This window comes from Vigna umbellata, chromosome 3, assembly GCF_029865625.1.
Source record: "Vigna umbellata cultivar VRB3 chromosome 3, Vumbellata_1.0, whole genome shotgun sequence".
Classification (NCBI taxonomy): domain Eukaryota; kingdom Viridiplantae; phylum Streptophyta; class Magnoliopsida; order Fabales; family Fabaceae; genus Vigna; species Vigna umbellata.
The window spans coordinates 32885105-33029283 of NC_142167.1; the positions used below are offsets into that span (position 1 = coordinate 32885105).

General features: G+C 35.8%; 8 protein-coding genes across 9 annotated transcripts; 2 read left to right on the forward strand and 6 right to left on the reverse strand.

Annotated features, from left to right (window-relative positions):
* The first annotated feature begins 4424 nt into the window (after window positions 1-4424).
* On the forward strand, window positions 4425-19499 carry LOC124827519 (brefeldin A-inhibited guanine nucleotide-exchange protein 2-like). Its single transcript, XM_047300589.2, has 11 exons — window positions 4425-5904; window positions 10766-11083; window positions 11283-11628; window positions 12492-12914; window positions 13001-13293; window positions 14555-14828; window positions 15665-16170; window positions 16703-17024; window positions 17133-17514; window positions 17678-18357; window positions 18620-19499. The coding sequence occupies exons 1-11, from the start codon at window positions 4709-4711 to the stop codon at window positions 19229-19231; spliced, it is 5352 nt and encodes a 1783-aa protein (XP_047156545.1). The 5' UTR covers window positions 4425-4708; the 3' UTR covers window positions 19232-19499.
* A 1152-nt stretch (window positions 19500-20651) lies between these two features.
* On the reverse strand, window positions 20652-38984 carry ARK2 (armadillo repeat kinesin 2). The gene is made up of 19 exons (XM_047300592.2): window positions 38797-38984; window positions 36446-36546; window positions 36193-36315; window positions 35813-35998; window positions 35425-35646; window positions 35127-35280; window positions 33634-33783; window positions 33325-33413; window positions 31288-31491; window positions 25423-25539; window positions 24194-24328; window positions 23978-24106; window positions 23494-23620; window positions 23331-23423; window positions 22706-22831; window positions 22438-22563; window positions 21523-21666; window positions 21241-21369; window positions 20652-21154 (listed from the first exon to the last, which is right to left on the reverse strand). Exons 1-19 carry the CDS (start codon window positions 38933-38935, stop codon window positions 20994-20996), a joined length of 2655 nt encoding a protein of 884 aa, XP_047156548.1. The 5' UTR covers window positions 38936-38984; the 3' UTR covers window positions 20652-20993.
* A 12257-nt stretch (window positions 38985-51241) lies between these two features.
* Window positions 51242-54225, reverse strand: LOC148202272 (uncharacterized). The gene is made up of 5 exons (XM_088109577.1): window positions 53148-54225; window positions 52298-52892; window positions 51962-52126; window positions 51449-51829; window positions 51242-51356 (listed from the first exon to the last, which is right to left on the reverse strand). The coding sequence occupies exons 1-5, from the start codon at window positions 54223-54225 to the stop codon at window positions 51242-51244; spliced, it is 2334 nt and encodes a 777-aa protein (XP_087965703.1).
* Window positions 54226-64479: 10254 nt separating this feature from the next.
* Window positions 64480-67951, forward strand: DHDPS2 (dihydrodipicolinate synthase). The gene is made up of 3 exons (XM_047325482.2): window positions 64480-64748; window positions 66322-66402; window positions 66849-67951. Exons 1-3 carry the CDS (start codon window positions 64666-64668, stop codon window positions 67771-67773), a joined length of 1089 nt encoding a protein of 362 aa, XP_047181438.1. The 5' UTR covers window positions 64480-64665; the 3' UTR covers window positions 67774-67951.
* A 910-nt stretch (window positions 67952-68861) lies between these two features.
* On the reverse strand, window positions 68862-70033 carry LOC124847895 (protein LITTLE ZIPPER 2-like). Its single transcript, XM_047325485.2, has 2 exons — window positions 69496-70033; window positions 68862-69369 (listed from the first exon to the last, which is right to left on the reverse strand). The coding sequence occupies exons 1-2, from the start codon at window positions 69606-69608 to the stop codon at window positions 69144-69146; spliced, it is 339 nt and encodes a 112-aa protein (XP_047181441.1). The 5' UTR covers window positions 69609-70033; the 3' UTR covers window positions 68862-69143.
* A 6895-nt stretch (window positions 70034-76928) lies between these two features.
* Window positions 76929-93779, reverse strand: LOC124841829 (SMAD/FHA domain-containing protein). Of its 2 annotated transcripts, none has more exons than XM_088109883.1 (13): window positions 93455-93779; window positions 91839-92011; window positions 91628-91731; window positions 91031-91111; window positions 90637-90740; window positions 90465-90551; window positions 89280-89482; window positions 88857-89058; window positions 88720-88770; window positions 88526-88624; window positions 88376-88435; window positions 88027-88151; window positions 76929-78286 (listed from the first exon to the last, which is right to left on the reverse strand). In XM_088109883.1, the coding sequence occupies exons 1-13, from the start codon at window positions 93653-93655 to the stop codon at window positions 77116-77118; spliced, it is 2661 nt and encodes an 886-aa protein (XP_087966009.1). In that variant the 5' UTR covers window positions 93656-93779; the 3' UTR covers window positions 76929-77115. The 2 variants fall into 2 exon arrangements, with proteins under 2 accessions (XP_087966009.1, XP_087966010.1); XM_088109884.1 differs by having other exon boundaries at window positions 88027-88148; window positions 93455-93778.
* A 7521-nt stretch (window positions 93780-101300) lies between these two features.
* On the reverse strand, window positions 101301-107161 carry LOC124841827 (zinc finger protein-like protein). The gene is made up of 7 exons (XM_047318185.2): window positions 106798-107161; window positions 105885-106300; window positions 104723-104837; window positions 103173-103847; window positions 102971-103048; window positions 102257-102370; window positions 101301-102065 (listed from the first exon to the last, which is right to left on the reverse strand). Exons 1-7 carry the CDS (start codon window positions 107116-107118, stop codon window positions 101802-101804), a joined length of 1983 nt encoding a protein of 660 aa, XP_047174141.1. The 5' UTR covers window positions 107119-107161; the 3' UTR covers window positions 101301-101801.
* Window positions 107162-110267: 3106 nt separating this feature from the next.
* On the reverse strand, window positions 110268-111710 carry LOC124841828 (fasciclin-like arabinogalactan protein 10). Its single transcript, XM_047318187.2, has one exon. The coding sequence runs from the start codon at window positions 111653-111655 to the stop codon at window positions 110396-110398; it is 1260 nt and encodes a 419-aa protein (XP_047174143.2). The 5' UTR covers window positions 111656-111710; the 3' UTR covers window positions 110268-110395.
* Window positions 111711-144179: the final 32469 nt, after the last annotated feature.

A 144179-nucleotide genomic window follows, 5' to 3' on the forward strand; every position in this document is an offset into this window, starting at 1 on the left:
GGTGTCATTTAAGTAGAGGTGTAATTTAAGTCTCTAACCTATAGGTTAATCATAACCCTTTCTAAAATCAAGTTCCATTTTTTCATCTCACTTAATAGGGTTTTTTTAAAAACCACAGTCCCAAAAGCCCCACATAAAGAGGATTGAGATAAAGTTAGGATGAGACTAACCCTAAAATAAATTAATTCATTTTCAATGTATGTTTAATTATATTTTTTATTTGTTTTTCAAAATTCAATAATTTATAAATTTTGCATGATATTTTTCTAATATTTTTTTTAATTAAATACAAATATATAAATATTGATTTAATAAAAAACTATTCAAAATATTATTTAATTGTAATTATATTTTAAATATATAATTTTATTATTTTGAAAAATTAAAAATATAATATATATAAGTTTGTTTAAGTTTAATTAAAGTTTTTTTTTACTATTATTCTTTTTCTTTCAATACAAATATATAAATGTTAGTGTTATGAAAAGTTATTTAAAATAATTTTTAATTATTTAAAAAGTTATTTATTTTATAAAAAAATATAATTTTTTTTAATCAGAAATGATGATAAAATTTTCTGATGGATTTTACGAGTAAGTGGGATATATGTACACTGTACACTGTACAATTCAAAATTAAATCAATCAATCAATTTACCCCTTATCGTTGCACTTTATAATCTAATTTCTTTTAAGCACTTTATAAATTTATATATGTATATGTAAGTTGATAGAAATTGGTTCTATCATGTAAATTCATACATTTCAAATAAATTTATGAGATAAATATAATTTTTCCTTTTAACTTTTTAATTTTTTTTCTTTCAATTTTTAGTGAACATTAAAATTAGTTTCTTTTTTAAATTTTGATTTAAATTAGTTTATCAACTTTAAAATATATAGATTTAATTCTCATAACAAAATTTAATTAAGTTTTTGAGTTTATATTTTTCACACATTTTCATTTTAAATTCGATTAAATATAAAAAATTTGATTAAAATAATTAAATTTCGTTATTTTTTAGTTAAAAAAACTAAATTAAACAAAATTTTAAAAAAATACTAATTTTAACTTTTACATAAAATTAAAGAATCATAAAAATATTTAATCTTAAATTTACATTACAAGTTATTATAAATTTTGATATGTAAACTGATATCTAAACTGACATCCTAACATCCATCAAACATTTGTTAAAAACACTTTATTAAAAAGTAAACAATTAAAGAATAAAAAACATAAACAGTTATAAATTTCATTCATTTAAAAATTATATGATGTTATTTGAGTGGTAACATGTTGAATTATGGCTTGTTATCTATTTTAGTATTAGCATGATGTTTGTTTAAAAATATTCATAAATATTTTAAAATGTTATTGTCAGAACCATTAAATTCCCCATTTTAATGGGAAACGTGTGTCTGCAAGAGGGGAACGAAACTCAAGAAGTGGAAGACAGGTGGCTGCAGGAGAGTGGACGATTGGTTTTCTGAGGGAATATATAAGCTAAAATTTCAAAAGTTGGTTCCACTTTCTGCATGCAATCTTCTCCTCCAAACCTTCTGAACTCGTTTCTCCTCCTTCTCTCTAACTTTTCTCTAAAATTATCATCTTTTCCTCCATTAAATCTCACATTTTCTTTCATCTGATCATCCATCAGAGTGTATGTAAGGTTGCTGGTGGCAAGGATCCTCCTTTCAACCGATCGTTTAGTGGTTTGAACTGGTAGGTCTTCCTGATTCTAATAAAGTCTAGTTTGGGGCACATGCAAACCAAGTTTCTATTGCATGTGTTTATCTTCTTCTTCTTCTAAGGTTTTGATCACGTTTCTGGTCTTTTGGATGGTTTGTTTTCCTCAAACAATGAATCTGGGAGGTTGGGTGTTTGGTCGTGGTACAAATTTTGTCTTGTGAGCGATCGGTCTGTTAAGAGGTAAGGGAAACTATTAAATTTAATTATGCATGTGATGATTTTGTGTATATATGGAATGAGTTGATTGATGAATTGTATATGAGTGTATGAAATGCATGTTTCTGGGTTTTTGGTGGTTCTGTATAAGTCTATAAGGATTCTACAAAAATTATGTAAAATAGTTGGGTGTTTGGTCTCAACCGTTCGGTTATGGTCAGGGAATAAGTTATCAATAGAGTTAGCAGTCTAGCCTTACCAGGGTATAATAGTTCGGTTTATAGGGAGTGATAAATATATTAAGTTTTGATGGTTATATATATTTATAATCAGTCTTATTGGATTAGGTATTTCAGTTTGTGATAGCTCATATATTATTATTAGTAGACTTCGTAATGGGACTAGGCTTAAAATACGTTCGTTTATGATCGGATACCATTTTAGGTGTATTTCAGCTAAAAGGTATTAACATTCAGTTTCCTTAAAAGTATTAGGTTTGATAAATAGTTTGTAAAAGTAATTATAAGTGTTCAGTATAAGCTTTAAGCGTTCGGTTTTGTCAGATAGTTAAATAGCGTTCGTTCTTGTTTTGAGAATAGTAGAATATCGTTCGTTATTACTTTGAGGATAGTGAAATAGCGTTCGTTCTTGTTTTGAGAATAGTAAAATATCGTTAGTTATTACTTTGAGGATAGTGAAATACCGTTCATTCTAGTATTGAGGATAGTTAAATATGGTTCGGTCTTATATTAAGTATTTGGTTTAATTCGAGTGTTTTATTCTTAAGTTGTGTTCGGCTCATGTTAAAGTCCTATCTATTAAATAAATGTTAGGTTATATTCGTCTGTTGTTTAGATCCTTTCCGTTCATTTGTAATTAAGGGTGGTGTTATTTGAGCATTCGATCTTCTTATATGAAATGTGGTTTGATCTTTCAATGCTGATGTTATGGATTGGTGTTGGTTGCTTATTTATAGCAGTGATCTATTATGTATGGGAAGTATTATTGGTATTCAAGTAAAAGTTTATGTTTCAAATAATGTGGAAGAGAATTCCGGGGAGGAATGTCTCAGTGTAAGGATAATGCTGTAGTAAAGTATGAATACGGATAGTGAAATTCACGGAGTTCATCTTGATATTCTGATGATTACCAGTTCTCAAGTAGAGATGTGTAAGTCATTGTGTGAGAATGGCGAGAGGTCCTAGCTCATAGGTTCTTGGGTGAGTTATAACAGACTAACCTCGGGTGGCAGTTGATGGTTTTCCAGTTACTACACCACTCGAGTGCACAAACGGCCTCAAGCTACGTATTCATACCATCCAGATAGTCAAGTCAAGTGTCAGTCGTACGTGAATTATGATATTCAAGTTATGTGTGATATCTACGTTGGTTCTTGTATGCTATAGCGTTCGGTCTGTAATGATTTATATTTTTATTTCATGTACGAATGCATGCTTAATTGAATTATAGTAGCTTACCCTTATTTTATGTTTTTATCCATGTTGCCATTCGGTTTTCTATTGCAATGATCATCCTTGTTGGATGTGAGCAGAAGGGGAAGGGCTTACGTTGGAACAAGAGTTGGACGGTGAGACTCCTGCTGAATAGGAGATGGTCGTTCGGTCATATAGTATAGATAGTTTTGGTGAAACGACCGTTCACTATGTTGTTCTGTAAATATAACCGTTCAGTTATATAATGAACGTTCGATAGTAGTATAGGAAGCTCTTGTAAAGTTTGAAAAATTTTATGGTTATTTTTGTAATAATTGTAAGTTTGACTTTAATATTGTAGTAATTGTTCTATCATATTATTAAATGTTGACACATATATATAGTTGTATGCTATATTTCTGGGATGTTACAGTTATTATTCGTGAATACCTACAAATATTTGAAAAACACAAATTTTATAATTTTTTAAATTAAATTATAAAAAAATATAAAATAAATTAAAATTTATTTTTAATTAAACTTAATACAAAAAACATATTTTAATTGTAATTTTAATTTTTTTTTAGGCAAAGATATCTATGGATACGGGTGTTTTTACCATCTTAAACAAAATGTATTGTTTGTCGGAAAACATGCCTACGATCTTTGTTAATATATCATTATTTTATCATATATTCAGTGTTAGTTGCATATGGTAAGAAAAAACAATTTAAGTGATTAATTTTGAAGACATAATAGATGAATATTTACATGAAAGAGGAAGAAAAATAAAAAACACAATTGTGTTATGGAGTAGTGGTGTGTGTGAGTCTTAAGTGGATGTGTTGTAGAAAAATTCAGTGATTGTGCAATAGAACCAGAGATACTGAAGCTACGCATTTATCACTGGATTTGATTCTTGCTCTTCGCATATTCTGAAGTGCAATGACAGCCTTTTGACTCTGTCCAGCCATAGCATAAGCATCAACAACCAAACTACTCATCATCATAGTAAATGCAAATGTCTTTCTGGAAACTGGGTGGTAGAAATTGGGTTATACTCTTATCGTTGGAAAGAAAAAACGGGGATAGAAATAGTATGATCGAAAAGACATAGCTACCCTCAACCCTTTCTTCTAACGGAGGGTAGTTAAATAAATTCACATGCACCGGAACTGTAATCTTCAATCCTAAACTGTTTCACTCTCTGCCATTACTGCCATAACTTGCTTTAGATCCCCAAAACGTAACTCGCTCTTCCCGTAACTCACTGAGTCAATTCGCGGCCATTTCTCTGCGAGTTCCACTAGCCGGAGCGAGAGGATCCTAGGTGCGTCACTGAGCCGTGACTCGTTCTTAACTCGGGAATGGCTTCTTCGGAAGCCGATTCCCGTCTGAAGCAGGTGCTCGTTCCCGCGCTCGAGAAAATCATCAAGAACGCGTCGTGGAGAAAACACGCGAAGCTCGCACACGAGTGCAAATCCGTGATCGAAAACCTAACCTCACAGCCGAAGCCTCAGTCGCCGGCCTCCGACGACGCCGCCGATCTGGAGGCATCCGTACCCGGCCCGATCCACGATGGAGGTCCAGTGGAGTACTCGCTCGCAGAGTCGGAGTCGATCCTACGCCCGCTCATCGCAGCCGCGGGCTCCGGCGTCGTGAAGATCGCCGATCCCGCTGTCGACGCCGTACAGCGACTCATCGCGCACGGATTCCTTCGTGGTGAGGCCGACTCCGGCGGCGGCGCGCCCGAGGCCAAGCTGCTCGCGAGCCTGATTGAGGCAGTGTGCAAGTGCCACGAATTCGGCGACGACGCCGTCGAATTGCTCGTGCTGAAGACTCTCTTGTCAGCGGTGACTTCGATTTCGCTGCGAATTCACGGCGATTGCTTGCTGTTGATTGTGAGAACTTGTTATGACATATTCCTAGATAGTAAGAATTTGGTGAATCAGACGACGGCGAAAGCGTCGTTGATTCAGATGTTAGTGATTGTGTTTAGGAGGATGGAGGCGGATTCGTCCACGGTTCCTGTTCAGCCTATTGTTGTGGCTGAATTGATGGATCCTGTAGAGAAATCTGACGCGGAAAACTCCATGACGCAGTCTGTACAGGGTTTTATCACCAAGATTGTGCAGGACATCGATGGAGTTCTGAATCCGGTGGCGCCGTCATCTTTGGGCGCACATGACGGTGCCTTTGAGACAACAGTGGCGGCAACCGTGGAGGCTGCGAATCCAGCGGATTTGTTGGATTCCACTGACAAAGACATGTTGGATGCCAAGTATTGGGAGATCAGTATGTATAAGACGGCATTGGAAGGGAGGAAAGAGGAACTGGTGGATGGCGAGGTGGTGGAGAGGGACGATGATCTGGAGATTCAGATTGGGAATAAGCTCAGGAGAGATGCATTTTTGGTGTTCAGGGCCCTTTGTAAGTTGTCCATGAAGACGCCGACGAAGGAGGCATCTGTGGACCCTCAGTTGATGAAGGGGAAGATTGTGGCCCTGGAGTTGTTGAAGATCTTGTTGGAGAATGCTGGAGCCGTCTTCAGGACTAGCGAAAGGTAAATTAGTGGGGTTATCATATTGCATTGTCTTTTTGGGATTTAGCTTAAACATTGAAATGCTAGCATGTTTTCTTAGTCAGGGTGTAGACGGGCTTTAATTTAAATATGGTGATGTACTGTGATAGTCAACTAGGTGGTGTAATTGTGTGTTGATGATATTGTAAAGTGGTAATGTGACTACATTTTGTCATAGTTCTGTTGAGGTCGATATAGATCACATTTTGCTCTCTTCAGTACATTTTTAGCCAATTTGGGAACAAGTTAGAATTGTTCTTGAGAGCTTCTCTACTAGAAATATGGAGCTTTAAACTCTCTAAAACACATCTAGCTTCGTATCCAAATAGACTTTATGTCATTTGGATTGTTACCGTGAAAATGAAATTGTGGAGAACTATCTGGAAAAGTTTAGACTGATGTTGATGGGGTTATGATATATCTAGAGATAAGTATGAAATTGTGATTTTGTTATATTGCTAGATTAGGTTTTCAGGCGTGGGGAACAGATTCGGAACTATGAAAAACCTGCTTTGGTCGCATGATTTACATTACGCAGAATTTGTATGATTTCTGCTTGGATAGAAATTCTGTGTTTAAAGAAAATAGAATTCACAGGGCCAGGTATTCAACTTCTTTTGAAGCTTTTTGTTTTGGTCCTCTATAACAGTGGTAATCATTGTCCACTATAATAATATTTGAAAGCAATATGGTGCTTATATTAGTAGTGTAAAGGTTCTTGTTGTTATCATCTTATCTCAATCCATTCCACATACACTTCACACTTTAAAGTAGTGCAAGTGGTCTTAGTCAACCTGTGAATCCAATCAATCAAATATACATCAAATTCATAAGAATTAACTAATTATTCTAATTCTGCCAATATGTTGTGTGCGTCACAACCCTTAGAAAGAACATAGGCAAAACAGAGTTGTGGCCATGTCTTCAGCTAATTCTTGAATGCTTGCCTAGAAAGAATATGCAATGTAAGTGGAATAGTTTAATATCAACAAAATGTTATGAATGTCAGAAGAATTAATCTTTCTCCAGCAGCAACTGTTAAATAATGTAGTAGGGTGCTTGATGATAAGAATGCAAAATTAGAGTAGGTTTTAATAGAAATGAATTTTAATTCATTAGCCACTTAAGCAGAATCTTTGATAGTTTTGGGTGTAGAGGGATTAATTTTTAAATTACACGGGTTAAAAATATCAATTTCAAATTTGAGGACAAAAAAAGCTTACTCCAAATTCTAAAGACTAAAAGCATATTTGATTGAGACTTATTTTAATTAGTTAACCTGATAACTCTATATGAACCAACCCAACTAAAGTTAGGGTTGTTTGGGCCTCAAACAAAAAGCAGCAAAATTGAACCTGCTCAACTATGTTTCATTGGGTTGAATCTAAATTTTGACCAAATTCAACCCCATCCATGTCACTTAAACCCCTACTATTTTCTCGAGTTAATAATCAAGATCTAAGAGCAAGCTAAATATGATGTTTAGATTCCAAGTATTCCTATTCCTAGAGTTGATATTCCCTCCAATGAATAGACAATATTTTTTGTGAATCTCCTGTCAATGCAACAACCAACCCAATATGTATCACAATATCCTAAGATTTTAGTATTTCCCTTTTCGTCATACAACAATCCCTATCCTGGATCCTTTTTTTATATTTGAGAATGTGAAAACATTTAGTTGTCAATGTGAGGATTCTAAATGAATTGACTAACAACTCCAATTGCATAAGAATAGCATCTTGGTTCACCATTAACTTTTGATTCGGGTTCATAGGAGTATAGATGGGCTTTGAAATTTTCCAATCCTATCTCCTCTATAATATCAAGAGCATATTTCATTTGTGAAACTGGAATACCTTCCTTTGACTAAATAACTTCAATACCAAAAGAGTATTTCAGACAGCCAAAGTCCTTGATCTGAATATGATTGAATAAGTGTTCTTTCAATTGACAAATCCTAGTGGCATTGTTTTTGTGTAATAACTGTATTATATAGACAATTAAAAAACCCTTTTTATCATAAGCATAACCAATAAATATGCATTTAGCACCTCTAGGGTCTAACTTCCCACAAAACTAATTGTGAACATGGATAAACACAACACACATAAAAACATGACTAGGAAGGTTAGACGGGAAAGGAACGTATGGAAAGAAAGAAGATATAGATTCAACAAGACTACATCTTTCTAGAACCCAAGAGGGTAATCGGTGATGAAGTATGTAGCTGTGAGTGCAACCTCTCTCCAATAAGATTCAGGGATATTATTTTGAAAGAGTAGGGTCCATGTCACTTGAAGAAGACACCTATTTTTTTCTTTCAACAATGTCCTTTTGTTGAGCTCATGAACAATATCATTTTCTGAAAGGAATCTAAACACATCATGGTTTATACATTCTTTCCCAATATCAGAATGCAAATGTTTAATTGACTTTTCAAATTGTGTATATCATGCTGAAGAGTTTTACCAGTAAGGGAAAAATTTCAAATTCTCCTTTCTCTAGGAAAATTTGTGGCATAGATGCAATCATAAGGAAAAGTAACAAACCATTTAACACCAAATATACTAGAATTAAATGCAAACCCCAAGAATAACCATTTTTTTTATTACTAAGAGAATGTGACACGATGGTGCTTTGCAAACTGACATATGTCACACTTGACTGACTCAACTCTTTGAAAAAAAGGAAACATAGACTTGACAAATTAAAATTATGAATATCCTAGTGGTGTTGGATTGGAGACAGAAGGTTGCCATTTGTTTACTGATATTGTCCTTGGTTCCTTGGCTTTTAAGACAATATAACCCTCCATGTTCCTTAACAATTACAATAGTCCTCCTTGTGACATGATCCTAAAAGAGAAATTAGAGGGAAAGAAATTGATAAAGCAATTTAAGGTCGTGAGTAAATTTTGAACAGAAACAAGGTTATTAGAAAGTTTTTGAACAAGAATATCTTTATGGCTAAGAGATGGCAAAAGAAAAATATTACCATGTCTAGTTATTGAGCACAAGTTCCATTTGCAACAATGTGATTACTGGAAAGAGGAACATATGATGTCAAAAGAAGGGAATGAGGTGGCATATGGTTAGTTGCACTAGAATCCTGAAGCCAAGAATTCTCACATATAGTTTCAGAAACGCCAAAAACGGAATTGAAGTTCTTATTAGTTATGATTAGAGGCAAGTACCAAAAGATAGCCTACTGGTGGAATCCTTAAGAGGTTTTAGGCATTCAATCTTAGCACATAAAGCGAGCATTCCTTCTTCAATTGATGAGGATGAAGTAGCCTTGCCAATACTATTACAATTCAAATTGCTTGATGAGCCTTCCTTGAGGATTGAACTCAGAGTTTTCCAAACAAACAAGACTCTTTACCTTTCCATGCAACTTGAAGCAAGTCTCCTTGGTGACCAAATTTCTAAAATTGAGAGCACTAGCAGTCCTCCTTGCCTTTTGAATTAAGCTTCTATTCTCAAGGTTTTTAGGTCTCAGGTTTAAAAGCCTTTCCAGAGAACAAGGCTCCCTTTGCTGGTGGCTCATTCATCATGATCATCAAATGAGTCTCCTTTCCCTGAAGAATATAGAAAGACTTCAGAAAGAGAGAAAATTCTTTCCTTGCAAAGAACGTGTGCCCTAATGGGGTCATGATCATGATTCAATGGCGATAATAACTTAAAAATATAAGATTGCTCAACAAAGTGAGCAAGAGTGACAACATCGCTATTAGTTTCGAGTTTCAAATTCTCATACTAGTCTCGTTCAGTTCATAGATCCTTTAGGACTCCATAGTATTCCACAATTGAAATTGTGCCTTGTTTGGCACCTAATATCTTACCTTCTAGCTCATAGCAAGTAGAGATATACTGTGTTATAAAGTATTTCCAAGATCTTCCCTAGATTTTGGGTATTGAAAGTGAACATGTTATTGATTGATCTTAATAACCATGTTATAATCCAAAAGTCATCATTGTCCAAGGTTTGAAAGTTAGGGTTGTTTGGAGGTACAACCTCCCTTTGAATATGATTAAGCCTCCCCGTATCCTTCAATGAGTGTCACATAATTGGAAGTAGAGTACTTTCTACTTAGGCAGATATGTGTGTGCACTTGTACAAGTGTAATGTGAAACATGCTATGGAACTGTGGTCTTGTTCTTTGTGACTGATGACAACTATCAAATATGTCAGAAAATCACTCATGTAGTTGATGTGTAGCTTCTATTTACCAGATTATCCAAACTAATGAGTTTTGGTTGTGTGTATTAGTGTTTTTTATCTTGTGCAATTATCAATGCTAAGTTTTGGTTTCCAACACTCCGAAATTATGCATTGTTCACAGACTTTAGCTTGGGTATGATAGTCAGTAGCAAAGTCTTTTTTCCTGCAATCTGTAAAAGTAGACCAGTTATTGTTGGATTGAGTGCATTAAAGGGGAAAACTCAATCCTGCACTCTCTGCATGAATTATTTTTAGGTGTGGTATATACTAAAAATTTCTCTTCTGTCCTCATAATATTAAATTCATAAGGAATTAGAGTAACTGATCAAATTACATAAAAATTGTGTCCATTAATTTCATGAGATTAATACTGTTTAATCATATTTTCTTGCACAAGATGGACTATTAATGTGTTGCTATTTTTAATTCCTGTACTGCCTTTTGAATTTTTTTTTTATATTTTTTTTCAATTTGAACATATTTTAAGCTGTCGTTAATGAAATGTGAAATTATCTTGTCTTTTAGGCACAAGTGGACACTTTTTCCTTCAATTTTATTATGTATCCTTCTGGGATGATAAAAAACACTACTGATGGTTGCATTGGCTGTGGTGAAGCAGGTTTTTGGGTGCCATCAAGCAGTACTTATGTTTATCATTGCTGAAGAACAGTGCCTCAACTCTTTTGATCGTTTTTCAGCTATCTTGCTCCATCTTCATTAGTCTGGTATCAAGATTTAGAGCTGGACTGAAAGCCGAAATTGGAGTATTTTTCCCCATGATTGTTCTTAGGGTTCTAGAAAATGTTGCTCAACCTAATTTCCAGCAAAAGATGATTGTGCTTCGTTTTCTGGAGAAGCTCTGTGATGATTCACAGATATTGGTAGACATTTTTATCAATTATGACTGTGATGTCAATTCAACAAACATATTTGAGAGGTCTGCAATATTTTGTTTTATTTGGTATACTATGAACAATGTGTTCTATTTTATATTTATGATATGGATCCCCAATTTATTATAATTTATGTTTTTGGATTTATTTGTGTGGCATTTGTGCTGGTGTGGACTTGGTTGTTTTTATTATGGATTTGTCTATGTACTCTATACTTATATCTAATTGTTGTGTTCCCCTTAGGATGGTAAATGGACTCCTTAAAACTGCCCAGGGTGTCCCTCCTGGTGCAACAACCACAGTTTTGCCACCTCAAGAGGAAACACTGAAACTTGAAGCCATGAAGTGTTTAGTTGCTGTTTTAAAATCCATGGGAGACTGGATGAACAAACAATTCCGCATTCCAGATCCTCTTTCAGGCAAAAAAGTTGAAGCAGTTGATAATGATCATGATGCTGGAGTTCCTCCCACTGCAAATGGGAATGGTGAAGAGCCAGCTGAAGGATCAGATACTCAGTCTGAAGTCTCCAATGAGACATCTGAGGTTTCAAACATTGAGCAACGTCGGGCTTATAAACTGAAACTTCAGGTGACCAAGTTTTAAACTTTGGATTTGGACTTAACTAAACTTTACAAAACCAGTTTACAAATAGGTTTGCACTCCACTTATATATTTTATTTTAACTATATTGCTAGTTGATGTAGGACTAAGTAACCACCTTTAAGTTTATAATCCAGGCAACCTCCAAAGTAGTCACAACTAAGGTGGGATTGTGGTCACTGCAATTAAGGGGGTTACCGATATTCGCTCTCATATCCAGGACTTCCATCCTAGAGTGTGGCTGTTAGGAATCTTTAGTGTAAGGACCTAACAGTCACCCTCACCACTGATATGCACTCACACATGACAGAAAGAATCAAACAATGGGTATGTTATTCACAGTAACAATCACTGAGTACCAAGTGTAACTCGAGAGCCTAACCCCTCTCACCAGGTTCGAAACCGGTATGTACAAAGTATACAATTGACTAACTCCCTTACAGAATTACAAAAGGTTTACATTTATAGGCCCCTTGTTCACCTTCTCCAACTGTTCCACCACCCTATCTTATATCCTATCAGTGGCAAATTCAAATGACCCATAAATTTATTTAGGATGTTTTTTGATACTATATTAATAATAGGATTTAGGAACTAACTCTATCTTACGAAATTGATTTGAAATGAGTTTTGTGCTATTGTTGTATATTTTATTTACCATATCAGTAATTGATGAGGACACCACCCTTAAGGTGTAATTAGGGCTCCAAATAGACCTCAACTAAGGTGAGTTAGGTAGGTGTGACCTCAATGGACCAAGAGCAAGTTCTTAAATTTTAGAATAGCAAACAAATCTCTGGTATTTCTTCAACTATTTGACATCTATGAAGCTAATGCTAAGTTTATGGCAGGAAGGTATATCACTTTTTAACAGGAAGCCAAAGAAAGGAATTGAATTCCTCATCAATGCCAACAAAGTGGGTAATTCACCAGAGGAAATAGCAGCTTTTCTTAAAGATGCATCTGGGTTGAACAAGACTTTGATTGGGGATTATCTAGGAGAAAGGGAAGAATTATCCTTGAAAGTAATGCATGCATATGTGGATTCTTTTGACTTTCAAGGGTTGGAGTTTGATGAAGCAATCAGGGCCTTTCTTCAAGGCTTTAGACTGCCTGGTGAGGCACAGAAAATTGATCGAATTATGGAAAAGTTTGCAGAACGATATTGTAAATGTAATCCAAAAGTCTTTTCTAGTGCTGATACGGCGTATGTTCTTGCCTATTCTGTGATACTGCTTAACACTGATGCTCATAATCCTATGGTGAAAAACAAGGTGCGGGTTTATTAGTTCTAGAAGTTGATTTATATATGATTATGATAGATGTAATGAGCTTCTTTTTTGTTTATTGAGTTATGCAGATGTCGGCTGAAGATTTCATAAAAAATAATCGTGGCATAGATGATGGAAAAGATGTACCAGAAGAATATTTGAGGTCTTTGTATGAACGAATATCTAGAAATGAGATCAAAATGAAAGAAGTTGATCTGGAAACCCAGCAAATACAGGCTGTGAACTCGAACAGACTTTTAGGCTTGGATAGTATATTGAATATTGTGATCCGGAAGCGAGGGGAAGACAGTAATATGGAGACCAGTGATGATCTAATCCGACATATGCAGGAACAATTCAAAGAAAAAGCTCGCAAAACTGAGTATGTTCCTCAGTATTTTCTCATTACGTTATAAAAATAATTCCTAGTCAATTAATTTTCTTAGGTCATGAGTGAACCTTAATCTACATTTTTTATGAAGAACCTTTTGTTGCTGCTATTCAGTCACCTTCTCTTTATAGATCAAACCACTTTTACTATAGTATATTTTGGAGGGCTTCTAGAACCCCTCTTATGATCTTCAATTTATAATGATAGAAATGAGATACAATGGGGAGATGAAAGATCAAAAGACTTCCCTAGACTACTTGGTACAAAACTAGGTACAACTCGGAGTGCCGTAGACTCCTAGGTAAAGAACTAGACAAAAATCATAAGTGTAGCAGAAAAGGTTTCCCAACACACTACTTCTTATGTTGTATTTAATAACACTCTCATTCAAACTAGAACATACAATTATATGTATCAAGTTTGGAACAAATAAACTCATTCGAAATTCTCTTAAGGACTTGGTTATCACATATGTAAGTTGGTCATTTGATCTAACAAACTCCAAACAACTTTTCTTGAATGAGACAATAGATATGAGAACCTTGACTTTGAACAAGGTGCACGTAATATCCCGGGGAGGTGTAACAATAGAAAACAGAATGGTCTGTCTCACTATGTTTCAGTCCAAAGGATTGAACAATGTAACTAAACTTTCCAATCATAGAAAGATTGCTTTAGACCATAGAGTGAGCGGCACAACTTACAAACCAAACCAATCTCTCCCGAAGAACAGACCGAGGAGGTTGCTCCATGCTCATTGCACCAATATGATGTTATCGCAACAAACACCAGACAAGATTCAACGGAACCAATGGCGATTCAAGAAAGAAACCAAGAGGGGAAAGAGGAAAATTCCCAACCCCAAATTGCTTAATCCTCACAGTGAAATGTATGACCGAATTATAGAAGTTGTTGTATGATCAAGAAAGCTACTAGGGAGACATTGAGGCTGGGATCAACCATAAAGACATGTAGAAGGTCCTTAGATTTTGAGACCAGAGCACAAGAAAGAGATGATAATTCTAGACACATAGAAACTATGCATTTTAATAAAGCCATCAGTTAGAGGAATTGAATGGCTGATCATAATGGACTTTAAGAGTGTGGTATCAAAATCAAAAGCACAATGAAGTCCAAATCTATTGATTTATTTATCTTTTTATACTTCTTTCCTTTTCTTTTTATTACTGTTTGTTTTGAAATATTTTTTGTGGGGAAGTATTATTGATATTTATTTGCTTGCAAATTGTAGGTCAATCTATTATGCAGCAACTGATGTTGTAATCCTGAGATTCATGATTGAGGTCTGCTGGGCACCAATGTTAGCTGCCTTCAGTGTTCCTCTTGATCAAAGTGATGATGAATTTATAATAGCACTGTGTCTTGAGGGCTTTCGATATGCTATTCATGTTACTTCTGTAATGTCCATGAAGACTCACAGAGATGCTTTTGTGACTTCACTAGCAAAATTTACCTCCCTTCATTCTCCTGCTGATATTAAGCAGAAAAATATAGATGCGATCAAGGTTGGTAAATAATTCTTTTAGCTGGCTTATAATTCCCTGCATTCCAAATTGATGGGCTATTATTGGTTTTAGTTTTGCTTTTATTTAAAATGTCATTTATTATTTTATCTTAGACACTTGGTTATTTTGGAAAAGCTTAGAAAGAATTATACTTATATTCGAATTTGACACCATTGGCAACTACCTCTTGATTATCTAAACGTGGGTAAAGCAACTTTCAAACATAGTCTAGTGGTATTCCTTAAAATGTTGCTTTTCATGGCTTTCACAACTCCATCCTAAAACAAATTAATCATAATTTTCCCTGATTTGATATGAAGTCATTATTTATATTCGTCTGGCCCTTTGGTTCTGTAAGGATATTTTTCAATTCCTTCTGCGTAAAAACTTTTCTTTAATGCACTCTGTTCTTGAACCTGTTTTGAAGTATTTCTAAGGTTTCGTATTGTACTTTTTGCATAAAGTGCTTTCAGCATCAAGTTGTATGCACCACTTTCACGTAGTTTGAACAAGTTTTACTTCCAAAATGGATACTTCTTAATGGTTCAGAACTATCTAAAGCTTAATTCTCTGCAAGTTTTTTCCCACTGCATGCAGGTTAATTAAAAAAGGTTGTCCTTTTTGTTACTGAATCACATAAGTTTCTGCTACAATTTTAGTAATTGTGGAATTAATGGAATGATTTTTGGAAGTTTTCCTTCCTGAAGCAGTAAAACAAATCTCTGAAGATGCTTATACTTAATTTCAATGTATACTTATGGCCAACTACATGTCTAAAAGCAATCGTTACACTGTTATGGATTTGACTTCATATTTTGCATATTAATTGTTGATAGGTGATTGTTAATATTGCTGATGAGGATGGGAATTACTTACAAGAAGCTTGGGAGCATATCTTGACCTGTGTTTCCCGATTTGAACATCTACATCTTCTCGGAGAGGGGGCCCCACCAGATGCCACTTTCTTTGCATTCCCTCAAAATGATTCTGAAAAAGCAAAGCAATCAAAATCAACTATTCTTCCTGTTTTAAAGAAAAAGGGACCCGGAAGGATGCAATATGCAGCTGCCACAGTGATGCGGGGTTCATATGATAGCACTGGAATCGGTAGTAATACTTCTGGAGCTGTGACTTCGGAACAGGTGAACAATCTAGTCTCCAATTTGAACATGTTGGAACAAGTCGGAAGCTCGGAAATGAATCGCATATACACTCGGAGTCAGAAGCTGAACAGTGAGGCCATAATAGATTTTGTCAAGGCTTTGTGCAAAGTTTCCATGGAGGAACTTAGATCTCCATCTGATCCACGGGTGTTCAGCCTTACAAAGATAGTTGAAATTGCGTATGTATTATGTTTCTACTAATACTTACTGCTTCCTAGGTTCCTTCTGAAAAATATTCTCTTGAGGCTCGTTACAGGTTGGGGATTAGTATAAATAAATAGTAAATTCAATGGCATCTTTGGAACCTTGATCTTCTTGTCAGTTTAAATATCCTTTGTTGGTTATAATCAGATAACACTGTTGTCCTGGTTGTATTTTTCTCATTTGACAGGTCGCCCCAAATCTTATGCAAAGTTGTAGGTTGGGTAACTTTATCATTTGAACTCTAAACTAGTTTCTTGTCTAATTCTTGTTCTTGTAAAAAAATGTGGAATCTTTGATTGTGAGACCATTCAGAAAGTGTCTAATTTTCTTGGTGAGGTGAAGTTGCAAATGCCCCTAAAAACGACATTGGGAAGGTGCAATTGATCTAGAAAATAATAGTAATCAGGAAAGCATTCGGTTTATGATTTTATTGTTCATGAATGATTAATGTCTATGCACTGCTTTCTTATTTTATTGTTTGACTTTGAGGTGATTATTCTGTAACAGACACTATAATATGAACCGCATCAGGCTTGTGTGGTCAAGCATATGGCATGTTCTCTCAGATTTCTTTGTAACCATTGGCTGTTCTGGGAACCTTTCAATTGCAATTTTTGCAATGGATTCCTTGCGTCAGTTGTCAATGAAATTTCTGGAGCGAGAGGAATTGGCTAATTATAATTTTCAGAATGAATTTATGAAGCCTTTCGTCATTGTTATGAGGAAGAGTAGTGCTGTTGAAATTAGAGAACTTATCATTAGATGTGTCTCCCAAATGGTTTTATCACGGGTCAACAATGTAAAATCAGGATGGAAGAGCATGTTCATGGTAGGCTAATTTCTGTTCCCTAGAGGGCTTCAATTTTCATGTAAAATGTTTGTCTGCTGTAAGTTATTTTTTATTATTTCCACTAATGGCTTGTGGTCTTGATTCCAGGTATTCACAACAGCAGCATATGATGACCACAAAAATATTGTACTCTTGTCTTTTGAAATTATGGAGAAAATTATTCGAGATTACTTTCCATACATCACTGAGACTGAAACCACCACCTTTACAGATTGTGTTAATTGTCTAATTGCATTCACCAATAGTAGATTTAACAAAGAGATTAGCCTAAATGCCATTGCTTTCCTTCGATTCTGTGCCACAAAACTAGCAGCAGGAGACCTTGGATCTTCGTCCAGAAATAGTGACAAGGAAACTTATGGAAAGGTGTCTACTCCTTCACCTCGAACAGGAAAAGAGGGGAAACAAGAAAATGGGGAGGTGACAGACAAAGATGATCATCTCTATTTCTGGTTTCCTTTATTGGCTGGTAAGGACATTGTATTGAGTAAATGCCCTGGCACTAATTAGAGAAAATCTAGATAGCTTATATTTCGTTACTTACTCAAATGGTTAGTTACTACTTATTGCTATCTGTATCGGAAGCTTAGTGGGTTATGCATGTACTTATATTCAACACCTATTTTTTGCAGGTTTGTCTGAACTTAGCTTTGACCCAAGATCTGAAATAAGGCAAAGCGCCTTGAAGGTCCTGTTTGAAACGTTACGCAACCATGGCCACCTTTTTTCACTTCCTTTATGGGAAAGAGTATTTGAATCAGTCCTATTTCCAATATTTGATTATGTTCGTCATGCCATTGATCCTTCTGGGAGTAACTCAGAGGTCAATGAATCAGAGACTGACGGTCAGCTTGATCAAGATGCATGGCTTTACGAGACATGCACACTAGCCCTGCAATTGGTTGTAGATCTTTTTGTCAACTTCTATAACACTGTCAATCCACTTTTAAGGAAGGTTTTGATGCTCCTGGTAAGCTTTATAAAGCGCCCTCATCAAAGCCTGGCTGGCATTGGTATTGCTGCTTTTGTTCGTTTGATGAGTAATGCTGGGGAGCTGTTTTCTGATGAGAAGTGGTTAGAAGTGGTTTTTTCACTAAAAGAAGCAGCAAATGCAACACTCCCTAACTTTCAATTCCTTGACAGTGGAGACATTGTGACTGGAAATCATGAACATGCTTCAATGGCTGAAGATGACAGGGATCCTGAGCAGTCTGGCTCACATGATAGTTTACAAAGCGTGAGGACTCAACATCTTTATGCACATTTATCTGATGCAAAGTGCCGAGCTGCTGTTCAGCTTTTATTGATCCAGGTAGATTTATTTTATTTCTCCGTTGTTAAAATGCCCTATGGAAAGAATGTCCTAAAAATTGCCCAGTAGCAAGAAATATGACGAAATATTCCTTTGAAACTTATGGTCTGTAACATTACTGTCGTAGGTTACCATTTTACTAAAACATAATTTTAAAGTATGCTCTAGAGATGAAGAATATTTACCATTTAATACCTCACTTCTGTTAAAATCATCAGTATCTAGTTTTTGAAAAATGGTGTTAACTCACTGAAATTGGCAGGCGGTGATGGAGATCTATAACATGTATCGATCTCAGCTTTCAGCAAAAGCTCTACTTGTCTTGTTTGAGGCTTTGCATGATGTGGCATTACATGCTCACAAGATTAACAGCAATCTCATTTTACGTTCAAAATTACAAGAGTATGGCTCTATGACTCAAATGCAAGACCCTCCACTGTTACGCCTGGAGAATGAGTCCTACCAAATATGCCTCACATTTTTACAGAACCTTGTTGTGGATACGCCTCCTAATTATGAGGAGATTGAGGTAGAGACACTTTTTGTTCAGCTTTGTCAGGAAGTCTTGAAGTTTTATATTGAAGTTGCAGGTTCTGGAAGAGTATCCGAATCTTCTAATGGTAGGCAGCTGAATTGGTTAGTTCCACTAGGGTCTGGGAAGAGGAGAGAATTGGCTGCACGTGCACCCCTTGTTGTGGCCTCTCTTCAAGGTATGTGTAATTTGGGAGATACATCATTGGAGAAGAACCTGGATCATTTTTTCCCTCTTATCACTGGCTTGATAAGTTGCGAACATGGGTCAACTGAGGTTCAGGTAGCTCTCAGTGATATGCTTAGTTTATCAGTTGGTCCTCTTCTGCTACGCACATGTTAATTGATTGGGGTAAGATCAACCCTGAATTTTGAGATATAGGATATTTTTTCCTTAAATCTTTTTGTTCATATTGTCTTCCTTTCCTACGTCTTGCAAAAGTGTAGTTCGATAGTGTTTGAATAGTTGGTAGTGATTTTGTGTTTATACCTTCCCGGCTCTTCTATATATTAGAAGCCTAGGATTACTGATTCCAATTTATCTGTACTACCAGGAGGTTTAATGTTGTATCTTGTATGCGTAATTATTTTATCCCCATTTTTTGAAACAATGAGTTTTTCCATCTTCATTAATTTTCTTTTTCAACTTTAATAGTTTTCTACTTGTACTACGGAATTTGTATTTCTACACTGCACAATGTTTGACAGAAAACATAAAGAATGGGCTTTTAATTTTTGCACCCCACATATTCCCCACTGCAACTCCAAATTTTAAATGCCACTTTGGCCATTTTATACCCCACCGCAGCAACTGCACCCAATGGAGTTTCAAACTCCGTTGGTCCCCGACACCACCCTTTTCATCCATTTGTTGTCTCTTTTTATTACCATGACTGATTTTTCAAAACATTGTCATGATACTTAATGAATTTATCTTTTAAGAAATAAAAGAATTTCACGGGAGACCGAAGAAATTATTGTAGAAATAGAGAAAGAAGAATGGTGTGGTGAAATAGGCTTTTCTCAAAATGAGAGACGTGCATGCGAGATTGTTGTGATTGCCTTTGCGTATCATCACAAAATTACCAAAACTCCAATCAATCATATTTAGACAACATACTATAATATTCTAATATTATAAAATAATGTATATCATAAGCATGAAAATTTTATCTCTGAAGAAAATAATAAAATATTTTTTATATTTTTGGAATTAATAATTATAATATATTAAAATTAAATGTAAAATAAAATAATAAGCATTATTCTTTTCTTTGTTAGAGTAAAATAAAATAACTGACTTAAATATATTTTAAATATAAATATTATGTCATCTAGTTTGTGTAAATTCTTTTTTACTTTCAAATCTTGGATTTTTTTAGTGGTTTAGTTCCTGTTAAAAGAAAAATATTATATACACCTTAGTTTATAATTATAAATTTATCATTTTATTCATAAAACATAATTAATGACATAATATATTAAGATATTATTAATAAAGTAATTTTATCAGTTTTATGTTATGTAAAAAAATAATAATAATAAATTATACTCCCCATTTATAAAAAACACGAGCGTAATTAAAAGTTTTTAAATAACATAATTAAAAGTTTTTAAATAGCACCGAAAAGAGCATATCCCTACAAAGTCTTAAACTTAGACTTATCGTTGATTAAAAAAAAGGGTTGCTGAAAAAACCCAAAGAATTTAGACTAACATTATTTGGGGATTAAAATCAAATAGAATTGTATTACATGGGCACCAGTTAGAATGATGATTTTCATTACTTACACAAATCAATAATCAATTACAAATAACAATATGGGGCAGCTCTATGGAATTTGTGGTGGTCAAAATTTGACAAACCAATGTTTAACAAATTTTCACCATCTCTCCCCTGCCCAAAAACCTCAAATTTTCCTCTCTATAGATTATACATACATTCATTCTGGTCAGTAATGGCTACATAACAAGTAGATGCTAAACCCCTGCTGCTTCACTTAACACAAAAATAGCAAGGTAAGCTACCATTCCATAACTGTGGAACTATTATCAAGTACGTGCCTCACAAGCTGTGGAACAACAATGAATGCGCAGATTCATAATTAATAATCTATACGTAGGCGCCGCAATTCAGCTTTGAATGTTGAGACAGAACTAAGAGTCCGACGAGCAAGATTCCGTATATCCTCTCGTGAACAATCTCGTGAAATTCGAACAAGCTCCCAAAGAGCACCTCCACTAACCAGGTCCTTTGCATTCACTTCTGTAATGTTTATTTTGAAACATCACATTTTAAAGTTTGCAATAATGTATTATGAAAAAGTGAAACATGACGAGAAGTCTCGTTACCATGCTGTGCCAAGTGGCAGAGTGCAAGCTCTAAGTGACGCCTGATTGGTGCAGCTTCATTATTAGCATTTTGTACTATCCATGGAAGTGCACCATCTTCTATCAAAAAAGATCTGCCACTTTTTATCCCTGTGAGAGCAGAACTATAATTGTAAGGTTTGAAGTTTTCAGTGACTTTGAGGAAGTGAAATGGTGGGAGCAAATTGACTATTTTGTCCATTTTCTATCTAACTTGAAGCTTAATGTTCTCAGTGTTGAGAATCAATAGGAGAAAAAGTAGACCTTGATTGGAAGCTCGAGACTCGCATTTTGCGAAGTTTGCAATTCCTCGTGCAACTTGGGAAAGGACGTCGGGATGTCCACATCTTACGATTCCCAGTAAAGCCTTAATACCTCCCTGGGATCTCAGAGTCATCAATATTCTATCTGAAGAACATGGAAAACAAAAATATGAAACCTACAGAAAAATACATATGGATGGAAATACAATGATTTCAAATACAAAATCTACTATAGCGTCATATGTACATATGCTTTAATGTAACAGGAACACTGAATGTAGAATTCTCAATGACATTAAGCTAGAACTGGTTTTATATATGAAAGTCAGCTAAGACAAGAAAATAGAAAAAATGCTCCTGTTATTTCCAAAATAAGTTATACAAAAGTTTCAGCTTTGTATGATTAGTGCAAGACAGATTGTATGAGGCAGCATTTGGACAAGGTTCATGTATAAAGGGGTAAATATCAGCAAGAGCAGTGCAAACTATTCAGGATTAGTTGGCATTTTTCTGAGCGTTGGCCATTACAATTTTAGAAAATCTTTGGAAAAAGATGGAGTTCACTTAAATGTGGGTTAAAGTGATTTATATTTAGATATCTTATTTGAAAATGATTTCAACATAATGATGATTGTTTGAGGAGAATAATAATCGCGAGAGCAGAAATTCATTATTCCATTCAAACCCATGTTTGACCTTATGTTCACAAAAAAAATGCCAAACAAGATGTCAATTTCTCAACCCACAAGCACATAATGTCCAAAGAAACAATTAGTAGACAATAGTGGAGATTACATCACCAACATAGTGTGATTTTAAGTAACTATCCAAATTGAATTTATCTGATGGCTAACATTATATTTTCATGCACTTATCAACATAAATAAATGACTTGCTAAAAAACAACAAATTATACCATTTCCACATAAGTTAGCAATTGCCCCAGCAACCATTCGAAGAGTTTGTGGATCTTCAGCATCAGATGCAGTCATTGATAACAGAGTAATTCCTCCTTCAGCCATAATAAGTTCTTGATTCGCTTCTGATTTAACAAAAGAAAGCAAAACAATATCAATTGTAACATTAGCTAAATGCACAACACTAATAAACTAAGGTAGTACACAAAGTGTGAAGCAAGATCCAATTGTCTATAACATGCAAAAAAATATACTAACGATATTCACCATTCATAGCAAGATTGGCAATTGCCCCAGCAGCTACTCTGCGAACAGTTTCATCCTCATATCTTCGAAGAAGCATCAGCAAGGAAGTAAGCCCCCCAGACTCAACAATTCTCTTTTGATTAGCCTCTGCATATCAGATTCAGAAAAACTACTAAAGGAAATACTACACATAAGAAAATATACATGAGCATATAACAAAACGACCAGTCTTGGTCTTCGGAATGTATGAGCAGAGAAAATGTAGAATGAAAGAATGGTCTAGTGGACAGTGAAAACAAGACGAATTTTATGGAAAACTAATACAGATGCTTTTCAGAAAGAAGTAGAATTTTCCAGATAAATTACAACCAATGATTTAAAAAAATAAATGAAGCTGCAATATATACAACTATCAGAAGACAATCAACATAAAAGAAACAGAGGGACTTTTGATTTATGAAACAATTTTCTATATACATTATTATGTTTTGTGAAAATAGGAAATGAAAACAGAAAATATTTTTCTGAAACTAAACAGACTCCTAACTCAAGTACTGTTTTTAACAATTGTAAGCATTGCCAGAAATTTTTTTTTACAGAAAGTAGATGATCAAATATAGAGCCTTAAAATGAGATTAGCTTCAACCTTCTGCAGCTAGGTTGGCTACCACTTTCACAGCATGAATTCGTACATTGGCATCATCTGACTCCAGCAACGATAAAATCTTTTGCAGTCCAACTGTTAAAATAACGAATCATTAACACCGATATGATGGAATGTTTCAGTTATAACTCAAAAGAACTCATACCTTGCTCAAAGAGAGTAGCAACAGATGACTTCTGACCATTTGCAGTGTCCTTGAATTGGGTAGGCCGGGAGGAATCCATGGCAGAAAATGTGCTCCCAGAGCTTCCATTTTCCAAACACTTTCTCATCTATAAACATAGAATTATATCATACTATACCAAAGATTCAAAGTTATGTAAAAGAACATAATGTAACATGCAGCTAGAAGCAATGGAGAGATCAAAGAATCTTTGATTTGACAACATCTACTACTTCATCAGTTCAGAATGAAATTATGTTTAGGACCTATATTTGGAGCTCTGGTTGGGTTTGTTACAAGAATTTTCTACAAAATTAAATACTGAAGAGCATTGTGCATTTTATGGCCACTTTCATTAAATCAAAGCAAACTCAATGACTCAAAGCATAGAATTACAATCCAAGTTAAAGTTTATTACTAAAGAATATGCTGAATTCTCAAATCTTAGTCAACATAAAACAAATACCTGGTCAGCTTCAAAGTTCAATTGCAATAATTGACTTCTCAATATTATTACTTCTTCTTCAAGTCTTTTTTTCTGATTAGCCTCATCCTCCAAGATGTTCCGCAGCTTTACAATTTCGGCATCTCCTGCCTAGTATACATAAAAGATTTTTAGTACAATAAAACCATTTTAGAAAGATGAAGAAACAGAAAAGCTTGCCATTTAACTGAATCTCACCTGTGTTTGTGTGTATTTCCCCAGTTGATTTTTTAGATGCTCTACCTCTTCTTCAGCTGCCTTCCTCCGACTTCTTTCAGTTTCAAGCAGTATTTTGACCTCAGTAACTTCACCTGCTGAAGATGATGCGGGCCCCTGAGCCAAAAAGGCACAAATAGCTAACTAATTAAAACAAAAAATAAAAAGATAAAAATAGTACCTCAAAGCAGCAACTATAATCGTTCAACCAGGCAATTATTAAAACTATGACATTGGGACTGATGAAGATTGATGTGTAAATTACAGTATCGAATTTACCACAAGACTGCTAAGAAAATCATAAAATAAATTATTGCTTAATATAAACATTTGTCATGAAACAACAATCCCAGAAGATTAACTTTGATAAATAAGAACACCTTAATGAATTCATATTTTATCTCCTTTTGAGATTCTATTGTGACATGTTGAGATCATACTAGTCAATCCCAGACAGCAGACAGCAACAAAAATGAGATAGCAGGATGACTTCTATTCTAATGTTTTTCTTATTGTGTGTGTGTGTCTTTGTATAAAAGAAAAACTGTAGATGAAAGAAAAAATATAAAAGAAAACATAGACCTCTCTTCAGCATGAACAAAATACACCCCGAAAGATGTTAAACAATGTTGCTAAAATTGAGAGTAATCTCGCATGCCATCATGCAGGCAGACAGCAAGCATTCTAACTAAGGCTCTAACCAAGGAATATACGTGATAGCATCAAATCCAATCTGAGTATGATAGATATCTATACCACCCGGATTGAGGGGGAATGTTGGAGATTGCCCAAACCAATCAGAATCACGGATTTTCAGAGCCTAGATCATATCCGAATTATTTGGTGTAAAGATTTTCTTTTTCCCTTTCCAATTTATACCTCATACTGTATCGAGTATGATTCAGGAAAAATATTCATATTTCCTCAAATACAAATGTTCACTCCAACCTACCAAACAATAGCATACTTGGACATAACCAAAAAATTAGGTTCATTCAACAAATACATTTAAAGAAAAAAAAAAATCAACACTTGTCCCAGAAACTTAGGACACAGCCAGCAACCAACATTAACCAAAAATGTTGAATGTGAAAACAGTAACACACGTTGATATCTCAAAAAATATGTGACCATTAACTTCTAAAATCAGGGGGACAAAAATCCACCTTCAAGATTTGCAGCGTGATAATATTATTTAAAACGGAATATACCTCTCCATTACCAGCCACAGAACTATTGCAGTCATGTCTTTCTTGATTCAAGACCAGCTTCTGCTCCAACTCCTTTACCAATTCCATGTACTCCATCTGGCATTTCAGTCTCTCTTTCTACAGGGTACAATCATACAACTCCATATAAGCATTGAGAAAACTATAGAGATGTTACCCCAAAAAGCCTAAAAATTAGCATCTTCGGTGATTTAAGTTTTCCACAAAAATAGGTGTTAGGTTCCTAATTCAAGAACCTAAGGTAAACGCACACTAAACACACCAGAAACTTCTGTATAACTCTCGTTGTATTATCTACAAACACGAATACAATGCTGGATACAGCTAGAGAGCTTAACCTCCCCCCTACAGGATTCACGCTTCCTGTACAGCTCACAAAAATAACAACCAACCCCTCTCTATTCAATTATTCACCCTTTTATACTACCCATCCCGCCTTTCTTAACTGTTATCGCAGTTAGGCTAACTAACTTCTAATTACTTCTCTTTCTCCTCTCATATACACGTAACTTCCTAACATTACCCTTCCCTTCTTCAGCACGTCTTTGTCCTCAAGGTTGAAATTAAAATCAGGATACTGATCTTGGATAGTCAACACGTCTTCCAACGTAGCCCCTTCGCTGCCACCCTCCTGCCACTGCACCAGGATCTGTTGTATTTTTTCATTCCCTTGCTGTCGTTGCCTCATCCCCAACACTGGCCAATATGTAGGACCCTCTGCTTGTAGCTCAGCTGGTAGGTCCTTTCCAACCTTCTTTGTTCCCATCGCTTTTTTAAGTTGTGACACATGAAAGACTGCATGTATACGTGCCTTTTCTGGCAGTTGTAGTCGGAATGCCACTGGGCCCACCTGCTGTAGCACCTGGAAAGGGCCAAAGTATCGAGCTGCTAGTTTAGGATGTAAACAAACTGGTATAGATGCTCGCTTATGGGGTCTAATTTTAAGATAGACCCAGTCCCCCACTTTAATGTCCACATCTCTTCTCTTCTTATTCGCTTGGCTCACCATTAAATCCTAAGCACGACTTAGGTGAAATTTTAGTTGCCTCAAAGCCTCGTCCCTTGTCATGAGATCTTGTGCGACTGCCTCTACCACTGACTCCCTGGTACAAATCTGTTCAAGGATGGAGGAGCACTTCCATAGATCGTTTCAAACGGCGTGCATCTCGCAGCTCCCTGGTAGCTGGTGTTGTACCAGTACTCAGCCCACAGTAACACTACATGCCAGTTCTTGGGCTGCTCTGAGCAAAAACATCTCAGATATCCCTCCAAAATCCGATTAATTACCTCTGTCTGTCCATCCGTGGCCGGGTGGTAAGCAGTACTCATATTGAGTTGTGTCCCCTGCATTCTAAAAAGCTCCCTCCAAAACGTACTCAAGAACAAGGGATCTCGATCACTCACAATTGAGACAAGAACCCCATGTAGCCTGACAACCTCTCGGATAAATACCTCCGCCACCGTTTTAGCCGAATAAGGATGTCTAAGTGTCATAAAATGTGCGTATTTGCTCAGCCTATCCACCACAACCAATATAGCATCATAACCTTGTGATTTAGGTAGCTTTACAATAAAATCCATGGTGATCTCCTCCCATACTGCTTGCGGTATCGATAGAGGTTGCAACAACCCTTGGGGGGAAGCTGCCATATACTTGTGCTACTGACAAATTACGCATCCTGCCACAAAATCGGTGACAGCATTCTTCATACCCTTCCAATAAAGCGATTGGGCTATCCTCCTATATGTTCTAAATACCCCAGAATGTCCTCCTGTATTCGTTACGTGAAACTCAGCCAATAATCTGGGAATCCAGGTAGATGTTTCGGATATTACAAGTCTTCCCTTGTAGTGCAGTCGGTCATTTTCTAGAGTATACGCCGCATGGCAGTCGGCATCCCTTTTATTGTCAGCTATTATCTTTTTCAACGTCTCATCTCTTTCCACCTCCTGAAAATCCTGCCAATAGGACCTGGACATCACCCGTAACTCTGCCTCCTCCATTCCTCCTTCTTCCTTCCTTGATAAAGCATCAACCACCGTATTGGAACTCCCCTTCTTATACATGATTTTGAAATCATAGCCCATCAACTTGGCTATCCAGTTTTGTTGGCGGTATGTAGTAATCCTTTGCTCCAACAGATACTTTAAACTGCGTTGATCAGTATGCACCACAAACTTCCTCCCTAGTAGATAAGGTCTCCAGTGTTGGATGGCCAACACCAACGCCATTAACTCTTTTTCGTATATTGATTTGTTCATGGAAGTCTCGGACAGTGCTTTGCTAAAAAACGCAATGGGTTTCTTGCTTTCAGTGAGTACAGCTCCTATTCCCCCTCCTGAGGCATCGCATTCAACGTGGAACTCCTGATTAAAATCAAGCAAAGTTAAAACCGGCGCTGTAGTGACCGCCTTCTTCAGTTCTGCCATGGCGTGACTGGCTTGCTCTGCCCATAAAAATTTGCCTTTCTTTAACAACTCCGTCAAAGGCTTAGCTATTTTTCCATATCCCCTCACAAACCTCCTGTAATACCCCGTTAAACCCAAGAATCCCCTTAATGCTTTCAGAGTCTTCGGTTCTTCCCATTCTACCACGGCCTTAACTTTGTCCCCATCCATTTCAACTCCTGCTTCTGAAATTTGATGCCCCAAGTACGCTATCTTCTTTTTCCCAAATTCACATTTCTTTTTGTTAGCTATACAGTCACTTCCTTCTAATACTTCCAACACCAGATTTACATGTCCAAGGTGCTCCTCCCAGCTGGCACTATAAACTAAAATATCATCGAAGAAGACCAATACAAATTTTCGTAAGTACCTTTGTAACAGTTCATTCATCGCATTCTAGAACGTTGACCGTGCATTCGTGAGACCGAGGGCATCACGAGGAACTCGTAGTGGCCCTGGTGAGTCCTAAATTCCGTTTTGTGTATGTCTTCTTCCCCATTCTGATCTGGTGATAGCCGCTTTTAAGGTCGATCTTTGAAAAATATGCAGCCCCTCTCAACTCGTCCAGGAGCTCTTCGATGACAGGGATGGGAAATTTGTTCAGAATAGTCGCTCAGTTTAACGCCCGATAGTCCACGCAAAAACGCCAGCTTTTATCTTTCTTCTGTACCAGTATCACCGGACTGGAATATGGACTCGAACTGGGCCGTATTATTCCCGCTCGCAGCATGTCAGCCACTTGCCTCTCAATTTCTCCTTTTAACAGATGTGGGTAACGATAGGGGCGGACGTTCACTGGGTTTTCTCCTTCTTTTAATGGTATCCGGTGCACCAAGTCTCGAGTCGGTGGTAACCCCTGCACTTCTCGAAAAACATGGTAGTGCTTCTGCAGAAGCGTCCCCATCTCTTCCCTCGGTGCTTCTGTCAAATCCACCTCTTCTTCCCGGTCCAACTCATCCTCCACTCGGCCCAACTCCCAAATAATCAGCCATGACTCAGCATCTGTCATTTTCAACAAAGCGTGTGGCTCCACCAGCTGTCGGGTTAGAGCAGGATCTCCTTGTATCACCACCCTTTTATCCCCCGTGCAATACCCCATGGTCATTGCCCTCCAATTTAACACTACTTCACCCAATTTTTCTAACCACTCCACCCCCAATATAGCATCGACTCCGCCTAACTCAAAGAGATGGAACTTCTCTTCAACCTCGGCCTCTCCCAGAACAACGACGACTCTCTCACAGCAACCCCTCGTTATCTTTCTCTGTCCATCCCCTAGACTTACAGTATACGGGGCCGAATCTGTAATGGTTAGTTCCAACTCCTCCACCAACCTCCGATTAATGAAATTGTGGCTGGCCCCGCAATCAATGAGGACCAACACCTCCCGGTCTCCGATCTTCCCCTTCACCTTCATTGTTCGAGGTTGAGTTAACCCTCCGCTGAGCATGCAGATAATTCCATCGGTTTGACTTCTTGATCGGTTTCATCATCGCCGCCGTCCTCCTCATCCTCCGCCAGCAACAAAACTCTCAAGCTCCCTTCGGAACAACGATGGCCCGGCGCAAAAGGACCCCAACATCGGAAACAGCGTCCTTCTTCCCTCCTCTTCAGATATTCGGGGTAAGGTAAGTTGTGCATCGTTCGCGCTCTGTTATCACCACCTCCGAAGGTACTTCCCCTTACATTACCACTTGTCGCCCCCCCTTCTCGCCAGTTCGCGCCACTGATCTCCGTCCCCTCCGGCCGATTCACTGATGACCGATCGGCATCTCCTCGAACGACCGCCGACGAAACCCGCATACTCGTGGTGTTCGGCCTAAAGCCATTCCACACCCCTCCTCGCGCTTTGAACATTGCATCCTCCACGTCCCGTGCAATTCTCACCGCCACAATGAATTCTTGGAGGTCTTGGATACGAACCTGTCCCTTAACGTCCTCTCGTAAACCCACGAGAAAAAAACCCCAATACTAACTCTTCCGCCAATCCATGGGTTTGGCCCAGCAAGATTTTGAAATTTCTGACGTATTCCTCCACTGTTCCCTCCTGTCGTAGCGTCGCCATCTGTTCGAACACGGTTCCTCTGAAACCTCCTCCAAACCGATTCAACAATGCCAACTTCAAACCAGTCCACGTACGATCGGTTGCTTTATCTTTCCAGACCTTAAACCAATAACTCGCACTACCTTCCATGCTAATGTAGGCAAGTTCCACCTTGTCCTCCTCCGCTACCTTTTGGATGGAAGAAACGTTCTGCCCGATTAATCCAACTGTGCGGCTCCATTCCCTCAAACGCTACCTTTTGGATGGAAGCTACCTTGATCACGTCTCTCTTGATTATCGTTCACTGAATTACTGCTTCCCCCAGACCTTCCATCTTGATTGTTCGCTCCTCCTCCCATGAGCCGCATCATCTGCTGCAAGTCCCGTCGTATCGCAGCAGTTTCCGCCTTAACCCCTTCTACAGTAATTTCAAGGGTCTCCAACCTTCCCTCCGTTTTGCTCTCCATCTCCGTCAACCCCTTTCTCGATCCGACAGGTCGGACCAAATGTTAGGCTCCTAATTCAAGAACCTAAGGTAAACGTACACTAAACACACCAGAAACTTCTGTATAACTCTCGTTGTATTATCTACAAACACGAATACAATGCCTGGATACAGCTAGAGAGCTTAACCTCCCCCTACAGAAGTCACGCTTCCTGTACAGCTCACAAAAATAACAACCAACCCCTCTCTATTCAATTATTCACCCTTTTATACTACCCATCCCGCCTTTCCTAACTGTTATCGCAGTTAGGCTAACTACCTTCTAATTACTTCTCTTTCTCCTCTCATATACACGTAACTTCCTAACAATAGGGCATAATGGTTTTGCACGATGTCTAATACTTAATTAAGAATACAAAGCAAAGATATAGAGACAGCCCAAAAAGGCATAAAAAAACATTTGATAGCAAACTGATCAAAAAGTCACACTATATCCATCCTAAAATCTGACATACAAAAGCACACAATCTTCATAAAAGTACTCCAGCCACACAGATTGATCATTTTTTAACCTCAACACTCAATCTGAGACATTTTTAAGAAATAACACTTCACAGAATCCATACTTCCTCAACAAGACATCAATCCAGCATAACTAAGGCATAGCCCAGAATTACTAGACTGTCTTTACGTTCTGTTCACAAGATGAGCTAGAACAATACCATCAATTAGAAAAGTTAAATTAATAATAATGATCCTCCATCACATACTTTAACAATATGTAAACCCTAGGTTATTAGTATACAGCATTATGTATACAACTACAAAACAGTTCAAAACCACAAGACTTTGGCTTAAAAATTTAATGTAATTTGTAGTCAAGATCCTTCATATGGGTCATATGACAAACCTCCAATGCATCTGCAAAGTTCCTCTCCACCTCGGCAATTCGACATTGGGCCTCCAAATTTATTTTCTCAACTTCATCCTCAAAAGCTTTCTGCTGCCTTTCATTTTCTGCAATAAGCTTATCTAATTGTACCTCAAGCTTTCGAGACAAGCTTTTATAATCAAATTCCTCCTTTATTTTCAACATATTCTCAACTTTCATAGCCTGATGAAACAAAAATGTGTTATTTTTGTCACAAAAACAGAAAACCATATCAATTTTCACCAAAAAGAATTCATTTTAAATGATAATGACGATGATGATAAAATTATCATAATGAAATATGATTTGCATTTTGATCAGTGGTATGCCACTGCAACAGTCCAGCATTACTTGCCAGCCCTAGAAATTATTTTTTTACAGTTGAGTACTATGCTTCTTTCGGTCTTCTCTATTCTTGAATTTGGAGATGGTTCCCATATCAAAATTTGGGATGACACTAGTTAGAAACTCACATCAACTAGAGATATTGTTAAGTTATAGTATATAAATGGGTACAAACTTCACTTTACAGGCTTGTTTTATAACATTATTGGGTTTGGCCTAATTCAATTTCTAAGATGGAATTGGGCTCTAACCCAATAAGGTCTGCTAGGCCTATTGTTCCATCCACAATCAAGGTGTTGTCAAACCACAAAAAATATGGTCCAAGATTCCACATGTCCAGTCCCTGATGTGAGGGTTTGACAGAAATTTCACATCGACTAGAAATAAGGTCAAGTAATAACATATACAAGTGAAAACCTAACATTACAACCCCAATTTTGTAAGATTGAATTAGGCCTAAATTCACTTTCAAAAACCACCTATCTGTGAGATGTTCCTTTTTCTGAAACGCTTCATAGACTTTATCTTCTTTCCAATCAGCAGTCTCCTTTAATCCAGTTTTGTTCATCTTCTGAATCTACTGCTGTTTCTAGAAATTTTATGTTTCTCAGAAATTTGAATAATAGGGAATTCTCTGATTGACAATCTCTTCTAACCTTGTTATATTCTATCCACATCTATTCAAACTTAGACCAGAGGATTAGGTCACTTGACACTCCAGATGTTTTCCATGTAAATCCTACCATCCATTTTCTCACTTCATCCAGCAGTGTAGCTCCTTCCTTAGGAAATCAATCACTATCTCAAAGGTTAAACCATTTGCATATGGACTGGCGTTCTCGAACTGAATTACTTCATTGTCAAGGATTTACTTCAAATTTGAAGACCTCTAACTGCTTTCTTCCTCTATTTTTGTGCTACGTGCAGATTGAGTTTTCAAAATGTTTTTTCACTTACTATCTCCAAGGATCTCCATAAGCTCTTGTGGATTAATTTTAGAAGTTTTGACACTAATAGAGATTATAAAAGGCTTTGACATTGTGCTGAATTTGGAGTTGTTTGGTGTATTCTGTTGGAAAGAAAAGCTAGAATTTTCACTGGTCAATTGATACATTAGAAGATCTTTTTGTGTAGTGTATTGCATTTAGCTGCTGTGTTATGCTTAAGGACATGTGGTTATTCTTTAGTAGATCTTCAGAGATGGTATGCAGCAGCACGTTTTGTGTTCTTAATTATTAACTTTTGTTCTTAGAATAATTTATCGAGTTACCCCCTTAAATTTGAACCTCCTATCTCTCAATAAATTATTTGCTTATAATGATGATCATGATAACTAAGGTCACAAATTGGCTCTACTAACAAAAGAGTAAAATAAGATGCCAGCAAGTGTAGTTAATAAATGGCACAAGGACGCACAGTTGAATCTAAGGGCATTAAATTAAGAAATTCTGCCAGTATTATTAACATTTGATGCTAGAAATCTCCAACAGTGATTTTTCAAAACAAATTCCAACACTAACATCAAAATAATAGAAATATAGCATACAGTCGATGCACAACGAAACAGATCTCAAGGAGAATAAATTTTATAAAAATCTAAGTATGATATTTAGTTCATATAGAATGAATGACTACATATATGGAAGTATAAATCTAAGTGAAGAAACTGACCCTCTGGCCAAACAATATGGTACTAGAAGTCTCTCCTCGATGACGTGGTGATGGGCCAATAGTCACAATCAATGAAGTCCTAGCTGTGCCTGCAGATTATCAGAAAGCAAGTAGAAAGAGTGTCCAAGAAGACTATTGGCATCTAGTACAAATACTAAGACAAAGATACCATAAATATGTCCATCAAGAATTAAGAAAATAGTTTTGTAAACCATAAATGACATCACACTCAATTTTTTGATCTTGTCAAGTTGAAGATCAGAAGGATATGATACTAAGATATCTAAACAACAAATTATGGCCTCTTACCACCAAAAGAGTCTCGAAGCATTCTGGTAAGCTTTGAATCACGAAATGGAACATGAGCATTGTTCTCTGCTAGAGCATTAATACATTTTCCCAATGAACTAAGTGAAAGATTGATAGATTTAGCTTCCTCTAGCATGTGCCCTTCACTTCCTGATGGGAAAAAGGGTTAAAAATCCAAAGTTTCAGCACATATCAACATAATAACAGAAGCTACAAAGGTAAGGCAAGGACTATCACTAAATGAACATACAAATTTCAATTCAAAGGCCCAGGAAACAGGGAATGTTGGAGCTTCTTTGGTTTGAGGAAAGGTTTGTATTTTCATTTTCTGTTTCCTTTTAATTAAAAAATGTCATTTTATTTTCATTGTTTCCTATTTTCAAATTTTGTATATAAAATAGTAAGAGCAAGAAAAATAATATATTTTTCACTATTACCTAGACAAGTATTTGAAAACAAAAATGAAAACGAGACACTTTTGTAATTAAAAGTGAAATAAAAAATTAAAACAAAAAAACAATTTCTCAAAGCAAACAGACCCTTAAAGGGTAATGGCTATTTTACAATTTGTATTTTCAATTAATATGCTTTTACTAATACTTACAAAAATATCACACTGTTTTCATTTATCCCTATTTTCAAAATTTTGTGAAAGAAATAGATAAAACATTCCTTCACAAAATCTTAAAAACAACAAACAGTATATAACTAACGGTTGTTTCCAACTTTTCCTCCACAAGAATGTTGATACCAGAATAAAAAGAAAATATGGTGACACTTTTCTAATATATCTCTATTATAATTCAGGATGCTGGCAGAAAGCAACTGGCAAAAAACTATCACATCATATATTTTATACTATTTATGACATATTATTTATTATAATAATTATATCAATATAAACACATGCGGTATACATATAGTGTGATATTAATATAATATTATCTAAAATATTACTATTTAAAGCCTGAAAAAAAAAATAAACAGTCACAACAAAAAAATATGTTATTGTTTATATAACAGGTTTTTTGTAGTTATTTTATTATTATACATATTATAATTGAAAAAATAATCAAACAAAACATTTTCTCATGCATTTTCCCAACCATTTCAATATTTTCACATGCACTTTTCGTGTTATTTCAATTATTTTTTAGCCATTTTAGCTTGCCCATTTGATTGAATTGTTTTCAACCATTTTCATCATTGTTCCCGCCTATTTGCATGTTTTCCCACTAACTTGAATTATTCTCTCCTGACCCCATTTTATTTCACACTCATCTGGGGATATTTTTGGGCCATTTGAAACTCTTTCACATAGTTTTTCTTCCTGCTCATTTGAATGACTTTTCCTCCCATTTTCCAGTATTCTGCATGCATGCAAACACAACAAATGCTTCATGGCGAAGCCACTTTCAGACAATTTCACAAGAAAAATTCATTTATGGCACCCATATTTACACATAGAGACAGCTTTTAAGTTCAGCACAAACCTGACTTGTGGACACGTTCTGAACCTGCCAAGTCTACCACAACCAACTTGCTCTTCCGAACAAGTGGTTTTGAAGGTTTAGTCAAATGAGAGGCATCGCCATTTTGACTGGATACAATATCTTCACTTTCCAAGACAGACCTCTTAATATGAACCTGTGAGAAACAATAAATTTATCAAGATTGGATATTATTTTTAAGAAACAAAAAGCAGTAACTAAGTAGTTTCCTTGATTTGCGACCTTTGGAATCAAAGATAAAGAAAATAAAAGGTAATCCAAACAGGGAATATTCTATCACCATCAGAATAGCATGACTGCGAGAAGATTCAGTATTCAATTTTGTGTTAGCAGCAATTCTATTAGCTTCCCCTACTCTTAACAGCTCCAGAAAACTATGTTGGTCTGTGATTTCTACAAGAGTTGCCCCAGGCATAGATACATCACCACTTCTTGGATCCTCCACTATAGGAATATTATCATTTACTGGATTAAGCAAGTCCTGGAGAGTCTCCATGTAAAGCTACACATTTTTTGCAGACAAAATATGAGTAAAATGGCCTAGAATGCTTATAATACAAAACAAAGAACACTTTCTTGATCAAACAAAATGAAACACAACACAATGGCCACTAGAAGATAAAAGTAATAATGATGCGAAAAGCAGTAATGCACACGTAAGTATCAACCTGCAGATACGAGACTGTTACAGAATCAGTATTGGGTGACAAGTCAGCAAAAATATCCTCCATGGAACGGACCATGATACCACGATCAGAAGTGTCAACTTCCCCAAGTCGTCCAAGTGTAAAAGTTTTCCCAGTTCCAGTTTGACCATAAGCCATCACAGTCCCATTATAACCATCAAGAACACTCTACAAACCAGACATCAAAAACGTGTTAACCTATAGAGTATTGAAGAAATATGGCAATGGATAGAATCCATTAACAATTAAACCAAGGAATGATGTCATCAAATCATAAAACATTAACATTAAGCAAAACTAGATAGGGATATCTCAGTAAAGGATGTTCACGAACAATTAGGATATGCACCAGTACAACAGACCTCCACAACTGGCTTAGCCACAACTTCATAGACACGTTTCTGTGATGCAAATTCAGTAAGCACCTCATCAAACTCATATGTGTCAGAATCCCAATTGTTTCTACGAAGTTTCAGTCTTTTAAGCTGAAGGACAGTAAAAACACAAAAGGCTTACATTAAACAAGATTCGTACATAAAAAAATCCAAGATATCTATAAAGCAAAGAAAAACCTAACATCTACAATTAATAGTAAATTAAATAGAACGAATGTACCTCTGGTTGTAATTCAACACAGTCAGCAAAATCAGCATCAGCCATCATTTCTTCAGCATTTCGTGGTCTCAATCTTACAGCCACCCGAACTCTTCCAAGCACTGTTCAAAGAAATGATAACATGACAAGTGTAGTATAGCAATACCACCATACCAGATAGAAAATTAGAGGGAAAATTTTTTAATAACCATCTTGTTTTCAAGCATTAGCTTTCACTCAAAATATAAAAAAGTACAAGTATAACAATGCAGCCAAGAAACTAAACTTCTAGTCCCTATCTAGAATTCAAGAATTACTGGTGACCATAAAGGGGCCCTTAAACACTACACCCTCCTCATACAATGAGCTGTTTTGTAGCCTTTTTCACCATTGTTAATACCAAAAATCTTCTTAGGAACCTCCAATTAAAGTAAAGGGTCTACCCTGAATTGTATTATTTTCCAGGATTTTAAGAGTGGTTTCTCCTCTACATCAAACTACCAAAACCTAGTTGATCCTCTCCCAACCTCTACAATGCTGCCAGGAAACTAAACTTCTAGTCTCTATCTAGAATTCAAGAATTACTGGTGGCCATAAAGGGGCCCTTAAACACTACACCCTCCTCATACAATGAGCTGTTTTGCAGCCTTTTTCACTATTGTTAATACCAAAATTCTTCTTAGGAACTTCCATTTAAAGTAAAGGGTCTACCCTGAATTGTATTATTTTCCAGGATTTTAAGAGTGGTTTCTCCTCTACATCAAACGGTACCAACACCTAGTTGATCCTCTCCCAACCTCTACAATGCTGCCAGGAAACTAAACTTCTAGTCCCTATCTAGAACTCAAGAATTACTGGTGACCATAAAAGGGCCCTTAAACACTACACCCTCCTCATACAATGAGCTGTTTTGTATCCTTTTTCACTGTTGTTAATACCAAAAATCTTCTTAGGAACTTCCATTTAAAGTAAAGGGTCTGCCCTGAAATTGTATTATTTTCCAGGATTTTAAGAGTGGTTTCTCCTCTACATCAAACGGTACCAAAACGTAGTTGATCCTCTCCCAACTACGAAAGGAGTACTCCAAACCTTCATTCAGCCAGTCTCATATCATATACGCATGGAACAGGAAAACCCTATTAAAGTATAGGCTGCCACCCAACATCAATAAGGCTTTAAGGAGTGGATTCTTCTCTTCACTACAACAGCAAGTTCCAGACAAGCTGAACATAACCACAAGATGCTACTTTGGGACTAGCCTTCCAAGAAATGAAAATGACCTATGTCATCTGGGTCTGGATATTAGGATTTCAAATTAATTGGGATTGTGACATTCAAACCCATATTTTCCCTATAATAACTGCGACAATCCACCCCTAACCCACTAATATACAACCTTTGAGACTGAATTAGACCCCACCTGTTCTCCATTCTAATACAAAGGTTGCAGCTAAGAAAATTGTCACTTATTACCATAAGAATTGAAAAACTGTAACACATTAGAAACATTTGCTAGAGTGTAGAAACTCTACTTATAAACCTTCTACAACATAATGCAGAACATTAGAAGGAGATAAGAAATGGGAGGATGATTCATTATCCTCAAAAGCAACAAAGCACAGAAGACAGCAAGGAACCGATGCAAGTAAAGATCAAGAACAACCACGCAAGCTAATAATCAAGAACCAAACACCCCAAAAGAGAAAAGAAGAGGCACCCAAACCAAACAAACAGGTTATTATAGAATGAAAACCTAAAAGAAACACTTCGTACCACTCCTTTAAACCGCTTTCCCACACACAAAAACATCACCAATCAAAAGCAAGCAAACACTTTAACGACCAATACAAAGTCTGCACTCGCATCTTCACCCCAAGCTCAAACCACACAGCATATCCAAATTCCAGATCTAAAATACACGCGAAGTGGATCATTAACTAAACAATGTCCACCCTCCAGAGAAAAACAACTAAACGGTTGGTCCTACCACATCCAAAGCTTTCTTCTACTCCATCTAACCAACTAAAAGTTTAAATTTCCAAAAAAACAGATATTCCACACATTGAAGACCAGAACATAAACACCGAAAGTCCAAGCAATGAGTGTTCATAAAAATATGAACAAAACGAGACGTATCTTAAGCAATCGCTCCCCGAAGTAACGAACTCTCATAATTGTAGGCCATACGAAAAGTCACAATCATAATCATCCACAAATAGAGAAGGAGCGCACTTCATCATTGCGACCTAAACGCGGTTACCAGTCAGTTAGAGCTTCATTACACTCTCTCCACCTACCACACATCTACACTCGCAAATTCAAACACAGACTCTCTATGTTTGTAAGAGTCTAGGGTTGGGAAAAGGACTGACCGGCGTCTGCATTTCTGGCGGCGGGGTTGGCGCGGCGAAGGGCGGATCCCGGCGAGGGGGAGGAGGGGCGGGGGCGGGGCTTGAGAGGGCGATCGAACTTGGCACTTCCTCTTTGGACGCCGTTTCGGTTCGACGCCATGGAGAAGACGGTGGTGAGTGAATGAGGTAGCGGTTTCGGAAACACGAAGCGAAGCAAGGAAGAGAAGTGAATGAAGAAGTCATGGTGGGGCCCACGTGTGAAATGTGGGGTAGGTGGTTCGTTGTGGGGCCCACCCTGACTTGGATCGTGCCTTGATAAGGAAAGAGAAAGAGATAGTGTTACTGTTGCGTGCGTCCGTGTCTTGTCTTCCCTCCCTCTTCAATTTTATTTTAAATTATTCAAAATGAAACTGCTGTAATAATTATATTTTTATTATTACATTTTACCACATCCTTACCTTAACTATTTTACAATTTAAATAATTATTTACCAAGAATTATTTTGAATAAAAAATGCAAGTAGCTAATGATTATGTCCTTTTTTAATTAACTAATACCCTGTGTATTATTATTGCCATGTACTTGTAGGCCTACCGAAAATAAAGATAATGCAAATATTTTTATACCCTAATTATAAACCATATTAAGTGGAAGTGTTTTAATTTGCATTTAAGAGTATTAATTAGTGGTGATATATTATGCAAATGATAGAGTCGTTATGGTTTATAAGATTTTGTTGTTCATAACTAAGCATAAGTTTGACTTTGTAGTGTATTAATTAGAGAGGTGTATGTAGCAGAACCAAAAAACATATTTAAGAAATTGTGAGAATGTGATTGACACATTCCTATTGAAAGGTTTGTGAAATGTTGTTTGGTGAGAGTTTGATTGGTACGGAGTCGAAGGAAAACAAAGATGTCATGTTACAACTTACAACTCACGCACCGTGAAGTGTCTGCAGGTTGCTGTTCAACGTTATGGTAGGAATTCAAATAATGTAATGTTGAATATGCACCCTAAAATAGTTGCAAGAGAGAACGTAAAGAGGAGAGAAACTAAGATAAATTAAATGGTAACTATTACAATGTAATAAAAAATAGACGGAGCAAATATATTTTTAATTTTTAAATTATGGTTCGAAATTTGATTTTATTTTTGTTCAAATTCTGATAATGTTTAATTTTAAATTTTATAAATGAATGGATATAGTTATTGTTACAAACTATGACATGATAAATTTATTAACATGTTAAAGGATGCTGAGATCAATACACATGTGTAAACACATAAACATATATATGATAATGTTTTTAGTCAAGTCAACAAATCTATAATACCATTTAGTGATTATTATATTTTAATTAGTTTACAATCAAATACTATCAAAATTTAAAATAGAGAAAAAAATTCAATTTTATACTATAATTTAGGAACTAAAAGTTTCTTTAATCCAAAATAAACACTAACCAATTTTTATTACATATATGTATTATTTTATTTTCACATATTAGATTAATCCGACATAACTAATATATTACGTGTTTTTATGGTAAAATAATTTACAATGTCTTAAAAATAGAAAATAAATTTTAATGTATTTAAATTTTTCAATTTTATATATATCTATAAATAAAATTTTGGACATTTTTAAAATATTTATTGAAGATATATCCTTAGGTGCGTGATAACATTGCATTGAAGGTGCATACTATACCTAATTTGTTAAAAGCGTGATGTACTTTCTATATATTCAAATAAAAAAAAAATATTGATTGCCATGATTGTCTTCTGTTTATAAAAACTTCCATATAAAAGGTGGGATGAAATTATTCAGCTTAATCATGGCTCACATATTGAGAACATTGATGAGAAAATCATTTCTACGCTAGATACTCCATCAAACAAATGAAAAATATCTAAAAATAAATACTCAAAGCTGAATCAACTAAAAAAATTAATTGAAATGAAGCTCACTTGACATTTCTTAATTTTAAGAAATAATATCACATAGTTTCTAAAACTTTAGAGATTAAATAAGGCGTTTATTCCAAGATGAAAAACAGCGAGAAAAAGTTGTGTTTTTTAATATATATATATATATATATAGGGGTTTGCTAACGCGCGTACGCCTGTTTTTCAGTTGGTACATTTTAGCAATGTGTACCGGGTTTTAGTAGACAAAAATATCATTATATACCATGGATTCTAAGTTATAAGGTTAAGGGTATTTTAATAATTTTCATTCTCAAAACTAAAAAAAAAAAAAGAAACCCCCAAACCCTTACTCACCTCTCTCATTCCTCTCAACCCTTTCTCTTTCATCTTTCTCACTCCAATCTTTTCTCTGTCATCCCTACTTAGCCCCAATTGAAAAAATCAGAAACACCGTACTATAGCCCCAATTGAAAAAATCAGAAACACTTGTCATTAAACAATCTTACAAAAAAATGATTTTATAATGAATTTTGATCTTATAATTTTTGTCTTATCTAATTTTATCCAATTTTCACAAGCATAAAGGAATTGGTAATTGACCTGGAAAAAATCAGAAATACTTGTTGTTAAACAATTTCTTACAAAAAATGATTTTATAATGAGTTTTTATTTTATAATTTTTGTCTTATCTAATTTTATCTAATTTTCACAAGCATAATGACATCCGAAAGAATTGGTAATTGGCCTGGAGGGTTTTTTTAGAGATGATGATTCAACATATGCAGATGATGAAATTAGAGAAATTAGTAAAGATGGTGAAATTGAAGAGATCTTGAATGAACCTTTGCCTCAAGAAGGTGAAGATGTCAATGACTCAACTCTTTAGAAAGACAAATTGTTTAAAGGCAAGCAAGTGTTTCTGATTTTTTCAATTGGAGCTACAGCAGGGATGACAGAGAAAAGGTTGGAGTGAGAGAGATGAAAGAGAAAGGATTGAGAGGAATGAGAGATGTGAGTAAGGGTTTGGGGGGTTTCTTTTTTTTTTTTTTTAAGTTTTGAGAATGAAAATTATTAAAATACCCTTAACCTTAAAACATAGAATCCATGATATATAAGGATATTTTTGTCTACTAAAACCCGGTACACATTGCTAAAATGTACCAACTGAAAAATAGGCGCACGCGCGTTAGCAAACCCCATATATATATATATATATAAACACAACTCATTTATTGAATTATTTTAAAAGTAATTATATTTAAATTAAAAAAATAGTTTATCTAACGAATGTAATAATATAAAGCAAATTAATATCTTATATCCCAATATAATCATATTAGAATGGGATATAATCATCCAACTAAAATTAAGTGGAATTAATTATAATTAGGTTAGATATTTGTTTTATAATTTTTATTTTAACATAATTTAATTACTTGGCCAGCTTCTTTTTATGATACATGTTATTTTTAGAATTATTTTAGGCTTTAAGACCACTGCATTTAAAATTTGACCTGAATTAAAAGTTGTCCATTCCTTATTTTTAGGCGTGCCTCGATTACTTTTTAGGTTTGCTTATTTATAGAATATATTTCTATCATTGCGCAAGAAAAGACGGGTAGCTAGAAACAACACAAATATATTTTCTTTTTCCTTTACACATTTGCTTTTATTTGTTTGAAGAATATAAAACTATAAGTAGACTTAGTCTTTTGTTCAATTGAATGGATTTGGGACAGAGTGATTGAAGGGATTTGAGAGGATTTGAGGGTAAATTTTTTTGTTGTTTATTTGAGTGGATTTGAAGGTAAGTGAGAGTGGATTTGGAAGTAAATTTTTTTAATATGTCAGATCAATCAAATCCTACATTAATTCTCACAAACTTTACTTCCTAATCCACTCTCACCTACCTCCAAATCTACTCAAAAAAACAACAACAAAATTTACATTCAAATCCTCTCAAATCTCCTCAATCACTCTCCTCCAAATCCATTCAAGTGAACAAAGTCTTAGACAGGGATGAGCAAATAAATTGGACCGTCCGAATTTTATTCATCCGAAAACAAAATTTGATGCACAATTAGTTTTATGTGGATTCAATTTATAATGGATAATGGTATTTGGATAAAAGTAAGTTATAACGGTTGGATATGGATATCAACTCGACCTGAAATCACTAATTATAAAAACATAAGTTTTCCTTAATTATAATTTCATTTTTTTCTCACATTAAGATGAGAGCCAAGACGTTGAAAGTGAAGGAGGTGGCAAAGCTGACGACATTATTAGTGGTATTCTCCCAAATTTATATATTGGTGGAGTAAAAGACTCAACTCATAAAGCCTAATGTGAGCTTGTCATTGTCTTTGACTTTGATGAGTCGTAATTGATCGCGAATGAGATAGAGGTGTCACTTTAGAAGATAAGATTGGATGAGTCAAAGGATTGAAAGTTAAAGGAGAAGACGTTGGTTATGTTTGCGTGGGTGAGAAGCATAAAGAAGAGGGTTAGGGAGAGAGTGAAGACAATGGAGAAGTTGGAGGAAGCCTTGGCTATAAGGTGATGGATGTCAGTGCTTAAGGATGAGTTTTTCTCTAATGTTTCATCTGGCCTTTTTCCCTACCTTCCATTTGGATAACCTGCCATCCATCCATATTTACTCTTAAGATTTTGGTAAGCACCAAATTATGCAAGTAATAACCAATAAGACTTGATATAGTTTTTTAAAGAACTCGTTCAATACCAAATAATCATGCATTAATGACTAATCTAGACTAAAAATATTTTCATAAAATTTAGTTGTACAAGAAAGTAAATTTGTGCATAAACAAGTAGGGACGAACTTTGGTAGTTAAAAACACTTAAATGATGTAAAAAACGATAAAAAGATATGGAATGTATTGTTGGGGTTAGATTTCACTGACTTGACTCTCATACATATAAAAACTCACACTCTCTCCATTAATATACTAATGTCAATCCAAAAGTCTACTCAAACCCTAATCCCTTAGTAGAATGAGTCTAGGCTTCCTTATTAAGAGTCAATCCCTTGAACTCCTAATAAACAAACATACTTTTATGAACTATGGTTTAAGACAACTAATGAGTCAAGCTTCATTCCTAGATACAATTTTCATTAGGTGTCTTGTTCCAAGTATAGGTTTCAAAATATATTTTCCAATACTCAGTGAAGCAAGCATCAAGCTATGAATGGTCAAGTCAAAACAAGCATTAAATAAACAAACAATAATACTAGCATGTAATGGAAAACACACACACACACACACACACACACATATATATATATATATATATATATATATATATATATATATATATATATTCAAAGCACTCAAAAAAATACTAAAGAGTTTAGTGGTTGCATCTACCCCCAATAATGGATTTAGCTCTACATTCTCAAGGAGAGCCCAAGCTTACAAAATAAAGAAATGGAAGAAAAATAAGATTTAAGGAGGAAGAAAATATTGTTCCCACAAGTTCTCGCAGGCCACCCAGCTCTCCATAACGAGTTGCAAAAAAGTAAATTGATGCATAAATGAAAGTTAAAGACACTTAGACGGTGGAAAAGATTAGAAATGATATGGATTGGCATTATTGGGATTAATACACATGAGCCTACTCAAACCTTAATCCCTTAGTAGAATGAGCCTATGTTTTTTTATTAAGAGTCAACAATTCCTTGATCCCTTAACAAACAAACATGTTTTAAGAACTAAGGTTTAAGACAACCAACGAGTCAAACTTCATTCCTAGACACAAGCTCCATTAGGTATCTTGTTTTAGATATAGGTTACAAAAGATATTTCCCAACACCTAATGAACCATGTATCAAGCAATGGATGGTCAAACCAAAGTAAACATTAAGTAATACTAAAAATTAATGGAAGAGACATATATATTCAAAACATTCAAAGACATGAGAGAGTTTAGTGGTTACATCTATCCCTAACAAAATGGGTTTAGTTTTCCATTGTCATGGAGAGCCCAAGCTTACAAAATGCAAGGTGGAAGAAGATGGAGATACAATAAGAAAGAATGGATGGTTCCCATAATCCCTAAGAGACATCCAAACTTTCCAAAATGTGTTTTCCGTGCTCGAAACGTTTAAAGATAGCTTTCCTTTGGGCAATCAAGAAGAAACCGACAAAATTGTCATATTTTCATTAGTGGTAATCAGCCCACATCTTCTATCACTGAACAGTAAAACTTGTATCTAGCTTCTATGAATATGGTACATAGCCTTCCTGATGGTACCCAAGGTGACATACAAAGATAAGTGTAACGCCTAACGCCATAATATGCACTGGTGAGCATTGCAACAATGTCATTTATCCATAACTGAAATAACCAAAATCCAACTAATCTTAAAAGTTAACCAATCAATTATAAATTTGAAATATTAAATTTAGATTGAATTGGATTCAAATCCAATCCAACCTTGACTCAATCCTAAAGATAGAGATTGCATGTTTTTTTAAGCTTTTAAGGTAAAATTTTTCATTATTCTTTTTGTCCCATACTAAGAAATACGTTTCTTATTCTTTGTTTTTCCTAAATCATTCACCCCCTCACTTTCTTTTATTCAAATTTAGTGATGCATCAAAGAAATAGAAGTACAAGTTTTTTCCTAGAAGTATATACAAAAGATAAGATATTTTGTGTGTAGTTTCACATATAAAGATTACCAACTACCACGAACTAGTTTACATTAGCAAACACAATGTATTACCAAATACTAAAACTTACATATTTTATTATTTATTTTAAATACGAGTTATACACATTAATTTTGTGTTTGAGTTTATCATACAAAATAATTACATCGTACTAGTACTTAAAATATTGAATGAATATCGTGTATTAAATTTTTTTCAATAAATAATAAAGACAACGTATAATACATAGAGTTTTCATTCACAAACTCACTCTAATATTGAAGATTACATATTTTATCGTCTATCTAAAAAATACATATATTTTATTGAGTCTCTTTCAAAATTATTTTATACCAAAGTAATTAAATTTATGTTCAACATTTTTATTTTAACTTGATCACATTTAGCATCCAAAATTTTACCACTAAAATATGTGTAACTCTATTTTTTTATTATGAATAAAAATATGTAGGAGTAAACTCAATTAGTACAAGACCTCAATATATATTTTTATTAGAAATACCTTTTATAAAAAGTAAATGATAATTTTTTTCATAAATTTGTATAAACACGATCAATTCTAGTATGATTCAAGTATTTTAACTACAAAAATATTTATAAAAAATATGTAAACTGTGAATGAAGATATAAAGGAGTACGTTTAATTATTTTTGGATTCAAATAAATAGAATAAATTATGTTTTATTAAACTATAACGTGATTTTAATTTTTGTTTCTATTTTGATCCTTCTTATAATTAAATGTATAAATACTATCTTCTTCGTTCAATAATGTTAATTTTTTTTATGTGACAAATAATGAATCAAGTCAACCCCTCATGTTTGAACATGTTTGTAAAAAATTTTAGTTAATTTTATAATTATAATAAAAATAATTATTTTATTATATTTTATCATCATAAAAAAAGTGTTTTTACTGTTTTCTCTATCTATCTATATATATATATATATATATATATATATATATATATATATATATATATATATATATATATATAATATCCTAATTTCATATATAATAAATAAAGAGAAATTACATTTATAGTTTTTAAATCTTAGTTTTCTAGTAAGTTAAATGTTACTATTAGGGCTACCCACAACAATACAAATAAATAAATGATAAACGAGAGAACGTATTATTTACATAAAATAATTGACAACCAATTTTATACTAAATTACTTTTAGAGAGTTAAAGTAAATTATATTTACAAAAAAGTCAAATTTTTTTTTTAATTAATTTCTTCTAAAAATATTGGTTGGCAATAATATGTATATCATAAGTTGATGATCAACATCGATAGGGTTGTCTACATGAAAAGGATTTCGACTCGTTGTTATCTCAATAATTATACAAAAAAGGGTTTTTTTTTCTCTTTTTTAATCGATTTATCAAAAACATTTATTGACTTGAGTTGGTAGAAAAGCTATCGTTCTTTTCATATAACACTTCCTTCAGACATGAATAATATTTTTTACTAATAATAGTTAATTTTTTTATATAAATCTATCTTTTTTTTTGTAACATGTATTAAATGAATATAAATGTTTATAATTTTATCATTATTTTTTTAATAATTAAATAAAGTAAAGTATGGTGGTTAATTAACAGTGAATCGTGTGAAGAAAACTAACATGAAAATATGTCAGCTTTGAAATATTGTATCCCTTGAAGTAGTGTTAAACACGTTCGGAAGAAATCTTCGACGTGTTTATCTTCAAAGTTTTTGGATTTTGAGTTCATTTATGATTCCAAAACACGATGCTTCTAAATTGGGCCTTTTTAAAATACATTTTTGGAGGTTTTCTTCTTACACTCTGTAACATCCCAAAATACAGTAATTACCATGAATCAGGATTAATTACAATTAACAGTAAAAATAATCAGTCTTTAATATTAACAGCATTCAGCGGTTCAAAACCGAACGGCTTCATTACAAAATAACGAGCGTATCAGGGTAACAGGGAATAAAGCGGAACGAACGGTTTTACAAAAGGATTAACCGAACGTCCAAAACGATCTAACAATAACAACCTAACATCTACGAGCGCTCTAAGGCTCGGCCTTTACTTCAACTTCTACCAGATTTGCATCTTCCAAATTTTCTTCTTCTAGCATTTCTTCAAGAGATGCACCACCATCTGCTCACATCCACAACGGATGATCATTGCAAGACAAGACGAACGTACAAAGACCATAAGACAACACAAGGAAAACACAAGGGTAAGCTTACGTAATTTAAATTCATACTTCAACATTTATATTCAAACCATCACGAAATCAGCACATATACATATAACATCAATCAAAGCATAAATATACTAATGCTAGACAGACCGTCCGGACTGTATGAATCTGTGTAGTTACAAGCGTCCTTGCACCCGAGTGATGTAGTAACTGGGTAACACCAAACAGCTGCCACTCGAGGTAAGTCCGTTCTTACGTCGCCCATGTTAACTTATGGACTAAGGACCTCCTGCCGTTCCCACACATGAGTACCCCCTTCTACTTGAAGAGGCGTATCACGGAACATCAGGATGGACAGCGAGTCTTAACTTATCCACAGTCATACTTTACAATTCTCAATTTCCAACCAAGAGTCGTTCCTCCTTGGAACGCTCGTTCAAATCTCAAACTCATAAATTCACCTCATATATGGCTCGTTCATTTTATAATTCTCTCAACATCACATTTTCATTCTTAGATACACTTCTCAAAAAAAACGAACGTTAATTAACTGTATGGACGAACGCTAATTGAGATCAGGACGAACGCTATTTAAAATCAGGACGAAGGTTATTTAACATTCAGGATAGAAGCTATTTAAAACGAACGTTCGACATGAGGTCAAACACTATCGAATACGAACGCTCGACAGAGGATCGAGCGCTGTCAAAGTCTAACACTCAACATGAGGTCGAATGCTATTAAAGACTAACGCTCGACATGAGGTCGAACGCTATTAAAGACTAACGCTCGACTGAAGGGCGAACGCTATCAAAGACTAACGCTCAACATGAGGTTGAACGCTATTAAAGACTAACGCTCAACATGAGGTTGAACGCTATTAAAGACTAACGCTCGACATGATGTCGAACGCCATCGAATACGTACGCTCGACAGAAGGTCGAACGCTATCAACAGCGAACGCTCGACATAAGGCCGAACGCTCATTTACTCAAATGGGAACGCTCGTTCTCGAGCAGAATTCTTTCCAAATGAAAGAATTCCATTTTTAAGTTATTTTAAAGAAAACCGAACGGTCTAAGACCGTACAGTGACGAGCGTCAATCATCAAAGGTAGGATTTAAGTACAGATTTCTCAACCTTAAGAATTTCCAGATTTCAACAATTTAACTTATACTTTGTACTTCAAATGAATCTCAAATTTATGAACTTTACACTTCCACTTCTAGATTAATTCATATTCGATAATCAACATCTTAACAATTCATACATTATAGTATTCATCCATCACTCATACATTTCCACCAGCATGCAGATCAACAACCCAGAAAATCATATCAGTAAATAAATCATAACCGCACAACAGGCTCGTTCATGCAGATCAGAAACAAACGTATACAGAGATTTCATACAATCAACCCACATCATGCTTTCATACAATCATACACGTATAAATTTAAATATATGTAAGCTTCCCTTACCTGGATAGCAGTGTACTTCCAAAAGCAATATTCTAGGTTTTCCTCTAACCACGTCTTACACCCAGGTTTCGTTCAACAGTTCTCACGTAAAACTAAGACACCAAAAATCAACAAAAATTCAGACCTAGAACCCATGCATGCAACCAAAACTAGGGTTCGCATGAGACCAGAAAAGACGAAGCTTTAGACAGGAGAAACTTACCAGTTCCGATCCAAGTTCTGTTCGGTCCAAATGAAAGATCACAGCTGGACGAACTTTCTTACGGTTCTGGAAAGTGAATCGGAGAAGAAGAATATGAGTTATAGAAGAGAGAAGATCACTGGTTCTAGAGAGAGATCAGAGAAAATGGAAGGTCGGGTTCAGAGGAAGAAGATGAGTGATACAGGTGAGTGGAGGGTTTTTCGAAAACTCTTTTTGCTTAACTCACGTTCGTTTGAACGAACGTCTCCCACACTGACACCTGCATACAAAACTCTGAATTGGAAACTTCCATCGTGACAAGTGGCGCTCATGCATGCAGCGTTCAGTGCGCAATTAATGCACTGGACGTGTGGCGCGGCTCATTTATGGAAGCAACTAGGTGAATCAGCAGCATAATAAATACTGATTTGACACCTAATTACGTCTCTAATTTACTGGGATCTCACATTCCACCTATCTACAAAAATTTTCGACCTCGAAAATTAGAGACTTACCCAAAAACAGATTAGGATACAAGTCCTTCATGGCGCTCTCAACTTCCCACGTTGAATCACCCGTCTTAGCGTCCCACACCATCTTCACCAAGCGAACTTCCTTGCCCTTGTAGTACTTGGTGCGGCTATCTTCTACACGAACTGGATGCAATTCTAACGTTCGATCTGGACGCAGCTGAATGTCTTCTAACTCCAGTACGTGTGACGGATTTGATATATACTTCCGAAGTTGAGAGACGTGGAAAACGGGGTGAAGGTTGGATAGCTGGGGTGGCAACGCAAGCTCATACGCCACTGGTCCGATCTTCCTCAATATCTGGTAGGGTCCAATGAACTTGGGGGATAACTTCTTTGGACGAACAGCTCGTCCCACACCAGTGACTGGATTGAGTCGAAGGAATACATGATCTCCTGCAGCGAACTCCAACGGTCTTCTCCTTTTATCCGCGTACGACTTCTGCCTGCTTAAAGACGTCTTCAATCTCTCCTGAATTTGCTTGACTTTCTCGGTCGTTTGCTGAATGAGTTCAGGTCCAGTTAGTACGTTCTCTCCCTCTTGAAACCAGCAAAGTGGCGTTCTGCACTTCCTCCCATAGAGAGCTTCAAACGGCGCCATTCTAATGCTCGCCTGGTAACTGTTGTTATAAGTGAACTCCACTAGCGGCAGAATCTCATCCCATGCGCCTAAATGATCTAGGACGCACGTCCTCAGCAAATCTTCTAACGTCTGGATGGTTCGTTCAGACTGGCCGTCCGTCTGAGGGTGGTAGGCTGAACTCATTTGCAACCTACTACCGAGCTCGCTTTGAAGTGACTGCCAAAACCGTGAAGTGAACCTTGTATCTCGATCTGAAATTATGCTCGAAGGTACTCCATGCAGACGAACGATCTCCTGGATATACAACTTAGCTAAGTTGGCTAACGACATCTTTAAGTTGACAGCTAGGAAGTGGGCGCTCTTTGTTAGCCTATCCACGATCACCCAGATTGAATCATGATTTCTGACCGTGCGTGGTAGATGAGTCACGAAATCCATGGATATGCTATCCCACTTCCATTCGGGAATCTCCAACTGTTGAAGCAATCCGCCAGGTCTTTGATATTCTGCCTTCGCTCGTTGACAGGTTAGACATGATGCCACAAAACGAGCGACATCACCCTTCATTCCAGGCCACCAAAACGATTTTCGTAGGTCTTGATACATCTTGGTCATGCCAGGGTGCATGCTAAGACGACTGTGATGAGCTTCCTCCAAAATAATCCGCTTCAGCTCGCCATCGTTAGGAACGCACGTCCTACCCTTGTAACGCAGCATGCCGTCCGTTCCTGTGTTGAAGTCCTTATCTTTATTTGAAACAAGCGCGTTTAATATCTTCACCAGTTCTTCATCCTCACGCTGCTTCATTCTGATTCGGTCGAACACATTGCTAGATATTCTAAGGTTACAGCACTTGATGCTGTTCGGTTCTAACTCAAACTGTAACCTTAGATCTCTGAAACTCTCTACCAAACTCAGTTCGCGCACCATCAGAGACGACATATGCACCACTTTTCTGCTCAGAGCGTCCGCTACTACGTTCGCTTTTCCTGGATGGTAGAGCAGCTCGAAATCATAATCCTTCAAGAACTCAAGCCACCTCCTCTGCCTCATATTCAACTCCTTCTGATCAAAGAGGTACTTGAGACTCTTGTGATCACTGAAAACTTGGAACGTGGATCCATACAAGAAATGCCTCCAGATCTTCAGCGCAAAAACGACCGCTGCCAACTCCAGGTCGTGCGTTGGGTAATTCCTCTCGTGAATCCTCAACTGCCGAGACGCATACGCTACCGCTCGCTTCTCTTGCATCAAAACACAACCCAGACCTTGATGAGAAGCGTCGCAATAGACTTCAAATGATTTAGACGTATCCGGAATAACCAGCACTGGGGCGCTTGTCAGCTTGACCTTCAGCTCTTGAAAACTGGCCTCACAACGATCAGTCCAAACGAACGGCTGATCTTTACGGGTCAATTGAGTTAGCGGCGCTACTATCTTAGCAAAACCTTCAATGAAGCGTCTGTAGTAGCCCGCCAGTCCAACAAAACTACGTACTTCCGTGACCGAACGCGGACTCTCCCAATCCAATACCGCTCGCACTTTCGCGGGATCCACCGAGATGCCTCCAGCCGACACCACATGACCTAAAAACTGGATCTCCTTCATCCAGAATTCACACTTAGACAACTTGGCATATAATTCTTTCTCCCACAACACTCCAAGTACGAGTCTAAGGTGCTCTTCATGCTCTTCTTCAGTCTTGGAATAGATGAGGATATCATCTATGAAGACAACCACAAACTTATCCAAATAGGGCCTGAATATGCGGTTCATGTACTCCATGAACACGGCTGGAGCGTTCGTTACTCCAAAAGGCATCACCACATATTCATAATGCCCATAACGCGACCTGAATGCTGTCTTCTGGATGTCATCTTCTTTAACCCTAATTTGATGATATCCGGATCTCAAATCAATCTTCGAGAACACTGCAGCCCCATGTAGTTGATCTAGCAAGTCATCTATCCTCGGCAAAGGGTACTTGTTCTTGATGGTCAGCTTGTTTAATTGCCTGTAGTCAATACACAACCGAGAGTTGCCATCCTTCTTCCTCACTAACAGCACGGGCGCTCCCCAAGGTGATACGCTCGGCCTAATGAATTTCTTCTCTATCAACTCCTCAATCTGCTTCTTTAGTTCAGATAACTCCGCAGGCGACATCCTATATGGCTGAACCGAGATGGGAGCCGCTGTAGTCACCAAATCAATTGTGAACTCCACTTCACGCTGAGGGGGCAGTCCAGGGATCTCTTCAGGAAAAACGTCCGCAAACTCGTCCACAACCGATCGTCCATTACCGTTTATAGTTGACGATCGTTCTTCTACCATTCCTCTGGATTCCTGATCCTCGTGAGTCATAATCAGGAAACAGCTGGCGCCTTCCATAATGTCTTCTTTCAGTTGACCGAGCGTCACTGAAAGAACTTCTTCTTCTTCACCAGGGAAGATCAACTTCTTCGCTCCACAGTCAATAAGAATGCGATTGGCAGCCAACCAATCCATTCCTAAGATCACCTCCAAACCTTGAAGAGGTAGGCAGATGAGGCTAACTTTAAACCTACGTCCATCCACTTCTATAGGACACTTGACGCACATAGTGGACGTCCTAACCTCACCAGCTGCTGGGGTTGACACCACCAGATCAAACTGCATCTCGCCCACTTCTAATCCCAGCTTTTCAACACACGCCTTCGAGATGAAGGAGTGCGTTGCCCCCGAATCATACAAAACACAGCAGGATCTACCAAACAGCATGCATTCACCAACAATAAGGTTACCTGAACTCGCTGCTTCGGCGCTAGTTATGGCATACACTCGCCCACTAGCTTGGGCTCGTCCTCCTCTTGGCTGATTTCTTCCAGCATTGGGTGGCCTCATCACCGCACGCCCACTCATATTACACTCGTGATCCAAGTGCCCGTTTCTTCCGCAACGAGTGCATTGCTTTACTCCCACCAACTGAGGGCATGAAGACCTATAATGTGGCCCTCCACACCGAAAACAAACAACACCTCCCTGCCCAGACTGTCCGACAGGAACTACTGCTTGAGATCCGCTCGTCTGAGAAGACTGATTTGGACGAGCGTAAGGAGGTCTCCTCTGAACAGCACCTCCCCTGGACACCATCGGTCCCCTACTCACTGGTTGCTGCCTCTTCAACCGTTCCGCCTCTGCCATGTTCTTCTCCAAAACCTTGGCTCGCTCGACCATAGCAGGAAAAGACCGAATACACAAAGTTGAGATCAACACTTTCAGATCACTTCTCAACCCATTCTCAAACTTCCTGCACTGCCACTCCTCGTTAGTAGCCATCGTATTGAACCTCAGGAGGTGTTTAAAGGTGTTGGTATACTCCGAAACAGACTTGGTTCCTTGTGCCAGTTGAAGGAACTCAACTTCCTTAGCGTAACGTACGCTGTCCGGGAAGTACTCCTCATAAAACTTGCCTCTGAAAACCGCCCAGGTTATTGGATTCTGAGCGTCCGTTAAGATGGCCTTCATACTCGTCCACCAGTGACTTGCCTCCCCAGTCAACAAATACTCTGTAAAAGCCAAGCGGCTTTCATCTGGACACCTCTTTGCATCGTAAATACGCTCCATGTCTCTCAGCCACTGGTCCGCCTCATCAGGAAGGCATTTCCCACTGAATTTAGCCGGACGATGTTGGAGGAAACTCTCCAAGCTCCATTCAGCTGCAGGCGGGGCAGCGTTGGAAGAAGACGCTCCCGGTGCGTGTCTTGTAGCAGCTAAGATCTCCATCAACTGTCTTTGCGTCGTCTCAGAATTGGCACGAGAGGCCTCCAAACTCTGCATAGCGGCCTGATTTTGCTGCATCAGAGTTGCGTTCTGTTCCATTAAAGTGGTGTTTTGTTGATGCAGTCGTTCCACCACTGTTTCCAACAACCTGGTGTTGTTGGATGTATCAGGCTCGCTCGGCTGAGGAGGAGGAGGAAGTCTAGGTGCCATTAGTTCTCTGGATCAGAGAAAAACGAACGTTAGTAATGTTCAAGAGTTAAAACAATAACTCATTAACACATAATAAGCACACAGCAAAAACGTAGTGCACTCATAGCCTACAGTGTTCCTTAAAAGAACAAAACTGCTCTGATACCACTAATGTAACATCCCAAAATACAGTAATTACCATGAATCAGGATTAATTACAATTAACAGTAAAAATAAACAGTCTTTAATATTAACAGCATTCAGCGGTTCAAAACCGAACGGCTTCATTACAAAATAACGAGCGTATCAGGGTAACAGGGAATAAAGCGGAACGAACGGTTTTACAAAAGGATTAACCGAACGTCCAAAACGATCTAACAATAACAGCCTAACATCTACGAGCGCTCTAAGGCTCGGCCTTTACTTCAACTTCTACCAGATTTGCATCTTCCAAATTTTCTTCTTCTAGCATTTCTTCAAGAGATGCACCACCATCTGCTCACATCCACAACGGATGATCATTGCAAGACAAGACGAACGTACAAAGACCATAAGACAACACAAGGAAAACACAAGGGTAAGCTTACGTAATTTAAATTCATACTTCAACATTTATATTCAAACCATCACGAAATCAGCACATATACATATAACATCAATCAAAGCATAAATATACTAATGCTAGACAGACCGTCCGGACTGTATGAATCTGTGTAGTTACAAGCGTCCTTGCACCCGAGTGATGTAGTAACTGGGTAACACCAAACAGCTGCCACTCGAGGTAAGTCCGTTCTTACGTCGCCCATGTTAACTTATGGACTAAGGACCTCCTGCCGTTCCCACACATGAGTACCCCCTTCTACTTGAAGAGGCGTATCACGGAACATCAGGATGGACAGCGAGTCTTAACTTATCCACAGTCATACTTTACAATTCTCAATTTCCAACCAAGAGTCGTTCCTCCTTGGAACGCTCGTTCAAATCTCAAACTCATAAATTCACCTCATATATGGCTCGTTCATTTTATAATTCTCTCAACATCACATTTTCATTCTTAGATACACTTCTCAAAAAAAACGAACGTTAATTAACTGTATGGACGAACGCTAATTGAGATCAGGACGAACGCTATTTAAAATCAGGACGAAGGTTATTTAACATTCAGGATAGAAGCTATTTAAAACGAACGTTCGACATGAGGTCAAACACTATCGAATACGAACGCTCGACAGAGGATCGAGCGCTGTCAAAGTCTAACACTCAACATGAGGTCGAATGCTATTAAAGACTAACGCTCGACATGAGGTCGAACGCTATTAAAGACTAACGCTCGACTGAAGGGCGAACGCTATCAAAGACTAACGCTCAACATGAGGTTGAACGCTATTAAAGACTAACGCTCAACATGAGGTTGAACGCTATTAAAGACTAACGCTCGACATGATGTCGAACGCCATCGAATACGTACGCTCGACAGAAGGTCGAACGCTATCAACAGCGAACGCTCGACATAAGGCCGAACGCTCATTTACTCAAATGGGAACGCTCGTTCTCGAGCAGAATTCTTTCCAAATGAAAGAATTCCATTTTTAAGTTATTTTAAAGAAAACCGAACGGTCTAAGACCGTACAGTGACGAGCGTCAATCATCAAAGGTAGGATTTAAGTACAGATTTCTCAACCTTAAGAATTTCCAGATTTCAACAATTTAACTTATACTTTGTACTTCAAATGAATCTCAAATTTATGAACTTTACACTTCCACTTCTAGATTAATTCATATTCGATAATCAACATCTTAACAATTCATACATTATAGTATTCATCCATCACTCATACATTTCCACCAGCATGCAGATCAACAACCCAGAAAATCATATCAGTAAATAAATCATAACCGCACAACAGGCTCGTTCATGCAGATCAGAAACAAACGTATACAGAGATTTCATACAATCAACCCACATCATGCTTTCATACAATCATACACGTATAAATTTAAATATATGTAAGCTTCCCTTACCTGGATAGCAGTGTACTTCCAAAAGCAATATTCTAGGTTTTCCTCTAACCACGTCTTACACCCAGGTTTCGTTCAACAGTTCTCACGTAAAACTAAGACACCAAAAATCAACAAAAATTCAGACCTAGAACCCATGCATGCAACCAAAACTAGGGTTCGCATGAGACCAGAAAAGACGAAGCTTTAGACAGGAGAAACTTACCAGTTCCGATCCAAGTTCTGTTCGGTCCAAATGAAAGATCACAGCTGGACGAACTTTCTTACGGTTCTGGAAAGTGAATCGGAGAAGAAGAATATGAGTTATAGAAGAGAGAAGATCACTGGTTCTAGAGAGAGATCAGAGAAAATGGAAGGTCGGGTTCAGAGGAAGAAGATGAGTGATACAGGTGAGTGGAGGGTTTTTCGAAAACTCTTTTTGCTTAACTCACGTTCGTTTGAACGAACGTCTCCCACACTGACACCTGCATACAAAACTCTGAATTGGAAACTTCCATCGTGACAAGTGGCGCTCATGCATGCAGCGTTCAGTGCGCAATTAATGCACTGGACGTGTGGCGCGGCTCATTTATGGAAGCAACTAGGTGAATCAGCAGCATAATAAATACTGATTTGACACCTAATTACGTCTCTAATTTACTGGGATCTCACACACTCCGGTAACATAAACAAATACTAATGTATGTATGTATCTATCTACCAATTTTTATATTTAATTTTAAACTATTATATTCTGGAATATATAATATCAGATATTTTCATATTAAATAATTTGAATTTATAATATGTCTAAGATATATTATAAATTGATTGTTTTTTAATATTATAGAGTGAAAGAAAAAAAATGAAGTCAAGGAAGAATAACCAGTTTATTAAAATCCAATGTGTCATGGAGATTATACAGTTCTAAAAAAAGTATAGTAGATAATTCCACGCGGTACATATTTTAAATTTTATATATCATATATAAATAAATGAGTTTGTTGGCAATTATTTCTTAATATTAGAATTAATTTTTTTTTGGAGTCATTCTGTCTTTTAAATGGAGAAGCGTAACAACATATTTTTCTATGCTCTACTTTAAACAAATTTAGGGGTTATAAATTTGAATATGTAATAGGAGATTATAAATTTAAATAAGTTTTTTATTCATCACGAATAAAACTTTATTATTAATTTTTTTCTTTTACTTTTATTTATGTAACTGGTTCTAAATATTATAAATAATGATATTTATAATCGACATAGAAAATAAGAGTTTGATTTGGAAATTCATTTTATAGCTCCTTAGTGAAGAATGCATTCATTTATCACAAAATTTAATCTTCTTAAGATTTATTTCTTTCAATTCATAATTTTTTAATTATTTTAAAGTGAAGGTTCAATATTATTTTAAAGAAACTATCAATAAGTTGATGAAATATGATTTTGAGTTGTCCGCTTTGGCCTAAAGCCTTATGTATTTGCTTTTGGTACCACTCCAAAAGGCTTTCTACTAAGAAAGTATCTTATGTGTATATAAACTCATGTGTATTTCGTATTTTATTCGATGTGGGACTTTGTTTGTACCCAACATACACAACTTACGTTTAGTTTTTCTTCAATTTAAGAAATTATAAAGGATTCTAAATATTTGACAATTTATTATTTTTAGAATTTGTACTTGATTATTGCACATGCAAATATGTATTGTTCTAATGAATAAAAAATTGTTTGATTATTGTTTTAAAAAATTGGTTGAATTTTATTTAAGTAATTATGCAATATCAACTTATTCTGGTAATGTTACCATGGATTTAATGTTGTGTGCGAGAAGATTAAGATACTCTTACATACAAATGAAGTATTAAATCTCTTTTTTATATCAATATACCTCTATATACCTAATGAGTCTGTATCGATGACTCATATTGTAAATTCACATTTATAATTTTATTGCATTTTTTAAGTGTTTTTTCTTTTCTCATTTATTAGTTCTAGCATATATTTATATTTCCTACAATATGATTTTTCTAAATACTATTTATATTTTATATTGTTATGTTTTCAACTCACATAATCTTAATCTTTGCTCATTGTTTTCATCATAACTCTTTCAATAAATACTATTTAGGATGATATTGCATTGTATTTTCTAAGGTTTCTAAAAGGATATATGGTTTACTAGGTTTGAAATTATTTGCCCCTTTTATGATTCTTGGAAGTTGAGATAGTTTTACTCAAATTTTGTAAAGGAACTTCACATATTAGATTTTGCTTATATTAGTTTAGGCTTTTCGTAATTATGAACCTAATTAAAGCCTATGATTAAGCTCACATTTGTTTTAGTTTTCAAAGTCTATATAATGTGTAATTGTGCTTAAAATAAAGAGACATGAATGTCTTGTAAAAATGATTCAAAACGATATAATTCAACTATATTTTTAGTTCATTTGATGAGATATTACATAAGTTAAGTCTAGTCACATTATTAGTATACTATCATGTTGATATCTAGCCAATTTATACGCACATGCTAGACCATAAGTAAATCTAATTATGAAATCACAGTATTGACTATCAACCCTAATATACATGACGTAATGATACTTCTCAAAAATACCATTTAATGCATATTTTGAGACAGATCATTCGATCTTTTATACAAGGTGACATATATGTCTCCACAATGTGCAAACTTTTACGTAATAATGCTTTAACTTCATAATGTTTCAATATTATTATCTTGTAGATTGTTTCATAAAAATTGCATAAGTTTTATGTACTAATTTGAAGCAACTTCTCCAAGTTTCACCTTACAAATTAATTTCATAACTATAAACAATTTTGTCATACAAACTAACCATAACATATAAACAAAACACAACCATTATTTGTTGTATTTCCTAAATGCATCACTTTATTCATTTATATCTTAACCAACTTTTCTTTGTGTGGAATTACATATATATGTCTTTCATATATTCAATGAATACAAGTAATGGTGAATAAATAACTTCAAAACATTGAATACGATATTTTAATGATTCACAACTAGAACAATATATGACACCTCTCCAAACATTCATCACCTACTCTCAAGGCTTTGCAAGATGTACTGAAATTTTATATTTTTTTTTAACATTTTTGTTAATGTGAAATCAACATAGAAGTTTACAACCTTTAAGAAAACAAGTGCAATTGCATTTGTTAAAGAAAGATCCTTATCAATGGTCAAAATTTTGGAAAGGAATATCCATTATGAAAAACAACCTTTTAAGTCTTTCAAGAGCCTAAGTAAAATTGTTCTTTTGTTTGTATACAAAGAACAAAAATACCACATAGAAAATCAATCTTGTGGATGTCATGCTAACAATCTCTAATTAAAACAAAATATAGGACTTAGTTTTGCATGCATTATCCATTAAAAAAACAATATTAAATGCATACAATAATTTCATTAAATCTAAGCATGTCCACGATATCACAACCTTTGAACTCTCATGAAACCTATTTATGATAAATATATTTGTCACATTAAAGCAACTTCACTAACTTTTACATTTGAGTTTTGAATTGTCTTTTTAATCTTTAATATACAAATTTCATATTACTTCATATTTCATACTTGTGACTAGTGCTGTCTAAATGGGCCACTCGACCCTACTTGACTCGGTCCATCACGGGTTGGTCACTTAGTGAGTCAATATAACCCGGGTAGCTTATTAGCGAGTTGAAAAAAATTTGAACTCGGTTTGACTCACCACGGGTTTTTGAGTTAAACGGGTTGATTCATTGGCTCACTTATTGACAATTTTTTTTTACAACTCCTGAAAAAATAACAAATTTTTCTAATTCCAATATAAATCAATTTCAATCTAAAATGATGTTAAATTCCAAAGACAATTTAAAATGAAAATAATAATATAATTCAAATACACTAAAAAGTCATCTTAAACTCCAAATATAATCCAAAAACAAGCACAAAAAACAAAGTTAGGTGGGTTGGCAAGCTAACCTGGCTCATCACAGGTTCAATCCGGGTGAGCCAAGTTCTTAGTGGATCGGGCTTAAAATAGACCCGTATCAAAATTTCATTTTTTTTTCAACCAAACCCAGCTCGAACCCATGGTGGGCCGAGACCGGGTTGACTCACGAGTTCCAATCCATTTTGACAACATTACTTGTGACATTATCTTTGTTGTATCCTTTCAAAGTAAATAAAATTCTTCTAGACTTTACTCAACTCTCAATTATGTCAACAAACATGAGTTTTTCATTACTTCTTAATTTCTCAATATATGGATGACCTATTAATGTATAAACCAACTCATGGTTATAATATCCACAATGAGAATCAATCTTGTAGCCTTCGCTCAATAGCATTCCACATGGTTTAAAAGAATAATCACATTTATTTGTTTTAATTATATTGAGTTATAAATATTTTTGTTGGAAGTCTCATATCGATTAGAGATATGTTCAATTTATAGTATATAAATAGTTGCAAACCTAACCTTACAAACTAATTTTGTGAGATTGAGTTAGGCTTAAAACCCACTTTTTAATATGGTATCATAGCCATAGGTTAAACTATGGTTCTCCACCTCCCCTACAATGGAAGTCTTTTGTTATCCACGAGTACATTATGGTTTGCAAACCCACTAAACATCTTTTGCTCTCCACCTCCCATGATTCATCTAGTTGCCAATGCTCCACCTTACCATGGAGGGATGTACTCGTTTGAGCCAATCATCAGACCAGAACCATTGGCTCTTATACCAATTGTAGGGAGGGACAATACTCATAAGTTTCCACACTAGTAAGATATTGTCCACACACATAGATCTCTACAATATTAAGATATTGTTCGCTTTGGGCCAAGCTCTCACAAATTTACTTTTGGTACTAAAAGGTCTCTTACTAAAGAAGCTATCTTATGTGTATATAAAACCATGTCCATCCATCTCTTGCTTTTATACGATGTGAGACTTTATTTGTATCATAACAGAACATATTGTTCCAACCGTTGTCGAATCACTCATTAGTGTCTTGTCTCATGCTTGAGATGCATATACTTCGATGTGGAGAGTGTGTTTAAAGTCTTACATCGACTAGATATAAAATTAATTTATAGTATATAAGTGGGTGCAAAGTACAAGCTGATTTTATGTAGTTGAATTAAATTTCACTTCTTAACACTTTTCATAAATATAATATTTGTAACATTTTTTTCAACCTAAGATAAGTTTTCTATTTTTAGAAATAGTCTATTGTATCTTATCTCATTATAATAAAGACAAATATAAGAAAGTATCCCATGTACCTATTAAACCTATTCAAATAAATCTTCTTACATAAATATAAGACAATGTAAGTATATGTCACTAGTTTTGAGTTTGAGAAAAAAATAATGTTATCTTGTGTATTATAAAACAACTTTGTAATCTCCTTTAACTAATTCTTCTATAGTTGAATCAAATTTCATAATATCATTAACTTCATCCATAATTGACAATGTATCAATTTTATTTAATATTTTACTCCAAAATTGATTACTCGTTGCAATTTTATTTGATTAATATATATATATATATATATATATATATATATATATATATATATATATATTCTAGAATAAATAATTTGAAAGTATGAAAAAAATATGTGACTTTTAGATAATTCGTAACACTTTCTTGAAAGTTTGAGGACCAAATAATGTCAAAATTTGGGATGGAAATGAAATCTAATTTCGCCTTACAATGTAAGAAATAAAAACATGTTTAATTCTTCTTTCAAATTGATAAACCATAATTATCTAGATATATTTAAGATTGATTATTCTAAAAGCCATAAATTACCTTAATTAGATTATCTAAAATACCTTACAAATTGTACTATTCAATATTGTCAAATTGTCTTTTGGATCGAGTATTTTATAAGTCACAAATCACCTTTTAAGTTAGATTATAAGGTGTACCAACTCTACCCATATTTATAATATTGTCACTAAATTTTTGTAGACCCAAAACGACCCAATAAATGAAGGATCCGAGCATGAAATCCCTATAATATATTAAATATAATATTAAATATATATATATATATATATATAATAGAGCTGTCAAAATGGGTCATCCGTTCCGATCCGGTCCGACCTACTACGGATTGGTTAGTTAGTGAGCCAATCCAATTCGGCTTTTTTCTTAGCGAACCAGAAAAATTTGAACTCGGCCTGACCCACCACGGGTTGGTGGGTAAACGGATTGGCTCACTAGCTTACTTAATTATAATTTTTTTTAGTTATAATTTTTTTAACAAAAAAAAATTACAAACTTTCTATAATTCAAATATAAACAAATTTTACTCCCCTGGATGTTTAATTAATTTTGAAAATAAGGAACTTAAATAATTTTTTCAAGCAAAAAAATAATAAATATTTTTTTATAAAATTAAAATTAAATTTTAATAAAACAAAATTAGGTAGGTGGGTTGGTGGGCCAACCCAACCCATCATGGGTTCAACCTGCATGAGCCGAGTTTAAATGAGCCGGGTTAAAATCTGACGCGCATAAAAAAAATACAATTTTTTAAACCCAACCCGGCCCGAACCCGTGGTGGGCCGGGTTGGCCCGCGGGTTGTAACCTATTTTGACAACTCTAATATATATAGGAATGACAAAAAAATCTGCGGACACAGGTATCTGTGGGTAAAATTCGCGGGGGTAATTACTATCCGCGAATATTTACTATCCACGGGTAGCAGGTATTTTAATACCCGCTTCTAAATGGGTCGAATACGAGTAATATACTACCCGCAAAAAATAATAAAAAAAATAATTTATATATTTTTTAATTAAATTTAATTAAAAATAAAATACAATTATATTTTATTAGGTTAAATTTAATTAAAATTAAATTTTAATTTATATTTAATTTAATTTATATTATATATGTATATTGTAATTTTATTTTAAAAGTTTATAAAATATTTTTTTTACGGATATCCGTAGGTACCCACGAGTTTTAAAATACTCACAGATATTTTCTAAACGAGTACCCGCACGGGTAACAGTATGCCGATCTGACCTGTTGTCATCCATATATATATAATATTATATGATAAAAACAAAATTTATATACAAATAACAAAAGTTCACATATATAATATTCTTATAATTACTTTTATTCATAAATATTCACCCAACATCTCTTACTAATGAAAGTTTTTGCATGTAGACTTCTTACTTGTAGTAATTTAGAGTTTGATCACATTTCAACAATCAAATTAGTGTATTCCAGAATCTCCTCAATCAAACCTCCTAAAAACATTAATTTATCTAGAAATATGTATCAAATGAATCTACTCATAATTTGTTATAATGACTTTAAAATTACACAATCTATAAATATTTTATTTTATTGAAAAAGAATTAAAAACTTTTACCATCATATTGAAAAATAATAAAATTCATAATGACACAAAAATAAAAATTTATATTTAAAAGTGTCCTCTCCAAGAGTTTCAAATAATAAAATAAAATAAAATAAAAATAATAATAATACCAAAGGTAATGTTGAAAAATCTATTTTTTTTTTTATTTCTTTCTAAAAAGATGTTTCTGAACTACATTTTAACTCTTACTAAGAGCTAAGTTTAACAACTTTGGCCTTCAATGTAAACATGCGCCTAGTCAAACACAAGGAACCATAATTGTTGTCGAAAAGAGAGGAAGCATATCAACAAACAAAAACATCTTTTAGTACAAATGCTGTTAATATTTTGTCTCTTTTCTCAATGTATTATTTTCTATACACATCTACATACTATGTTAGGATACAAGTTACATTTAGGATAAAACAAAAGATAAACATTCGTTTATATATATAGATAAGATATCTTTAATGATAACAGATATTTTTAGTGGAATTAAAAATAAATTCATGAGATATACATTTCTTCTTTTATTCACCTTTTACACAATAGTTTTTTTTTGGAATTTATTTTCTAAACCAATGATATAACAAAGGAGTAATATTAAAACGAAGTACAATGTGTAAAATACTTAAGTTTGTAATATGATTTTTTAATTCTTTAAATTGCTTTTAACTTAAAAAATAATATTTTATTGTATTTTTGTTCTTGGAAGTTTAAGAAGTGTGGAAGAGTAGACGGGTGCAGTGGTGTGTGTCATTTTCCGTTTCGCGCAGAGAAAAAAGCCAAAGTACTCTTCGCCGCCATTTTCTACTCTCACTGAAGTCATCTTCTTCCCATTCCTCTTCTAAGATCTCCCTTCCAACGACACCGTTTTGATCTTCCCATTCGGATCTTCTTCTCCAGTTTCTCAAATCATGGCTACACTCAAAACCCTTTGCTTCAGAGCTGCCACCTTCCCCGATTGCCCCTCCAATGTCACCAATAATAAAAACACCAGGTTCATTTTCCTCATCAATTTTAATTATTATTAGTGTTGTTGTTGTTGTTGTTGTTGTTTGTTTGTTTTTTCGTTTTCGGACTTTGTAATTTCGAAATCGGAGTTCCAAGGATTATTGATGTATTGGATGGTTTCTGAAATCTGACTAAAGGCAGTGTTGTTTGTGTAGGTTGTTCGTTACTGGGTTATGTGTTAACGGTGGGTTATTAGGTTTGATTCGCTGTTTGGTGGATTTTTTAAATTGTTTATCTGAAGTGAGAAAGCCTCTAAGGGGCATACATGGGTAAAGGATATTGGCATTTTGATTTTTCCGGGTTAATTGAGTTTGTGAGGCACTTGAATTTGAATCAACACTGGATTGAGTTACCCTTTGCACTCTAGTGTGTAGTACATTCAAATATGTTGTGTCGCTTTGTGCGTTTTAGCGGCACAAAAACTTTGATGAGTTTTAAAAACCTGCCTTGATTCCTTGTTCAAAACATTCTATCTCTGTGTTCAATTCTGAATTCTGATTGTCCTGTCTTTTTTGGTTTATTTTTACCATCATTTGTCAACCTCAAAGCAGTTCTTTTATTTGTAGCACCATCCTCTTGGAGACTAACACTTGTTTCATTTCTAGATGTTTGTTATTGTTGTGTTTAGCTCTAGTGAGAGGGAAAAGAAATGAGAACATATATGATGGATTATGTGTGTCAACTGCATAGCGGAGAATATTATTTATATATTGAGACTTAAAGAGTCATAAATAAATACAAGGATTTACAATTACAATACATAATAACACTGAAGATGAAATCAGCACAGCACTCGATTTATCTTTCACACAGTGTATAATATGTTCTGTTTTTGAGCATTTATATGTGTTACATAAATTATTTAATCTGTATTTATAGCATTCAGAATAGTGGCCGTACCACTGACAGTTCCTTTTGGTTATAGCCGCAATTCCTTGATAACTATGTGTTAGAGGGTTTTTTTACTGTAAAGGATCGCCCCTTTTTAATACCGTTTTTCTGTTGTTTATTTGATTATTGTGTTTCTGCAATAATAGCCTTTTAGTCTAGCCATATTTACTACTGATTGATTATTATGAGGAGTACAATGAGATTTGTAGAAGTAAGACGGAAATGCAATAGGACTCTCTTGTTCTCTTCTTTAATGTTCGATTTCTTGAAAGTTTCGTCCCTTTCTACTTGTAAACTTGACTAAACAGTTATGCCTCGTGGTTACCTCTTTCCAGTTCTTCATGGGAAATAATGTTTCTTCGTTTAGGATAATGAAAGATAGTAAGATGATAAACTAGAGTGAAAAGGACTCTCTGTACATTCACCCCATAAGTGTGCTCCATGTCTCTGCCTCCTTACTTTTGGGTGTCAGCTTTTTACTTTTTAATCAAGTGTATACTCTTTCCAATTTCAAATCAGTATTCTATATTTGTAGTTGCAATATGGTTTTCTCTTTGTCATATGCATGTATGTACGACTGTGTGTATCGGTGCCCATTACGTTTTGAAAAATACCACTCTTTCCAAATTTTGCTACGTGTGATGTTAAATAATTTCTATATTAATCAGGAGCTCAAACTGGAAGCCTCCACAAGCAGCTGTGAAACCTAGTTTGCACCTCCCAATGCGCAGCTTTGAGTTGAAGAATAGGTGGGTTTGAAGTTTACTGTTATAAATCCATTCAATTTTCTACTAAATTATATATACATTTGTTTTCATATCTTTTCATTTCTGAAACTGTTTTTATCATGTGTACATGTGCGTATTGTCTAAATTAGGTGGGAACTGTAGGATGCATGCTCTGAGTAGGATTTCTGGACGAGACACAGATGATGTGATGCATCTAGAGCTTTAAGCAATGTTCTCTCTCACTAATTTGCACTTTGAACTTAATTTGCACTTCTTATCCAATCCGTCCTTTGCTTAGCAAGGGTTTTATGTCATCTATTTAAATCTATTTACACGGCCATATATATTTTTATAATGAAACTATATTCGTACATATTTTAATGTAATATAAAATTTTTATTTTTGGCTTTCGGTTTTCATTGCTGCTTATTTGGGCTACTGCTTATTTTAATGTATTGCATTTACAGGACTTCCCCAGAGGACATAAAGTGTCTGAGGTTGATAACTGCCATCAAAACTCCATACCTACCTGATGGGCGATTTGATCTTGAAGCGTACGATGACTTGGTGAATATGCAGATTGGAGAAGGGGTGGAAGGTGTTATTGTTGGTGGGACAACTGGTGAAGGACAATTAATGAGCTGGGAGGAGCACATAATGCTCATTGCTCATACAGTTAACTGTTTTGGTGGGAAAGTTAAGGTTATTGGAAATACTGGAAGCAACTCCACCAGGGAAGCAATTCATGCCACTGAGCAGGGTTTTGCTGTTGGAATGCATGCTGCCCTTCACATAAACCCCTACTACGGAAAAACCTCGTTGGATGGCATGGTTGCTCACTTTCAAAGTGTGCTTCCGATGGGACCCACTATAATCTATAATGTGCCTTCACGGACTGGTCAAGACATTCCTCCACATGTAATTCAAACCTTAGCTGAAAGTTCTAACTTAGCTGGTGTCAAGGAGTGTGTTGGAAATGATCGGATCAAGCAGTATACAGACAATGACATTGTTGTGTGGAGTGGGAATGATGATCAATGCCATGATGCTAGATGGGATTATGGGGCTACTGGAGTGATATCTGTTACAAGCAACCTGGTTCCTGGTCTAATGCGGGAACTGATGTATGGTTTAAATCCTAGGCTAAATTCTAAGCTCTTACCTCTGATTGACTGGCTTTTCCACATGCCAAACCCCATTGGGTTGAACACTGCTCTTGCTCAACTTGGGGTTGTCAGGCCCGTTTTTAGGCTACCATTTGTACCTCTCCCTTTTGAGAAAAGGATAGAATTTGCCAATATAGTGAAGGCAATTGGCCGAGAGCATTTTGTTGGAAATAAAGATGTTGAGGTTCTTGATGACGAAGACTTTTTCTTGGTCAGTCGTTATTAAATTATCTTGTAGGTTTATTGTATCCTCCTTTCTGGGGGGTTTTCCAAACATCAAATCATGATAAGTCTGCTGTAGTGAATTGAAGTGATTACCTAGTTTCTTTTTACTGGCTACTCTGTAGTTGGGAACTGTTTCAAATCTGTTGAGTTTGAATTTATGTGCTACTGCATATTCTATTTATCGTGTTTTGAGGAGTGAAACATAACAACGATGAATCAATCCCTAATTTTCTACCTTTACATTTCTCTGTGTGACAGTTTGACCTATTTTTAGAATATATTTATCATATAATAAACGCACACCTGGAGATGTGACAATTGCCTTCCCAAGGATCCCCTCATAAAAGATACGGAGGAAAGTAGTGAATGAAGAACATTGGCTTTTTCTTCTCCATAGTTTTCTTTGGTAGATGGTGTAACTTCTATTATTATGAATTTGTTTGGACAACTTTTTCAACAAACTTTGAAAAAAATAATATAAAAAAATGAAATGATTTTTTCATTAAGGTAAAATTAACTTATACAGCTAATTTGCAAAAGTTCTTATACATTTTTCCTTCATTGTTAGTTTTAATTTAACTAATTTTAATTTATGGGGAAATTTCTCTATTTATTTTATGGAAAAGTTTGTATGAGAAGACTTTTACATCAACATAATTTTGCCAATCACAAATTTTAGTCCTTGGCCAATAATCTGTAATAAACGAGCACCAGAAACATGTCCCTAGGAATATTAGTTATGAATGATGCTGAATCATGAATCTCCTTTTGCCAGTTCTAACTGTGTTATGCTATTGATGACAGACTAACCATATAACATCTGCTGCCATTATGAGTGCATAAAATCTCTGCACTACTCTTATATAACAATATCATTACAAAAACATGTATACTGTTAATTGACCCAATGAATGTAATACTTACCCAGTTGAAAAATGTTGTGATATTATTATTGAAAGGTATATTTATAAACGAATTGATCAGCTTAATCAAAGACTTATGACAGGAAAAAGCTAAGACACTGTTAAGTATTCAGTGTCAGTGTCCCCTACTCTAAACATGACATCAGGAAAACTAACAAGTGAGAAATTTAAAAAAACTACCACAACGTTGCACAATTCTATATTCCATGTAATGCTTACAATTGGCATATTACCTATTTATCTTTATTACACCACTCTAAACTTATTGCTAGAAAATTAATTAATTTAACCTCCAAGGCTCCGACTAAGATGCAAACAAAAAACAAAAAAGAAGATGCAAAGTCAACAAGATACAGGGCTAACATCAGAAAAGGATCATTGACACGGACCCTTCGATTTCTCCTACTCTCACCACACTAATAAACTGTATATATAAATCAGCTAATAGCTAGTTATTGTTGGTATTGTTGGTCTGTTCTGAAAGCTTCTTTTGGAGCTGTGACAATAAGGCCTGATTCTCTTTGTGCAGAAGCATGGCTCGCTTCCTCAACTTCTCATTCTCCTCTATGATTGTTTGATTCTCCATGTACAATTTCAAGTTTTTCATCTGAATTTCAGCTTTCACCACAACCATCCTTTTCCTCTGTCTCGCTTCTTTCAAGTGTGCCCTCCTTCTACATCATCATCATCATCATCATCACACAAGAAGCCAATGTTACATCAGAGACAAAACACATGCAACAAGCTGTGAGAAACAGCAAAAAGACACGGTATAAAACTACTAGACTATGGAACAGTACCTTTGGAGCAGGCCCAACCGAAGGTGCCTGTGGTGTCTCTTAGATGGCCATGGACGAGGAAGTGCCAAAAGGAGAGGGCCACAAAGGGTCTGTTTTGAAGAGAAAGAGCACATGCTGTTTCCCTTCTAAAAAGCCAAGGCCTTTCAGAGAAGAAGAGCTATAAGCTTGAGAATAAAAGTTCACTCACAAAACAGAATAACAAATAAACAAAAAATGGATTGTGAGGTGTAACAAATAGGCTACAAGGGGTTTTTATAGGTGATAAGAACTTGGTAGGAAACTACTAGGGTGAAAGAAAAAGTGTTATAATATAGCTGTGATCTTGTGTTTGTATGAGAGAGAATGAGAGAGAGAGAGAGAGAGAAAGAGAGAGACTTTTATATAGCAATGATGGCACAAGGACTCATGATTACAAAGGGCAGCAATAGATGAGGGAAAGCAGAAGAGGATGAAGAAAAATGACACTCTTCTTTCTATGCCTTTTTGATTGCTTTGGTTCAGAGTCTAACTTGGGATGGTGGGTAACATTGAGAAATTGAGAAGGATAGGGGGGGCACATAGAAAAAGCACCGTACCCATTATTCAGTAAGTTGAGTTACACTTTTTGGAATAGTTTAGAAGTTTCCCTTTCAGTTTAGGTCCTCTCACTCTTTCCATGGGATCTTCAAACCACAAAAACTACTCATAAAAGCCATCTGCCTTGTGATCAAATTACTTGAACTAATTATGGTAGTAGAATAGAAGAAGATAAGTGTGACATCACATTCAAAATCGGTAACATGCATTTATTCCAGGTTCATTTAAAATGGGCCAATGTGTTCTTGCTTCTAGTTTCCGCAGTTATTGTTCCTCCTAACCCTGTGGTTCCCCACTTCCTTCTTCACCTTCTTCCTTTCTCTCACAACACATACATTTCCTTCTTCCACAGTAAAAATATTTCCAATGTTTTTACTCATCATGTCAACTCAACTTCTGTCACTGATCATGAGATACCATCACTTTTCAACAAACTTCTTCATCACAAACTCACCCTTTATTAACTTCAACATTACTCATATAATCAAAACAACTTTCATTCAAGTATTTATGAAAACATTAAGTTTTTGGGTTTCAGTATTCATGCATATGGTCCTAGGTTGCTCAGAACTGATTACTTTATTAACTACACAATCAATATATAGGGTCTTCATATGCCCAAATATCAATTGTTTCTCATCAAAATGTCAGTTAAAAGATCTCCAATAGGATCCTGAGAAATAAGTGTTCTTTATTACAGACAATTTGATTTTTTCTTTTGGAAAGATCAATAAGTCTATAACATGTTATTTTCATGAGTAAAAGTAATATGACACACATTAAATTTAAAAAAAAATTGTATTTTTGAAAAAAATAATTTTAAAAAAATATATTAAATAAATGTAAAAAATTATGTATCTCATACTATCACTTCTCTATTTTCATTCCAATCACTTCTCTATTTCCATTCCAAGAAGATATTTCTGTCACTTATACTGTTTACAAGAACTTTTTAATTAAACAAAAAATTTGATTTTTGAGTGGTAGATTCTCAACTGCATTTTTGTAAGTAACATAAGTTAGATACTACTTATTTAAAATAGTTTTTATGAATAAAAAATTATAATTAATTTATGAATTAGAATTTAAATTAACTTTTAAAATTTGATTTATTTATTATTATTAATTCTAAATTAATCTCTAATTTTATATAAAATACTTATTTTTTATAGTTAAAACTTTAATAATTAATATTAAAGATTAATTTAAAGATTAATTTAAATTCTAATTTACGATCGTAACAAATATTATTTTAGATACTAATATTTTTTTAATTTATAAAATAATATATAACTTATTCAATGTAATGTTTAATTTTTTTTAAGAATTAGTTGTTATTTAATAATTTTATTGTAATTGATTTCATTAATATATGTATGTTAAGTCTTTTCGTTTCATCTTTGTTATCAGAATTTGACAGCTAACTCTTCTCCATAATTTTAATTTAGTTTATATATATATATATAGATACTCTTAATTTAATTTCAATCCATGCAATGCAATTTGAAGTTGATTATTATATATGGAGTGCATTCTTGCAATGTATAGAATGTGTTGGTTTTAGTTTGTTATGATAATAGTAATAGATTATAATGTAAGGAAGAAAGTTAGAAATAAAGGTGAAGATGCAATAGTGAAGAAAATAAGAGTGGTTTGAATTTGACTGGTAAAAGTCATAGCTAAACATTGCAGTAGAAAATTTAATGTAAGATGTCTACATGTCTCTTTAAACCATAAATAATGGGACCTATTTAATTTAACTTCTAAATTTTACTCTCTCCCTCCACTTTCATACTATACATTCTTCAGACAAATCTCCCTCACTTAAATTTATTAATATAATTTTTTTGGTACTCAAAATTTGACTACCTTGTAAATCAAATATATAAAATTAAAAACATGATTGAGAAATGCATATTGGTCTCTAACTAAATTACTTTTTTGAATTTGTCAACTTTATTAACAGCCTTATAGTCTTGACCTAATACACACACACATATATTAAAATGAATGTATTTTGGTATTTTAAAGTTGGTATTACAAGAAAGACACATTGATTGAAAAGAGTGAAATTTGAAAACTTGGTAAAGGTGAAAGATGTAAATAAGTATTGATTAGATTAATGTAGCCATGCTTCTTTCAAGTTTAGGTTTATAGTATTAAATGAAACATTGCATTTATACTTATATACAATTAGGTCAACCCTATTCCACTACTATAATAGGAGGTATTGGGGGGAAGAAGAACCGTGTTTGGGGATTAACATCACAAAAACTTTGTAATAATAATAATAATAATAATAATAATAATTAATCATTTTCTTTTGGCCTAATAATCAATTAACATCACAACTTGTCTTACTTTTGATTAGGTTAATTAAGTTGTTCTTTGACAGTCAATATTATTTATTGTAGCATTTTGGATTTTGGTAGTATGAAAAGTGAGTAAATTGAAATGTTGTTATGTTCATTCTTTGATAATCATTTCGACCGAAAGAGATGAGAGGAATTTTCAAAACCAGCAACAACTTGGTCTGAACCTCTCGCAGTGGAAGTTGACGGATCATTTCTTTATATCATTCATTTCTCAACACTACACATTTTTCTTTTCTTTTCTTCTTTTTATTAGCTTAAAATCAATTTTAGAGATTAATAACAAACACACATCAAATATCAAAACTTTTTCTTTTTAATTTATGAATAACCACTTTCATAATACTTATTAATTTTTAAAAAGTAAATTTTAAACCTAATTTATAGACCAGATTAAAAGATAATGTTTACATTCACTTATATATTTTAAATTTATATTTATTTTTAGTTGATGTGATATTTATAACACATTTTTCACATTAAAAAGCTATACATTAAATGAGATTAAAAAGGATAATCTAATAGCAACTCAATAATTAATTACATTATATATTCAATAAATAATAAATTTTATTATAAATTTTAGATTTTAAATTTATTTCAATAATACAAAACTGATTTATAAAATAAATTTTGTAATTACTTAAATTTATCTTATCTTTAATAGTATCTCCAACGTTAACAAACCTATTAATTTTATTGTATTATGTTTATAGAAGCAATAAATTATGAAAAGTTGTTATTTGTTGGATATAAAATAGCTAAGAGTTGTCTTAAGGAGGTTTTTGTCTCGAAAGTATACCAAACATTTTCTAATCTCACTTTGTCCTCGTTCACATTGAATGTTTGTCTTTACGTGTTAAGATTCTATTCAACAATGAAATTATATAACATTGTCATTATGCTTAATCGAAAACACAACCAAAATCTTTGTTTATTTATGCTATCTGTACACCTTATTAGACACGTAACCAGGATTAACGAATTAATTAATTAGTTGGATTTGGAGAAAGAAAATGCGACAAAATAGAAATGTGGGTCAAAAAGAGAAATTACAAAACATAAGACGAAATATTTTATAGAATGATATAATAATGAAAAGAAATGGGTATTCGTGTAACTTTAGAGGCACCAATGGAAGAGAGGAAGGGGAAAAGAAGAGGCACATGGGGAGGCACGTGAGAGTCACGTGTTTATTGTTAGAAGGAGCCAAAGGAAGAAATGAGTGTTGTATGGAAGGGAAGGGTTAAGTAGTCAATGTGGTTAGGTCCCTTATTTTGTCCCTTTTCTTCATGTAATTGAGTACCAAAGCCATGCTCATTTATTTGGAAAATGAACCCCATTTTGGCTTCATCTTCTTCCTCATCATCATGACCACCATGCCTCCTTCTCACATTCATTGGATGGTTTTTGTTTATCTATCATCATGCCATATAGTGGAAGCTAGTATATATCTTGTCCAACTTTGCCTCACCATTTCACATGCCCACAAAACAAAAACAAAAACAAAAATTACCTAAAAAATTTGTGAAATTTACTAACTATACATCATCATAGATTGGTTAACCAAGATGGTAAGATGAATAAATTGTTTTAAGCTTCATGCATTTGGTGCATTTTTTTCTTAATTACCAAAATGAAACAACTTTTAAAAGAATTATAAAAATAAATTGTGTATAAATCATGTTAAAGTGACATAAATGTATCAATTTGACAAGACTTTTTTATAATAAAATTATGTGACCTTAGTACAATTTATCTACTTTCATAATTATTTTAAATTATTATTTTTGTAATTTTGAAAAAAATTACATTATATTTGAGTGGTTTTGCCAAATATTGGAGTCGTAGATTTAGGGTGAAAGTGATGAGTGAGAGAGACATAGGTGGATATTGATGTAGGTAGGAAAGTGATGTGTCAAGGTAGGGCAAAGTTTGTGGGGTTATTTTGATATGGAGTTAAAGGGAGTCATTTTCATATAGTAGTAGTGAAGGAAGAAAGGAAAAGAGAAGTAAAATGCATAAATGTAAGTGAGAGTTTATATTGTGAAAGTGAAAAGTAAGATATTTTACCAAAGAAGGGTTGTTCTTGAGCCCCTCATCATACCCTTTTGAACAAGGAAGGTGTAGGTATTTGATGAGGACAAGGACCACAACACAACCCTTCACTCATTTCTTGTATTACTACCACCAAAATACTTGCACTACGTGACCAACTAGTCAACTATGATATCAAAATCCCTTCCCATTTTCAACACCATCTTAATATCTTATACCCTATGTTTTCTTCTTTTTTTCACTACAACTTATCCATATTTCTTTTAGTTGCCAATGTTATTTTCAAGGAAAGGAATAACTTCTTCTTTTGCTACCACAACATTTTTTTCAAGTCATTTGCTTACATTTGTTAAATAATTTATTGCAATCCCCACCTATGCACTTATTTCTCCCCAAAAATACTTACACAAAGTGGAGTTTTTCTCTTAATTTACATATTAAGAAGAGAAACCAGTTTTCCCATAATAAGTTTATGAAAAATATACTTTTAACATTTTTTTTCGACAATATTTTTCAATACCTATGTATTGATTTGTTTCAAATATATTAGTCAATAAAATAATAACATATAGTTTATTGTCAAAAAATTTGTTAACATATCATAATTCTAATTTTTTTTTATAAATTAAACTCTTGAAGTATGTGGGCATGATCTTTTTATTACCCTTGTTTTTCAGGGGAACTAAGAAAACAGTAGTTAGAAATTTCAGTTAACCTAAAGTATCCCATAAACAATTATCAAATTAAAATATTTTTGGGTTTGGTAAAGTAATATTGCATGGGGAAATGCATAAAAAGCAATAAAATAAAGTTAACAGAAGATCAGTGGAATAAATCACAAGTTGAAGAGGTGTAGTTTCACATGCACTATTTATGCATTTACTGTTTGCACATTCATCTCTCACCATCAAAACTCTCTCCCTCTCTCTCTATATATAATATATATATATATATATATATATATATATATATATATATATATGTATATGTATATATATGTATATGTATATGTGTGTGTGGTCCACCTCACCATCACAATTTGCCTTGCATTCAAATGAGAAATCTATGATCTTACTCTCTGCCACTCAATTATCCAGTGGCATTGATTGCCTTCAAAATTGGTACACATTCTCATCATCATCAACATCACTTAGCTTCCATCGTCTTCTATTACCATCATCATCGTCACATTTTTAAACGTGTACAATTATAGCTCTATGAATTCAATTCATTTTCCCACAGATTGTTACAGAGACTGGACTCTCTCATGCACCACTGTATCTGCCATCACCTTACAATCTTGCTTTTACATATCTCTTAACTTATTATACCATCTATTCTAACAATTTTGGAAGTATTATAGAGAATCTTACGTGCATGATCAAACTTTCAGTAAATTCGAGAATAATATCAGACCGATTCTTATCTCGTGACACTTTCTTTTGAGAATGTTTAATCTTAGGTTCCAAATAAATTATTATATGCACATTACTAATGTTATTTACGTATAATTTTTTATATGATAAAACTAAGATATATTCGAGCACAGATATTCTGGCATATATTTCTAACCTACAAACCACGAGGTCCATATTCTAGACTGTCCTTTGATTTGACATTAACACGTTCCTAAAGTTTTACCAGATAACGGACTGTGATCTTCTGGAAGTCTAAAACAGCTTAGAACACGAATATTTGCTAAATTATATGAATGCAGAGTATAAAAAATATGACTAAGAAATCGAACAGTTCATTTAAGCACTTAAAGTCTCAAGCTCCTCCATAAATTCTAAATCAAACAAGTCTTATATTAATAGTGTGGAAATGCGTTCTAATGATCGCCTATACATTACAAATCCTAAGTTCTTCCCTATTTTTGTACTTACACTGAATTCCTGTCTTTTGCCCCTTTCAAGATTTCCGTTCTAGTATTTTTCTCACTTACCACAAGAATTAGGGCAAGAATTTTTAAGCTGAAAAATGCATAATACAAGGGAATATTTTTATTTGTCCAATACATTTTCAATTTCTATTCTTTTATCTTACTATATACCAAACATCATAACGAATCCATTTCAGCACTTCTATTTCCTTCCTAATACCAGACAACGAACAAATTTTATGATATATAATGGTCATATTCCACCTTTTATTTCTACAACATATCCATAAAATACATATTATAACGACAATATGGCAAAGTGGTAATATATTAGCATTTATGTTATTAGCTCGGCGAACCAGAGTTTCATATTCCAGGCACACATGGTAAATTTTTCAGTAAACAAGTTATAGTCAAATTCGACAGACTGACACTTTAACATGCTTGTATCGATAAAAATCAAAATGGTATGTCATTTCCCTAGATGGACTACTTGAAGCATGTATTAACTAGCAACTTCATACTTTTTTATCAAACTATTTCCATTTAATGAAGCAAAATCGCATTTAATAATTTTTCATTAATTGAATGCAAAAACATGCCTTAATATAATTACAAAGGAAGGGGGTAGGGAGCTAGGGAAATTGCAAAAAATACAGGAGATTCCTTCGGTATCTATACAACTAATACATACCAGAATAACTATGTACAATCTCCAACAACGCAGGAAAATCAATCTTCTTGGGTGTCTTCATCATCTTCATCCATTGTATCACCCTTCTTTTTATCCTCCTCATCATGGTAACTAACCTGAGTTTCGTCATCAGATATCAATCCACCCTTTGCATCCGCTACGTTATCCATGCTAGTGTTGCTACAACTCTCAGTATCCGTGCTAGTGTTGCTACAACTCTCAGTATCCGAGTCAGATGAACAGCCTCCGTCTTTTCTCTCTTGGTCACAATCGTATGCAGAACCTCCAAATTGCTCCCTCAAATCAGGAGCAACAATGCCAATCATCTCACTTAGTTCTCGACGTGCATTTTGTCTGGCAACTGCAGCATCAGAAAGTGTAGTCTGACTCTCAGCCACCACGACATTTGAATCATGCAATGCTCCTGAACCTTCATTAGTATCTCTGCTTCTTAGAGATTCATTTTCTTCATGAATGGAAGGGGCTGTACTGCAAGCCCAGCTACCAGCAACTTCAGAAGTTAAAAGGTCTGCTGTTGTGATTGTGCCTTCAACTTCTGTATCCTCAATGGTCTTCTGAGTGTCTAAAGGATTATTCGATTGATGGTGATGCAAACCTTCACGAGAAGGTATGTGAGCAAGCTCCTCAGTTTCTTGTACATTGTTATCATCATCATCAATTTGCATTGTGTCCCCACCTAAACACTTGTTCAAATCAATATTCTGTTCACCCTGGTTTGTAGGACTTTCAGTTTCAAGAACTTTTTCAGTGCCTACAGCAGCATCTTTCTCCAATACATCGCCTGTGCCAATACCATCGATTTTATAACCATAGCCACCTCTGACACTATGCTCATGGTCAGCGCTGGTGAATTCTGCCTCTTGTGTATTTTGACATTCTTCACTTCTTATATCACAGTCATGCTTCTCAGTGACACTTGCGTCATTGCTTGATGTTTCAACCTGATCTATGTTGACCTTTTGTGCAGAAGTAGTTGACCCTGCCTTGGCATCATTTTGGCTATGGTATCCATCATCTTTTTCTCTGCCCGAGATCCCACCAATGACTCCATCCATTTCTACAGAAGTATTGTCATAATTTTCTTCATCTTCAAGAGTTCTTTGCATAGATTTCAATTGTTCCTGTTGCTTAGCAAACAGAACTTGTATCTCTTCAGTAGTGGAATAAAATGATCGAAGCTGTGTTTCCCTGCAAAGCATCAGAGAGCTTCAGCTGCAAAATCTAGAAATCTACAATCATTATGAAGAATGCAAGAGGTGTACATGATGCATTACCAAAGCATAACTGTCAACATAGACTTCACATACTATGATTCAGTAGTACAATAACCAGCTAGGACTTGTAAAATTCAGTTGAAATCAAATCAATATGAATGACAATACGTACTTACGGACACCAGTATCCACATTCTAAACATAAATAACGTTGCTGAGTAGTATGTATTCAAATCAAAGTAACACAATTAACCACAAAATTCCTTCTTTTGCAATCAAAGCCATCAACTTAGTCACAAACATTCTTTCAGACATTCTCTATAGAGATGCCAATAGAAAAAGTTTTATAAGCAACAAATACTCCAAAAATATCTTTTAAACAAGGCTCCCTAAACTATTGGATACTCCAACTCTTGCTGAACATGTTTCTACATCCATTTTGTCTCATTTTACTTTTAGATCTGTTAGAATAATTACCCTATGTATCATCATTAAGCCTACTTAAGGGTAGTGTGTCTAGTATCTATAGTAGTAGTACCTAGGTCTGCACCTAGGTGTCTAGGGACAGTTCCGTAATCTTTCATGTACTTTTGTATCAAAACTTTCTTGTATATAGAATGAGAGTGAGAGGAATATTTTAAGCCCTCTAGAAATATTTTACAGTTTCAATCTCAAGTAGATCAGTTTAAAAGTTAGTTAAGATCCATCAGAGTAATATTTATAAAATCCTAGTATACATGATCCTTGTGAAGATCTCATTAGAAAGTTCCTATCTAATTTAATCTGCATAAAGGGATAATTGTTATAACACAAATGTCCTCTGATATTCTATGCAGTAGAGATGTCATTTGAACCCTTGACCCATGGGTTAGTCCTGGTCCCCTCTAAAACTAAACCCTATATTTTTAGTCCATTCAATGGGGGCCTTTTCTAAAGCTCTAACCCCTTAAACCCCATGTAAAGTGGGTTGGGATAGGGTTGGGATAAGATTAGGATAGGACTAGCCCTAAAACTAAATTAATTCGTTCCGCCATTTCCTTTTAAAAGCCAAACCTGCTAACATTATTGCCTCTAATATCCAATAAGTTGACATCAGACACAAACTTTTTAGAAGAACCAGGATGAAGTCATATATTACCTCCACCACACAATCAATCTTTATTTAAATCTTCGAATCTACTTTTCACCACTTCGCTATTACAGTACTACAATTTCAGTGTTTCAAATTTTAATTACAAAATTCAATGTTCTTAATATCACATACTCTAATATTCTTCTACATAAACTTTGTCTTTTCTCTCTTTATATGATGTTATGTTTACAACAAAAAAAAAACAAAAGACTTACTAAGACTACCTCAGGAAGAGATTTGACAATATAGTTGCCTGTCCTTGGGTTTGTTTTGTTTAAGGATAGTTTGAGGTTCTTTTATTGTCTCTTAGATTTTGCCATCTGAGTTAGATTTGTAAGCAGCACAGCAAGGGTGTTTGGAAGTTTATTTTTTGGTTGGCTTTACAGTATTGGTGGGAGGGTTGTTGCACTTAGGCCCATTTTTTTGTTAGTGACCTGTGATTGCTTAAAATTATCTATAGGAGTCTCTTCAGAGAAATTTGTATCTTGATTGATTAGCTTAGTTCTGCTGAAGCTTTACTTGATAGAATGCTCTCTTCTCTATAAATTGCCAGACAAAATCTTTTTGTTTTTTAATGTTTAGAGATATCAGTAATCATAACTGCTTAGTTCCATTGGGTAAGGAAAATAATTATATCTCAAACATATTTGATGATTGGTAAATGTGAGAGAGAATAACAGAAAAGGGGAGCAGAGAGAGCAGAATAGTCAGAGAGAGAATAATCAACCAAATACTTTCATTTTTGTTACCCCTTTACTGCACCCAAAATGTGCTATATATGCACTTTCTTATAACTGCCTAACAATAACAAGGCAATTAAAATAAAAGGAAGAGGAAAAGCAGAAAAAAATCATAACAAACTTGTGATTCCCTAATCATTCCTAACAGATTTCCCTTTCTCACGTGCATGAGGTATAGTCACCACATAATCCTTAAAGTGTTGAGGTAGCTGAAGCTGCCTTTTACTAGCCCTGCATATCACAGCCTCAGAATCAGTGGAGTGGCCCAACTGTGATGATGCAACTGTAGTGGACTCATTGGAGGGGATCAGTGTAATAGGCCCAGAGATCCTTACACTTTAGTTGTTTATTTTCTTTTGTCCTTATAAAGGACTACTATTTGAGTTATTAATATGTTGTTAGGTTTTTGAGTAAGAGACCTAACTTTTCTCGCAACACCCACTCACGCCAAAGCAAATAAACAAGAGAAAACAAAGGAAAGGTGTATAATCTCTGTAATTGTATGTATTCACTGTAACTGTAACACGAAAACAATAACAACTCGGGAGCGTAATCCCCCTCAACAAGGTCCAAGACCTGTTTACAAAACGTAAGAAATGGCCAGCTGCCTCAACAGAAATAAAGAATGTTTATTTATACTTTCTCTGTCCCCCTAATAACCTTGTTAGAATAATTATTAAGTCTACCTATGATTAGTAGAGCAGGGCCTAAAAGTAGGTAGTTGTGTGTTGGGTTATCTATAATGATTGTTCCTAGCAGTCTAGGACAATCTCTTCATCTTCCATCTATCTATTATATCAGTTTTTTATCTATATAAATAATAGAACTGAGAAGGGTCTTTCAAGCCCTTTAGAACTATTTTTCTCTGTTTTAGATCTCTAAGTTGGTATCAGAGCAGGTTCATCCTGCTCTGGTTTCTGTCCTGGGTTGTCCACCAGCACTGTCACTGCTGTTTGCACCTGTCCGGTGCCGTTCGCGGTTGTTCGCGGCTGTCTCGCCACTATCTGCAGCTGTCAACTGCAGTTTGGAGTTCTTCAACTTGGTTGTCCACCATCTCGATGTTGTCCGCTGCTGTCCACCACCGTTCGCCGCCGGCCGCCGTCACTGTTCCGTCAGGCGACCACTGGATCTGGTTCGCCTCTTCACGCGACAGCCAACCCCACCAGTGGGTTCGCCTGATTCTCCTCCACGCTCCGCCACGCGCCGCCTCTTTGTGCGCTGCGAACAGGCGCGTGTTGTCCACGCGCCGCCCTCTGCTCACCGGAAAGTCGCCGCGCCACCTCCATAGCTGTCGCCCTCTGCTCCTCTGTCCGTTCTGCCCCTCAAAACTCTACTTTGGTGTGTCCAGAAGCTCCCCTTTAAGAAAACCCTAAGAAACCCTTTAGGATTTTCTGGTTCTTCACGGTTTTTCTGGTTTTTTCTGGTTCCTTTTCCTGTTTTTTATCAAAGAATGGCGTCTGGAAGTGCCCTTTCTTTCTCTGGAAGTCCCTCAATCACTTCCGAAAAGCTAAATGGAAAGAATTATCTGTGTTGGTCTGCTGCTGTGGAAATGTGGTTCCTTGGTCAAGGACATTATGACCACCTTGAGCAGGATGGGAGCCAAGTTCCTTCTGACAAAGCTGAACAATGGAAACAAGCTGATTTCCAATTGTGTGCCCTATTGTGGCAATCTGTGGAACCACGACTTTTGATATCTCTGAGAGCGTTCAAGACATGTTACACTTTTTGGAAGAAAGCTCAAAGCATTTATGCTAATGATATTCAACGTCTCTATGATACCGCAAACAAGCTCGCCTGTCTCAAAATGACAGACCATGATATGGTCTCCTTCATGACTGAAGCCCAAGCAGCTGTGGAAGAATTGAGAATGTTCTTGGAAGTGGAATCTTCGGAAGATATCAAAAAGAAGCTTGACAAGTATTATATGGTGATGATCCTCCGTGCTTTGCATCCAGATTTGAATCACATCAGAGATCAACTTCTGACAAGTCATGAGGTCCCTTCCTTGGAAGCCTTGACCACACGTCTTCTTCGTGTTCCGGTGTCTCAGTCTCAGGAAGCTCATGAAACAATGGAACCATCTGTCATGGTTGCCACGCGAGGAAGAGGAGGACGTGGCACTAGAGGAGGAGGACGTGGAGGTCGAGGACGTCCACAGTGCTCTTACTGTAAGAGAGTGGGTCACACCCAAGAAAACTGCTACTCCTTGCATGGCTTTCCTTCAAAAACCGCCAATATCTCTAAGGCTGAAACTTCCACTTCCAACTCCAAGTTCACTGAGGAAGAGTATCAAGAGTATCTGCGATTAAAGTCTAACAGTTTGGCGCAATCATCTCAGTCCCCAAGTACGTCCACAGCTTGCATTTCTCAATCCATGGAAGGTCTAAATTCATGGGTAATTGACTCGGGTGCTTCTGATCACATTTCTGGTAATACCTCATTGTTCTCAACCCTTTCCCTCCAAGAAAAACCCCATTTCATTACCCTTGCAAATGGCTCTAAAACTTGTTCAAAGGGAGTCGGTCAAGTCTCCCTGTCTCCCTCTCTAACTCTGAAATTTGTTCTTTTTGTCCCTAACTGTCCATTCAATTTAATTTCCCTAAGTCAGTTAACCAAAATGTTACCTTGTTCAATAACTTTCGATTCAAAATCTTTTGTTATACAGGAGCGTGGCTCGGGGAGACAGATTGGAGAAGGATATGAAGCTGGAGGTTTATACCATTTTGGATCTCGTCCACGGGTATCTTGTGTTGCAGCTCTTCCCCCTAAAGTGTTACATGATCGGTTTGGTCATCCTCACTTGTCAAAGTTAAAAAAGATGTGTCCTGAACTTAGTGGTCTTCAGACTTTAGAATGTGAGTCATGTCAACTAGGAAAACATGTTAGATCTGTCTTTCCTAAAAGGTCTCAATCAATGTGTACTTCTAGTTTCTCTATTATTCATTCTGATGTCTGGGGACCTAGTCGCGTCTCTTCTTTTGGGTTTAGGTATTTTGTTACTTTTATTGATGAGTATTCTAGATGTACTTGGGTTTATCTAATGAAAGATCGCTCTGAATTGTTACCCATTTTCACATCTTTTTTGAATGAAATCAAGAACCAATTTGGTCACGTAATTAAAGTCTTAAGAAGTGATAATGCTAAAGAGTATTTCTCCTCAACTTTTTCTTCACTTCTTAGCTCCCATGGTATTTTGCATCAGTCCACTTGTCCTCATACACCCCAGCAAAATGGTATAGCCGAAAGAAAAAATAGACACTTGGTTGAAACGGCTCGTACCCTTTTGCTTGGTGCTAATATTCTTGTTCATCATTGGGGGATGCCATCTTAACTGCATGTTTTCTTATTAATAGGATGCCTTCCTCCTCTCTCAATAATAAAGTCCCTTTCTCCATTCTCTTTCCCAATGATCCTCTCTTTCACACCTCTCCTCGAGTCTTTGGTTGTGTTTGTTTTGTTCACGACATGTCTCCGGGGCTCGACAAGCTCTCTGCTCGTGCGATCAAATGTGTCTTTTTGGGCTATTCTCGGCTTCAAAAAGGGTACCGGTGTTACTCTCCTGAAACCAAAAAGTACTACATGTCTGCCAATGTTACCTTCTTTGAACAAACACCTTTCTTCTCTCCCTCTGTTCAAGATGTTCATATCCTCCACCAGGTCCTTCCTCTTCCAGTGGTTGAGTCTAATATCTCCAATGCCTCAGTCAATCCAACTCATGCCCAAGGTCCTCCCGAACCTTCCTCTCCACATACTGATGGCCTTCGACACAGTACCCCGGTGAGTAATCCTCTTCCAGAAAATGGTGGATCTCCTCCTTCAGATTCTTCTCCGTCACCATCTCCTGTCACGCCTCCTGGTGAAGATGATTTTGGTTGGCCCATTGCTCTCAGAAAAGGTACTCGTTCCACTCGAAACCCTCATCCCATTTATAATTTTCTTAGTTATCACAGAGTGTCGCCCTCCTTTTATTCCCTTTTATCCTCAGTATCTCCCGTGGTTATTCCTAAAGATGTGAAAGAAGCACTTGATCATCCTGGATGGCGACAAGCCATGATTGAAGAAATGCAGGCTCTTGACCACAGTCATACTTGGGAGCTTGTGCCACTTCCCCCGGACAAAAAGGCTGTTGGTTGTCGATGGGTATATGCAATTAAGGTCGGCCCTAATGGTGACATTGATAGGCTCAAAGCCCGGCTGGTTGCAAAAGGATACACTCAGGTTTATGGTCTTGATTATTGTGACACCTTTTCTCCCGTGGCAAAGATGACTACCATTCGATTGTTCTTTGCAATGGCAGCCATTCGTCATTGGCCACTTCATCAGTTGGATATCAAAAATGCCTTTCTCCATGGTGATCTTGAGGAAGAAGTTTATATGGAGCAACCTCCAGGGTTTGTTGCTCAGGGGGAGTCTGGTATGGTTTGTAAATTGAACCGATCTCTATATGGGCTCAAGCAATCACCACGTGCTTGGTTTGGAAAGTTTAGCTCCATTGTTCAAAAATTTGGACTAAAACGCAGTGAAGCAGATCATTCAGTCTTTTATTATCATTCGTCTCCTGGGAAATGTGTTTACTTGATAGTATATGTTGATGATATAGTTATTACAGGAAATGATATTGCTGGAATATCTCAATTGAAGGAGTACTTGTGTAGACATTTCCAAACCAAGGATCTTGGGAGCCTCAAATACTTCCTAGGCATTGAAGTAGCTCAGTCAAAAGATGGAGTTGTAATCTCCCAAAGGAAGTATGCTCTGGATATTTTGCAAGAAACAGGCATGATTGATTGTAGACCGGTTGATAGCCCTATGGATCCAAATCAAAAATTAACAACAGAAGAAGGTGAATTATTCTCCGACCCGGAGAGATATAGGAGGCTAGTTGGAAAACTAATCTATCTCACTATTACAAGGCCGGATCTATCTTTTGCAGTTGGAGTGGTTAGTCAGTTTATGCAAGCTCCATGTGTTGGCCATTGGAATGCTATCATTCGCATTCTAAGGTATGTGAAAAAGGCTCCCGGGCAAGGGCTGTTATATGAAGAAAAAGGAAGCCTTCAGGTGTCAGGATATTGTGATGCTGATTGGGCAGGTTCTCCTATTGATAGACGATCTACTACTGGATATTGTGTTTTCCTTGGAGGAAACATTATCTCATGGAAAAGTAAGAAACAAAATGTAGTGGCTCGATCAACAGCTGAGGCTGAATATAGGGCAATGGCTTCATTAACATGTGAACTTATATGGGTGAAGCAGTTCCTTCAAGAGCTTAACTTTTGTGGCATCCAAAGTATGAAGATGTATTGTGATAACCAAGCTGCTCTTCACATTGCATCAAATCCAGTGTTTCACGAGAGAACCAAACATATAGAAATTGATTGTCATTTTGTTCGGGAAAAATTATTGTCAAAAGAAATATGTACTGAGTTTGTTGGATCAAATGACCAACTCGCAGATGTGTTGACTAAGTCGTTAAGGGGACCTCGGATTGAGTTTATTTGTTCCAAACTTGGTACTTACAATTTGTATGCTCCAGCTTGAGGGGGAGTGTTAGAATAATTATTAAGTCTACCTATGATTAGTAGAGCAGGGCCTAAAAGTAGGTAGTTGTGTGTTGGGTTATCTATAATGATTGTTCCTAGCAGTCTAGGACAATCTCTTCATCTTCCATCTATCTATTGTATCAGTTTTTTATCTATATCAATAATAGAACTGAGAAGGGTCTTTCAAGCCCTTTAGAACTATTTTTCTCTGTTTTAGATCTCAAGTAACCTAACAAACTTTGTCACTCTTTTTATTCTTCCTACTGTTCGGTAATACCGTTCGGTCCTTCACTCCTTCCTCCCACCGTTCAGTATTAGTGTAGATATTGTTTGGTCCCTTATCGTTCGGTACTCTTCTTTTTCCTCCTTTCATAAACTTTCCAACTCCTAACATATGTTCTCCAAATATTTACAATAACAATGAGGATAAATTGGAAGTCATGGATAAACCTCGTTTTTTATGTTGTTTCTCAGTTACATACACTTAATGTTAATCTACATTTTTGTTAAATGTTAGATCCATTTGCAAGGATTATGAAATGAGGTTTTTCTCGAAAGGAAATAGATGAAAACAAAGATGTATTACCATAAATGTGATCAGAAGCACCTGAGTCAATTACCCATGAATTTTGACCTTCCATAGATTGAGAAATGCAAGTTGTTGATGTACTGGGAGATTGAGATGGTTGTGCCAAGCTGTTAGACTTTAACCTTAAATACTCTTGATATTCATCCTCAAAAAACATAGAAGTGGAAGTTTCAGTCTTCGAAATATTGGCGGTTTTGGAAGGGAAACCATGTAAGGAGTAGCAATTCTCTTGAGTGTGACCCATCCTTTTACAGTATGTGCATTGAGGACGTCCCCGACCTCCTCGTCCTCCTCCTCTAGTGCCACGTCCTCCTCTTCCTCGTGTGGCAACCATGAGATGGTTCCACTAGTTCATGCGCTTCTTGAGTTTGAGGTACGGGACACGCAGAAGGCGAGTGGTCAATGTTTCCATGGAGGGGACCTCATGACTAGTTAGAAGTTGATCTCTGAGATGATCAAAATCGGGATGTAGGGCACGAAAGATCAACACCATGTAAAATTTGTCTAGTTTCTTTTTGATATCCTCTAATGGGTCCGCTTCCCAAAACATCTCGAGTTCTTCGACAGCAGATTGGGCATCAGCCATGAAGGACACCATATCATGGTCTGCCATTTTAAGAGATGCAAGCTTGTTCTTAGTGTCATAGAGACATTGAATATCGTTGGCATAAATGCTTTGGGCTTTCTCCCAAAAGGAGTGACAAGTTTTGAAAGCCCTCAAAGATACAAGAAGTTTGGGTTCCACTGATTGCCATAACAGGGCACACAACTGGAAATCTGCTTGTTCCCACTGATCAGCTTTTTCAGTAGGCACATGGCTTCCATCTCGCTCAAGGTGGTCATAATGCCCTTGGCCAAGGAACCACATTTCAACGACAGCAGACCATGATAGATAATTTTTTCCATTTAGCTTCTCGGAGGTAATTGATGGACTTCCGGAGAAGGAAAGAGTACTGCCAGACGCCATTTCTGAAGAAGACGAATAGTACCAGCGAGGAACAAGAAAACCCTAAGGGTTTAGACGAACGGAACTGTGATAGCGATGGATGACGGTGGCCGGCGACGGCAGACGGTGGACGGTGGCCGGACGGTGGCCGACGACGGACAGTGGCGGATGGTGGCGGGCAGCGACAGACTGTGGCGCCAGACAAATATTACGAGACAGAAACCAGAGCGAGATCGACCCGCTCTGATACCAACTTGAGAATTAAACTGTAAAATAATTCTAGAGAGCTTGATTGATTCCTCTCATGATCTTCTATTTATAAGAATAAATTGATACAAAAGTACATAATAAATAGGGTAACCCTAGACACAATATAATGATGATAAAATCGGATAAATATCCTAACATATACAAACTGTAATGATAATAGTTTATTACTATATTGTTTTCACACTAAAAAGAAACACCCATGAGCTGGCCCTAACCCATAAGGCTTTGTTGATATTTTGGTCCTGCAAGCTTTTTCTATATAGGCTTTTTTTGGCCCGGTGGGCTTTTTTGACCCTAACCCATGTGGTTCAAGGCCAAATCCTATGAGATGGGCCAAATTGATAAGTCTACTATGCAAGTAAGTGTAGTCTATGTTGGGGATTCTACCTACTTTTCAAATCACAAATGTCCAATTATTATAATCAACATCAAATCCCCAACTTTTCAAATCACAAATGTTCAATGATTATAATCAACATTAAATCTAGTCTTACCGAAGCATTAGTCTTTCCCTAGCACCTTTTAACCTCCGCCTTTCAAAATCAAGATCTCTCATTGCAGCATTTATCTCAAGCTCAAGAACAGAAACTTTAGCCCATGCTTCTTCTCGTGCTGCCTGCTAACAACATCAACAAAAACCTCGGCTTCAAATAAGGAAATTTGACCCGCAAGAAAAAAGGGAGCTTAAAGAAAGAGGATAAGATATAGAACACAAAAACACCCAATTAGAAAACAAAGAAGCATATAAACTATAAATATTTCTTCCTTTAGATGAAGAGCAGCATTAGTATTAGTCAGATAAAGTCAACTTTGTATTCACTTATGTGTTTCACATATATCTACCTTTTCGCTCTCAAGCTCTTTCCTTAATCTTCTTGTTTCCTGTTGTTCAAGTTCTACTTTCTGCTCCACGAGTTAAAATTTATTTTCAGCTTGATATCAAGCAAAATATGATAAAGTAACACAATAATCTATATAAAATTATCCGATTACCTTCACTTCATTTTCAGCGGCTAGTTTCTCTTCATGTACTTGGGTTTCCAATTGGCGAACTTTATTGTCAGATATAACCAACTTTTGCCTGGTATCCTCCTACAAAAGAAAAGGGATATAAAGAGGAAATTTATACACAAAGTACAAGTGAAAAAAACGGTCTTCAACTAACAGGACCAAAATCAAAACAATACCAGCTTGGACCTCAAGGTTTCAGCCAGCAAAGACATTTCTCTCTCTGACTCCTACAACAAATATTGAGAAAGAACGTAAGCTCCTAATAGTACAAAGGGAGAAGTTTCTTACAAATTTAGCATCAAAACTTTCAAACCTGAAGCTTATTTATTGCTTCCTGTAGCTCTCTTTCTCTTCTTAAGGCAGCATCAGAGAGTCGTTTTAATTCCTCTTCAGCCTCAGACTGGGCTTTATGAACGGCAGCTTTTAGATCAGCTGCAGCCTTTTCTCGCTCTTCTTTTCGTTGAGTCCGCTCATCATCTAATTGTTCCTTTAGTTCAGCTATGTTTACCTTTTGACTACACAACGACAAAGAGATAGTTACTACACTGTCAGCATAAATAATACAACTTTTAGAACTTAGATCCAGCCCAATTCACTATGTAACATAAAACACCAATCAACCAAGGAACAGCTGAAACTAAATCAACATGAACAACTTAAAGCAATAATAAGAGAAACATTAAAACAAAATGATATTATAAGGTACAGAAGTGCAGACGAATTAACTAATCCATACCTACTTATTATTGAATTTGCTTCAGCACACGACTGTGTAGAAGCACTGAGCCTTTCATTAAGGTCTTCCAGGGCATGTCTTTGTTCAGCAGACGCTTTGTTGAGATCCCCCAATTCCTTCTGTTTGAGATCCACTGTTTGCTGTAATTCTTTTAATTGGTCAAGGTAACCGTTTGCAACTGATTCTTTGACTGATTTTATTTCCTACATAATATGAATCATAAAGTAGATAAGACATTGTAAATTATAGACCATGTGAATAATGATGGTGAAATATAGATCAAACATTTCTTTTAGAATCGATAAAATGCAGATATAGTTGATTTAAATCACATCTGAATTTCTTTTAGACAAGGTAAAGTCAAAGTAAAAAATTCAGTGGCATAGATAGATATAAGTTGGGGAGGGTAGGGGGATCTTTAAAAAAATTAAAATAAAATTGTGAGAAGGAGAGAAAATGAGGACTCGTGATGAATTCTGGGTTTGAATCATGAACAGAACACATTTTTTCTTTCCGAGAAATCACAAATACAAAGGATAGTTACAAAAATACGCATTTAATTAAGTCACAAGCAATCTGTTCTGTTTATATTACTATTACGAGTACCTTACTTTTAACACTCCCCCTCAACAAAGGAGTATACAGATCATGTATCGAGCTTGCTACCTATATAACTCCCTGGGGGACGGGGACCTCTCAATGATTTCATGGAAACATTTGCCAATTTGATAATTGGAATTAACAAAATGGTGATGTCTCCTCTCCTAGTAAGGTCTTGGCTCTAATGAAATGGAAGTCAATCTCAATGTATGATCCTTTTCTGGAATACTAGTTTTAGGCAATATGTGATGTTGCCTAGTTATCACAAATAAGTGTCCTAAGAACAATCTGTCTAAATCACTGTTCTTTGAGTAACTATTTGAGCAAGATAAGCTCATATGAATTAATGTTCCACTTCTGCACTTAATCCGACAATCACATATTGTTTCTTTCTTTTACAAGAAATTAAATTACCACAAGGGAAGATACAAGGTTAATTATCAGTGGCTCTAATTATCTTAAGTATATAACATAATCTGTCCTTTTTACATCATTTGTAAAATTAAGTATTAAGTTTAAAGTATTTTTAGGAACCTCAGCTTAATCTAGGTGTTGTCCCAGCAAGTTCAACAATGATTTACATACACTCTCATGGCGTTCAACAGCTGTTCGGTTGTCACTACGCAAAGTATCAATTGTAACCACTTGATTCTCCAATTGCTTTCTCAATTCCTGTCAGGAAGATATTGGGTACGATTAAAGAAAGAAAAAAAGTTTACAAAACTAACTAATATGCAATCCTTCTAAATTAACATACTGTGTTTGATCTTTGAAGGCTTCGAAAATCATCTAGAGATATGGGACCCTCAGGAGCACCGATGCCTAAACCTTTCAATCTCTTGTTTTCAGAAATAAAATCCTCTACACATGAAACAAAAGATGATTGAAGACAGAAGAAAAGAAAAATGTATTAGAAAGTGAAATAAAATTAAATATCAAATCAATATATTATATACCTTAATCATCCACAAAATGAGGTAATTTGCAAAGAGTCAATCATGTGTAAAGGAAATTATGAATCTCAGCACGCACATAAAACTTCAAATCAACATAAATTTACAAGCTTGATTCTACTTACACAAAAATCAGAACATAATTCAAGAATGACAAAAAAAGGCAAATATAGGAGCTGCTGCTCATTATTACACTACCTGCTTTTCGTTTAACAACTGCATTATCTGGCATGGGGCTAGACACAAGCACATCTCGATATACAAAAGCAAAAGCCAGATCTGCATGATAAGACCAAATTATGATAATTTGAAATAGAATAAAATACAGAAGGCAATAATATACTCTCAAAAGCAGCAATATGTCAAATTTATAACAAATAATTATAGTAGTTGTTCAACTTTCAAATAAAGGTTCATAAGCAAAAGCAGAAATAACAAAAGTTGTCGTGAACTAAATAAAAATCTTTATATGGGACAATGTTCTATTTTATTTATTTTCACAAATACAAATGAAATCATAAAGGGAGATAACTAATCAGAATTATATTACCTTTTCCAATGACAATTTGCAACCAAGTAGCACTAAAACATACATTTGCTCAAATATTTTGTAAAATTTGTATATACTTTTCACAATTAAAGGAAATGAAAAAAAAAAAGGTAATGGAATATAGAGAACATATCCTCAACATTAACCGGTCAAAAATCAATTTCTACAACTACAGTGAGAACAGGAGGAACAGATATAAAACAATGAAATATTAGGCTATTGTAGGGAATTCAAAATTACAATACCATGCTGCGGAGGAGCAGCAAATGATATAATATCACCATGGCAGACTTTCACCGCAGCACCATTCTTTTTCAATTTCTCCCAGTTTAGGTAAGTTCCATTTGTGCTGAAGAAAGTTTTACAAAAATGAGAATATGAAGAAAAGACGGGGAAAAGCTCTTTAATTCCTATTAAATGATGGGTAGACCTCAAGTTCCAAAAACAAATCAATACCTTGTATCTTTCAAGAGTATTGATGTGGCATTCTCCATATTTTCATTAGTAACCTTCATCCTGTATATTCGGCAATGATTTGCGCTAACAGAATTGGAATCAATCTGGAAACGCACATCCTCTACCAATCGCCCAAGGCAGTGTTCATCAGCACTTAATATAATGTTAATTCCCTGTTGCAGCCGTTTATGAAAAAAAAATTAAAAGCGCGATGAACACTTAAACCAAAAAATTGAAAATAAAAGAAAGTGTCAGTCAGTAACATTGGGCTCAGAGAAAACAAGTAGGAATAAACTACCATGCACAATTTGATTAAAATGTTTGTAACTTTGAAATCACGGATGTTTGTGGGTCTGGGTCAAGTGCTGAAATTGAAATGCCACTGATTGAATTGTACCTAATTGCCTAACATTTCCCTTAACGAGTAGTTTGGATGATCTGTAGTAGATTTTTAGTTGACTATTGTAAAGGAGCAACAAACGCAATCCTCATCTAGTGGGGTCTGGCCGTCTGGGGAGGAATACACAGCCTAACTCAGACTAGCAGAGAAATTATTTGATGGGTTGTCCACCCATGCATGACTTTTAAGTCAGAAGGCAGCAACCTAACCATTGTGCCAAGGCTCACACTCATACAGGAGCAACAGAATTTCCACTAAATTGACAATATAAAGGACATCAACAAACAGCTCACAGTCTAAACAAAGTACAAAAAATTCTTTAAGATAATCTTTGTTTCATGTTTTTAACCACGTCCCTTCGTATGGTTTTTGTTTGCAGTCGACACAACCAACATCTTAAAGGACTCAATGTAGACTACATTTACCCAAAAATAATGAACAATAGGGTCAATTCCCCAATACTATTGTTATACAAAAAACAAGTCAACAACATATACATATTAACCTCACCTTCGTATAATAACAAAAATTCAACTAGTGCAACCATTTTAAATTCTAAAATCATAAATCATTAAATAAAAAGTGTAAAATGACATTTTATAACCCAAAGTTAGCCTACAATTCATTATTTTTCATTTAAGAAGGGTTTTCCCATTCCCTTTCTTTCTAGCAAAGGTAATGGCATTCCAAAGCAATAACAATATAAAAACCTCAAGAAACCTTTAAAACTACTTCCCATTGTCTTCCTAAAATACGACAAAACTACCACTCCGTATTACACAACAACAAATATTAATTATTCCATCCGTCCTTCACAATTCAAATATAAACAAATATTTATCCATTATGTTTTAATAAAACAAAGACTACTGACAAAATATCAGTTGCTAATTCGCACAAGTACAAAAACTCTCGTTTACTGGGTTTCAATCTCTTCAACAAGACGTTGTGTTTGTATATGGGAAGAAAAAACCATGATTGGGATAGAAGAAGCTGACCAATCACTTTCCCCCGAAACATTAGTTATCAGAAAAATAAGTAAATAATTTAAACTAACAACATATAATCACGAAAAAACTAAGCATTCATATTCAATTATCCTTGAACTCAAGAAACTTGAGTTAAATAGAGCCAAAACAACACAACACTGGAAGCTTGTACATAATAAACTTTTGGAAGAAGAAAGAAAGAGTAAAAGAGGAAAAAATGGGGAAACCTGGTGCCTTTTGCGGGCATTATTGGAAATGGCAGTGAGAACGCCCCAAACGCGAGGATCAGAGTTGTGAAGAGGCTGCGAGGCAATGTTGGAGGCAACGGAAACAATGCGCGCTCTAGGGCTTACACTCGCCGGACATTGATCACTGCCATTGTTACCTCTCGACGCTGACGACGGGGTTCCCACCTTCTCCTCTTCCATGGCCGCGTCGAAACCCTAGTTCACTGGAACTTCCAGAATTGAATTTCTTTGTCCTCTTCAGCACTGAAAAGTATAAAGAGTGTGAAGTGCAGCGAAGCGATTGGTGAGGGTTTCCTTTTGAAACAGACAACAAGCTTCCCTTGAAAGCTTTGTAACTTTTTTCTTTATCTGCCTCTCTGTTTTACGTTCTGTAGGTAAAATTAGTTTTCGATTAAAAGTATTTTAACCCCTTTTAATTTTTTATTAAAAATATTTTAAACTCTTTTAATATATATTTTACCATTTAACTAACTGTTATCATTTTACAAATTTTTTTTCTAAGTTTCTTTTTTTTTTTATGTGTTATCAGAATTTTTTAATTAAAAGTTAGTGAATTCGTGGCTTTACAATATATACTATTGAATAATATTATTAAATACAAAATAGAGTTTGGTTCGATTTGAACTGAAATGATTTTTAACATAAAATCTTAAAATTGATTTCATTCGATTAAGAATATATTTTTTTTTTAGTTTTTGTAGTTGTTTCGTTTTTGTTTATTAATTTGATTTTAATATTTAAAAAACCATAAAGTGTTTATATTGCTTGCGATACAAAATGTTTTATGTGGACAAAATATAAAAATGGTTCAATTTTTTTTTTAAAATTACTAAAATTATAAAAGTGAATAAGTCGTGTCAAAAGTAATATGATTTTAATTTAATGTAATTTTTAAAGTTGAAGTCATGCTTTAGTTTAGTGCATTTTAAAATAAAATTGGGTTAAAGTTAGCATGATTTTAATTTAATTTTTGTAAAAAATTATTAAGTTGACATGATTTGAGTTTAAAATGCTAATTTAGTACAACTTCAATTTTAAATTTTTTTTGAATTAAAGTTATGTTATCTTAACATCATTTTTTCACAATAAAGTTGTAGAGTAATACTATCAAGACATACTTTTACATTCATTTGACACAGATATAAGGATAAAATAGTTATAAAAGTGTAAACTTTTATATTTTTTCAAGAAATAAGAGAGTAAAAAGTAAGAAAGAATAGTATCAAATAAATATAAAAGATTTTGGTGTGTCAAAGAATTATTTTTCTAAAATCATATTACATTAGTATAACTTACAGACTTTTATAATTCTTTTCCTTTCATTTTGGTAATTTAAAAAGAAAAAGCACCCAAATAGTGTTTTTGTTGTGTTATGTGAATATATACACCTTAATTTTTACCATGCATAAACATTTATTCAACATTTTGGTAGATACATGTTTATCTATGTATAAATAATAATGAATTAATTATGTTTTTCATTCTAAACTGCTAAAAAACTGTATTTTATCATGCTATAAAGAAGTTGCTCCTACACTTTATTAGAAATATAAAAGGTTTGCGATAGGTAGCAAGCAGAGTTTTTTTCTCTTGAGAGTACTTGTCTTCCTTCTCACTATAACTATGTTTTTTTCTCTTCATTGCAACTTTCTTTCACTGGTAGTAGCAGACGAAAAGGTGGTAATGATGGTAGTTACAGAGACACTCTTAACTATGGTTACATAGGTTGTGTTAGATTTAGAATAAACTTATGTATTAGTTGTTATGGGTAGCTAATATATTAGTTGTTATAGATAATTAATGTATTTGTTGTATTAGGTTTGTTTTAAGTACAACAGTCAGAATAATATAGGTCTATAAATTGTATTGTTGATACATAAATAACACAACACAACAAGAGGTTTTTTCATAAAAGAGGTTTGTTGTTTACAAAGTGGTATCAGAGCTAGCTAGTTAGTTTAAATGTCCACATGGAAATAAAAATAGAGTTAGAGAGAGCTTGAGTAGACTTACAAATAATGTGTCCCTACCCAAGTTGACAAAGGCGATTAACTATGATGATTGGAGTCTCCAAATGAATGCCCTTATTAGTTCCCAAGACAATTGGGAGGTGGTGGAAAATGGTCACGAAGAGCAGCAAACACCAATAATTGGTTTATTTGATCAGTTGAATGCATTGAAACTAGCATACGTGAAGGACAAGACAACCCTATACATATTGTATCAAGTTGTTGATGAGTCCTGAGTCCAGTTTTGAGAAGATTGCAATTGTCAAATCTTCAAAAAGAACCAAGGGATATATTAAAGAAAGCGTATAAGGTGGATGACTAAGTGAAATAAATCTGACTTCAAACACTCATGTGCGAGTTGGAAAACATGAAAACGAAGGAGACAACAGGAGTGTCCAAGTAGATAACTCAGGTTGAAACTGTGATGATCTAACTTGGCAAAAACCGAAAGATGTTTCCTGCTAACCGAGTTGCGGAGAATATCTTGAGGTCGTTGACAAACAATTTCGAGAATGTGGTGTGTGTGATTAAGGATTCCAAGGACCTATCAACGCTCACGGTTGAAGAGTTTGTCAAGTCTCTTAAGCACACGAACAACGAAAGAAAAAAGAAGTAGGAGTCACTTGATCAACTGCTCCAAATGAAGGGAGAGAATCAAAACACTTATGCCAAAGGATTATACCATAAAGGTAAAAGAAATGGTGGTGGTGGTGGTAAATGTTGTGAATAGAAAAAAGACAAAGAACAATCCAACCAACAAAATTTACACGAAAGAGGACAAGCTCCATGTAGATAAGGTTAGTAGAGCAACTTAAATGTTAAGTGTTATAAGTGTGGCAAGTATGATCGTTATGCAAAGGAGTGTTATTAGGACATATGCTTTAGTTGTGGTAAGATCAAACACTTTGCTAAATATTGTGGATTTGAGGACAAAAAGGAAGAAACGACCAAACTTGTCACAGAAGATTCTGAAAAGGAAATAATGTTATTATGATAGGAAAAAGCTTGGGAGTCATGCACAAGCAAGTGAAGAACTCGGCAAGAAGGCGAAGTAGCATGGAGAATTCGGCAAGACAATCGAGTAGGTTAGGGAGGTCGTAAGATATGTAGATATAGCCCAGACAATGTGGTGAAGCATATGAAAAGCTCAAGTCGTTCGATTGAGCAAGTGAACAAAAGCTCGGTGGAGAGCCTAAGTAGCTCAATTGAGCATTTAGATAGCTCGAATAAGTTGGTAGAGCAAGCGGAGAGCTCAGATATCTTAGTGAGACATCTAGAAAGCTCAGTGGTTCATTTATACAACTTGGATAACTAGGACATGTGTGGAGACAAACTTGTTATTCAAAGGTTAAAGCTTGCAAAAGGTGATTTACAAGAGAGAATTGAAAAAGAGGTGAGAGACAATGTAATTTTATAGGCAAGCTTAGATAGAAGAAAGCAGACTTTGCATAAATGACACTTTGAACTGGAATAAGATGTTTCAAGATTGCAAGAACAATTGCATGTCGAGAAGGATCTTAGAGATACACTCGAATTATAAGATGAGAAGTGGCAACTTGGAATGGATGATGAGTTTGGTGTGAAGTAGGTGTGAGAATCGTCCAATCCCTCAAAAAGGGCTCGACCTATTAACATGTACTCAATTAACAACAAGTTGGCCACAAAGACAAAAAAAGAACTCGATCAGGGACAAGTCGGCCAAGGTTGAGAAGAAGTCAGTCAAAGCAAAGAACAAGTTGGTCACCGAGATGGTGAAGAACTCGGTCAATCATGAAACGAGCAAGCATGGTGTGAGAGGAACTCCTGTATATAAGAAGCCAAGGTGAAGAATAAAAGAATCGCGATGAAGAATAAAAGAAGTGTTTCAATTGTGGGTTCAAGTTCAATGGACTAGTGTTTGATATGTCAAGGAAAGGTTTGAATGTTATCTTTCAGTTTAAATTTTCACACAATCGTTTGTCTATGCCACTTGGAAGTTACCTACAATAGATGCCTTGATACCAAAGTCAGTAAATATTTGACAGCTCATGTATTAATGACGCAGTAAATGCAAAATCATCTATCTTCTTATCTCAAACCTATATTTATAGATTATGGAATGAACTTTTTTATTAGTAATAGCCTAATTACGATTCAATTGTGAGTAATCACACTTTACTTTTAAGTAGGTTTAACATTGGTTAATTAACTTGGCATATAGGTTTAACATTGATTAATTAACTTGACATATGACCGATCGACCTTTATAACTGTTATGTTATGGGTAGTTAATGTATTACCAATGAAGTTTGGTAATAAATTTGTTAGTCGTTTATAGCTTCTTCTTTTTTATTTTGAGTACAATCGTTAGAAAAATGTGGGTCTATAAATTATATGCTTGATTACATGAATAAAACAATGGTGATCAAGTTTTTTCACAACAAAGGTTAGTTAACCGCATGCTCGTGGACAAAAAGGGTGGGGGCTAGGACGAGGGATCCCGTGAGGCAGTGTGAATGGGAGGGAGAAAATGTCGTGGAAGGATTTTACAGTTAGGAAAATGTGTGCAACTAGAGTTTTGTTGAAAGCAATGAGAACTTCGTCGTGTCACAACGATTCCTAAGGGGAAAAGGAGGGTATTCCGGAGAGCTACACATAATCATAATGAGATTTTGGTGCCCAGGGAAGGTGGAGTTCATGTCGAGGTTATAGTGAGGAAAGAGACTTGAAGTGAAAAGAGAGAAAAATATCACAGACATTGTACATTCTTTAAATTGTAGAGACAAAATAGTACATTCTTTAAAGCAACAACTAAATACAATTTTAGAAAATAATTTAAGTAAAGAAACACATTTTACCCAATAATATTTATACGAACAAACACATTTATTCTTCCATGTCCACAATTACACCAAATCCATGTAAGTTGCAAACCCTGTTGTTGTAGAGAGTTCGTGTTTCGTGATCTTTGGTCTCCATAACAACGTTAATTTCTTCAAACAATTTTTCTCATGCAAGAACACCGTGACCATTACTATTTCATGCAACTCAACCACCACAAGTAAAACATAAAAGACGCACTTGACGTGCCACCACGAATCAAGAAAAAGTAGTAAAACCAAAGAAGCCCTAGAAAAGGAACGAAATGTTGTCATGGTAATGCTTAAGTGAGAAGCATACGAGGGTGAAAACAGACATGCCCTGAAGGCCAAGCATGTTGGGTATCCAAGTGTGAGTCCAACCCACATTGGATAGAATTGAGAAAGTAGAGCAGTATATAAATATGAAAGACCCATTAACCCATTGCCTTAAGGTTTTAGGTAAAAAGTGGTGTCGATCCCTTATATAGCTGGCTCAGATATGATTGATGTTTGTATAACCCACGGGTAACCTCCTCCTCGATAGACCCAACAGTGGTATCAGAGCCGATGGTTTGTCTTGGTGACCGGCTCAGACGAGTATAACGATTCCTATACCAAAAGTATTCTTGGCAAAGGGTATTCAGGTAAGCGAGTTTCGTTAAGATATGATAGTTGGAAAGGGCTACTCGTGGTTGTGGTTGGTTGGGAATGCTTCCGTTGGAGGGGGAGTGTACCTATGTGGAAGGGACTCACCCTTGAGGGGGAGATGTTGGGTATCCAAGTGTGAGTCCAAGTCCCACATTGGATAGAATTGAGAAAGTAGAGCAGTATATAAAGATGAAAGACCCATTAACCTATTGCCTTAAGGTTTTGGGTAAAGAGTGGTGTCGATCCCTTATATAGTTGGCTCATATGTGATTGGTGTTTGTGTAACCCACGGGTAACCATTGGAGGGGATGTTGGGTACAAATAAAGTCCCACATCGGATAAAATAAGAGATGGACATGGGTTTATATACACATAAGATGCCTCCATGGGTAAGAGGCCTTTTGGAGATATATGTGTATGTGTGTGTTAAACCTCCCTACAAATGGTATCAGAGCCCATGGTTCAGGTCTGGTGACCGGGCTCAGTGTTTGACCATGGATTGTGAAAGAGAAGTGATGACCATGGTGTACTCGAGGATAAGAAAAGACTTCTGTTGTAGGGGAGGTAGAGGTGGAGAACCATAGTCCTTTGTTTGAGGGGAGGATGTTGGGTACAAACAAAGTCTCACATCGGATAAAATAAGAGATGAACATGAGTTTATATACACATAAGATACCTCCATTGGTATACCAAAAACAAATCCGTGAGAGCTTGACCCAAAGCGGACAATATCTTACCAGTATGAAGATTTATGTGTATGTGTGTGTGTTGAACCTCCCTACAAAGCAGTACCCTAATATGCCACACACACAACCTTTTGTTGTCAAAGGGTGCACTTGGAAGGGAGAAGTTGTGGCACCTGAAGTTTTAACTTAGTTATCTATAGTTACAAGGATGTTCATTTATCATGAAATTATAAGCATGACAATATTTAAAGTGAACACAGATCTCCTCAAATCAAGAAAAAAAAAATGTAAAGGTATCATATGATGTTAAGTTTATTATTCTTGTCTTCAATTGAGCATCGCCATCTTATAGAACTGTCCATAAAAGAATTATACAATCATGTTAACTGGTGACAAATTTTATGAACTGACATTATTTCTTACAACTTGCAACAATCATTGAATGGCGAGAAGATATTGTCAAAACACACAGATGTTCTAGAGAATCCAATTTGAATTTGAAGTTTTCATTATTTATGTTTTGTGAGATTTGGAATTAGACCAAATTTCTAAGATTTGAACTTGAACATGTGATAAGTTAGATAAACTAATGATTTATTTTTTTATTTTATGTAGAACAAATTTAGGAGATTATACGAGTCTTTTAAGTTAACATTACAATCTTGTTGAAATGAAGTATCCATAAATTAAAAAAAATGTTGTTTGTAAATTTAGAATTAGACCAAATTTCTAAAATTTGAACTTGGACATTTGATGAGTTAGATAAACTATGATTTTTCTTTATGATTTTTATTTATTTATTTTATGTTGAACAAATCTTAAGAGATGATAGGAGCCTTTGAAGTTAACATTAAAATCTAGTTGAAATAAAATATTCATAATTTAGAAAAGTGACGTTTATAAATTATTAAAAGTGTGAAAATGAGTTTCAATCCATGGGTTAATTCATCTAGTTCATTATAAGTTTGAGCTAAATTGAGAAAATTTTAATGTTTTGAAGTATGGGTCAAATTAGATCCAACTCACTTAATCTGCAGATTAAATAGTTTTAAATTGAATTGACTTATAATTTACCAACAATAATATTTTATTTTATTTTACTTTTTTTATTTTTTTTTTTTTGTTTATAATTATTTATTACTTCTAATTGTATAAATTGACAATTTAATCTTTTTAAATATTAAACTAATATTTAATAATATTGAATAATTTGGGTGTTTAATTTATTTATTTAGACATTTAATTTTCAACTATAGTTATAATAATATCTGATAAATAAATAAACATTTTGATTATATTATTATAAAATAATGAATGGATCAATCCACTAATGTACCGTTCGTCAATCATGATTATAAATTTTTTGCCTCGCCAAAAGAAGACGAGTCAGTTGATTCAAGAAGTAAATTTGAAAATTCAAGTTTAAAAGATTAAAAGCTTGGGGGCAAAACAACACCATTCACATCACTTCACAATTGTGAGGAGGCAGTATCAAAACAACAGTGTAAAAGGAGATGAGACTAACTATAATCAGAATATGAAAACCATGTAAAGTGAGAGAGTGCACCCAAGTGTCTAAGCAGCAATAACCGTGGAAATTTAAACAGTTTCAAGTAACAAATAATAGTTGTTAACTTAGGAATAATACTATACCAAATAATCTTTTTTACTATCCACCAATGGAGAGAGTATGTTATACAGCTCTAGTCCTAAACTAATCTACCTTTCAGATCTGGTTAATTTAGAAACAGGCAATTCATGCCTGATAAAATAAAGTCAAGAGACTATACTTCGAACAAAAAACCACATACGGAAAAAGAAAATGCATAATACAGGACCAGTGCCAAATTGTCACTTGGTCATTTGCTGTGTTCATGCTTGACACAACACAGATTGGGAACGCTCTAAGATGGCTGTTATGACTCTAGCTGTATCAATGTTGCTTAGAAAACAATTTTGTATTCCTTTGAAATAATCAGCTCATGTTATTTACCATTGAATCCTTCCACCACGGCTGCTCCCCACCACTCTTCACTTCTTTTTGCCTTTTCCATCAAAGATAACTTGCAACCGAGTCAAGAAAATGGATATTTGGAGCAATCTTGACTTGCAAAAAGAAAATTTTAAATATCTAAACACATTGTCATTGATCGTCTAGGATGTCCTTGTGTACATGCATGCATGATGTGCTGCAGTATTTGTAATTATACCGGTGGAAGGGAACTTTGCCAGCAAGTGATGAATTACAACAGGAACAGTAAATGTCACCGGCTAATCCACTTTTAGGCCCTGACATGCTTGGTGCAGCGGTTGTACTGTTAGCTTGAATATTGAGGGCAGCTATTCTCTTCTCAGCAGCAGCTGCTCGCTTTTCTCTTTCGGCAGCCTGTGCCATTCTTATTTGGTCCTGTTTTCAAAAAATAAAAATATTAAGCAACCCATTTACAATTAGCAGTTAAAAGTGGAAACTATTCAGATGGAAGGGTAACATAATCTCATAAACGCGTAGCATAATTTCAACACATCATTAAAATTACAAAATGGCGTGGCCTTTAAAGATTTTCGGCTAGCACGCATCATCAAAATTAAGAATCTAACCTCTTTGGATAATTGCACGCTACTTTTTAGTTGAGATTGTCCCTTTATCGATGATGAAGCTGTTACTTGCTTCTCCACAGTTTTGGAATCATTCTTTGGCAAGGTGGCTTCAACCTGAACACCACGTTCATGATTCCTCAGAATAATTCTTTTTTACCACAAGAATGATGAACAATAAGTAAAAGAGTGTGTGTATATGCGTTTGTAAATGAGAAATATGGAAAATCAAAGCAGCTTCTGAATAAAAATTCTTCAGAAAAATGTATAAACTGCTTGAGGTATTGCCCTAGGACTGAAACCACAAAAAACAGATTAAAGCACAATAATAGAACTCACAAATTGGTGAAGTATGTACAAGTTTCCCTTTCTTTTTCATAATTCCCAGAAAGTTCATTTGTTTATGCATACTTGCCAAAGACTCAATCATCACAAGCTAAATTGCATTGCGTTTGGTAGTCAATGGTGGAAAGGAAAAATAGGGGAATGTTGATCAAAGGATAAAATACCATTTTCACTCTAAACAACTATGTCAACACTACCAAAGATATCTCTAAAAGTTTTAGGGTAAACATTAGTAAAATGAAACTACAATTATTTAAGTCTGTATGTGTAATGAAACTATCGGTTAAACAACATTTAATAAACCAAGGTGAAATGCTTTCAGAAACAGGTCTCAAAAAATAAGGTAATCATATAAGATAAGAAGAAACGAACCTGAGCCTTCTTTTCTTTTGCTTTACGCAATTTCTTTAATTCCTTTGCTCTTGCTTTTCTCTTAGCATCCTTTTCTGCCTGTACTACCATAGCAAGAGGTAATCGTTACTTTAATCATAGAGAAAACAAAGTGAATTATACAAAAGTGCAATTTTGACTTTAAATCAGTATTCAAAACTTATTTTGACATGTCGCAGATCACCTGCTTAGCAGCTTGTGACTCTTCCATTTCTTTGGTCAATGCACTGGGTACTTTGGCAGCATGCCAATCCCATTTGTCAAGATTTGATGCCATAAACCTTCTGAAATTATTCCTCACTTCTTTGTCATGTGCCAACATATATGGGGTCCGTCCCCTTTCATCTGTGGAGCAAGGATCCAAGCCCTGTTCCAGGAGTTCCAAAACCTTTACAGAGTCACCAGATTGGGCTGCCTGATGTAAAGGAGTTGATTTACCAGATAGCTCATTCTCACTTTCTCCATTACTCGAAATGGAAAGTTCATCATTTTTCTTACTTGAACAAGCTTCAGCTTTATCTTTGTCATGCAACACAGCCCCATTCCCTTGGTTGGAGATTGGACTGCCATTTATTTTAGAAATGGGAACTGATACCAAATCCTCTTGTTTGCTCTGTAAAACTTCCTTCTCATCACCTTCGTAGGTTACCTGAGTCAAATGACTATATACACGCTTTACCTCCCTGAACGTGGGCCTCCGAACACTCAAAGCAATGTTTCTAACAGTACAGTGCTGATTACCAAAATATGGTCTTTCTCCATCATAAAGCAGTTGACGACTACTTGAAGGAGCATGAATAAATACGCAATTGGAGACATCAAAATAGGGTTTCCAAGCTGTAAACAGTTCATGCACTTCCTAAAATAGTGACATGCCAATAATCAGTCCATATTTAAAAATCGGAGGTGCATACAAACAAAGAAAGCAATAAGTATGAAAGGTTTTCTGTATCCCCAGGCAAGTTTGACAATGAATAACTGTAACTAAAATTGGAAGAGGAATCATTGCAACAGTCAATTTGTAAAATCCATGACCAATTATAAGGATACATTTGATTTAAATGTTAGCTATTCTTTCCTACTTTCCCAAATAATTAAAAAAAGATGTATACTCAATTTTGTTTCATTTTCTACTTCCAAAGATTCATACAGAAAATTATAAAAACAATATTTTGTTGCTTTCACTGTTTTCTGTAGAAAAGTGGAAACAAGGTTATATAATTTTGTGATTATTTTTTAAGGCATTATATGTTTTCTCAAAACAAATAGACCCTGAGTAAACACAGATGATATCAGAGGTTCTAAGATGTTTTACAAACCAAGATCAGCAGCCGTTACCATAGTTATACATAATTGAGAGAAAGCAACCTGTGCTTTAGTAGGATATATTTTAATATAAATAGGGGGCATTTGGTAAAGAGAAAACTTTTAGGTTTCGAAGGATCTGAAATTGAAGAGTATGCTTCACATGTTCGGTTTACTTATTAAGAAATAAATAACATTCTCAAACACTTTCAAGTAATTAAAATTTTAAAATTCCCACTTCTCACTCACACTTTGAAATGGATTAAGATAAATAGCATCATTTATTAGCCTGCATATGACTAACTCCAATTCCAAAACTATATATAGGATGCTCTGCAAGTTGATTTCAGAACACAAGAATGCATAACAATTGACTAGCATGCAAATAAAAAATTAGCAAGAAAAACAATATCGCTATTATTTGAACACCTTCTTTAATGCAAGTTCATTATAACGACGAAGTGAGGCCCCGGCAGAATGTATAGACCTGCCAGAAGCATCTTTAGATGACTGTTTTTTTCCCGCCTTGGCCCGCACAACATATCTGTATAAGAATGATAACAGCTTATGAATAAAAACAAAATTAAAAAAATTAAAGTACAACTTTTAGGAAATAGAACTAGCAATCATAAAAATGGATAAGAAAATACTGAATGGTATATGGTCAATAATTGAGAAGTACATTGCATGCTTTACTGCCTCAGGAAATAAAACAAGCGAAAGGAAATTAAAAAAAAAAAAAAAAAAGAAAAACTGAAAATGTGAATCAAATAGTATAACATTTCATACGTTCCTACCAAAACTAAGTTAAACAGACCACACAGGAAGAACATACATTTCCTATCAGATAGAACATATTGCACCTAGTCACTTGTTTATCCATTCAACGTAATAATAGATAGCTAAGAGTATAATAACTGAATGTGATGCATCATGAATTTTAAACTAATTCTTATTCTAGAAGCAAATTAAAAAGTCATCCGCACAAATCCATAATTGATTGGTCTTTAAATACGTGTAATACTCCCACTTATAAACGAATGACTTACAATGAAAAAGAATAGCACCAGAAGAGTGTCGGGGTCTGCCTATACGAATGTAATGGTGTCTAGGGTAAGCTAGAAGGGCTCAGCTGCAGTGTCAACAGTAGCTAATCTATACTATATATTCTAATACAAGGGATGTTGCACATACAAGTCAACACAAGTTTTATAGAATAGGCTCGCAACATTTCATGTCAGGAAAGAAGTATCGAGGTCTGCTAGTTAATGCTCGTGCTTGACTCACCCAGGTAAAAAAAAAAATCAATTGTGGGTGAGCAGGAGCAAAATTGATCGCAAGCCCAGCCACAATACTTCCAACAGACAAGACCCCCAACAGGAGAATAATTGACAAAGCTAAGTACTTCATTGATATTGTAATATCAGTCTTTGTACACGGTTTAGTGGTGTATGCATTATTCATATATTACTATTCTCCCTCCACACAGTCTGCCTAAATGAAATTTCAATCATATTCACCTTTTATTGAATAATACTAAGAAATAGTATAACAAATTTCTGTTGTTAGGTAGCAAGAATCATATTCTAACCTATGAAATGTCTTGTGAGCCACAACAACATCACCATCAAAGACACAACCTGCAAAGTGCCCACCAGATGCAAGCAGAACAATCCTCAACTGGGTATTGTTTCTGGGCTCAGCAGTCAGCGATTTCAACTTCTGAACAACGTCATTCTCCGCCTTTTCATCATCATACAATACATTTTCAGTCACATTCATGATCAAGCACTTCCAGACAGAAACTCTCTGTCCTGTCTGAAGAAGGAAGAAGAGTTTCTGTTTAAAATTTTCACTCGATTTGTCATGCAGTACAATTTCACTTTGTGAATCATCACTTTCTGATCCCGATATACTTGACATATCATAGTCTTTGACAAATTCAGATGTCAGCACCTCAAAATCTTCTTCCTTCACAATATTCTTTCCCGCAATTGTCAGCTTCACCTATAATCAGTACATCCCCGTTATCATTAACAAGAACCACTAGAATCCACACTCACATCCCCAAACCATAACGCACATGGCCAATCTGTTAACATTTTTAACTTACACAAGAGCATACCAAGCTTCCCAAAAATAAACTGTAGCTCTTCAAAGCAAATTGGTCATTCTAAACTTGACATAATATCACCGAAAACGGGACCACTCTGAATTTGTTTTTAAATAATGATAAAAAACGAAAATTGTGGTTTCAATTTTTTTAAAGTGTGTAATTTTCACACATTATCACTAAAAAAACGGTTTTTATATTCTCAACTAACTAGAAATCAATCAATAACAATTTTTAGTATAGCCCTCAACAAATTCATCACACACAAGGTAATTAGTCTACAACATCTCGGACTAGAATTAAATCCATTTTCTCAATGAAACAATCGAAATTCTAAATTTAAAAAAAAAAATCACTGAAAAGGGACTATTCTGGATTGGTCGAGTCTTACGTTGAACCGATGAATGTCGGATTTGAAATGGCAACGCTGATCTTGGAGGGAATCAAATTGAGTTCTGCAGGTATTGCAGGTCAACCTAGGCGCGGAAACTGCAGCGTTTTGAGAATCATCAAAAATAACGACGTCGTTTGAGGAGGGTTCAAGGGTTTGGGTTTGGTCTACGGTGTGGTGATTGGAAACGGAAGAGTGTGGAGAAGGAAGAAGGCGAGAAGAGTCGAAGAAATTCGACGGAACATCGAAGATGGAACGGTGTCGTTTATCCTGAGACGACGTCGTCCCGGTGGCCTTTGCTGTAGCAAGATGAGTAGCCATTGTTGTAAGCGATAGCCTCCCAGATGAAACTCAAAAAATAAATACTCAAAACCGAAATTTTATATATATATATATATATATATATATATATATATATATATATATATATATATATATATATATATATATATATATATATATATATATATATATATATATATATATGATATATGATAGGATAGTGTTTATGTTATTTTGGATCACTAAGATCAGATTGAACTGAATTTTAAAATGATACGGAGCACTAATGTTATTATTGAATTAATGTTATTGTAACTTTTCAAAATATATTATTAAACTATATAATAGTAATTGTATATTTATTGAAAGAATAACTATGGACAACAAGAAAAATAAAATTAATTATCATTATCTAATATAATTATAAATTAAAACTTTATTTATAAGATAATTAAACAAAACTATTAAACGTCTCTTCATCTAGAGTCTGTTGTACAGAAACTTCATCGTTCTGTGCTGATATTCACCAAATGATTACAGTCAAGACCAAATTACAAGAACATACAAACAAATCACAAATAAAATAGTAAGTTAATAATATAAACAATTTATACATTATAAAACTTAAACTGGACTATCTGGATTAATATGAATATTGAGCTATGACAGTTCGTGTATCTGTAGTGATGAAATAGCTAGATTATCCCAAGTTACCACAAAAAGTTAGTTTGTTATCATTCGTCTTAAATTAAGATAAAGACCCTACAATAGGACCTACAAAAACAAAAAACATAAATTTAAGTTTAAACATCGAGTTTGGTTAGTATTTGTCTTGACGGCCTTGCATGACTCAAACCTTAGAGGCCGTGTATTGTCATAAGGGTGTTGCTCCCTCCACCCCCACACATCTCTTCCTCCACCTCCCCTTTACTATTTTGCCCCTTCCTTCACCTTTTCTTTACTATTTTGCCCCTCAGTAAAATTTTATTTTTAAAATTGTTGTTTTTTAATTTTATTCATTTATAACATATTTCACTGATAACCTACGTAGTTTCTTGTATGAGTAAAATATTTTTCTACAAAGCTTGGTGATCGTGAAAAGAATTATCAAACAATCTTCTTCTTGTTCTCGGTGCAGTACGTGGTGCAGTGCGTTTATGGTGTAGTGTCCTTGTCGTGGTTCCTCTCCAGGTACGTAGTCATAATCCTTCCAATAATCCTAAACCCTAAATCCTTTCCATACTTCCAATAATCCTTTTAATATCCAAGCCTATAATCCTTGCATGAGCCGCAAAACGTAGTAAAATAAAAACGAAACGTAAAAGGAACACTGCCTATGGACGGATGACATCCTTCAACGGATGTCAACATCCGTTTAAGGCAAAACGGATGTCGACATCCGTTTAAGGCAAAACGGATGTCGACATCCGTTTTGCCTTCAACGGATGTTGACATCCGTTGAAGGATGTCATCCGTCCAGAGGCAGTGTTCCTTTTACGTTTCGTTTTTATTTTATTTGTTTATTTTATTTACAGTAATTTATATTTAAATTTATAATTTTAAATGTTATATATGGTTAGTTTTTAAACGTAATAATTTTGTTAAAATATGAATTTGTTAAAATATGAATTTGTTATAGGTGGAGAAGAAGCTTAACGGAAGAGAGAAAGGTAAACGAAAATGGAAGAGAGGAAGAGGTGCAGAGGGAAGTAAATCAGAAGTTTTAAATAAATTAAAATATTAAAATAATAAAAATAAAAAATTTTAACTTTTGAGGATATAATTGTCATTTTAGAAGGATATAATTGGCATTTTAGAAAATTGGGGAGGTGGAGGAAGAGACGTGTGGGGGTGGAGGAAGTAACACCCTTGTCATAAATAACATTAGAGAACCCTCCGATACCGAATTTGACCACTCCAATGGTAATAGATAAAGTTGCTTTTAAACTAATTAATGATAACAAATAAATTAAAACAATTTTCCTATAATCTCGGAGAAGTTACAATAAAAAGATTAGACAATTATAACTTAAAAAAAATAGCTTAAATTATATTTTCAAGATTTTATATCTTTTCCCATCTTAATAGATTCATACAAAATCGAAGCTTTTATTGAACTTGCAATCCTATTTATTATAAATAGGAAGATAGTTCAAAGTTATGAACACTCGAAGAATTTTCTAATTTAAAGTAACACCAACTTTAAAACAAAATATACTTTAAACCAAAACATTCGTAGCCAATCATTCTAAATTGTTTGTTATTTGATTAAGTATAACCCTAAACCAATACAATTATAAAATAGTACTCTTTGGAAAAATATATTTACTAGAGTTATTATTAATACGGTGAATGATGCCGCCAATATATATATCGATGCATGTTTCGAGTGTTTATAGGTTATTTTCCTAAAGTAAAAGATCTATTTAAAATATACTTTTGAAATAGCGGAAAGTGAATAATTTAAATATTTGTTGTGCATAGAAATTTCCTACAAATAGCCAAAGGTCAGAATGAAACTCTCCAATGTCTATAGATGATGGTCAAAGTGCAGTCAAAGTACATTCCTTCCTAAAAGCCAAAGACAGAAAAAAGCATATATCCATTATCATATCATATGCCAATAGCAGATGTCAAAACTATTATTGTAAATCACTCTGATTATGGACTGACATACCACATATTTTTAACTTAACCATCTATCTAAGGCTAATTAATTAGTTAACTAACCCTCCCAATTAATCGCATTGCTCTTCATTAAATTAAAAAAGACCCATGTTTTTGTTAACTCATTCTTATGCTAGAATGGCAATAACAGAATCAACGAGTTGAATGAGCGCGTTAAATATATGCAGACGCTCAGCGCGTCACCTAAATCCTTAAACAATTTAACTTAGCAGTAAAAAAATGCTGTTGGGAATTGAAAAACAATTCGCCGCACAGTCCTCAGAACTAGATCTGAGTTCTATTTTTTATTTCATATTAAAATGAGAAAAGAAACACGTAGGACCCACTCACCATCCACGTGGCCTCCCTCGTATGCACCACTAATCTACGCCAGAGGATAACCCATTTCACATAGCACTAAGTAGAAAGTGGCACACCAGATACAACCACCACAATCTTCATAAATAACTCAAAAATTAAATTAAATAAAAAAACCTAAAATAAAATACCGCACTACCACGTCGTACATCACCACATGCCTGATTTAATTTATAAGATAAAAAATAAATAAACCAAACTCCCCCGTCCAATCATAATCGGGAAAAAAAAGGCAAAAACTCAAACACTTACAGAACAAAAACTATTAAAATTACATAAAAGTAGTGGAAATCAACAAAGCCGACAAAGCAGTCACTGTAACAGTGAGAACCGCAGAAGCTTTCACGTGAACACCGCTACTCTTGCCGGCGGAGGTGCTCCGCTCAGCCGCAGTTGACGGCGCGTCCGCCGGCGAGCCAGCTGGAGTGTCTCCCGCAGGAGCCGGGGGAGACGCTGGAAGTGGCGAAGGCGCTTCCGCAGGAGTTGGTGCCGAAGATGGAGAAGGCGAGCTAGCTGGTTCCGGGGCCGGAGCGGGCGACGGCGACGTAGCGAAAAGCTCCGGAGGAAGGAGAACGTTGTCGACGGAGTAAATAGAGAGCGGAGTGGAATCTAGAACAGTGTCGGCGATTCTGGAGGAGTCGACGCCGGTATGGATCGTTAGAGAGTCGCCGGCGGAGGAAACGGTGAAGTCGTATTTCCCGGCGCCGTTGGAGGCTAACGTGTTGATGGCGTCTTTGGTGGTTTTGAGAGATCCAACCGGAAGGTACTTGGCGGTAGCGTGGTACTGTAAGAGCGAGACGACTTCGGCATTGGTGAGCTTGCTCAAATCAGGTACGCCACGCGCCTTGAAAGCTTCATCATTAGGTGCGAAAATAGTCAAACCTTTGTCCGCCGTTGACTGAAATGTTTTAACCAGTCCGTTAGTGGAGATGAGTGAGGCGAATGTTTTGCATCCAGCTTTCTCGATAAGAGCCGTAATGTTTAGGTCAGCTGACGGAGGAGGTGCCGCCAGTATCCCCGGCGCGATTATAGGCGCGCTGATTTCGATGACGGAGATGTTGTAGGGGATTTGTTTGACCGATTTGGTGTAGGTCGAGTCAAGCTTGGATCCTGAGGTCGCGGAGCCGAAGCCGACTTTGCCACCTTTAAGATCGGTGATGTTGACCGATCCGACGTTGCCGTTGGCAGTGCCAGTGGTTTGGTAGAGCGTGGTTGAGAGCGTCGTGCCGTTGGTGATTTGGTGGAGTTTGGTGTTGTCGAAGTAGTCGAGGAGGATGTGGAGGCTGAGGAGGTTTTTGACGACGGAGAGGGGGTGCTTGTCGGCGACGGCGGAGAATGCGGCGTTGTTGAGAACGAGCACGGTGATGGTCTGGCGCGTGTTGATTTCGTCTGCTAGTCTGGTTTGGGTGAGGAAGTTGTTGAAGTCGCTGTACTGCGGGTCGGCGGCGAGAATGTCGGTGATGTTGTGGGCGGAGACGACGGTGAGGAGTGAGAGGAGGACGAGCAGGGGGAGGCGAGAGTGAGCAGCCATGATTGAGAGAGGAGAGAGAGTGGGAGTGTGGAAGTGAGAGTGAGGAGTGGGAAGAGGAGTTAAAAGATGGTATGGGCACTGATAGTGGTTTGGTTAGGTTAACCATGGTTAAGGATTTAAGGACAAAATTCTTAAAAGAAAACAGTGAAATTTTTATAAATAAAAGAAAAAAGACAAATATGTAATTGCCTTTTAATTATTTTTCAAATAAAACTAATTTTACATTCTTCCGACTTTAATCTAATAGATAGAAATGGGAAATAGAATATATGTATGACGTATATAAGATATGAAAAGTGTATATCAACACTTTAAAATTATATAGTTTACTTGATAGATATTTGACATATGAATACTGTCCTTGTATTTTTTTTTTTAACGTATTCATGTGATTTGAAAATGTATCCAATGTATTTTTGTAATTTTTTGTGACAAATATTTTATTTTCATAAAAAATTTACACTTTAATTTTTCATTAAATTTTATTATATGACCATAGATTAATAATGTCATTACTTAAATGTGACTATTTATCGTGTCATTATTAATAATGAGTGTCTATACACTCTTTCTTTTATCATTATTGAGAGAGTATATTTGAAAATTGTTTTGAGCTAATTTCAAGATTTTATAATGAGTTGATAAGACTGTTGTGTATATTAATAGTTTTGGTAAAACTTGTTTAAAATAATTTGTTAATTTTGTATACAATATTCTTTTTTTTTAATTTTATATAGGATTTTAACTTTGTTTGTTTGATTATCTTTTTACTCTTATAATATTATTAAATTTGTTCTTTTCTCATTATTTATTTCAATTGTTGTACTATTCGGCATTATTTATATTTACTACTGTACATTAAATTATTAATAATAGTCAATTAGTATGAATACTAGTACATAATGACATTTACAAATATTTTATGGTATTGAATATACTAATGATGGTAAAGTATGGCATATGTTAAATGAACATTTATTTTATTTTAAATTTGATTGGAAATATCGTGAGATATAATATATGATATTAATAAAAAAAACTAAAATTATAATTAAATTTCGATCAGTGAAAAAACTAAAGTTTATACCAACATATTGTATAGAAGCACATGTATATTCTAATTATTATTAAATGATATAATTTTCGCTGACATTTTAATATTAAATATAGTTCTAAACTAACTTTAACATTAGTTAGTTAAACATAGTTTTGGTAAGTAACTTGGTTCTATAAAACGACAACCGAACGCAAATATTGTAAATATATAATAGTCTCTTTTATAACATCCAAAAGCAAGTATGAGAAATATCACTTTTCTCTATAAACATTTTCGAAAAACAAGCATTCTATAAATTTCGAACATTACATATATATCGATTAATTAAAGTGTAGAAGGCAATTTGGAAAAATATCAATTTACTAAATGAATATTTTGAAATAAAAATGTGATCATTCAAAATTTAGTTTAACTAATAAAGTTTATTTTAGCAATGATTTGCTATTAACTTATTATATCATTATTATATCATGATTTATAAATTATGTCAAGTTGACTATATTTCTTTTTATCATCAACAATTATAATTCAAAGTGGTGGTGGGAAAACGAAGTGTCTCTATGTATAACATAGTCGCACTAATTCACGACAAATTTAAAATAAATTTTTACAAAATATAATTGTATATATTAGATTTTAAGTGTAATTCAATGTTACACAGTAAAACGAGGTTTATATTTTTTATATATTTAAAAATTAGTTTTATTTTTAATTGATAAGACTTTTAAAATAATATTTTTACTTTGATATATATTATGTTTATGACTAGTTCGATAAAAGGTAGAATATATTTAACAAATAACAAATTTTATTAAATAAATTTTAATAATGATTTTGATATAATATTAAGAAATATATTTTAACCTAATTTAATCTTAGAAAAATTAATTTATAAAAGGTTTATATTTTTTTATATATTCTATATTAATTTTATTTCTTGTTGATGTAAAATTTTTAATAGTATACAAACAATAAAAATTAAACAAAGAAAATTAATAATTTTCTCAAAACCTATCCGTATACAATTCACTTATAATTTTTTTAACTTGTTCCAAAATCTATGTATACATAACATAATATAGTAGTTTTTGAACAGTATTTTTGTATAAATATGAATCTGATACATTTAAAAGGTACTTTGAATGCATGTTATGGTCATTGAATAAGAATTAATGATGTATCTTAGACTTATATCGAAGCTATATTATTGATAAACAAACGGAACATTGATCTTTGACGTTAATGGATGTCATGGTTTGACATATATAGAAGGTAATAAAGAAAAAAGGAAGATGACGATGGTTAAGGAAATGGTAAGAAAGTAACCATGGTTGAGTTAAGGAAAGGGCCATGTGAGGGGGGGACAGGGATGATTTGGTCACAGCTGGAAATGGAAAGAGGAGATGGTGGCATTTGTTGGCATGGTTACACTTCTTTCTATGAAATTACTCATGTGCCCTTGTCTCTTTCTTATGTCTTTTTCAAAGTTTTTAAATTGTTTGGGTCTTATGGAACGCTGTCTTGTGTGTGTTTATAACGCTCTCAATTCGAAAACCACGGCATGGGTTTTCCAACGTTCCAAAACATTTACGAATATTTTTTCTTTTCTTTTCAAACATAAATATCTCCAAAATATGATTAAATGGAAGATCAGAATCTCAATCTGCTTTGTTATTACAATATACCTTGTTTTCTTTTTTGTAATAAAGCTACCTTCCAGGGTAATAAGAATGGTTTTCTTGACTATGAATCTAGAGTCTTTATATTTTAAAAATAAATAATAATAATTTATTATTATTAAAATTGATAGATTTTATAGTCTTTATAAATATTTATATGGTGTTTTGTAACTTTCTATACATACAACGCTACATATTGTTGGTGTTTCGTATTATCTGACATAAATATTTTATGGTGTAAGTGTTTATGTTTTTATCATTTTATCGTGGTTGTAACAGAATTAATATAGAAAGTGGGAATGTTGGTTCAAATTGTCTGCCTTCTATGTCTATATTTATATTAGTTTTTTAATATCTAAATAAACTAACATAGAAAATTCTTGTTATAATAATGATGAACTTCATAAATAAGTTAACTATAATAGTAAAATATATAATTAAGTATAAATATTAATAAAAATTACTGAATAAATGTAAAGTTAATTCAATCTAACAAATTTTACGAATAAAAAAATAATACTTAGTTTATAATATATATATATATATATATATATATATATATATATAATATCCAAAATGTTGCGTATTATTTAAAATTCAACGTAAAAAATAATGTATAAAGATCTTTAATTCATTAAAATATCTTTTTCAACCACAAAAACGACTGTGGAATTGAATTTAAATTTTAAAACAAATAATATGTCAAATTCAATGGGACGAACTATATCCAATAGACTAGTAAATGAAACAATTAAAATTACAGAAAAAGGATAATTACAAACGCCATTCTTTCTTCCTCATTTATATTTAGTCATATTTTTTATATTAAATTTAGGTAGTAAATAGTTATTATTTTGAAATCAATTAATTAATTACATTATATAAATAAAAAATACCCTTTAAACGTATTATTATAAAGATGCATATTATGCTAGAACAGGGGAGGCTAAAGGAAGAAGACAAAAGTAAATAATTTATTAAAAATTTTGCACGTATTATTTTACCAACTAACCCAACCGACACATTCAATTACAATAGAACAACTATGCAATCTTGGTACGTTCCTTTGGAATCAATTATAATAGCATTATACACTAGTTACAATTTTATTTTTAATTAAATTAAAATATACTCTAAATCTTTCTCTATATAATATTTATTTTAAGAATGATTATGTTTTTAGTTTTTAAAATTTAAAAATAGTTAGATTTCATTCTTGTCATAAGTATCAATTTTATTTTCTATTGAATAAATATGTACGGCATTCTTGATAGCTAATAACATTAAACAATTTAAGATCCGACAAAGAGTGTTGCAGAATAAATTAAAATGTTTGAGGATGAAATTAGTACAAAGTTTATAACAAAAATAAAATTCAATTTCAGTTTAATATTTAAAATATAATTAACTGTTTGTTTTAAATATGATTATCTTAATTATTGATATAAAATTAAATAGTTAAAATAACTTTTTTTAAACTATTTATTACGAAAATATTAGATTTTATCATAGGTTTATTTTTTATGGTTACGAAAATCGCTATAATAACTTTTCGAGTAATGATGGTTTTCACAAAATTCCTGAAATAGGCGGTTTTTAAAAATTCTTATAAGTAATGACTATTACATATAAAATTGTTGAAAATTATTTGTTTGAATGTACTTTTTTCGACAACTCTTTTAATTGCATGAAATATATTTATCAAGGATTAAAACTGTCAATAATACTAAAAAAAACTCTATAAAATTCTAAACTTTTGTAGTGATTTGCGTATGTAACTTTGGATGTTTATTTTCATCATTCTAATACAACACGTCTTGAAGTTTCCAAGTCTTGATATAAATTGAAGAACAATATGTAAATATATATATATGTTTGTATGTTGAAGAAAATATGAATAATTTCTTTAGTTGAATATAGAAAAGTTGACAAACATGGGTAATGATGGGAAGTTTAGTGTATGTAATGTTAAAATGGTAGAAGCATGGGGAGAGTGGAGTGCACGTGATGATAATGTAACCATGAAAACTTTTTCACATGTTCCCAACAAAACCATTATCCATTTTGGTACTTTAGCTAATTTAATTATTATTTATCACAATGACACCATGCTTATGCATGCTAACATAATGAAGCTTTTTTTTTTCAATGTGAATGAAATATGACGGTTGTCATCTTTTGTTAATTACTTGAGAATGGTATATAAGAAATATTCCCTAATGCATGTACCTTTGATATGGACAAATATTTGTGGTTTTGCTTTCTTGTGAAGGTGATAAATTCATAGGTTCATAAAAGTATAGGTTTAATTGCTTCCTTTGTCCCCAGTTTGGTTGAATTGTGTCAAATTCATCCTCATTTTTAAAAAAGTTTCATTGTCGTCCTCACGTGGTATAAAAGTGTCAATTGAATCCAAACATAGAAAAAATTTGTGTCAAAGTAGTCATTTTTCCTATATCTCTGTGTCTTCCTTTCATATGTCACTTCTCTGGAGCTATGAAAAGCCTTAAATTGGATAAGGTAAAATGAATATCTGTACTTGATTGTATGAAAGGAAGACACAGATATATAGGAAAAATGACTACTTTGACACAAATTTTTTCTATGTTTGGATTCAATTGACACTTTTACACCACGTGAGGACGACAATGAAACTTTTACACCACGTGAGGATGACAATGAAACTTTTTTAAAAATGAGGATGAATTTGACACAATTCAACCAAACTGGGGACAAAGGAAGCAATTAAACCAAAAGTATATTATGATCCACTTCTCATGGGAGTACTTGTAAAGGAAAAAAAACTTTTTAAAAAGTAGATATATATTTTTAAAAAGTATCTCCAACCTCCTCTGTCGCGAGATGAAAACAGCGAACGGTTAAATCTCGGCAAGTATACCGAATCGTATCAAGTAATAATAAAATGGTAAAACCAAGTGTCGTTTCTCAAAGGACTCACGGCCTAAACAGTTATGTGATTTGTTGATTATCTTAGACTTGTAACCGAAAATATTGTTGTTGAACTATGAAAAATAAACATGAATGCAAAGTTTTGATCAATGGACTTGAAAGATGCAGAAACGATTGATGTATAATATGAATGATTATGTTGTTGGGGTTTCCGATTCATCCTATCCACTCTCACGTATTCAAGATTGTTTCTAAGTCATAAAGATTGTTTTTGATGTCAAAATTAAGTATAAAAACAACAGTTTTTCAACTGTTATCACAACCCCAAACTTAGAACTTTGTTTGTCCTCAAGCAAACAAGATGTAACTCAATCTTCCACCAATCCATACAATGGTTCACCACATTCAAAACTCTTTCTTTCAAGACAAGTAATTACTCAAATCAGCTCAACACAAAGAATTCAGTCAAGATGCACACATGCTTTAGTGTTCACATAATCACATAGTATCCATATCCAACAAATGCTATTCTCATGAATGATCAATCAACTAAGCATAGATGTAATCATGTGCTTATGGAATCTTTCCTCACCAGATAAAGTGTTTCACTTAAACACACAAGTGTATAAGAGGTCACTCTTTCACTCTACTATCACAATGTCACATGAATTAACTTTGCCTTTCATTTAACCACAATCAAACACATTCACAAGCAAGTATCATCACAAGGACTTTTCTATGGCTTATAATGTGGCTGGGCTAACAAGAAAATTGGTTTTTCTGGATCACAAAATCCTTGAGTTAAGTGAATAATCTAAACACAACCATTCTTCCTTCTTCCCAACTTTCTTTTGCATTGAGCCTTTCTCTTTTTCTTTCTTTTCTTTCCTTTTTATTTTGCTTTTCACATGCATAGCTCAATGCTTTTCATATTACCTTTTTAAACTTCCCAACAACCCCAAACTTGAACATTTATCAATACCACAAGATATTTTCAACTCAACTCAAAGTAAAGCTTTTCAAAAAGTTTTTTCTAACATGTTCAAAGCTAAGGGTTCAAAGGATAGAACACATTGTGCTCTCTTTTATTGGGCTAAAATCATGCATTTGGCTAATAAAGGATTACCAACAAATGGCCTTGATCATATGATACAAACAAGCAAGTGATTCAATCATAAAAACCTGGACAAAGTCATTCATGCTTTCAATGTAATAGCATTCAATCACAAAAACTCTGGAGTTCAAAATCTCACATATAGGCTCATTCAACATTCCACATACACATCCTGCTTAGCATCATAATCACAATCACAACATCATGCATTTGTTCACATAGCTCGTGAACAACCACTTGTATATCAGCATATAGTGCACAATCGCAACATCAATCATTATCCAAGCATCATCAAGCAATACTCATCATGCATAAATCACAAGCAAACCATCATAGCAGATAAAGTTTCAAACTGAGTACATCACAACCTATTCTAATAACAAAAACAAATAAGTTCAACAGTACAAAACAAAAGATAAAAATCCTACTCTAGAGGTGATAGCATCCATCAGTAGATGATATCTCAGCTCCTCATCAACCCATGCTGTCATCTGAATCTTCCTTCTCTCCATCATCTTCAGCATCTTCAAACTCATCATCATCATCATCCATAGCAGGAGCTTCAGCTGCTCCAGCTCCACTGGCCTGTGCTTGATCCTCTAGCCATGCCACCACATTGTTGAACTCATCCATGGTCCACCGATGTCTTGGGGGTGTATCATACATCCCAATGATCATCTCTGCTGTGGCCACCTGCCCTCTGTGGATGGACTGCATCCTAGCATCTATAAGAGACATATACATGTCCCTCATCTGAAATGGCTCTGCCTCATGAGGCTCTGTAGATGCCTGGCCCTATGGTGGTCCTCTTCCTCTGCGAGGACGGCGTGGTGGTACTGGCTGAGCTGCCTCATCACCTCCACAATACTGTCTGTAATAGGCCTCATCAATAGCTTTCCTAGGCCTCTCAAATGGTGGTACAGAGATATTCACCCCAACTAGCTCACATAGGTGTGTAATCAAAGAGGGATGCCTCAAGGGTGCTTTGTTGTTCATAGTGTTGGCACACACCTGTATCTCATTTGCTATGACCTGGCCAATGTTAATGCTCATCCCTTTGAGCACACAATACAAAAGAAGCGCCTTGCTGACAGTAATATCCGAGACATGTGAGCACGATTGGATGTTGGCATGAGAAAATGCCATCCAATACTTTGCTAGAGGAGTCAAATCAACTCTCCTGATGTTCACAACTGCACCATTCCTGTTTCTCTGAAAGTGCCCTCCAGGCACACATAGCACACTCTCCACATCACCAAAGTCCGCTCCTTTTTCCATATTTAGAGCAAACTGACACTGCTCACCAGCCCATTCAGTATCTAAAAATCTGTTAATAGAGTCAGGGTCATACCTAATGGCGTGTCCTCTAACATAGCTCAAATAATCCTCAGCAGGATGATCACCCAACCTCCTTGCATTGGTGTAGAATTCTTTCACCACTGCTATGTTAGCTGGTGTAGGGTAAATGGCTAGCTTCCCCCAGTTCCTGTTCTCCAATTGCTCTCCAAACTGTGGAGCAAAATTAGGTATCAGTCCAGCCTTCCTTTCCATTAATAGCCTCCTATCTTGGACAACTTTGAAGTGGCGCTCATGCTTGCGGGAAAGGAACTTGTTGGAGTAAGAGCGGTCTGGTTCCTTATCCTTCCTCTTTGATCCCAAAGTCTTGATCCTCTTGCCTGATGAGGAGGTCATCCTTACATCAAACACAATTCACAAAACCACAGGAAACATCATTAAGCATTAGTAAACCACAAACAACACCCTAAGATCATTCTTATCTCCGTTGAGGGCAAACAAAACCCCTCAGCGCAACTTGTGCATCAAACCAACAACCCAACAAGCTTAAAAAACCACTCTACAGGAATCGCACTCAGGGGAAATTTCCGTTCAGCGGCGATTCTGCAGATTTTTAAAAATTTCCCAAAACATGTTCTAATCTCCACCCACATGCAATCTTCCTAGTTCCAGACCCAAATCAAGCATTTTAATCGATTTAAACAACAATTAATTCATCTAATCATGCATAAAAATCAAAATCCCTAAAGAATCATGCTTAGACAACCATGTTCATATCAATCCATGCTTTCAAAAACCCTAGAATGTAAAATGCTTGTACTTACTTGAGTGAAGATGCTAGATGAGTGAAAAAGGCTCTAAGGAAGTGAAGAAATCAGCCCCCAACAACAATGCTCTCACCAAACCCCCAAACTTGAGTGGAAGCTTGGTGCGAAAGTGTTTGAAAAAGAGATTTTGTGAAGGGGAAGAAGGGAAAAGTGAAGAGAACTCTTTGGAGAGTGCTTAATAGTGTGTGGGAAGAGGGAGATCTGAAAATGGAAGCAAAGCCGCACCCTAGGGTACAAAAATAACTTAATGGGCCTAATCCACTGAGCCTAATTAAAATAAGATGGTCCATCCAAATCTACAACAGTCATGCTCAGCGGTAATTACTGCTGAGCGGCATTTGCGGCACCAACTCTCCTTCTTCTTAGCTTGCCCTAGGTGTCCTATACCCATGCCTCTCACTCACCCCATGCATTTAGGTTCTCACATCACTCATACATTCAATCCCTACAATGCAACTAGAGCAAAATCAAAACAAACAAAGATAAAGTCAATCAACTGGATTGCCTCCCAGGTAGCGCTTGTTTAACGTCATGAGCCTGACCCAAAATTCTCCAGCACCCTTCATTAAGTGCAAATCTTTCTTACCAACACCAATTAGTAGGTGTCTGCTAACCTAGTATCCTTCAGTAGATACTCAACCACCTAGCATCCATCAATAGATGCTATACCAAACAATCTCAAAACAACATAAATTAATGTCCCAAAGTTTATAAAATTACATCACCAAAATAACAAAATTAAGGAAATTAATGTTCTCAAATCATTGGGGTGCCTCCTAGTAAGCGCTCTTTTAATGTCATTAGCTTGACCTAATAAAGCTCAAGTTCCATCTTCAATGTTGGTGTTCCTTTTTCTTTCATCACACCAACTCATCAGCTGCTTCCGGTCCACCTTTTTTACTCAACTTGAATATGGAGCTTCAATCTCTATCACTCCATTCTCTTTATAGTCTTTCACAACCCATAACTTGTTCTTGAATCTTACCGGTGTGCCAAGTTTGAGTTGTGCCTCCATCAAGTCATCATGAACCTTTCTTTCTTTGTCATCCTTTTCTTCTTCCCTAACTTGTGACAAGAAACCATTTTTACCTTTGAAGACCAGCTTTGAAACTTTTGAACTAGTCAAGGGTGCATCCTTACATGCAGCTTTATGACTAACCTCCTTCTCTTGAATCTGCTGCTCCACTTTGAAGACATTAAATATCACCTTTTCTCCTCGGTCTTGAAGCACTATCATCCCATCATCCACATTGATGATTACCTTTGCCGTTTTCATAAACGGTCTTCCAAGAATGATTGGGACCTTTTCATCCTCCATCTCCATCGCCACAAAGCCTACCAGGAATTTTAGTTTGTCTATGCAAACCACCACATCTTCCGCCACACCATAGGGTTTCTTTGAAGATCCATCCGCCATTAACAAAGTCACCTTTGTTAGTTTGACTTCAAGATCACCAATCCTTTTGGGCAGAGATAAAGGCATCAAATTAATACTTGAACCTAAATCAATTAGGGCTTTTCTTATATTCTCCTTCCTAATGACGCAAGGAATAGTAAAACTTCCTGGATCTTTCACTTTTGGAGGAAGTGGCTTCTTCTCAATAACACTACAATCTCCCTTTTCATCTAGATATCTCTTCTTTGTGGAGACTTGCCTCATGTGTTTGTATAAGCTGGAATTTGTTGCAGTGCTTCATTCAAAGGTATTGTAATGTTCAATTGCCTGAAGATATCTTTAAAGCGCCCATATTGTCTCTATTTTTCAATCTTTTCACTCCCCTTAGGATAAGGAAGAATTTTTTCATTTTTCTCAATTTTTTTCTCTCCCTTCTTCTTGTCTTTCTCTTTTCTCTAATCCTCACTTATTATCTCTTATTTTTCTTCTTCTTTATCTAACTCAACACTCTTTTTTTTCTCATCCCCCCTCTTATCATTTGCACTTACAATAGCTTTACATTCTTCCCTAGGATTAACCTCAGTATTAGCCCCAAAACTCGTATCAGGCATATCGTCCAACTTCTTAGCTAATTGGCCAACTTAAATCTCTAAGTTTCTAATGGCAGATTGATAATAGTTGAAAAACTGTTATTTTCATGCTTAAAGTTGATACTAAAAGCAACCTTTAGACTTAGAAACTAGCTTGAAATCATGCCTTTTGTTTATATTTTCAGAAATAAGAGAGCTGGACAGGTTTATGCTTGATTTAAGTGTTCTTGTGCAGGTTTTGAGGTGAATTTGGTGAAAGAAGTGAAGAATAAGAGAGAGGACATTAGAAAAGACAAGAAAGAGTGCAAAAAGGAGAAGTCGAAGGCACCGCTCAGCGGCAAACTACCGCTGAGCGGCACTCAAGAGGTGACGTTGGAACCGCTGAGGGGCAAAATGGCCGCTGAGGGGAAGAAAGAAGACGCGCAATCACCGCTGAGCGGTAAATACCGCTGAGCGGCACTTTTTGGGCTTGGACTTTTGTAATCTTTTGTAACTCTAGATTAGTATATAAGGGCTTGCACGTCCTATAGTTAGGCATCTTTGGCAGAAACGAGGCAAACACTCTCTCTTTCACCCCTTTGAAGGAGGATCTTGGATGCTCAGGCTACCTCTTCACCTTTATTGGGTTTATTCTTTCATACTTTCATTGTAATTCATCTAGGTTCACCATGAATATGGTGAACTAAACCTTGTATGTTTGTTGGGGAGTCAAAGTAATCTCTTGAAGCTCTCATATATGGATTTGTTGAGTACATCTTTGAATTAAGACATATGCTTTCTTTCATCATTAGTTAGGGTTTTTCCTCTTTGCTCAATGCTTGCATTGTTTAACTCATTCTAATGCATGATTATTGGTTTTGTTGATACGGACACGTACGGGGAAATCTAGATCCGGGGAATTTCTCCCAATATTATACTGACAATATTATATTGGTTGCCTTTAAGCTCCTGCACTCATGAACTAATCATTAGGAATGCTAGGAATTGTATGAACTATTTGATTAGGGAGAAGCCATCTAGAATGGTACATTAGAGAGTGGCATTAACAATGATGATTTGAATGTTGAATTCCTAAAATATATGAGAGTGGATGAGATGAAATTGACCCCCAACAACATATTCATTCATATATTTCCTTGAAAGTGTTTATCTTTTGTCTTTGTCATTGATCAATTCATGCATACATATTTAATTTTCGTCTTTGCATATTAAACTTCAATTATTGTGTTCTTAAGTCTTAGCTAATCAACAAATCACATAACTAAACTAGGCCGTGAGTCCTTTGGGAGAACGATACTTGGTCTTACCAAGTTTATTACTTGAAACGATTCGGTCATACTTGCCGATTGTGAAACAAGTTTGTGACATCATATTTTGGTGCTTACAAATTTGTCCATCAAGTTTTTGGCGCCGTTGCCGGGGATTCATGGTTTAACTGGTTAATTTGTGTGATTATTGATTATCTTTGACTTTAATTTGAATTTTTGTTTTTATTTTTCTGTTTTTTATTGTATTTTATCTTTTTATCTTTTTAGATTAGATTTTATTTTATTTTATTAGATTTTATTTTTTTAGGTTAGATTTTATTTTATTCTTATTCTATCTTTTAGGTTAGGTTAGATTTTATTTTATTTTATCTTTTAGATTAGATTTTATTTTTTTAGATTAGGTTTTATTCTATTTTATTTGATTTTATCTTCTAAATCTTTTATCTTCTTATATCTTTTCAATCTTTATTTTCTTCTATATCTTTTTGTGCTAACAAATCTTTTCTAGGGTTTTGTTTTCTTGTGCATGCAGGAGGCAATTCGAACTAGAAGTAAGAAAACAACAGAACCACTACTTGAAGGGCTAGACGAGAGTAGAAGGAGGAGAAGAATCAGAACGTCCAGAGAACTTTTCCCTTCTCCTGAAACTCTCCTACAATCATCACTACAAGGTTCTGTTCATAGCACAGGGAGTATGGAGAACAATAATAATGCTAGAAGAACTCTTGCAGATTACACTAATCTTGCTGGACCTCAGCACTTCAATAGCATAGCTCGACCTAGAGTCAATGCAGCCAACATGGAGGTCAAACCAGCATTAATTCAACTGGTAAAGAGTAATCAATTTAATGGGTTATCACATGAAAGCCCATATGAGCACCTTACAACATTTAATGAGATCTGTAACACGGTCAAGATTAATGGGGTGCCAGACGAAGCTATCAAACTTAGCTTGTTTCCTTTCTCATTGGGAGGCAATGCTAAGCTTTGGTTGAACTCTTTTCCAGAAGAAAGTTTCACGGAGTGGAAAGCAGTGGTTGCAAAGTTTTTGAATAAATACGTCCCACAATCTAAAGTGACTAAGGGAAAGCAAGAGATATCTTCATTCAAGCAGGGCATGGAAGAATCACTTGGACATGCATGGGATAGGTATAAAAGCTTGTTACGTAAAACTCCCACGCATGGCTTTGAAGATCAAGAAGTAGTCCTAACTTTCCTTGGAGGGCTTGGTTCACAAACCAAGATGATGCTAGATGCCTCAGCTGGAGGCAATATCAAATGGAAGACTCCAGAGGAAGCAACTAAAATCATTGAAAATATGGCTACAAGTGATAATGAGCTGCACAATGAAAGAGGAGCTCCTATGCCACAGAAAGGGGTTCTACAATTACAAACGCATGATGCTCTGCTAGCACAGAATAAAATTCTAACTCAACAGCTAGAGACTCTGACAAAAACTTTGGCTCAATTACCTAAAGAGTTGAAGTCTGCTGCCCAGATACAAACCCAGTTGTGCGAACTATGTGGAGGTGATCACATAAATGGCCAGTGTGCTTTTCCAGTGGAGGCCGTGGAGGATGTTAACTTCATGGCTAATCAGTTTCCATACCGTCAAGGGAATTATAATCAGGGTTGGAAACCACATCCAAGCATTGGCCAAGGACAAACTGGGCAGGCTAATCAGTATAATAAGCAGCAACAGCAACCAACCTTGTGGCAACAATTATCTATGCTTAATGACAGATCAACAAGGTTGGAAGAAACTCTTCAGCAATTCATCCAGAAAACTGAATCTTCTCAAAAGAGCACTGAAGCTGCTATAAAGAATTTGGAGATTCAGATGGGTCAGATCACCAAGCAATTGGAAGAAAGACCCAACAGAAACTTTGGGGCTAATACTGAGGTTAACCCCAGAGAAGAGTGCAAAGTGGTCAAGAGTGTAAATGAAGAGATCATTGAGTTGGAAGAAGATGAAACAGAAGAGAGAAGAGAAGAAGAAAGAAAGGACACTTTTCCTTTTCTAACAAATCAGGAGAAACCAATGGATTTCACAGATTTATTCAAAATGGTTGATAATGAAGCTCCTTGGGAACAAATTCTACAGAAAATAGCAGTTTACACCAAATCAGATGAAGGAACCTCTACAAAAAGAAGACGTAGAGAGGATGAGGAAGAAAAGTGTATAACTGTTAAGAAAGAATCATTCCCACCAAAAGCAGCAGATCCAGGCAGTTTTTCTATCCCTTGCATTATAGGGAAGAAAAAGGTAAAGAAAGCTCTCCTTGATTTAGGCTCAAGTGTTAACTTGATGCCTTATTCTCTATTGGAGCAAATTGGCCATGTTGAAATAAAACCTGTAAAGATTAATCTTGTAATGGCTGATGGATCTTCAAAGGAGCCATGTGGGATTGCAGAAGACATTGTAGTTTGTGTTGGCAAACTTCAGTTCTTGGCAGACTTTGTGGTGATGAAGATGGAAACCGAGAATATACCTTTTATACTTGGAAGACCGTTTATGAAAACGGCCAGGGCTATCATAGATGTGAATGAAGGTATAGTGGTTCTCCAAGACGGAGAGGAGAGAGTGGTGGTGGATGTCTTCAAAGATGAAACACAAGCAAAGGAGGAAGAAGCCAGTTATAAAGCTGCATTTCGAGATGCACCCATAACTAGAGGTAAAAATAAAAATCTTGAGGTTTCTGATAACCATTGTTTGTATTTTCAGGCACCCAAGGTAGAAGAGATTGGAAAAGGAGAAGAAGTTCCTAGAGACTGGAAAAAATTAAAACTCCAACTTGGCATATCTGTAAGACTCAAGAACAAGTTGTGGGTTATAAAAGGCTTTAAAGAGAAGGAGATGATAGAGATAGAGTCTCCATATTCTAGAGAGTCCAAAACAGTCCAAAGGAAGCAGTTGAAAGGTTGGTGGAAGGACTACATCAATTATAAAGAAGATGGAACGTGAGCTTTAACAGGGTCAAGCTAGTGACGTTAAAGAAGCGCTTGCTGGGAGGCAACCCAGTAGATTTACAAACTTTTGATTTGGTTTTATAATTTGTAATTTGTGAACATTATTCTGGACATTATTTTGTTGGATTTAGCATCTACTGAAGGATGCTAGGTGGTTAAGTATCTACTGAAGGATACTAAGTTTGTAACACCTACTGATGGGTGTTGGTGAGAAGATTTTGCACCTACTGATGGGTGCTGGTAAGTTTGAAACACCTACTGATGGGTGTTGGTGGATTTTGGGTCAGGCTCGTGACGTTAAACAAGCGCTACCTGGGAGGCAACCCAGTTGATTGATTGTTTTCTGTTTGTTTATTTTTAGGATTTGCATAAGCATTTTTAACATTGAATTGCAGGGAACCTATGAGGGGTATGCTAGGAAGGCACGTAGGTCAAGAAAAGAAGGAGAAGGGCACATCACGAAAGTGCCGCTGAGCGGCAATTACCGCTGAGCGGTACTATCGCAGATGGGCTTAAGTTCCCCTTAGCGGAACCCGAGCCCATTGGGGTATTTTTAAACCCTAAGCTGCGCGTTTTTATATTCTTTCAAGCTCTTCTCTGCACTAAGACTCCCACATATCTCCTCTTAGGTTTCCCACATCTTTTTACTCTTCCCTCTTTAGAAAATTTCTCTTCCACTCACTTTTACACTAGTGTGCTATCAAAGTTTGGGGTTGGAAGAGAGCATTCTAGTTTGGAAGCATTCTCATATCATCTAGCATCTCCACCCAAGTAAGTAAAATGCATTTTGTTCATTCTAGGGTTCTTGAAATTGACTGTGATTGTCAAAGCATGAATATTTAGGGGTTTTGATTTCTATGCATGATTTGATGATATATTTGATGTTTGAACCGATTAAACTGCTTGATTATGAACTGGAAAACTGAAAATTGCATTTGGGTGGAGTTAGGACAGTTTAAAAACGAGATTTGCAAAAATCTGCAGATCACCGCTGAGCGGCATTTACCGCTGAGCGGCACTCTGCCAGATTTGCTTTTTCTGGTTTGTTGCGTGTTTGAATGTGGCACTGGTGGCGCTGAGGGGAAATTCTGGCCCTCAGCGGTGGTTTAGCTTCAAAAGGAGTTTTGTTTTGTGTTTACTAATGATTAACATCGTGTTCTGTGGTTTTGGATTTATGTTTGAATGCAGGAATGGCATCCTCTTCAGGAAAGAGATTGAAAACCATGGCAACCAAGAGAAAGGAAAAGGAACCAGAGCAGCCCCATAATGGCAGGTTCCTCTCTAGGAAACATGAGAAGCACTTTAGGGTGGTTCAGGACAGGAGACTTCTAATGGAGAGAAAGGTTGGAATGATACCTAACTTTGCTCCTCAATTTGGAGAGCAAGTGTTAGGGAATGATTGGGGGAAGCTAGCCACTTATCCATCACCTGCCAACATAGCTGTGGTGAAAGAATTCTACACCAATGTAAAGAAGATTGGTGATTATCCAGCTGAGAATTATTTGGGCTATGTTAGAGGCCATGCTATCAGGTGATAGCTGATGAGATTAGTGTGTGCTAACACCTCAAACAACAAAGCACCACTGGGACATCCTTCTTTGATCACTCACCTTTGCAAGCTAGCTGGGGTGGACACTTCTGTTCCACCATTTGAGAGGCCAAGAAAAGCTATAGATGAGGCCTATTACAGACAGTACTGTGGAGGTGAGGAGGCAGCCCAGCCAGTGCCACCACGCCAGGCTCGTAGAGAGAGAAGGCCAGCACAGAGCAGGACTTCTGCTGATACTCATGAGGCAGAACCATTCCAGATGAGGGACATGTATATGTCTCTTATAGGTGCTCAGTTGCAGTCCATCCACAGAGGGCAGGTGGCCACGGCTGAGATGATAGTGGGGATGTATGATACCCCTCCAGCACACAGGTGGACTATGGATGAATTCCATAATGTGGTAGCTTGGCCAGAAGAACCATGGCATGGAGGAGCTGAAGCAGCTGAAGCTTCAGCCCGAGACATGGATGAAGATGAAGCTGAGGAGGAGGATGCATTTGATGAAGATGATGATGAAGAGGAAGAGGAAGATACAGAGAGCTCGGACTGATGAGGAGCTGAGATAGCATTTACTGATGAATGCTATCATATGATTATGCTTTTGTGGTTTAAGTTTTCTGAACTTATTTGTTTTTGTTTTTAGATTAGGGTTTGATGTACTCTATTGAACACCTGGTTCCTTATGATGGTTTGCTATTAACTGTGATTGTGTGATAAGTAATGATTGAATGATGCTTATTGATTGATTAATGTTGAGATGATGTGCACATTAAAATGCTTATACAGGTGATTCACAAGCTTTGTGAACAAATGCAGGGTATCATGATTGTGATTGTGAAATTAAGCAGGATGTGTATGTCAAATGTGAATGAGCTTATATGTGAGGTTTTGAGCTCCAGAGTTGTTATTGTTGAATGCTATTACTTTGAAAGCATGAATGACTTTGCCCAGGTTTTCTATGATTGAATCAATTGCTTGTTTTGCATCATATGATCAAAGGCCGTGTTTTTGAAACCCTTTTTATTGGCCAAATTCATAAAGTTAGCCTTCTAAAAGAGAACACGTTGTGTTCTATCCTTTGAACCCTTAGCCTTAAATATACACTGAACACCCTTGATTGAAAATCTTTACCTTGAGTTAAGTAGAAGATCTTGTGTGGTATTGTTAAATGTTCAAGTTTGGGGTTATTGGGGAAACATGAAAAAGGAAAAAGCATTGAGCTAACAGCTAAAAAGTAAGAATATGCAAAGAAAAGAAAAGAAAAAGAAGCAAAGCTCAATGCAAATGCAAAAGCAAAGGCAAAAGAAAGTTGGGAATGAATAAGAAGATTGTGTTGTTATGATTCTCTTAACTCAAGGATTTTGTGATCCAGAAAAACCAATTTTCTTGTTAGCCCAGCCACATTATAAGCCATTGAAAAGTCCTTGTGATGATGCATGCTTGTGAATGTATTTGATTGTGGTTAAATGAAAGGCAAAGTTGATTCATGTGACATTGTGATAGTGGAGTGAATGAGTGAAACACTTTACCTCTTATACACTTGTGTGTTGAGTGAAACACTTTACCTAGTGAGGAAATATTCCATAAGCACATGAACATCCATGCTTAATTGATTGATCATTCATGAAAAATAGCATTTGTTGGAATTTAAATGACTTTGTGAACACTAAAGCATGTGCACATCTTGATTGAACTCTTGGTCTTAAGTTTGAGTGAAGTTATTACTTATCTTGAAAAGAGGATTTTGAATGAGTGAACCATCATATGAATTGGTTGGAGATGGAGTTACATTTTATTTGCTTGAGGACAAGCAAAGTTCTAAGTTTGGGGTTGTGATAACAGTTGAAAAACTGTTATTTTCATGCTTAAAGTTGATACTAAAAGCAACCTTTAGACTTAGAAACTAGCTTGAAATCATGCCTTTTGTTTATATTTTCAGAAATAAGAGAGCTGGACAGGTTTATGCTTGATTTAAGTGTTCTTGTGCAGGTTTTGAGGTGAATTTGGTGAAAGAAGTGAAGAATAAGAGAGAGGACATTAGAAAAGACAAGAAAGAGTGCAAAAAGGAGAAGTCGAAGGCACCGCTCAGCGGCAAACTACCGCTGAGCGGCACTCAAGAGGTGACGTTGGAACCGCTGAGGGGCAAAATGGCCGCTGAGGGGAAGAAAGAAGACGCGCAATCACCGCTGAGCGGTAAATACCGCTGAGCGGCACTTTTTGGGCTTGGACTTTTGTAATCTTTTGTAACTCTAGATTAGTATATAAGGGCTTGCACGTCCTATAGTTAGGCATCTTTGGCAGAAACGAGGCAAACACTCTCTCTTTCACCCCTTTGAAGGAGGATCTTGGATGCTCAGGCTACCTCTTCACCTTTATTGGGTTTATTCTTTCATACTTTCATTGTAATTCATCTAGGTTCACCATGAATATGGTGAACTAAACCTTGTATGTTTGTTGGGGAGTCAAAGTAATCTCTTGAAGCTCTCATATATGGATTTGTTGAGTACATCTTTGAATTAAGACATATGCTTTCTTTCATCATTAGTTAGGGTTTTTCCTCTTTGCTCAATGCTTGCATTGTTTAACTCATTCTAATGCATGATTATTGGTTTTGTTGATACGGACACGTACGGGGAAATCTAGATCCGGGGAATTTCTCCCAATATTATACTGACAATATTATATTGGTTGCCTTTAAGCTCCTGCACTCATGAACTAATCATTAGGAATGCTAGGAATTGTATGAACTATTTGATTAGGGAGAAGCCATCTAGAATGGTACATTAGAGAGTGGCATTAACAATGATGATTTGAATGTTGAATTCCTAAAATATATGAGAGTGGATGAGATGAAATTGACCCCCAACAACATATTCATTCATATATTTCCTTGAAAGTGTTTATCTTTTGTCTTTGTCATTGATCAATTCATGCATACATATTTAATTTTCGTCTTTGCATATTAAACTTCAATTATTGTGTTCTTAAGTCTTAGCTAATCAACAAATCACATAACTAAACTAGGCCGTGAGTCCTTTGGGAGAACGATACTTGGTCTTACCAAGTTTATTACTTGAAACGATTCGGTCATACTTGCCGATTGTGAAACAAGTTTGTGACATCATATTTTGGTGCTTACAAATTTGTCCATCACAGATTCAGTGCTCTTGTGGTTGGAGATTGTTACCTACATAAATTGTTGAAGAGTATCTTCTAACTTTGTTGATCTCTCATTTAGTGCAGAGACTTGTTGCTATAGTGATGGTTGCTGTTGTTGTCTATTAAATTGTCCTGCTTGTCCAGCTTGTCCATTCTGACCTTGACCCATGCTTGGGTGAGGTTTCCACCCTTGGTTAAAGTTACCTTGGCGGTATGGAAATTGATTGGCCATGAAATTTACGTCATATAAGGCCTCCATTGGAAAATCACATTGACCATTGATATGGTCACCACCACACAGTTCACAAAGTTGTTGTTGAACCTGTGAAATATTCTTCAGCTCCTTTGGCAACTGAGCGAGTGTCTTTGTCAAATTCTCCAACTGTTGAGTTATGATTTTATTTTTTCCAAGCAAGGCATCATGAGATTGCAATTGTAAAACTCCCTTCTGTTGAATTGGAGCTCCTCTCTCATTATGCATCTCATTGTCATTAGTAGCCATGTTGTCAATCAATTCAATGACTTCCTCTGAAGTCTTGCATTTAATATTACCTCCAACTGAGGCATCTAGCATCAACTTTGTTTGTGAACCAAGACCTCCAAGGAAAAGAATGACTATAGTTGTTTCGTCAAAGCCATGAGTGGGTGTCTTTCTCAACAAGCTCTTGTATCTATCCCATGCTTGACCTAATGTCTCCTCCATGCCTTGTCTAAAAGAATAAATCTCTTGCTTCCCTTTGTTGATTTTGGATTGTGGGAAGTACTTGTTTAGGAACTTTAAAACCATGGCTTCCCATTCAACAAAGCTACCTTCCAGAAAAGAATTCAAACATAACTTAGCATTGCCTCCCAATGAGAAAGGAAACAAACTAAGCTTTATCGCTTCATCCAGCACACCATTGATCTTTACAATGTTGCAAGTCTCGTTGAATGTGGTGAGATGATCATATGGACTTTCATGTGATAGCCCATTAAATTGGTTGCTTTTAACCAATTGTATCAACACCGATTTCACCTCCATGTTTGCAGCATTGACCCTCGGCCTAGCAATGCTATTAAAGTGATGAGGGCCAACAACATTGGTGTAATCCGCCAGAGTACGTCTAACATTGTTCTCTTCGGCCATCTCTTTAGTGCTCTGGTTAAATCTTTGTGGTGAGGGTTGTAGAAGTGTTTCCGGAGAAGGAAATAATTCTCTGGAAGTTCGGATCCTCCTTCTCCTTCTAATTTCTTCCAATCCTTCAAGAAGAGGTTCCGAAGTTTTCTTACTCCTAGTCCGAATTGTATCCTGCATACACAAGAACACAAAACCCTAGAAACAATTGTTAGTACAAAAAGATAGAAAAGATAAACTAAAAAGATAAAAGATAAAAAGATAAAAATCAAATCAAAGTTAGTAAATAATCACACAAATATAATAGTTAAACCACGAGTCCCCGGCAACGGCGCCAAAAACTTGTTAACCCTCGACAAGTGTACCGAATCGTATCAAGTCATAATAAAATGGTAAGACCAAGTATCGTTTCCCAAAGGACTCACGGCCTAAACAGTTATGTGATTTGTTGATTATCTTAGACTTGTAACCGAAAATATTGTTGTTGAACTATGAAAAATAAACATGAATGCAAAGTTTTGATCAATGGACTTGAAAGATGTAGAAACGATTGATGTATAATATGAATGATTATGTTGTTGGGGTTTCCAATTCATCCTATCCACTCTCATGTATTCAATAATTCATCTTTCTTCATTAATGTTAATGTCACTTTCTAATTTACTTTAAACCCGATGTCTCGGTGAAGAAAGCCTACTCCTAATCACTAGTTTACAATGTCTTGTCTCCCTAGCAATTATTTATGCATTACATTCGCACAGAAGCTTAAAGACAACCAATCCTCCTATCCCTATGTCTAGGCAATATTGCTCTTGGGAGAATTTCTTTAGTTCTAGATTTACTTATATGTGTCCATACAAATAACATCAATGATGATGCAATTAAATGAGTTAAACAAAGCATGCATAGAGTATAGAAGAAAAATCCTAACAATTAATGAAAGAAAGCATATAGATTAAAGAACCAATTCAATACATGAGAGTTTCAAAGGATTACATCGGTGCCCCAACAACAATGAAGGTTTAGTTCACCATAGACATGGTGAAACTAGATGAAAAACAATGAAGGAATGAAAGATAGAACCTTAGAAGTTGAAGAATAGAGCTTGAGCATCCAAAATTCTCCTCCAAGGGGTGAAGAAAGTGTGATTTCGTCTCTTTCTGTCCAAAGATATTAACCCTAATTCGGCTAAAACCTTATATAGATTCCTAAAAATTACAGAAAATTGGCCCAAGGCCCAATGAAATGGCGTTCAGCGGTAATTAGCGCTCAACGGTAAGTGTGGTTCTTCTATTTTGACGTCCAGCTATAGTTTTACCCCTCAACGTTGACTACGGGACTTCAGAGTGCCGCTCAGCGGTAAAAGTGGTGCTGAGCGGTACTTGCGGCTCTTCTTTTGTGCACTTTTTCTTCCTTTTCTGAGTCCAACTTCTGACTACTTCACTTCTTTCAGTCAATTCATCTTAAAACCTGCAAAACAAGGAAAACCAAGCATAAAACCCATCCAACTCTCTTATTTCCAAAACATAAGCAAAAGCATGATTCCAAGTTAGTTTCTAAGTCATAAAGATTGTTTTTGATGTCAAAATTAAGTATAAAAATAACAGTTTTTCAACTGTTATCACGAACACGCCACCACTGTCGCGAGCTCTGAAGGATCTCGCTGTCATAGTTGTCGCTGTTGCGTGAACACGAAACCTCCATGGGTCGCACCTTTGCCGTTTTAGGGTTCATTAACCTTAGGGTTTCAGATTAACAAAAAACAATGGTGGCAGAGGGAGGAGGAGAAGAACTCGCCGTCGTAACCGTTGGGCTTGGCGGTGACAGTAGACAGGCTGTCATCCATGACGGTGAAACTTCATGAATATGGCCATGGAAGATGAAAAGGGGAAATAATCGATGAAGGAAGTTCCAATCGGTTGGAAAATTAAATTAAATTTAAATCACAACTTAAAAACAACTAACAGAATTAAAAACTGAAGGCAGTAAAATTAACAGACCGTAAAAACAAGATTAAAACAGTAAAAGAAATTGCAGTAAATTCAGAGAATGGTAAAAACGGAATTTAACTTTTTAAACATAAAAGTAAAGAAAACCAGAAATAAGAACTGCAGTGAAAATAAAACTGATAAAAACGTAAATGAAGCAGCGCAGTAAAAATAAAGTTGAAAACGAAACCTTGACAGAGTTAAAATGCACAATTGGAATTAAGCCATGAAACTTGATGAAATGAGTTGAGCAGAAACGTGAATTACAGTGAAATTGAAAATGGCAGTAACTTGATTGAAGATTTAAACTTGAAAATGGACTTGATTAAAAATGAAATTCATTACTGGACATCACTGGAAACCAAATTTATCGCTGGAAACAACACCAAATTCGTCACTGGAAACAAAACCCCAAAACCTCCCCAAAGGGGGAGGGGGAAAAAAATGAAAACCAGAACAGAAATGTCACTGCCCTACTCTACTCCTACTCTACTGGAACGTGAAGCTCCCTCTGCTGTCCAATTCCCTTTTTTAAAGACAATTTTCTCCAAGTCTTGTGCTCTTTCGGATGGTGCCATAGTGGAACTAAGGGGTCCTCAACTTTTGAGTGCCATCTCCCTTTCAAACCAACAATCCTCTCGTAGTGCTTACCGGATGGTGCAAAATGGAAGCAAGGGACCCTCCACTTTCTACTTCCACTTCTGCACCATCATTCTTAGAAGAAGACAAAAACATCTTGCTTTTCATTTTGGCAAAAATAATGGGCGGCTAGTGCTCTTCCAAGCAAATGACCGTGGGCTCTTCTTCTCTTACGTGGCAGCCGTGGGGTCTTCACTTCTTGCTGGAAGATCCATGCCTTGCTGCTCCTTTCTTCTTTCCGTGAGCTTCACCTTCCTCTCCAACTTGCTGCTGTTGTGCTGCTGCCTAGTGAAGTGCTGGACGAAACTCCTCTGCTGGACCAAGCTGTTGTCATGGCCGTGGGTGCTACTGCTTGTTGTGTGAAGGGAGTTTCTGGACTGTGAACACCAAACTGAATTTAGTTCTTGCTGGCTGGACGTGTGCTTCATCTTTGTGTGTGGCTGCTGGATTGCAAACCAAGAGAGATCTCCTTGGGTGGCTGCTCCAACACGTTCCAGCTCTCTCTTCCCACACGGCTTCTCTTCTTTCTCTCCAAAGCCAATGAATACACGTTGATGTGCTTCTCTTGGACGGTGCAGTGCTGGACATGAAGCTGCTGGATCAGCTGGATAGTGAAGGCTGCTGGTTCTGCAAAAGCTCAATCACCGTGAGCTCCTCTCCCTCTCTGCTGCTACTGCCTTTTGCTTCCAGCAAGTCGTGCACCATCTTCAACCAAGCTGGATGCGTTGGACAAAGGCCGTGAGCTTCCATGAGCTGCACTTCTCCAAGAATGACCAACTGCTGCACCGAGAAGCTCCTGGAAATCTTGCATGGATGGGAGTTGCTGCACCGCCTTCTGGATGTTGCAAGAGTGGAGAGTTTCTTCCAGGCAGTGCACGTGAAGCTAGCACCGTGTTTCTCCAATCTGCTGGACCGTGTGGTGTGTTGGTTGCACGCCAAGTGCTTATTTCAAATTCAAGAATTGAATTGCTTGCTCTCTCTTTCACGTATGGAGCATTATCATTTTTTAGTTAGTGTCCTTCATGGCAGCCTTTCTCACTTCCAACTCCACGGTTTTTTTAATTTTTAATGTGACAGCCGTGTGCATGTTGGTTGCAAGCCAATTGCTTTAAAATTCAAGAACGTGCCACCATCTCTGAACCATACCTCAAAGTGCCGTTTTAGTGCACATGTGCTTCCAACTTCAATGAAAGGTGAATCCCCTCCAATTTCCACGTGTGCTGCTGCATGTGCTGGCCGTGAGATGCACTTCTATTCTTTATTTGCACACCAATTTTCTCCACTTTCCGTGTGTGGCAGCAGCCCTTAGTAAATCCATGTGCTGACAACACCACTTCATTCTTCCCATGCTTTCTTCCAGCCCAAAAACCTTGACAGCACCTTCTTTCTCTTCCATTCCCTTGCACATCCATGATAAGTGCAGCCGAGAGTTACCCATGGCCGTGAATGCACCGTGCTTCTTCATTGAAAATAAAGTGTTCATCTAATTAATTGCTTCACAAAATAAATTAGTCCCTAAATTTTATCCAAATAATTTCCCTACAATTAATAATACAAATAATTAGTCATAGATAATTCAAATTAAGCAAAATAAGAATTTCTATTCATTTTAAGCACAATTAGTAAAAATGGGAAAATACTGGACAATTAAGCACAATTCTCTGATTAAATTCGGTACAATAAGCTAAGTGAAATCGAGAAAATATTGACTCATCACTATGGAGAAGTATGCTCATTGGTATCACATCTTCATCCATGACTTGCAATGCGAACATTCACTACAGGGTTTCTCTAAGTAGTGCTGGAAATCGAGTCCTGAAAGGGTATTACGGAAAAAAAGGAAAACAAAATTGAAAAAACAAAAAAATGAAGGAAATCTTGAGTCACTTGTCTTTCTTGTGAATCGTCAAACTCTTGTTTTTCGAAAATAGAAAAAAGGAAAATGATGAATAATCAAAAAGAAAATTGGGATGTCAAGTTTTTCTGAGGTCAAATGTTTAAAAATAACAATTTGATGTTTTCTTTCGAGATGTTTGTGCACGTGTTGCTTGAAAGCCTTCACCCTTCACTTTCTCTAAAATAAAGGATTTTCCCCAACAAACATTATCACTGTCCTCAGTAATAAAAACCTTTACACTAGGGCAGATTGGCCGGACCAAAATTACTCTCGCTTGTGCTAGTTGGGTGATCCCTAAATTCATTGAGACAAACAAAAGAACTTTCAAAAAGAGAATAAGTCCACTAGATTGAAAATCCGAAATGACGGTCTAAAAAAACGAAAAAAAAACAACTCACGTTGAGGTCATCTAATCGTAGAGTTAATCTTTTGAAAATGAGGCAATCAAATTTCAAAATGATGTGTGGCCTCCTTTCTTTATCCAAAAAAACAAAAAACAAACTATAACCATTGTTACCCCGTTTGAGCCGAAAATAAATTCTTTTTCAAAATTATTCCCAAGAAAAGGTTATCATCAGTAGGGAGTCAACTCAGTGTGCAAATAAAGAGCACTCAGTAATCAAATGAAGAGAATCCTTCAAAAGGGTAAACAAAAAAAAAACAAAAATAAAAAAAAAACAAAGATCACAAAGTGGTGATAAACGAGGTGAATGAAAAACAGTTCAAGAAAAAAGAAGAGTGCTCAAAAGATCAAATAGTTGATGCGACGCGTAGATAATAACCCTTGTTTAAAAAAATTTTATCCGACAAGCATTCATTTGGGCCTTTATACCCCCTCCTTTCAATACCTTCTAGCCCTAGCCACATTACAAGCTTAATAAAGTCCACACAGATTGAATAATGTTTGCTCAAATTTTTATAAGGCTTAATTTTGCGATAAGACGAAATGACTTGCAATGTGTTAAAAAAAAAGAGAGAGAAAATTGGAGATGAATGAATGAAAACAAAAAGAGAGAAAGGTAATGTCTCAAGAAGAGGGGATCTTCCTACAATCTAGCCAAAAGCATGCGAAAAAATCAAACAAATTGGGGGCGATCCTTTTAGCTTATCCTTTTCATGCCTACTACTTCTTCTAGACAAGAACTCTTACCCGAAAAAAAAAACTAAAGCAGATTTGTGAATCTCACACGAATTCTTCGCCTTACAACTCATTGACCCATAATCCCAAGACTGGAACAGCTTTGCGGGTCTCACCTGAACTATCATGGATCCAAACCCAATGCTCATTTTGCAAACACCAAACTGGGGCAGCTTTGGGGTGTCTCGTTTCCTTTAAGCAATGTATAAGGAATGATGTGCTTATGTGGCTATCCCAGACTTCTCCAAACCATTCTAAACAGCTCTTATTCTTCACTTGCCAGTAAATTCAAGCATGCGTGCATTGATGTCACGAAAGAAAAAGTCAAAATGTAATCATATCAAACATTAGACCTCGAATGTATGACATTTCTCACTTTCACAAAATATTGAAAATAAAGATCAGTTTGATGATGATTGCAAGTAAGATGAATGACTCAAGCAAAAAAAAAGAGACGAAACACAAAACAAAGCAAATGTTTTCCATATGTGTGCATCCATCCATCAAAAGAAATTCTTTCAGATCGAAACCCTCTTCATTCATATCAATGGTTGTCGAATCCTTCTTCAAAAATACACAAAAAAATAACATTATGGTTTTCTCTTTCAAGTCATGTTGGTTCTTATTGATCATGTTTTTTTTCTCTCATTCTGGGGTTTTTGACACACATCTTTACACCCTGTTCACCACCTTTAAGCTAGAGTTTCAACACTCTACCATGGTCTTTACGCCTTGTTTCTCCTATCCTCATATCAGGACATTCTCTTTAGCGAATGGTCACTGATGCCTTTTCAAAAATCAAATTTCTGTCAAAAATTTCAAAAAAAGAAAAAAAAAACAAAAAAGACATTTCACAAAATTACAAATTTCACGAATTCCAAAATTTGAAAAGTTTTACCTGGCCCGCCAAGCCCAGTTTCCACACTGGCCCCCAAAGCCTAGTTTCCACACTGGCCCCAAAGCCCAGTTTTCAAACTGGCCCCAAAGCCCAGTTTCCACACGGGCCCCCAAGCCCAGTTTCCACATTGGCCCGCAAAGCCCACTTCCATACTGGCCCTGAAGCCCAGTTTCCACACTGGCCCTAAAGCCCAGTTTCTATACTGGCCCTAAAGCCCAGTTTCCACACTAGCCCGCAAAGCCCAACTTCCATACTAGCCCTGAAGCCCAGTTTCCACACTAGCCCTAAAGCCTAGTTTCCATACTGGCCCCCAAAGTCCAGTTTCCACACTGGCCTGCAAAGCCCAGCTTCCATACTGGCCCTGAAGCCCAGTTTCCACACTGGCCCTGAAGCCCAGTTTCCACATTGGCCCCAAAGCCCAGTTTCCATACTGGCCGCGAAGCCCAGTTTCCATACTGGCCCACAAACCCAGTTTTCACACTGGCCCCCAAAGCCCAGTTTCCACATTGGCCGCCAAGCCCAATTTCTACACTGGCCCTTAAGCCTAGTTTCCACACTGGCCCCAAAGCTCAGTTTCCATATTGGCCCACCAAGCCCAGCTCGCTTGGCCCTAAAACCCAGTTTTACCTGGCCCTCGAAGCCTAGTTTCCATATTGGCCGCCAAGTCCAGTTTCACCTGGCCCTTCAAAAAAAAAAAAGCCCAATTTTGCCTGACACCCTAAAACCAGTTTATTTGGCATCCTGAGCTCAAGTTTTCTTTTGGTATATCGGTCCTCTGCTAGGCAATGACCAAATTTCAGTTTATTGTTTCCGCGATATCGGCCCTCTGTTAGGCAATGGTCGAATCCAGGTTTTCGTTTCGCTAGCCCTCTACTAAGCAATGGTCAAATTCCAGTTTATTGTCTCTGCGATATCGGCCCTCTGCCAGGCAATGGTCGAATCCAGGTTTTCGTTTCGTGTTGTTGGCCCTCTGCTAAGCAATGGTCAATTCCAGTTTGTTGTTCTGCGATATCGGCCCTCTGTTAGGCAATGGTCGAATCCAGGTTTTCGTTTCGCTAGCCCTCTGCTAAGCAATGGTCAAATTCCAGTTTGTTGTTCTGCGATATCGGCCCTCTGTTAGGCAATGGTCGAATCTAGGTTTTCGTTTCGCTAGCCCTCTGCTAAGCAATGGTCAAATCCAGGTTGTTGTTTTGCGATATCGGCCCCCTGCTAGGCAATGGTCGAATCCAGGTTTCTGTTCTCTGATTTTGGCCCTCTGCTAGGCAATGGTCAAATCCAGGTTCCTTTTGGTAAATCGACCCTCTGCTACGCAATGGTCGAACCCTCTGTGTTGCATCAAGACACTTTTCTTTGAATTCAATTATCGTATATGCTTGGATAAGTTTTTTATTCTTCCATCTTTCTCTTTTGGAAATCTAGACGATATTAGTGTTTCTTTCTTTACTTAGCTTTTACTCCGATAATACGAAAATATCAACTTTTCATATTATCTAGTAATATCTAAGTAAAGAGGGGCAGCTGTCAACACCCAATTTCGTCCAGATTGACTAAATAATAGGTCTCTTTCTATTTTTGATTTGTTTTATTTTATTTTCCGCATTTTCATTTTATTTTATGTTATTATTTTTAATTTCATTTTACTATTTTGTATTTGATTTAGTCTTTTTTAAAAAAGAAAAAAAAAAGGAAAAGCAAAAAGAAAAAAAAAGGAAAAGGTTTGAAACGTGACAAAAAAAAAGAAGGAAAAAGTGTTTTTTTTAGGGAGCAGTGTACGTGAGAGTAGAGGGAAGGTTTTATTATTCTGGTTTTGGAGAGAAAAGAAAAGAAGGATTTCACACACTGTCTTTCAGACCTTCACCATTGGCACCTGCAAAGAAGAACAAGAGACATTATTCACAGCAAAGAGAAGGGAGAAGTCAGCCACTCAAGGGAGAAGGGGATTCATTGGAGACGCAAGGTTGACCATAGCAACGGATCTTCGAGAGGTAAGTAATGTTGTTTTAGTGAGTTGTTTGCTTGCTCTTGCACATATCTCTGTTGAAGTTGCTAGGCTTGCGTATGACTGTCGTTGAGTGCATTCTTAGTGTTGTGGATATTGGTTTATGTTCACTGTTATCGATCATCATCATCATCCTCCCCAGACCCACTCCTATCCACTTCTTTTGTTCCATTTCTCTCCTCCAAGCGAGTCCATCTACTCAAGATTCGATCAAAAATAGGCTCCCACGCCTCTGCCCATTTCCAACCATCAACATTGAAATTGAAACAGTAAACAAGATACTCACAAAGAAAAATCATATAACAGAGATAATAGAACAGTGTCTTCATCCTCACTGAACCATTCCGTTCCCCACTGGAACCTCCCTCCCAACCACATCATCAATTTTCGTTTCCGACACCATCCATCGAGAACTCCCTCGGCGTGTCACTCCCCCTCACCTACAATCAACCAAACTCAGAAACTCAAAAACCAAAACAAAAACCCATACTTCACTCTTCATTCTCCCATTTCATCTTCATCTTCTGTCTCAAATCAACCATGAACCTTTTCTGTGCTGTCAAAAGAAGTAAGCTTTGTGGGATTTTCCTGAGAGGGGCTGATTTTCAAAATGGCCATTGCCAACCCCTTTGTTTTATTGGGCGACGACGCGGAGGACCCGTCGCAGTTGATCGCGGCCGAGCAGTTGAAGGCCGCCGCAGCGCCGAAGAAAGAGCAGGGCAAGGTTGGACCCCGCGTGGGTGCGGTGGCTCAGCAGAGCAAGCTGGCTCAATTGCCTTCCAAGCCAGTTCCTCCCACTCAGGCTGTGAGGAAGGAAAAAAATGAAACCTCTTATGGTGGCCGTGGAGGTGGCCGAGGAGGTAGACGAGGATATGCACGGGGTCCTTATCGTGGCAGTGGTCGTGATCGTCGTGGAGGTTTTAGCAATGGTGAAGTTGATGATGATGGGTGTACAGTATAAAATATTAACCGAGTGGTTACAAACAACCAACCGGATATTCAGGTAATATGTTTATATCTTATTATGTTTATATTTTATTGGGCTTATATCAGTTTAGGATCCATGAGGTAAATTATAAATACAAAGCCAGGGCCGAAAGCCAGGTACGTTCCACTTACGCATTATTCACTCTACGCTACTCTCAAATACTCAATAGTGATAACCATTCACTAAATATTCAACTAAGAGCCGAGGCTCTTCAAATCACACGCCTAACTTGGGCGTCGGAGTACCTTTTGCAAGTACATCCCCCTTGTCAAGAAGGAGACCGATCGGTTTACGCCAACACCGATCGGCCAACAGTAGGAGTTTGGAAGTAAGCGAGCGGTCCAGACACGTCAGCAGGTTAGTCTCTCGGTCCCAAAAATATCTACCGAAACATTTTGGCGCCCACCGTGGGGCCGAGCGTCAAACCCAATGATGACCACGAGGAGCATGGATGAACAACAAAGCACCAGAAAGATGATTAGAAACCACAAGAAACCAAGACTAGCGTTCGGTCTCGACATCACTATTTCAGATCAACACCAGAAACTTTCGACAAAGTGAACAATACAGTAGATGAATCATCATCTCTACGTGAGACGTCATCAACAAGATAAGTATTTTTTGAAATATGAATATTTCATAAAATATCTGATTGATAATAAATATTATAACAAATATTTTTATTTTAAATATATATAGTATAATCCGTAATATATTATATGATATATTATAATATAGTATATAACTATAAATATAGTTATCTAATTATTATAACCGAAACATTTTCTGGCATGATTCAAATAGTCAAAGAAATTGTTGTGTTAGAGATAACTATCAACAACAATATTATAAAATCTCGAAACGGTTTTTGATACCTTGTTTATTATCTATGTTATTTATTCGGTGCAATTCATAATATCTGATAACCGAATCATTTATTATATGGTTATATACCATAATATATATCATCATGAGAATTTCAGCAATACAACATCTTGAAGAAATATATATCAAAATCCATGCCATCAACTATGCAAGTGCAGACTAAGATCTAGTCATAAACGGACTTCCTGAAATTCAATTAACGAAGGGGAAGTCTCCTATTGCAAACACTGATTGCCAATTTCGTCAGCAAAGTTCATAATTAACGATCAAGTCCGAGACCGAGTGGTAAATCCCGCTCGGCAGAGAGGTAAAGCCCTCTCAAAGCCGAACGGTAAAGCCCGTTCCCTAGGAAGCACTCCTAGCTCAAAGCAGAGAGGTAAAGCCGTCTCAAAGCCGAACGGTAAATCCCGTTCACTAGGAAACACTCCTAGCTCAAAGCAGAGGTAAAACCCTCTCAAAGCCGAACGGTAAAGCCCGTTCCCTAGGAAGCACTCCTAGGTCGAAGACCGAGTGGTAAATCCTTCTCGGCAGAGAGGTAAAGCCCTCTCAAAGACGAACGGTAAATCCCGTTCACTAGGAAACACTCCTAGCTCAAAGTAGAGGTAAAACCCTCTCAAAGCCGAACGGTAAAGCCCGTTCCCTAGGAAGCACTCCTAGGTCGAAGACCGAGCGGTAAATCCCTCTCGGGAGAGAGGTAAAGCCCTCTCAAAGTCGAACGGTAAAGCCCGTTCCCTAGGAAGCACTCCTAGGTCGAAGACCGAGCGGTAAATCCCTCTCGGGAGAGAGGTAAAGCCCTTTCAAAGACGAACGGTAAATCCCGTTCACTAGGAAACACTCCTAGCTCAAAGCAGAGGTAAAACCCTCTCAAAGCCGAACGGTAAAGCCCGTTCCCTAGGAAGCACGCCTAGGTAGAAGACCGAGCGGTAAATCCCTCTCGGGAGAGAGGTAAAGCCCTCTCAAAGACGAACGGTAAATCCCGTTCACTAGGAAACAATCCTAGCTCAAAGCAGAGGTAAAACCCTCTCAAAGCCGAACGGTAAAGCCCTTTCCCTAGGAAGAACTCCTAGGTCGAAGACCGAGCGGTAAATCCCTCTCGGAAGAGAGGTAAAGCCCTCTCAAAGACGAACGGTAAATCCCGTTCACTAGGAAACACTGCTAGCTCA

Bases quoted from the DNA above. Each gene is read 5' to 3' on its own strand.
- ARK2 (XM_047300592.2), bottom strand. From the start codon at position 38,935: ATGGCGTCGAACCGAAACGGCGTCCAAAGAGGAAGTGCCAAGTTCGAT. The intron at 35,281-35,424 runs GTGATAGAATAT...TGTTTCTCACAG, and splicing joins GCAGTCATGCTATTCTGATG to GTTCATATTAAGAGGTCTGT. The intron at 21,370-21,522 runs GTCTACTTTTTC...CTGCTCTCACAG, and splicing joins GTCTCGAGCTTCCAATCAAG to GGATAAAAAGTGGCAGATCT.
- LOC124841827 (XM_047318185.2), bottom strand. From the start codon at position 107,118: ATGGCTACTCATCTTGCTACAGCAAAGGCCACCGGGACGACGTCGTCT. The intron at 103,049-103,172 runs GTGATCTGCGAC...ATGGTAGTACAG, and splicing joins AGTCACAAGCTGCTAAGCAG to GCAGAAAAGGATGCTAAGAG. The intron at 102,371-102,970 runs GTTCGTTTCTTC...CGTGGTGTTCAG, and splicing joins CAAAAGAAAAGAAGGCTCAG to GTTGAAGCCACCTTGCCAAA.
- LOC124827519 (XM_047300589.2), top strand. From the start codon at position 4,709: ATGGCTTCTTCGGAAGCCGATTCCCGTCTGAAGCAGGTGCTCGTTCCC. The intron at 14,829-15,664 runs GTTGGTAAATAA...AATTGTTGATAG, and splicing joins AAAATATAGATGCGATCAAG to GTGATTGTTAATATTGCTGA. The intron at 17,025-17,132 runs GTAGGCTAATTT...TCTTGATTCCAG, and splicing joins GATGGAAGAGCATGTTCATG to GTATTCACAACAGCAGCATA.
- LOC124841829 (XM_088109883.1), bottom strand. From the start codon at position 93,655: ATGGAAGAGGAGAAGGTGGGAACCCCGTCGTCAGCGTCGAGAGGTAAC. The intron at 92,012-93,454 runs GTTTCCCCATTT...CGGCTGCAACAG, and splicing joins ATGCCCGCAAAAGGCACCAG to GGAATTAACATTATATTAAG. The intron at 89,059-89,279 runs GTATGGATTAGT...GTCGTTGTGTAG, and splicing joins GCAAATTCAATAATAAGTAG to TCAAAAGGTAAACATAGCTG.
- LOC124841828 (XM_047318187.2), bottom strand. From the start codon at position 111,655: ATGGCTGCTCACTCTCGCCTCCCCCTGCTCGTCCTCCTCTCACTCCTC.
- DHDPS2 (XM_047325482.2), top strand. From the start codon at position 64,666: ATGGCTACACTCAAAACCCTTTGCTTCAGAGCTGCCACCTTCCCCGAT. The intron at 64,749-66,321 runs GTTCATTTTCCT...TATATTAATCAG, and splicing joins ACCAATAATAAAAACACCAG to GAGCTCAAACTGGAAGCCTC. The intron at 66,403-66,848 runs GTGGGTTTGAAG...TTGCATTTACAG, and splicing joins AGCTTTGAGTTGAAGAATAG to GACTTCCCCAGAGGACATAA.
- LOC124847895 (XM_047325485.2), bottom strand. From the start codon at position 69,608: ATGTGCTCTTTCTCTTCAAAACAGACCCTTTGTGGCCCTCTCCTTTTG. The intron at 69,370-69,495 runs GTACTGTTCCAT...ATGATGATGTAG, and splicing joins CGGTTGGGCCTGCTCCAAAG to AAGGAGGGCACACTTGAAAG.
- LOC148202272 (XM_088109577.1), bottom strand. From the start codon at position 54,225: ATGGAACAGAACGCAACTCTGATGCAGCAAAATCAGGCCGCTATGCAG. The intron at 52,893-53,147 runs GTAACCTTATTG...TACCTCTTCAAG, and splicing joins CGCCGAAGCAGCGAGTTCAG to GTTTGGAGGTGATCTTAGGA. The intron at 51,357-51,448 runs GTACCTCTTTGA...TCTACCATCCAG, and splicing joins AGTGATCACAAGAGTCTCAA to GAAAAGCGAACGTAGTAGCG.